The following is a 144,179-nucleotide window of genomic DNA, read 5'->3' on the forward strand; positions in this document are numbered from 1 at the left end:
TTTTTGATCAATGATAAAAAAAGAATGGTCTAAAATCACGCTCTCTACTCTGTATAGAATAATTGCGAATAACTCAAAACCACAATAAAATGGGCGAAAGTTCAAAAAAAAACGATGTTTTATTACTAAAAAATGATTTATCTTAACGGGTGATGCGGAAGTTATCGGACATAATAAAAACGACAATAACTTATTTATAAATAAAAAAACAAACTACTATTATTTTTTCTTTTAATAAAAAAATATTATTTTTTATATGAAAAAACACCACCATCTGCAATTGATCTCAATTTTGCTCTGACGCCTTTCATATGCGACTGTAAAAAGTTTAAATCAATTTCTTGTAGTTTTAGTTTAATGCGTTCAATCAAAACTTGCTCTGTTGAAGCTTGCCAATCTCCCTCGTAAACCTTCTGTGCCAAATGTCCCCAAAAATTTTCAATTGGTCGTGCTTGAGGCACATTTGGGGGATTGGATTCTTTATCAACGTAATAGACATATTGGTCCATCCAATTTAGAGAATCTTTAGAATAATGAGAACTTGCTAAATCTGGCCAAAATAAATAGTTAAAATCTCCATGATACTTGTGAATAAATGGAAGAAGTCGTTTTTCTAAACATTCATTAATATAGATTGATGAACTAATCGCTACAGCCTTGGAAGTGCGAAACAATGGCTCGAACATACCACAGTCAGATATGGCTATCCCCATTAATAATTTTTTTGGGAATTTATCTTTTCCTATAAAACGAACACTTTCTGGGCATGTCTTTTTGTTGTTTGTGTAGTATCCAGAATTTCCAGGCATGTTGTCCTCTGCAAAATAAAAGTATTTTTCGTCATCGATGACTACCCAGTGGACACACGACGTTATTTCAACGTTGATTTACGGTTGATTTTTAGTCGCGACGTCATATAACCAAAAATCAACATTTTATCAACGTTGAAAATTCGTTGAAAACAATCAACTTAACGCGACGTCGAATCAACGTTAATTCAATGTCTATATTATGAGTTCCACCCGTTCGTTTTGCATTTTGAGAACTCAAATACGCATGCGCGACTTTACGAATCATTGATTAGGCCATCTAATGCCATTTCATAAGGTTTTGAGTTTGTCAATTTAACGATACCACATTGCTTAATTTGCGAACCATTAGTGATAAATATTAAAAAGATCTTTTTTTTATTTCATCAGTGTGTATTGCATGAAGAATTTGCTTGAATCTGTTTTAGAGTTTGTTTAAGTAAGTAGTTTTTTAGAGTTTGATTAAATTGTTTTACTATGTATGTTAGTATATTTGACTATACTAATTTTATATTATATAAATATAATATATATATTATCAATGTTATTTATATATATATATATATATATATATATATATATATATATATATATATATATATATATATATATATATATATATATGTATGTATATATATATATATATATATACATGTATATATATATATATATATATACATATATATATATATATATATATATATATATATATATATATATATATATATATATATATATATATATATATATATATATACAAGTGGAAGTTTTTAGAATAAAATAGCTAAATTAAAATAACATAAAACACACTATTTAATTATATAGTGCGTGATTCTTCACCATTTAGTAAACTAGGCATCGATGTTCATTTTTACCCCGTTGTTCATAGTCACCCCTTTTCACGGTATATATTGTATATGTATATTTATTTATATATTGATATATTCATATAATATATGGTATATTTATATATATATATATATATATATATGATATTATTATATATAACATATGATATATACATAAAATATATGATATGTTAATAATATATCATATAGACTATAATAATCTACTATATTATAGTATTTTTATTATTGTTATTATTATTTTTATATTTTTTTTAAATTTGGGAAGAGCGGAAGGAAAAAAGTGATTCTTACGCCAACACATACGTCACTTTTAATTTCTTTTGACTTTCGTCCAACATTTGCGAGTTGTCAGAAAGTTCAAACCATTAATTTAATTACAAATTAATCGTTTTTTAAAAAAGCCGCAAAAACGCAAATTTAATTCACCAGAATGTTTTTTAAAACATTCTGAATGTTTTTAACACTATAAACAATGTTTTTATTTTTATTTTTTTTATTAAATTGTTTTTATTTTTGTTTTTTTTAATAAAATGTTTTTATTTTTATTTTTTTTTACTGTAAATCATGCACGGAGTGCTGCTACATCGACTAGCTTATAGCCTGACTCGCTAGGGAGTGCTGCTGTATCGACTGATAAATAGCCTGACTCGCAACGGAGTGCTGCTACATCTACTATCTTTTAGCCTGACTCGCAAGGGAGTGCTGCTACATCGACTGAGGGTTTGGTTGGGGCAGGCAGTCTATCAATTAATAAAAAAAAAAATCCGGTCTTGCATTTTAACTTTTACTTTTTGTCAACAAAATATGGAAGAAAACTTTCAGACAACATATAAGTGTATTTATACATACTATAAAAGTGCCTTCTGTTGTTTAGGGAAATGGCTACCCGGTTAAAGCGATGGAGACGGAATAATGTTTTGGTTAATGAGCTTCTTAGTAGTGACATTGATATTGATTGCTCAGCTTCATTAAATGAAGATGTCTGTAGCAGCAGCAATTGTGAGGCTACTGCAATAGTAGATTCTGAATATAATTCAGACTCTATCTTACAGGATAAAATTTAAAACTAAAAAATAAAAAGCAACTCAGATGAAAGCAAATTAAGAGGGAAAATAAGGGGGAGGAGGGGATACTCCGGACTTTTTCCGCAAACAATTTTTCGGATTTTTCAAATTTGACCTGGATGATCTATTATATATATGTATAATTTTTATTAAAAATGACCTATTTCTACAAAAAAAAAAGTCATTGAATTTTTGAAATTTTAAAATCATTCGGAATTCCGCGGTATACGCGGTGCCATTGGGCTACCTAACCTGATATTGTGTCAATAATGTATACTTAACCTGATATTGTATCAATGTATTTATAAAAATAATAACTTTTTGTTGTAGGTTGATGACCAATGGTTTACAATCAAAGTTCAACATGGCTGGCGGCAAGGGTAAAGAGAAATTTAATGGCAAAAACATTTGTTGTTGTGGTTGTTGTTGGTAAGTCATGAGTAATGTTATCTGTTATTGAAAAACACAATTTGATGCTTTGGTGCTGCTTTAATTTCAAGTTCTTGCTGTACTTGTTGCAAATTACTCAAGCAATACCTTTTTTTATAGAGAGCGTCATGCTTAGTAAAACGACTGCTACGGTTGCTGAAGTCAGAACAGATATCATGAGCTTGTTGAAATATGCACCCGACAGATCCAATGGTGGCGGTCGGTGCGTAAATGACGATTCGAATATGTTAATATAAAATGTATATATAAAATGGTAACATTCTATCTATTTCTTATATAAACTCCCTTAAAATAATTTTTTGAACATGAAATACACTACTTTTAGCGCAAAATATTGCTTTTTTGTTGTCTTATTTTCTCGCAATCCAAGTCGAGACAATTTAACATGTTAACGATGGCAATTTAACATGGCTGCAGCCTATTGGATATAAGTTATACCCAATAGGCTGTATAATTTTTATCAAATGACCAAAATTTAACGTTGAAATTAGGTTGTTTGAACGTTGTTCTAACGTCTTATCGACAATATATCAACCATATATGGTTGATATATTGTCGATAAGACGTTAAAACAACGTAATTTCAACGTTGAACTTTTAATTTTCATTTTATCGAAGTTGAAATATGGATGATTTGTAGTCGATAAGACGTTAGAACAACGCTGAAACAACGTTTTCATCGACGTTGTTTCAACGTCGTGGTTTTCAACGTCGGATTTTGTTTCCAATTCCACCAAATTTCAACGTTGTTTCAACATTGCATTTCGTCGGTTTGCGACGTTGTTTTAACGTTATTTCAACGTCATTGTGCCTACTGGGTAGAAGCGATTTTGTGTTATAGAGTTGGTTAACTAGTTTCCTGCTTCTTTTCTTTACCTTTAGTGGTTGTTCTATAGTGTATTTTGGAATCTTTTCACGTTTTCTATATTTAATATTCATTTTTTTTAACTGACGACCAATTGTCGATTGATTTATACCGAATTTAAAACCTATTTTTCTCTGGCTGACCCCTTTTCGATTGTTGACAAGTCTCGTTAATTCGGCTTTCTTTTCTCTAGTCCAGGATGTCGGACGACCAGGGTGCTTTCTATCAGAAAACGATTGAACAGTTTTAAGTTCTATTAGGTTATGATATATTGTACTTCGAGCAAATCCTTCCTTTTCAAAATGATTTACGATTTATTTATTTTTTATATTAGATTTATTTACAAAAAACATTTTTAGTCGCTTTCGAAAAGATTCTCGTTCAGCTGCATTTAACCTCATTTTAAATAATTGTGTTTCAAATAATAAAGGTTATATTTTATAGAACGTTTATGCCTACGCATAAAACCACAAAAACTAATTAATATGCTCAAATAATGAAATTAGGATTTGTCCGATAACTTCCGCATCACCCGTTAGAAGTTCTGACAATATTTCCTTAATTGCGCCACTAAATATTCTTTAAGCCAGCTTTAAAAAATGAAATGGTGGTATAAGCCGCCGGCGGTATTAGACTACTTTACCCTATATGCACATATAATTAGATGACTTATTTATGACTATTGATAATTATATATATATATATATATATATATATATATATATATATATATATATATATATATATATATATATATATATATATATATATATATATATATATATATATATATATATATATACAGTGGAGAAAATAGAATTAGCCTTACCATGTACTGATCCAATATTTTGTAAATCTCTAAGCAAATTTGTGTGGTGCATCTTTTGTATCCACACTTATATAATTATTGTTACAAGCAACAACTTTTTAGATTAAAATATAGCATAATTAAATTGCGGTACATTTGATAAAATCATAAAATGTATAATACTTAATATTTGGGGTTGCAAATAGAATTAGCCTCCATCAATAATTATTTTCAGTTTAATTGTATATTTTGATCTGGTGATGCGCATTTGTGACTTAGTTTTTTATTATTATTTGTAAGTTAAACAAAGACTGTGAAATCATGGCTTATAAAGTTTTTAAAATTTTGGTTTTTGATACCTGAATTTGAAATGGACGTGGTAAGCGTTTAAGGAATGAAGTATTAGCAGTAATAAAGCATGTAGAGATACAGACTCATCTAATTGGGAAATTAAAAAGAAAATTAAAACATCTACAAAAGTGGTTAATAATTACTTCAAGATTGGCGTTAATTATGGAGCTTATAAGGAAAGTGGTGGCAAACGTAAAATTGATAATCATACTAAACGAGTTATTGAACGTCGTGCTGCTGCTCGGCACATGACTACATCTATAATTCGTGTTGATTTACAACTACATGTAACTGTTCAACGTGTGAGACAAATCTTATATGAAGATCCAAACTCAGTTCTGAAAAGCGTAAACCAAGACCAAAACTTACTGTTTGTCATAAAGAAGTTAGATTACAATTTGCAAAAGAACACATGTCTTCGCAGGAAGAGTGGCATCAAGTTTTCTTTAGTGATGAAAAATGTGTCTTAACAAGAAAATGCTGCTATCCATAACTTAAAGCTTACAAAAGCTTGGTTTAGAGAGAAAAATATTCACGTAATAGAATGACCCGCATGCATTCCAGGTCTTAACCCAATTGAAAATCTATGAGGAACACTTTCTAGAAAGGTTTTTGAAAATGGTAAGCAATATGAACCCGCATTGGAGCTGAAAACTTGTATCAGAGAAGCTTGGAATGAAATATCTATAGAAACTATCCAAAATCTTGTGACTAATATGCTAAGTTGCATATTTGAAGTCATTAAAAATTCAGGAAGCAATACTAAATATTAAATGAGCTTAAAACAAAATATATTTTGTATTTTCTTGTATATAACGTAAATGAGGCTAATTCTATTTTCTCCACAAATTAAATACTTTTAATTTTTTTTTCCACTTGTAATTAATTAAACCAATTTATAAACTTTTTAATTGTACAAGAAGGTAATAAGAAAAAGGGTAGATTTAATAATTGTTTCATTGCCATTTTTGTTAAATTAGAACGAAAAATAAAAGGTGAAGCTAATTCTATTTTCTTCGCTGTATATATATATATATATATATATATATATATATATATATATATATATATATATATATATATATATATATATATATATAAATATATATAAATAGATAGATAGATAGATGGATAGATAAGTATTTCAATTCCAAATTTTTAACGAAAACAACCTTTTGTATTGTTTACAAATGAAACATGTGAGAAAGTATAAACGTTGTGTGTTTGACGTAAAATAAAATAATCCCAAATAGCGTAGCTGTTATCTATGTCTTTTAATGTTTGAAATGAATCAAAACCAACGCAAAAGGTTTTTTTTTTATAAACAAAGCATAATATGCCCGTCTATTTGTACGTTCTTGATCGGATTCAACAAGAAATTGTCTTTACAAAAATGTTGTTGTAAAATTCTGAATGTCATTGTAGAGAAGAATGTACTCAAATTATTTTTCTAACATCAAGTTTTCTTTTGAAGCACGCACTGCTTATTGGGGGTAAACCTAAATAAAATACAACTATTTTTTTTTTGAAAATCTTGCGATGAGAGCTTTATTCATACTTTACATTTAATTATATGAGATAAATCTGTTAAAATCCTGTATTTTTGCGATTGCTTAGTCGAGATTATTAAAACAAAAATAGCTTAAAATTTTCTGACTTCGAGTCAATTTGAAAGGTCATCCAAATGTAATACAAACCTTATTTATCTTATAACAAAAACAAACATGTAAACCACGTGAGTTGAATGACGTTTCTACAGTAGGTATTAATTCCAGCTAGAAGCAACTTAATACCATTTTGGTATTAAGTTGCTTCAGGCTGGAGCAAATAGTCTATAAGAAAATAAGAGTGAACTCAAAAATTAAAAAAGTTTAAAGTTAGCTTTTAGCTATCTTATTTGAAAAATAAATTTTGAAAAATCAACATTAACAGAACCGGTTCAAATACGCTATTTTTTGTAGAATTGGAAAGAAATACGTCATTAGTAAATAAATACGTCAATAAGTAAACGAAATACGTCTATAAGGAAACGTAAACAAAATTCTAACTTTCCAGCGGTTTATTTATTTTTTCTCAAAGTTTTTAAGCTGAAAAGATGATTTTTTTTTTTAACTTGAAAACAAAAATATCTAAAATTTGTTTTTGTTACTTTAAACTTGCAACATTCTAAACCATGTTTTTTTTATGAGTTCATTTAATTATATGACTTTTATGTAAAATACCAATTTTTACAGGATCCAAACATGTCTAAAAGGTATAAAAATTAAAAAAAAAAAAATTATGTACGTTTCATTCATGTATATGAAAATACGCGGGGAAAATGCTTTGCACAAACACTCATTTTAAAAATTGATTGGTTATAACTCCCTCTAATTTATGTTTCATTATTAATTATTAATAATGAATTATATGTAAATAAGTTAAATTAAAATAAGATAGAATCGGAAAGGCTTTTTCAAATTTTGCGCATTAAAGTTTTATGGTCTAAATAAAGGTATTCCCGCTTGCATATTTTGAAACCCTACACTGACTCAGAATAGACAGAGATATGCGCAATCTGATTCGCTGATTTTGAAAGAGAGGCTTTTGCGCGTATGTTTAAATCAAAACAAATGTCAAAAAACGTATTGAATAATAAAAGTGAATTCGAGTAATTTCATAAAAAAACCAAATAATAATGGCAAAAAAAATTAAGATTTTTCTATCCAATTTTGTGCAATATATTACAAATACTTATACAAATCCTCACAACTCAAAACATCCGTGATTTTCAGAATTTTTTCTTAAAGATAAAGATTTAAAAAAATTAGTTTGTTTTTCTAATTGTTTTTATAATTCTAAGATAAAAAAGACAAAAAAGACACCCATTGTAACAAACTATAAACCAGATGGTAAAACTTGACTATGCTGTGATTCTCATACGATAGATTTTTTAAAACAGTTATAAAATTTACCTACTAATATCAATAGACTATTATTAACTTGATATAATTTTTTTTCAAATTAGGTTCCCATTTATCCAATCATTTAGCAAAAAAAGTATTTTGAAAAAATAGCCTAATTCCTTTTTAGAACTTTACACTTATTACTCCCATATATAAATTATATACAACACTAAAAAAGTTTTTAGAATATTGCTTATTTGTTGTTATAGCTAGCCCAGATGATTTGCAACACTCTTAAATTAAAAGCAATTGTAGAGCGAATTTAGATATCCTTTGGTAATGTATAGTAATAAAAGGTAATAATAATAATAAACTATTAGAAAAAATCTATAACCTAATGTCCACAAGTGTGTTTTGATATAGTAAACTGATTACCAAAAGCAATAACTCTCAACTTACCACACCTTTATGAAAAACTAAGTGTAAAAAGGTAGAAACAAGAAAGATTGCAAACATGCAAGTTCATATTGTTGTTTATTTAAATTTCAAAACTCAATTCATGTTTGTTGATATATAGCTTTTAACCTGAACAAAATACTCGCTATTGTATTCTATAATTAATATAAAATGTGTATCCTTTAATAGCAACTGATGGTAAATAATACTAAATAAAGCAGCAAACTTTGATAAAGTTTATGTATTTATAATGCTAATAATTTATTTTTCATTTTATACTCTAGAAGAAAAAGAAAATATGTCTGCTCTAAAAAAATTAGAAAAAAAACCTTAAACAAAATGTACTCCTAAATGTACAAAATGTACTATTTACAAATTTTATAAATAGTTTCATTATGTAATTTTTGGTATAACCAATAAAAACAAGTGTTCTTTTTTAAATTTCTGTGAATATCTCTTGTTTATTAATATAAAAACAGAGATGTGTCATGATTTATTTTGATGTAATATTAATAATTTTTTTGAAAACTTGCTTTTTCAAATGTAAAAGCTAATTTTGATGAAGTTATTTTTATTACAAAAATTGCCATAATTCATCTTTATTTGGTTAAATTTTTTGACTTTAATACTCAGTAAAGTTTTAATGTTCAGTAAAAAAACAAACATCACTTTTTTTGTTAACGTTTCTAATAGATTATAATCCAATTTATTATTCAAATTATTTCCATTAGATTTATATCCAATTTTCATCCATTATAATATATATAAAGAAAAATATTGATGTACGCCTTATCAGCCTTCTCAAAATTTAGGTTGAGCAGTAACTTCTTCAGGGTTCGTAGATTTATATGGAACATGTAAGCTAGTTTGGCAAAACAGCTGTAAAAATTTTCTTTTTCCAAAATTTTAAATGTTAAACTGTTTATAATTAACAAGTTGGTATAAAGATGCAGTAACAAGCTTAGAACAACCTCTGCCTCAGCTTAAAATTTATACTTTGCAAATTTTAAGTACTTTGCCAGTAGTCTGGTGCAATTGCATATAAAATTTGTATCGAGCATGCTTTATAGAACACGGACATTATATTTGATGAGAAACATATTTAGAAATCTTGCAAAATTGCACACATGCAAATTCAAGTGAAATATTTCAAGAGTTTATACATACAAAACACATTTTATAATAGCAAAAATATTTAGAGCATGACAACTTATTTTGTTCTTTTTTTGATAATTTTCTTTTCTTTTTTTATTACTCTTTTTTCATTAAAACGTTTGATTTTAACCACTTAGTTTAGTTGTTTAAATCTTTTTTTTTCATTAATACAATACAAAAAATGCCATAATCATTTGCCATAATCCACTTTTATTTATGCCATAATCCACTTTTATTTGGTTAAGTTATTTGACTTCAATACTTTTTCTTGCTTTTAATGTCTGTGTTTACATGTAACTGTACAAAAATTACTGTTCTGTTGACAAACATAAATATCACTTCTTTTGTTAAATTTTCAAATATTTTATAACTTAATGTAGCCTGCCAAATTTTTTTTAAATTTAAAAAAAGTTTTTAATGGTTTAACACGATGTTTTATTAAAGTTACGTAATAAAAAAATATATCAGCCTCCTCCAAACTATGGTTATAGAAAGGCATGAAAACAAAATCTCCTCAGAGCTCATATATTGACATGGAACATGTGAGCTAGTTTTGCAATTAGTACAAATTTTCTTTTTTAAAAAACTCTAATTTTCAACTCTTTATAATAAACATGTAAATCAGCTTATAAATAAAGTGCTTCACTATTAGTCTCGAACAACATACTTATATAAACTATGTATTTGAGAATGCTTTAAGGCCAAGAGCATATGATAAGAGAAACACATTTGTAGATTTTTTCAAATTTACTTCAACACATCTTTTTTTTTCGTTTCTTAAAATTAACAATTGATAAAATCTTCATCATCAAGATAAACTTTATTGACATTTTTACGAGTGAAAATTCTCTTGTACAAATAGATTTTGAAACATTTTAAATACTCTGAAGAGTGCTAAAATAAAATGATTTTTCTGTGTTGATAGTAACACATGACTTGTATTGATAAACTTAGTATATCATTACTTTGAAATTTATTTCAAAAATCTGTTTGTTTTGAGTTAAATTATATTTTTCAACAAAATTGCACTTGCCTCTTTTTCAAAATCATCGAATCAGATTGCTCATTTTTCTGCCTATTCTGAGCCTGTATAGGGTTTCAAAATATGCTTCCCGCTTGGAGTAATTGATTTTTTTTAAAAAAAAAAAGTTGAAAATTGCTGGTGTCTGTTCTACAAATTTGTTTAATGACAAACAACAATCCTATTTAGAAAATAAAATTATAGAATTTTATTTTCTAAAAAGGATTTAGAAAATTTATTCTTTTTCAAATAAATTATTTTTTTGATTTTTTTAAAACTTGGGCGAATACAAAGAGCACACGATACAAAAAGGGAAGTCAATCGCACCCAATGATCCTTCCCACACGGTAAGGGTATGTAAAGTAACTATTTTTTTTTAAGTTTGTTTTTTAATTAATAAATTTTTATAACATATAATAACTCCTTAATCATGGTTTGTAAGAGCTAATATTCATGGTTTGTAACAGCTAATAATCCATTAATAAGAAGATTTACTTTCAGCTGATTGAGTGCGCTGCCGTAATGCGTGCCATCAAAACTATGAACACCTTTAGTTATATTAAATGTATCGAATACTATAATAGAGTTTTCGAAACAATATTTATAAAGTTCATTGTTGAACTTTTGAATTTGTTCGTTTCCTTGAGTCAATTGAAAGCTAAGAGGTTTGAGAAGTCCCGCAGAATGAGAGTTTAACCAAACAAGAATAGGTTTAGAGTTAGAGCCTTGCCGAATTAGTTGCACAATGGGATCAAGATAAAATTGTATAACTTTTTCTGCGTTAAAATTATCATGTATACCAATTCCAACTATAAAAAGGGGGCGTGGCTCACTAAGCTTTAATTTAATTATCTCTAAAGCCATTTGTGACTGTGACGTACTATACGCTTGCACAAATGACAGTTCTGGTTTACTAATTAATGACGGACAATACATTTTATTTTGTTGTATTTCACTCCATTTTGTCGCAAGTTTTACATGACAAGAACTGTCAATAAACTGATTTTCTCCGGAACAAAAACGTAAATCACTTTGAGTTAACGTTACTTTTAAAGCTCCAAACAATAGGTCTCCCGTTAAACTAAGTAACAATGAAGAAAACACGTGCCTCACTAAAGAATCGCCAATAAATGTAGTCGATGAAAATTGATTTTTAAGGTAAGTGCAGCTTTGGTTTTTATCGAAATTAAAATACTGACACCTGTTTGTGTGTATCCAAGTATAAAGTTCTGCGTAAATAATTCTAGAATAATCAATACATTTTTTACATGAACAAAATAATTGTCCATTGCCACACCAACCAAAATCATCATTACAACAAGGTGTTTCACTAAATCCATCACATTGCGAAGCAATATCTGGGTATAGCCCGAGTGTTTTGTTGTATACAAGGGTACGCGAAAGAGGATTTTTTCTACCGCATCTCAAATCATTGCGAGTCAAAACTTTCGGCAAACCTTTTCGTATTCGTAGTTCTATGTTTGTGTTTAAGACATCGTTAAAATCAATGTATGACATGTCATTACGTAGCACCCATTTTCCTTGCATTGGACAAAATAAAGGATTGCAGCACATTTGGTAGGTGGGCGTCATAAAGTTTGATAACATTTGATAAGAGGGCGTCATAAAGTTTGGTAACATCTTTTTCGGTATTGGATGATGTAAATCTAAATTTTTAAATCTGTTATGATGTATAAACAAATAGTTTGCAATTAAAATTAGGCCAACGAAAACAAGAAGCAAAAATGTTCCGACCGTCATAACACAAGTCATAAAAATCAAAAATGTATAAAAACTTCATTTTTTGCACGCTTCGTCATAATTGTGAAGTCAAAACATTACATTTTATATTCGTATAAAAATATAGACATTTTTAAAAAAAGACAATTTTTGCAAGATAATTTGCAAATTTGTAGATACGTAAAAGCTTTAAAAAACCAAAATTAAAACAAATCTTTTTGTTATTATTTTTGCTGCACACTGTTTCGAGGAACACTTTGCGCACGTTTCAAAGAATACTTTGCGCATTAAAAAGAATTAACGCATAAAAATATTTCAGCTTTATTTAGGAATTTTTTTCAGTTTACAAACTGATAATAAAATTGCACTTATACAATTTATAACAAAATACAATAGTATGACATTTATGTAAATTTGTATTTTTTTTTTATTTTCAACACATAGCATCTGCTAAAAATTTGTATATATTTTAGATTTTAGTTCTTGATCGGCTACCCTGTGGGCAAAGGAACGTCCATGAAATGTCCTGAAGACGTCCGTTTTGAACCAGGAGACGTCTCAATTGGACAAAGGGAAGATATACAAGGGACGTGCTAATCTAAATGCTTTTCGTTCGTCCCAAAGAGACGAAAAATACACGTAACTAGGACGTCGCATGAGACTTTCTCTATGGATGCACGTCCGACGTCTTATGGGCGTCCTTAAGACAACTCATACTCACTGATGCGTCCTTGGGACATTTATTTTAGGTTTCATTTTTTAAATTAGGGACAAATTTCGTGGTTTATGACTATGCCACACTAGTTTCCATTAATAATGCTAACTAATAGCTAATCATAAGAATTCTCTCTCGCTTCAGAGCAAGTGTAATTTTAAGTAAAAAAAATAATAACTAAAAGTAATGAAAAAAAAATACAAAAATTAATAATCTAATAATATTTATTCACGAAAATATATTCTTCGGAAATATAAAAAAAAAAAAAATAAAAAAAAAAAAGTTAAAGTATTAATTATCAGGCTCTTTTGCCTCTTTGTTAAAACTTCCAGCCCTGATTCAAATAGCTCTTTTGATTCACCAATATTAAAATCAATTATATCATTTGCCAAGTTAAAGGATCCAGAAACGTTTCGAAAAATAAAAATAATAAACTTTTGTATAAAAGTATATTATTAGTTTTAATTTTTTACGTTACCAAATTAAATAGAATTGTATATTTTTAAATATGTCTATGTAATTTCCATAACTCTTATATTATTTAAATGTATCTACTATAGAATCCCGTTAACCTGGACTCTGAAAGGTCCAGGTTAACGGGATTCTATAGTAGGTCTCTACATTGTCCGACTTAACAAATGTCCGAATAAAGCGAAGCTCTTGTCATAACGGACCTTTTCAAAATGTCCGACTTTTTGAGATTTTGTGACTTTACGACACTGAATGAAACGGGAATGTTTTGGTGCCGGGTGTTAAAAAGCCACGTATAACATTATTATTATTATTCAGTGATCAAATACAAATACATTAATCTATTTATAATTTGATGAAAAGGTGCTACACCAGGCCCCCATATGCTGACGAACATGGAGATACAGAAGCTACAGACAAAGCAGCAATTGTATCTATAAAGTTACTTTCTTATGTTGTTTTTGAAAGCGTTGATGGATTGAGCGTTCACTGCTTTTTGCGAAAGCGCATTCCATGGGGCGCTGTTTTATCCAAATCCTCATTTAGGGAGACTCGTATCTTCATACTTTTTTGCAGAAGTTTTATTTTTTTTTACATTTTTAACATGTAAAATAAGATGAAGATTACGTTAAACTTATTTTGAAGGTTACGTTAAACTTATTTTGAAGATTACGTTAAACTTATCTTGAAGATTACGTTAAACTTATTTTGAAGGTTACGTTAAACTTATTTCGAAGATAACGTTAAACTTATTTTGAAGATTACGTTAAATTTATTTTGAAGGTTACGTTAAACTTATTTCGAAGATTACGTTAAACTTATTTTGAAGGTTACGTTAAACTTATTTCGAAGATTACGTTAAACTTATTTTGAAGATTACGTTAAACTTATTTTGAAGATTACGTTAAACTTATTTTGAAGATTACGTTAAACTTATTTTGAAGATTACGTTAAACTTATTTTGAAGATTACGTTAAACTTATTTTGAAGATTACGTTAAACTTATTTTGAAGATTACGTTAGAAGAGTGAAAACGTTTGTTTAATTATATTTGACGCAAAGGTATTTAATTTTCGATTGTTCTAAGTTTTGAATTTTAAATTATGTTTTTGAATTTTTAATAAAATAGCCATCAATAAATTAAATTTAATTAAAGCTTAACCAAATCGAAAAGTATCAGTGAAAATGTTTAGTTAAGTTTAATTATATTTGACGGAAAGGTATTTAATTTTCGAGCGCTCAAAGTTTGAAATTTTCATTGAAGTATTGGAAGTTTTGTTATCATATACAATTTAGCGAAATTTTTTGCCGAAGGGACCCCAAAAACAGTACGATTTAGTGAATGGTAAAACCTGGGCACGACTTCAGCGGATAACTTTATATCAAGTTTATAAAGATGGTTTAAAGGGAATCGAAAACCTGTCCGACTTAGTAAAAGTCCGACTTATTCAGGGTCCGAGTAAACAGAATTCTACAGCACTTTTTAAATACAAATTTTTGATTTGTATTTACTTTATTAAGTTACAAAGACAAAGAGTTATTTCACTTAATTTTATGGAGGCTTATATTAATGAGTATTTGTAACATTTATAATTATTAATAATAATTAGAATTCGCGTTAGTAGCACTTGTTAGTATGAATGGCGTTTAGAAGTAATGGCTGAAGAAAATTTTAAATGTTTTTTGTTAAATTTAGATGCTAAAAACCTATGCATACCTAAAATGCAGCAATAATGCATCGTCTTTGAAAAAGCTTTTTTTCCAGATACTCCATCTTTATCAAATAAATCTTTAACACTACAAACCACGAACACATTTAATCCAAACTTTACAATCACCTGTACATCTTTTCCTTTAAGGGCTTTTATAGCCATTTTCAATTTAAGAAATGTTATAAAAATTTTATTTTGATCACCCGAGGAAAAAACCCGGCTAATCCTTTTAAGTATTTAGTAAGTCGCATTGGTAATACTTACTAAGTTCCTGACGAGTACTCGCATTTAACTTAGTAGTATACGCAGGTTTTAATCAGAACTTAGTTGGAATACTCAGGTTTTTATTCAGCTATTAGCCGCATAAACAAGTTTTAGTCAGAACTTAGTAGGAATAATAAGCTTTTTTACTCGGCACTTTATTGGATTGGTCGGTTTTGGTCAGAACTGAGTAGGAATTATTAGTATTACATTCAGAAACTGGGTTTTGGTTAATAGTAGAACTTTATGTTTTTTTTAGTGTTTAAGTGAATTATTTGTGTTTTAAAGATTACATAGTTAAATTAGTAAGATTAGTAAGATAATTAATTAAGTAAAATTATTTTTTCAAGAAATACGTGTTAAAGTAAAAATTTAAAAATAATTTTCAAATTTTTTCTTAAGCACAGATAACTAAAAAAATAAGGTACCCCTTCCTAATTTTACTACAATGATAGTACATTGTAGTGTAACTAATTTAACTCGTCGCCTAAGCAATAAAAGAATTAAAAGAAGAAAAGAAAAAGAAATATCTGAAAGAAATTAAGTAAAAAAGTAATGGAAATAGAAGTGAAAAAAAAACGTTAATGAATGAAATATATAAAAAGAATGGAAAAGAAAGAAAAAAAAACTATTTAAACATCGGAACCTCGATCGGCAAATAAAGATTTTTATTATTTTATGATATATTTCTTTAGTTTTCTTTCATATATTTCTTAGGATTATTTATTTTATTATTTATTTATTTTTCTTCAGTTTTTTAGCGTATATAGTTTTTCTTATTATTTTTTGTTAGTCATTCATTTATTTATTTATTTTAGTTATTATTTATTTTTAGTTATATATAAATTTTTATACAGTTATATATAATTTGTTTTATTTTTATTTTAGCCATTTATTATATATGTTTTATTCTACCATGTATTATTATTATCTTTTTTAATCCTTAGTTTTTTTTTTGTTTTTTTTGTTTTTTTTGCCAAAGGTAATTTATTGTTTTGTTTGTAATGTTTGTTGTTACTTTTGTTTTGTTTTGATTTTGTCAGTGTTTTTCTGTTATATTGTATTTATTTATTTGGTTATAATATTTGCAAATATTTTGATTATTATATTAAAACAACTATGATTATATTAATATATTTACTAAATCTTTATAACTTTTTTAGCAATAGTCGTTTTTATGTCATCGTTAGTTGTTACGCTTTGTCAGTTTATTACTGTTTGTAACTGTAACTTTGTATGTAATAATAATAATAATAATAAAGTTTAAAAAAAATAGCAAGCTTTTACTTTTGATGTACTTAAACTTTATGTTGTCATGGCGCCAAGAGAAATTAGAGAGTTGTTTTTTAAAATACAGTCGAGTGATAACATTTTAGAGAATTACGTATTGAATGTAGAGGAAATTTGCTCCTTTCCAAGGGATATCATTATTAATGGACTTTCGTAATTTAAAGAGGCTGCAATTTTCAAATTAAGAGTCAATTTTCAAATTTAGAGTCGATTTACAGAATTATTGGAACACTTATTTACAGAAATATTAGAACAACACTATTGACATAGAGCAGTTCTTGCTGCTAAACATTATTCTAGACGTTGATGACCCAGTGAAAAGAAATCTGAAGAAGCGGTTTAAGATAGCAGCATGTATCGATGATCTATATCTGATGTCGATTACTTTAGCAGAAAATCAACTTCATTTGGACTTCAATAAATTGCTTTCCAACTCCAAACAAGTTAGTCAACAAATGTATCAACCATCAGATATAAATATGGTATTGATTCTAAAAGAAATTATTGATTGATTAAAAGAGTTACAGTAACAATAAAAAAAAAATTACGACACATTTGCATTTATTACGTAATAAAATCGTAAAATATCCGTCACAACCTACCCTATGCGCGCATCACTGATGATTTAGTAGTGATTCAATACTTATTGTAAGTGGTGATTAAGTACTTACTAAACGTTGATTTTGTAAACTTTTTATCACTAGTGATTGGGTGGTGATTTGTTACTAGTGAATAAGTAGTAATTATCACCGCTGATTTAACACCGATACACTATTGATTTAGTAGTAATTCAATACTAATCGTAAGCGGTGATTAAGTACTTATTGCACGGTGATTTTGTAAACTTTGTATTACCGTAATTGAGTGGTAATTTATCACTAGCAAATATGTAAAGATGATTACAGTTGATTTAACGCCAATGCACTCGTGATTTAGTTTAGATATCGTTAATAGTGATAAGGTACTTATTATATATCATTTATGGTATATTTAAGTAATATTGATAAAATACTATTTATTTAACGCCAAATTCCAGTGTTAGCAGGGATTGCGATAATTAACATATTTAAAAATAATCATTCAAAATCCTTAATTTGTTTTTAATAAAAAACTACAGTTAGACTTCTGAAATTTTATTTCTGAAATAATACAAACATAATACAAAAGAAATATATAATAAAGAAATACAAACGAGTGACGTTTTACAAAAAATAGGATCAAATACATAAAAATGAAAAATAAACTATAATTAAAAATATTTTCATAACGTTTTATTGTGACTATCTCCTTTAAAACTGTAGAGTTGATTATTTAGTTATCATAATCTTTTACACTTTCATGCTGACTCCTGACTGCATCTAAAAAAAAAGAAAACTGAACATTGATAAAATTTAGAAAGAAATATTTTAACAAAATTTTTTTATTAGAGTATGATGATAAATCATAAACAAATTAAAAAATAATAGAAGGCACAAATCAGTTTTTTAAATTGAATGTAAATAACAAAAGTTAAATGATATGTTATTTTATAAAGTTACTAAACAGCAGTTAAAAAATATTTTTATTAGTAAAAGAAAAACAAATTTTTTTTTATAAAGTTTTATTTGGATTTTCAATTTTTTTCTTCTCAGTTCGAATATTCAAGACACCAGCTTGTCGCAACCACTCTCCAATAAAACTGTGGAGTTGAATATCTTTGGTGTCAGCATGCTGACTACTAACTGCCTCTAAATAAAAAAGATACAGAACTTTAAAACATGAAATTGAAATACCTTTGTATATTTGAAACGTGACTTAGTCACATTTAATAAAATATGTGTAAACTTGTTCCTTTGTATATATACCTATAATGGCTGAATAAATATTTTTGAATTCCGTGCAAAAATTACATTTCTTGGCAGTCCCCGTTATATTATATTTCGAAGCAACATCTTTAGTTAAAAGTTTATTCATTGCCTCATAGATACTTTTTTTAGGGTGGATGCCACAAGCACGAGCTAAAACTGCCACCTGTAATAATAATTTAATATATATAATAACATGATAAATTAAAGTAACCAGTAAATAATCTAGGGGGAGGGGGTATGCATCCCCCTCTGCCAGAATATTTAAAGCATCAGTATAGCCAGCAAAAATCTTGAAAATACTATATCAAATTGCTATGGAAATAAGACATAGGTGACTTGAGATGTAAAAGGCATTTACAATAATATTTTTTATTAGATTTTCATGAATTTTTATTCAAGATTTTGATCTTTAGAATAAGTTTAAACTCATTCCACACCTCTACTGTGAATTCCTGCATCTATCGCTGCTTACTTTTCACTATTTGGTTAAATATTACTGCAACAAAAAAAAACAGTGAACATTACCTACCTGTAACAAACTAACAGCAATATAATACGATATTACTAATTAACATTGTATGGATTTGAAATTTGAAAAAATATCTTTAGCTCGAACCAGATTTTTAACTGACTAATACAGTGTTATAAATTATGTGTTACAAATAATAACAAAATTGCTAAAATATACTAGTGAACATACCAGCTGCAAATATATACTTTTGTCTTCTAATTTACTTTCTAACTTCCCCAAATCCTCAACATTGTCAATAATAATTAAGACAAACGTATTAACATTATCTACCCCTGTATGCTGCAAAACTGAAAACTTTTCTATAAGATCTTTTTGGGTTTGCTTAATATCAGATAAATCTTTTTTTAAATTTTTTAAAATTTTCATCACATTTTTCTGGAAAACTAAAAATAAAGAAATTTTAAGTTACAAAAAGATACATTTTGACACTGGATCTTTCATAATGCTCTGGTTGGGACATTTTTATTTTATATATAATATAATATCAGATGTTATATTATATATAAAATAAAAATGTCCCAGAGCATTATGAAAAATTAAGTGTCAAAATGTTTGTACCAAGAAAATTCCTATTTAAATACCTTGAAATCTAATTATTAGTATATATGTACATATATTTATTAGTATAGTGTTATATATATATATATATATATATATATATATATATATATATATATATATATATATATATATATATATATATATATATATATATATATATAATTAAATACCAAGAAATCGAGTTATTAGTTTATTTAATTGTTTTGTATGAAAGCATAAAAATTTAAATTTAAAGTTCAACTATACCATCTTGTGATACACTGGGTGTACTATCTATGTCATCCAAAGTTTTACTGCTGCAACCTGCAATAAAAAACTTTGTTTATTTATATACACAAATTTTATAAGAATTTAATATCCAACATATATAAAGAATAAAAACTGTACTATTACTTGTGTTATGCTGCAGGAGATAAGATTGAGAAGATGGTACTTTAGTTTGAGATTCTGGATCAATCTCCAAATCAATTCTTTGCCTCTTTTTAGTAATCAAATTCAGATTTGAAGGCACTTAAAAAAAAACAACCTTAAATTTAATTATAGAAAACTACACTTTAAAATATCTGCAAAAATAAACTTCTTAAAAGATATCTGATATATTTTAGATGTATATTGTAAAGTCTTACAAAGATCTTTGTTAGCATAACAAATAATACTCATTGATCTTACTAAATATTATTTGCTATACCAAAGTGTAAAAAATTAGTCTCAAAGAAGAAAAATGTATACACCAGTATTGAAAACACAATAAAAAAAAAGTTTATAAATATAAATTTTTAATTATAGATAAAATAAAGAACATTTTTGTAGTGATGGTGGAAGTAATGGAAACTTGTTGATTATTGTCTCTTGCTCTTCATCACTGCTGCAAACTAATTTAGGCCTTTTTGGTTGATTGGAAACAATATCATTATCTATAATAAACAATACACCTGTTCACAAATTTTTGCAAAAAATTTTTTAGTATAATACCAAACAAAATAAAGTAAATAACTTAAAATAACCCAAATCATCAGAATCACTCATAAAATATGGTAAAACTGTTCGACATTTTCGCTTGGAAAGATTATCATCATCTGTATCTTCGTTCGTATCAATGGCTGAGGGGACAAGCTCACATTCAGAAAAGCTGCCTAAAATAAAAAATAAAAACATGAAAATGCAAGTACTATAAAATATAGATAATTGTTTCATAAAAGTTGAATATGACTTAAACTTACTTCCACTTCCATATTTCTTTAACAAAATAAACCTGAACCAGTCTTTTTTTGGTAGTTGCCTGTTTAAAATTAATGGCTTCACATTAGGAACTGGAGGCCAGCACACCCAAAAGCTATCATTTCTTTCTTCTATCCAATTTGAAGGAATTGTTCCATATTCAATGGAATGTGGAGGTTCGAGCCATTTCACTTTAACAAACTTATCCATTTTTTTTTTAATTTAAAAATAAAAGCTGAAATAAATAATTAAGTAATAAATAATTAACAATTAGAACAATAATAAAAAAGTAATTACAATAATAAAAATAAACGAATATTATCATTGATATTATTGTTGTTATTATTAGTATTATAATTATTGTTGTTATTATTATTATTATTATTATTATTATTAATAACTATTTATATATACATAGTTAGGGACAGTATTAAACAGGTATCAATAAAAAAATTAGAGTGAATAATATAATTAAACATTTTCATCATAAGAAAAGTAAAACGAAAATAATATTATGAGGCGATAAGTAAATTATAAACTATATATATATATATATATATATATATATATATATATATATATATATATATATATATATATATATATATATATATACAGAGTGCTACTACATCGACTGAGGGTTAAGCAGGGGCAGCTATCTTTTCTTTCATTATTCTTTGTTTTTACCTTAAGAGAGCAAAAATGTTATTAGGAAATTGCGATCTAACATATGTATTGAGTATAGTAGAGTATATATATATATATATATATATATATATATATATATATATATATATATATATATATATATATATATATATATATATATATATATATACATATATAAAATGAGAAAGTCATTTTAAACAACAGTTATCATAAAACTAAACAATTTCATTCATTTTGTTATGCTACATTGTATAAAAATTTAAGAGTAAAATCATTATAAAATTAATTTGTAAACCATATATCAAATCTGTTGCAAAATTAGCATTTGCTTAGGTTGTGTCTCTTTATCGTGCTCGACATTTTCATACTCAAGATTCTATTCTTTATCTCTATAAATCTCAAATTCGTCTTTGTATGGAATACTGTTGCCTTACCTGGGGCGGATTTTTCAATGATGCCCTTTCTCTTTTAGACAAGGTGCAAAAATGCATTGTAAACATAGTTTTATCTCATCGTCTTAATGTTGCTTTTCTTTCTTTTTTCTACAAATACTATAACAGGCACTGCTCTAAAGAACTAGTGTCTCTTGTGGCATCTACTAAAATTCATTCTCGTGTTACTCGTCATTTAATTAAGTCTCATCCTTTTTCTGTGACTATTCCTAAGTGCTCCAAAAACTTTTATTTGCCTAGTTTTTTTTCTCAAATATTAGTTCTTTGGAATTCGGTACCTTCATCTTGCTTTCCTGATTCATATAATTTGCAATTTTTTAAGTCATCTTTCAATCGTTATCTTGCTCTATAAACTTCATCCTTTCTCTGATCCAGTAACTTCCAATTCTAATAGTAAAACCAAATGTGTAAAAGTTATATATATATATATATATATATATATATATATATATATATATATATATATATATATATATATATATATATATATATATATCAAAATTATAGATTTGTAAAATTGTCATTAAGGTCACAGTGGAGAAGAGGAATAAGTACATAGCCTCCTTTATCACAAGGCATCATGATGGCTTTGTGTAGCAATGCATTCTGTTCCAATTCAATTTCCTTGCAATTTGACAAAGTTGTTAAGTGGTAAATATGAATGAGTGAACTTGGTAAAGGACTTTCAAAAAAATTTGTTAGTTTCGAAAATTTAAACAATTTACAAAAATATTTGTTTTCTACAACTTTCTCAACAACTACAAAACCTATTTTGCTGATATAATAAACTCTATTTCTAAAATTTGTATTAAAGATCACTGATTTTTTTGTTGGTAATAGATGTATTACTTTACTTTGTTCATCAAGCCTTTTAACAACTTGAGCAACTGTATATGTACCACTATGAATTTTTCTTTTAATTTTTCCAAGGTAATTTTCAAAAGGAAATGCAGATATTTTATTCAATGATACTTTGTGATTTATTACATCATCAGCTAAATGAATAATACTGTGCACATTATAAGATGCAAACAATGGTCCATAAAAAACAATTGATTCTGTTGTAAACCATTCTAACAAACTCTTACAGTAAGAAACCATTGAGTTATCTTTAATCATTGTCTCAGATAAAAGAATGTGCATTGCAGCTGATAAAGCCAATAAAAGTTTATACTCATCATGCGATATTTTACCTTTCATAACTACAATTCCTGCATATAATAAAAAAAAGCGAAATTCAGTTGCTTTAAAATCAGAAAATTCATCCAAACTTCTAGGCCAACCTTGAAAGTCTGTTGGTGTGCATTTTCTTATTTCGAGCAACTGCGAAGAAATTTTGCTGTGTACAGAGGAACCTATATTGTTAATATAACTCTTCATAAGTTTCTTTGTAACCCCTAGACAAACTAAATGCATGTAATCAAGTACAAATCCAGTCACCATTGGAATTTCAAGTTTGGATAATGGTGATTTACCAATCTGATGCTCTGAATAAAATTTTTCTTTAAACTTTTTATCATCTCGTATTAAAGATTTAGTACCTAACAATCGTATACCTTTATGATACTCACCATGTTCTTCACATCTTTCACAACTGTCATATCCACTATGACTTTTTATACATTTTAAAAATGCTCTGGCTGGTGCATCACATACAAATGCCTTAATTATTACCTTTAGGCCTTCATACCCATTTATAAAATAGAATTTTAACTCTGCTACAAACTTTTTGAGGTATTCTCCAAGAACTGTAGGTTTTCCTTCACCATACCATAAAGCAATTGCATATGGACCTTGTTGATTTATAGTACACAGTATAGGCCACATTTGTTTTTTTTTACTATTGTATATTCGAGTACCATCAACATTTATAATAAGATCAAACTCTGCTGGCTTTCTGAAGCATTTTACATAATTGCCAAGTGCAATTTTTAAAGAAATATAAACAAAATCACCTCCAGCAACGTTTTCAACATCCACACTTCTTAAAGTATTTTTTAAAGATGTTCCACTTTTAGGAATGTCTTTTATGAAAGAGTTCAAATGTGTCAAAAGCTCGTTTAACGGTTTAGACTTGATATTATTTTCAACAGCCCATTTATGAAGAAAATTTCGAGTCTTGACAGATTGAGAAACCTCACTTTCTGTATTACCATTTTTTTCGTTATATCCTACTTCTTCATCATCTTCTTTATGTTCTTCGTCTTCTTTATGTTCTTCGTCTTCTTTATCTTCGTTGTCGTCTTTTTTACCTTCTTCCTCTTTGTCGTCGTTTTTATTAGCTTCTTCTTCGTCGTCGTTTTCTTTACCTTCTTCTTCTCCGTCTTCTTTACCTTCTTCTTCTTCTTTACCTTCTTCTTCTTCATTAAACAACTTTTTAAAACTTCTATAATCTCTCATGTAGCTTTTCATGTAGTGCTTGCGCTTATTATCTGCCATTTTTTATTGAGATGAGTTATAACTTATTTTCGCATTTTGATATATTACTAAACAGTCACTACTTAATAAGCATTGAATCACCACCAATATAAAATTATTTCGGGTATTTGATTTTTGCGTATAAATAAGTAATGTATTAGTGGCGATAGAGCGGTGATTGAGTGGCGATCACTAGTGATCACCACTAAATCACCGTTGAGCAGTACTAAATCACTAGTGATGCGCGCATAGGGTAACAACGCAAGTATTTGTAAACCGCAAGAAATTTTAAAACCTATTGTTTCGAATTCAATAAATAATCATTCCTCAAATCCAAAAATTATTGAAATTGAAAATATACACAAACAACATTTTTCAAAAATGTTTGCCAACGTTGTGGCTCAAACTCAATCAACTACAATAACTTCTGATAAGATTTCTGAAGTAATAATTGACAAAAAAACTGGAAATGAGTATTGAACGGAATAAAGATGACAACTTTATTTTAATTGGTAAAATTAATAAACCCGTGCACTCTGTTACACGCCACCAAAAAGCAATGTTTGTATTCAAAATCTTGGTGCACACCTGAATTAAGTCGATCTAAAACTATTCTTTCAATTCATTTTAAAAAATGGAGAGATTTTGGTTTTTTAAAAGATTTAAACTCTGTAATTTTCAATCATTAACTAACGGCTCGTAAAAGCTTTCGTAAAACCGCCAAGTTTACTTAAAATAATAAAATTTGCGCAAAGTATATTAAAATTGAAAACTTAAAAAATATTAGGCCTAAAAACTTTTGGAATGCTTTTTGATATTTAAACAAAGACATAAATTCTAGATTATTTACCATAAATAATAAAAAAAACAAAGAAATTTATTACTTCAGAATTCGCAAACCACTTCGAAAGTGTACTGAATACTTCAAAAGTAACACCTCGTAATCAAAATCTTCGGAGAATTCCCCCGTGTACAAAACATTATGATGTTACAATAACTGAAGAAAATATAATTATGACTATTTCGAACCTAAAATTAAAAAATATCCTGACTCTTTCGGTATCTCAGCACAACATTTGAAATACGCAAATTGTGATACTATAACAAAATGGCTCATCAAATTTTTTAATTACTCCATTAATTATGGATGGACACCAATATCAATGTAGACGTCAATTATTGTACCCCTTGTTAAATCAAACAAAAAAATCTTTAGATAGCCCGAGCAACTATCGCGGTATTATCATTACACCAATTTTTACAAAGGCTCTAGAATACCTAATCCTCTTTATATGGATATTAGAGATACTCACCCCCTACAATTTGGGTTCAATGCTAACTGTTCAACGCTACAGGCTGAGTTTCTAATTAGTGAAATAATTAAACATTACAACAGCAACAACTCTCCTGGGTACCTATGCTCTTTAGATGCAGAAAAAGCTTTTGATAGCTGTAACTGGGATATCCTATTTGATAAATTATATCTCGATAAAAAGTTAGCACTCTTTATAGTTAGCACTATCTCTTTGTTATATAACAATAGTAGCGCAACAGTCTTATATCAAGGTTGTAAATCAAACTCTTTTTTTCTAAAGCAAGGAGTAAGACAAGGATAGATTCTTTCACCTCACCTCTATAACATTTACACTGAAAGTCTTCTTGAATCTTTTAAAAATCAAGGATATAAATCACATTTATATTATTTTTATAAAACTCGTACATAAGTTTTCGTAAGAGCTTTTTTCTATCATGGTTTATAATTTAAGCCTTTAAAATAATTTAAAAAGATAAATAAGACTTTTGTGGTGCGTTAAATCTAGTTTATTATTAAAAACCACATAATTGTCGACGTGCAAGAAATGACTTAATAATTTTAAAACGAATTCGATCCAGATAATTACTTATTACCCGTTAAATTAAAAAAAATCAACCCATTCAACTTCTTTTTTTCCTAAATTTTGCTTACATTAAAATGTCACAGTACAGTTATATATTTATAAAAGTTTTCAAATCATTTTGAACTTGTATAGTTCTTAATGTGTTTCGAAACATTTAAAAGTAATTTTAGCGCACTCCTTCCAATTGCATCAAGCTTTTTTATCAAAACAGAATTTTTTTCACATAGCTCCATACCATAAGTTAAGGTAGGGACTGCCAATAATTTATATATATAGGAAATAGAACTTTGGTGAGCAAACCGGATTCTAGATTGAATAAGAGTTTGAACAACAGCTCTAAAGTTTGAGCTTTTTTCATCAACATTTTTATATCTGAGCGAAGCAAAAATTGAATGTTTAATATCCCATGTAAATCCCAGATGTCTAAGTTTATTCTGAAGATTTTTTTAATTACTAGAAATTGTTATCGTATTGGTTTGTGTTTGTGCTTTACCTGAAATCAAGAACTCAGTTTTTTCGGCATTTAATACAATTTAAATTACTGTAAATATTGCCAAGTACTCAAATGCCTGAACAACCTCAGCAAAACAATAATAAACAAGTACCTTCAGCCAAACGATTAAAAGTTGCAAAATGTAAAAAGTGTAGAGTACAGTTACACACAGAAATGTTAAAGTGCGAGAATTCAATGTGTCGGGAACAGTTGTGCAAAAAAACATATTTACCAAAGAAATATGTAGTTGGAACTAAATTTTAATTTAGTATATCTCTCAAATCCTAAACTCAAAATTTTAGTCGGCGTTTTTTGTCAATTTGGCGCCCTGTTGTACCTAGGGACATGTCCCTAGGTACAACAGAGTGCCGAACTTCTGTATCATCAGGAATTATTTGTTTTTTATGTAATAAATAATTCATTTATGAATCGCGGTGTAATAAATAATATAACTGTGACTCGTTGTGCAGTAACTAATAGGAAATAATAGTTGTAATTCAATTTATGCCAATAATAATGAATAATTAAAGTTATAGTTATAAGTTATCTTTAGTATTTAATTATTATTTAGTTGTTAGCTCAATAGAAGCCCATCTGAGTATTCGATTACCCAGCGTCCCTACCGCCGTTTCTAGGTATAACCACCTATATCCCTAGGTACAACCCCATGTTGTACCTAGGGACAAAGTCAGACCTCATTTTGCGGCTAAAAAAAAGTACTTAAAAATTGTATAATAAAGCAGAGATTCTCATCAAAAGTGCAAAAAGGACCATATTTTCATATACAGTTTTCAAAAGTTCAATTATATTCACCGATGAAAAATTACACTCGTTAACCTAAAAACGTCCCTTGGAGAACCAGTCTCCCCCATAGTTTCTTATATATAAATTGTGTTGAAAAAAATAATTGCAATTCCCTAAGGAATTTTTAAATACAAATGTTAAGGACTTTGTCTCAGTTATTGAAAATGGAAAGATTGAAAGAAGATTTTTTCTTTTACCCCCTGAAAGAAGTGTACCAGCTTTTTAAACATGATGATACCAAGATTGAATTGGTTGAGGGAACTACGACCAATAAATGTTCGATCTATCGCAAAGTTGTTTCACATGTATGCGTTTGTACTTACCACAAAAACATTCAATTTGCTTTGGATTCCTTTGTGAAACTTGATCGTTTACTGTTGACTAACTTTAAAAATGGGAAGAACTATCAATTTTTTGTTTATAAGGACACATTAAATGATTGTTTCTACAACAAATGCAACAAATGCAAAGATCTGAAAATTTTCCAGCAAATCCTTGACCACCGCTGAACCACTAAAATTTTAAACAAATTTGTACCAATGGCAGAAACCAGATAAAAAGTATTATGCTGTAAATGAATGTGAAAAAGTTTGAAGTAGTAAAGAATTGATTACTCACATTATGAGTATAAAAAGAAAATACACAACTCATGCCAGTATCAAGCGTAACCAATCTAGATATTTTAAACTAAGCATTTCTAAATCCATGAATCCATCATCAAATGTCGCTACTATTCAGATTGATTATGCAGAAAATTTTAAGTGTTTTTGTCTCGGAGTTTATTTCATTTAATAATTAGTCTTAGCTCAAAAATAAAGTCATGGTGAGCGCAATAATGCACCTTGAAGAAGAATTTTTTTGCAGCAATGCATGGCAAAAGAGTTATCGGTGGCGTTGGGGCTACTGTTAAGCGTTTAGCAACCAACAAAGTAAAGTCAGGAAAAAATTAAAATCCAATCAGCATATGATTTTAGCATATGATATGAATTCTCTTTAAGAATAATGTCAAAGTCAAGTAGGGTAAACCGGGGCGATTTCGCCATTTTTCTGCTTTAATGTTGTCTGTTCAACCTGATACGCTTTTTCCGTATACCGTTAACTGAATAATATTTAATAAACTATATTTAGTTTGACCACGTTTAAAAATTCAAAAAAAAAATTATTTATACTCATGAACACTAATTATTATTACACAATTATTTGGGGCGATTTCGCCTTTTATGGGGCTATTTCGTGGTAATGTAAAAAGAGTTAAAGCTTTATTATATTTTGTCGAATTAAGCACATTCTATGCACATGCCGATGCAAAAGCAGACTTCACATGCCCACATATGAAAAGAGACGCATTGGAGCTGATCTTCTGATGAACCCACCCATTCAACACCGCACACATAGCAATGAGTTGTTTTTTGCTGTTTCGGTTATGTGTTTTTGATGTACTTGGTAGCTTTTGATTTAATAATGATTTTAAACAATGGGATTTCCTCTTCTTTAAGCCATATGCTTTTATTTAATTGGAAAGAAAGTTCTTTTTCTTTCTTGAGCCAATTGGTATTACTATAGGATTTCTTTTTCTTTTGGAGATACTTGCGTACCATCTGAAACATAGGTAATATACGACGAGTTTTTGATTTTGGCTTTAGGGGTAAAAATGCAACAAGATAATTATTACCGATTGGCATAATAACTATCTTTTTAAATATCGATGCTTGCATTTTATAATGGTGGATTTTAAACATTTTAATCGATATAGTGGCTATAAACAATCAGCGATGGTGAGCATTTAATGATAAAAAATGCAAGTATAAGAAATGCATTCAATTGCAACAAATGACATTTTCAAATATAAAGTTTTAAGAGAATTTTAGAAAACTAAATTATAAGTTAAATTATAAAGTACTTTAGTTTTAAATATATTATTGATTTATTATATCTTCAAAATGCTTCTAATAAATCTATCATGCGATAATTCCTGATATATGTCGAATGATTTTATGAAATTGTTTATATAATTATAAATATTAATACTAAGTATTGTTTAAAAAGCAAAAATATTGTACATTATTAATTTTTTTAACTGTGGGACAATTCTCTCATTCTATGGCGAAATCACCCCACAATATTCTACTTGGAAAAAAACCTATTTAAAATATATACCACGAACGCCAGTTTAATAGTTTTAACAAATTTATGAAGCTCTCACCTCAGCAGTTATTCTTAAATAGTAGTTTTAATCAATTTCATAAAATTAATAATAAGGCCACTTGGAGCAAGAGTGACACGATAATATCAATTAATAATATTAAACGGCAAATCTCATTTAAAATTTACAACAACCAATCAAGTTAGACGGCAACTATAATTAATCAATAGTTATAAGGTTATAATTTTAAAATAATAAATATTTTACATCATCTTAATATGGTGCTATGCCAGAATAACATCTTTTTCTTGAAATTTTAAAAGTGACGAAATCGTCCCGGTCTAACCTACTTGTCAGAGGAAGAAAAGTCAGAGCCCAATTCTACCCTGCAAATATCCCAAATTATCCAGCTGAAAGATATCTCTAAACCCTACTACTTTTATGTCAATAATGGCCTGATCGAAGCGGTAAAAAAAGTCACCGTATTGCATTTGAAACAAATAAAAGGATGAAATAACTTTTATTTTAAAGTATTTTCTTATTAGGTTAATGTTTTCGTTTTAATAAAACAAATCGTTGATAAATGTAATTAAGCGGGATTGCCAACGAGGTACGTCACCCTATATTTTTCAATTTTTAACCCCTTCTCTCTTATCAGAAACGATCACATATACTTGCACCCACTTTCCCTCCTAAACTGTAATAGCAGTTTTTTTGGGTCAAAAATAATTTTTAAGATGTAAATATAAATACTTTTAAAGCATGTAAATACATTTTAAAAATTACAGCATTAAAAAATGCAGCATTTAAAAAATTCAGCCTAATGAAAATACGGCAATACCCATAAACATAAAAATTGTAAGTAAAATTTCGAATAATTAAAAAAAAATTTTATTTCAATGACTTAATAAGCAATAATAAAGTTGTCATACTAAAGTAATTTTATAAGGTTGTTGTTAACTAATGTTATGAAAAATCAAGCAGGAAGGGTGCCACAAGTTATTTAAAATTCCCTTTGTCTTAAAGTTTCAGTTATTTAAAATTGCCATTACTTAAAATGAATGAGTTCAACAATTTTGCAATGTTTTTGTTACGTAACTTTAAAAAAACTCTTTATAATAGATATAGAAAATCCACGCTCGGTAACGTAGTTAAATATATAGTGTCAGAAAAACAAGTTTGTTTCCCTTAGCCGGTCACCTCTGATCAAGCACGCACGCCCATACACACGCGCGCACGCACGGACACATAAGTACACACAAACACACACACTTATATAGATACACAAATTCTTGGATTTATTAAAAGGTCATATCTTTAGGTCATAGGAAAGTTTATTTCAAGATTTTATTTTTTGATATTTTATAGATTTACGTCCATAAGCAGCAGAAAAATGTTTTAAGACTGGTAGGTTCAGATTGTTAATGGACCTTGGAAAGTAACGGTTATTTGCACTTTTATGGAAGAAGTTGTTGAAGTTAAGAGGTAGGTTTTGTGTTGGTGGTTCCAGGTAAACTGGCAATTTAGGAGTTGAACAAGGTAACAAAGTTTGAGAATCTTAGAAGTAAGATAAAGTACACCAAAATTGAAATTGTAATATTAAAAATAAATTATCTTTAATGCCTTGTTTTGAAGATGAGGTACCCTTGTAACAGCTAGCTATTAGGATTGTCCCCTTATTTGAAAAGCAGTTTGTTAATTTTTTTTTTAAGATTTGGTGATAATTAAAAAGTTAGTATCATCAGCAAAGTGGTAAGTGGTTGTAAACTTAATGGAGGTTTTAAGGTCATTAATGTAAACAAGAAAAAGCAGAGGTCTTAATACTGAGCCTTGGGGACACCATTAGAACATTTTATTTAAATAAATTTTAAGTTATTAATAAAAACAAACTGCGATCTGTTGTGAAGATATTAAATAAACCATTTGAGAGGAATTCCTCTGATTCCATAAAATTCTAATTTTTTGAGTAAGATAAAGTGATCTACTGTATCAAAAGCTTTTTGTTGAACAACAAAAATACCACATGCAAAGTTTTTATCATCTAGAGATCTTATCGTCTAGAGATTTTATCATCTAGTTTTATTGAGATTAGGGATTTTAATGAGACTTGAGAGTCAATAAATTTAGATATCAAGTTTATAATTTTTTTTGTAGATTGTTTTGGAGAAACAAAAAAGTTGTTAAATATATTCGATACATTAGTTGGAACTGTGATAATATTTTCTTTCAATTTAAGTTTAAGAGTTGAACTACAGAAGGAAGGTTTAATATTAATGATTTCTTTTACTCCTTTCCAATTATTTCTAATATTGTCTCGGTTTTTACTAAAAAAGATCATTTAATAAAATTTATTACTAAGTTTTAATAGATTGCTGATTCTGTTTCTGTAAAATTTAAATTTAAAAAAAGTTCATTTTTAGTAATATTTATTAATATTGTTCCATTTTTCATATTTTATATGGAGTCTGTTTTTATAGAAATAGATTTAAATATGCCACTTGTGATCCTTGGATTTGAAGTTTTACTAGAAATGCAGATTGTGTCATATGATCAGATATTGATATAAGATTTTTTTTTTTTTTGACATAATATTTTGCCTTATATAACATTATATTTTGCCGTTTATAACATTATATTTTGCTGTTTATTAAATATAACAGTTTCCATAAATTTACAATTAAGCCAATGGCCGGAGCAAGAAGAAGGCATTGATTTACCTTACAGCCGAGCACCGTGTTACAATTTATAATTTTTACAAAGTTGTTTCAAGAATTTATAGTATAAAAGAAAATTGAATGAATGTTTACAAAATATATATATATAATAAAGTAAGATATCGTTTAATACATAATATCATAAATAGATTGGGTAAAAGTAAGAGTGAATATATAAAACTTTATATAAGTTTAATAAACTTTATGTAAAAATATATAAAAGATAAAGTAAGATATCGTTTAATACATAATATCATAAATAGATGGGGTAAAAGTAAAAGTGAATATATAATAGCTTTATATATTTTGGGGGACAGTCCATATTTTATTTTATAAACGAACTGTAGAACAAGATGGATATTAAGTTTGAAAATATTCAGGGCACCAATTATACGTAAAAGAGGTTCACAAGGAATCGCTTTACCAGCTCCAAATATAATTTAAACAGCATGTTTTTGCTTGCTATAAAGTTTTTTTTAGCTTAGTGTGATTAGTACTTGTCCACATAATGTTGCCGTAAATTAAGTAACTATGTATAAAGGAAAAATATAAACTTTTTAAGGACTTAAAATTTAAAAGTGGCTTAACTCTATAGACCATACAAATGTTTTTTGAGATTTTTTTTTTATAGAATTTATATGAACTTTCCAAGATACACCTAAAAAATTTACAGATATTTGCCTTATGATGTTAGTTTTATTCATCAAAAGATTGGGAAGAATAAATGGTATTTCTTTTGTTTTGCTTGGTGTGTGGAAAAAAGAAAATTTAGTTTTTTGAACATTCAAAGACAATTTGTTGCATATAAACCATTCATTTACTTTATTTAATTCTTTATTTACTACTGTAAAAAGTGTTTCAATATTTTTGTGAGAATAAAAAAGATTCGAGTCATCTGCGAATAAAATAAAATTTAATAGGTTTGATGTCGAAGACAAATCATTTGTGTATAGTAAAAAAAGGTCCAAGTATAGAACCCTGTGGGACTCTGCAGTTTACAGTTTTTTTGGTCGTATCTAATTTTCAAATTGTACATATTGTTTTCTGTTTGAAAGATAATTTTCAAACCAGAGTAAGTTATTTATTATTTATATCCTTTATTCCGTAATACTCCAGTTTTTTTATTAGAATGCAATGATTCACCGTATCAAAAGCTTTCGACAGATCAATGAAAACAGTCTTCTGTAAAAGCATTAGATAAGTGATTAACTAACTCTACTATTGGATGATCTGTTGAATGTTGTTTTTTGAAACCAAATTGCTTACTGTATAACATGTTGTTTTTAGTTAAGGTGGTTCAACACTAAAAAAAACTAAATTTTTATCAAAAGTTGATTTTTGAGATTACGTTTGTTTTATAGTAATTTAACATAGCTGTAAACGTTTCTGGAGTCTGTTTTGATATAACTTGAGCATTTTTAAAGATATTTCACTTTATTTAGACCTTATCAGACAACTTTCCTTAGCAACGGCCCCTAGCAACACAAACTTATGTTTATAATTGCCCTGTCTCTTTGCTTTGATTTAAGTTTTTTTTGTCAAAATTGGTAAGTTACGCATTAGTTTAGTAGGCCAGCATGGTTTGACAAAACTTTAGAACGTGTATGGAAGTTGCTCTTTTTGTATGATTCATCAGATACTATCTTCTTATAATTTATTGTTGTAATGGAAAATCTTTGTATTTTTTCTTATTATTTAGTATAACTTATCAGTTTTATATTATATAATTTAAAATATTAGAATATTATATACAATGGGAAGCAACAAAAAAAAAGGTTTAAAAAGAAAAAGAGCATTTCATGGCAACCAGTGGACCAAAACACCAACCCTAAAAGAAGACAAAAGTGTTGAGCGTGTTTCAGTTGCCAGCAAAGTTTCTTTAATAAAAGCTGATAATTTTAGTAATTCAGAAACAGAGTTGTATTGTTTTTACAGATGACAACAGTAAACGAAGTGGAATTTTAAATGTACCAAGTGTAACTTTCATTATTGCACATATACATCTAATGATGTTAAAAAATCTGTACCTAAAAAAGATAGAAATTATTTCGATATCAACCTTAAAATGGTTATTGCTTTTCGTGAAATTGGGAAAGGACACCAAGCCTTAGTGTAGGTACGTGGACTGATTTTTTTAAATTATTCAAATACTAGAATGTTATATATCATTAGAAAGCTCTGAAATACAGTATTTCAAAGGTGAAAAAATTACGAAAATCGGACAATTCTATAAAAGGTTTTGACGTTTTTAGTAACAAATTTTCGATATAAAAATGTTAAAATGCTTTCTTAAACAGAGAGAAATTAGAAAAAAAAAACTAATTTACCACATGACAAGATGAGTTTGAATCTCCATTTTGTCCTTTAAAGGGACCGATTACCCACTCCAACCTTAACAAAAAACACACAAAAACAATAAGTATTTTGGAATAAAAAATGTAATTAAGTTTTGTCTTGGCTTATAGTGAATGATTTAATTTTTCAATTCCATTAATGAATAAAATTAAATCATTTTTAACAATAGACACCACATGAAGGTAAGCCAGAGCCGTCTATCAAAAAAAATTTGCAAGCCATAAAACTTGCTGTACCATATTTGCAAGCTACAAAACTTGTTGTACCATATTTGCAAGCAACAAAACTTGTGTCCTCATTTTGTAGGGATCAAAAACGCGTTACCAGTATGAATAAAAAAGACTCATGAAAAAAAATGTAGAAGATACATTTAAAAGCCATTAATAAGGGTTGGCAAGATGAAGAACAACAACTGGAAACTTTTGATCCATACTTTTCTGGAAGTTTTTGATATTTTTTTTTAGTTATAAAATGTTTATTGTTGTTTTTCTGCATTCACTTTTTTGTGCAATTTTTAATTTTTGAAATGTCATAACTTTTGAACGACTTTAGTTTTTCGCTTTAAATTTTACAACATGTTCTACATATAATGATGAAGGACCTAAACCACAATATATGCTAAAAACAAAGTAGTAAATGAATTATTTACTTTTTACTATTTATTTCATTAGCCAACCCTGCAAAATTTGATGTTTTTGCCAAAAAAATCAAAATTTCAACTTTTACTAAGAATAAAGCAGTGATTTTGGTTCAGACCCTTCATTTTATGTGCATTAAACTGTTTGCCAAATATGAAGCTCTAATTTCTAATTGTTTCCTAATTATCGTTTTTCAAAATTTTGTTCAAAATTGACTTATTTTGCAACCTTTTTGACATATTTTCGTAATTTTAGGAATAAATTGTTGTAATATGACACTTGTTGTTTTTTATTTTCTTATGTTATGCTCTTATACACTTTTTAATTTGAAATTATGAAATTTAGGGATTTTTTTTTTTAGTGGTGAACCACCTTAAATGATTATGCAGCCTATTGTACACTATACGTTCAAGCAATTTCGAGAAACAAGATAAAACAGATATAGGTCTGTAATTAGTGGGTTCTGACTTATCTCCAGACTTAAATATTGGAGTTACTCTAGCAATTTTTAAATTATCCGGAACTTTACCTGATTTAAGTGACTGATTGAAGATATGAAACTAAGATGGTTCAATTATATCATAGACCAATTTTAATATACTAACGCTAACTTTATCCGATCCTGCACTTTTGTTACTTTTTAAGCTTAGTAAAGCAGTCCGCAACTTACGTATATCTAGCTTTGACTCATTCCTTTTTTTATTAGAATTTGTTAGATAAGAATCAAGTGTTGAAGAAGTAAATGAATACTTTGTGCTAAATTAGAGCTAACATTAATGAAGAAATTGTTAAATTCTTCAGCTTTTTGTGCTTTATCATAAATTGATTCGCCGTCAATTAAAAGTTTTTTTGGCAGAGCGTTATATTAAAATTTGTTTTGTCCAATTATTTCTTTAATAGCACTCCAAGTTTGTTGAGTATTTCCATTTGCATTTTCTAGCGATTTCGAATAATATAATTTTTTTAGAGTATTTATATATTTTCAAATACATTTTTGTAGTTTTTATATTTTGCTTCGTTTGAATATGTTTTTTTTTAAATATTTTTCATAAAGTTTTTGTTTTTTTCTTGACGATTTTAGTAAGCAATGACTCGCAATCTTTTTCATTCACACTGAGGTCATTACGTGGTATAAAATTAATTGAGTTATGAATAAAAATGCATACACCTCCACCGGTACGGAAGTTTCGTGGTTGATGAATTGACGCGTAATTTGTCAAACCAAATTGAAAATTATGCTCGTCATATTTACACCAGGTCTCAGTAAGACAGATTATTTTAAAATCATGATTTGATTCATGCATTAGAATTTTAAAATCTTCAAAATTTTTGTTTAGGCTTCGAATATTAATGTTTAAGATTGAAAATGTGTTTTACTTTGTTGAAAATAGAAATTAGATTCAGAAATTGAATAGTATTTGCTTACTAACGATTTTAGGTTAAAATAATTAGTGACATCATTATCACAAAGTGTGACATTTTCATCACAAAGTTTAATTAATAAATTATCATCCATTTTAAAATATAAAATTAAGACTAGGGAAAAATTAGTTAAAAATAAAAATTAAATGAATACTTATATAGATTCAGTGGAAACAGCATCTTGTTTCTTTGCAGTCCAATCACGAACGACTAGTTTGTCGTATGATATGACCGCAAATTTGCCGAATTCCCTTCCTTTTTTCATTCGTTCTCTTAAACCCTTCCTTATTTCTGTAGTCTCAGCACTAAAATCTTCATTTATAAAGATGTTTTTTCCTTTGAGTTTACACGATTTTTCAAGTATTTCAGTTTTGTCTTTATAATTTAATAACTTTAGGACTATCGGTCTGTGTTTATTGACATCTCTCGGTCCAGATCAATGTGCTCTTTCGATTTTTATATTTTTAATGTCAAGGCATTCCTCAAATAATTTATGCACCTTACATTCAGATTCTAACCATGATTCATTTTCGCTTTTTTTATCCCGCCAATTCTCAAGTTGTTACTACGTGAACGATCTTCCATCACCCTTAGTTTGTTCCTGATTTTTAATATTTCACTTATATCTTTAATTTCAATGTTAATTTTTTTCGTTTTCTGTTTCAAACTTTGACAAAATTATTTCATCTTGCGCAGAAATAAATTTCTTAATCTCATTGAATTCGGTTTCTAAAAATACTATCTTTAGACGTGTTGCGTTCAAATCATTTGCAATATCGTTAGTTTTTGCCATGTTTGTATTTGTATCTTTTTCAAGTTTATCAAGTCTCTCCGTTAAAATTTTCATGTTTGCAGAAGTAATAATAGCAAAGTTTTTTTCTTGGTCTTTTAAAAGTTGGGTTAGGGTAGGGCTGCCATTGTCCTGATCTTTTCGCTGGAAAACAAAAAAACAAAAAAACATGAAAAAAAAATCTTTGCAGCGTTTCTTTGCATATAAAGTTACGCAACTTAACGTTAAAATTTATGCAATTTAAATTTTGATTGGATAAATTTGAATTAAAATGAATGATAATTGCGTTTTAAAAAAAATGTAATAAAACTTTTTTTGTTAAAACGTAAACTTTATAAATACTTAAAAAAGAGCTTTTGTTTTTCTTTACTAGAGAATATTTTGCTTCTATTATTTTTAACTAAATTTAGATATCAATTAAAATGAAAAAAATTGTAACAAGACGTAATAACAAAATAGTAATAAATCAAAATAAATAAACTCCTTTAGAAAGTCTCCCTGTAGTTGATAAATTTTATCATACAAAGTTGCCTTTACTCAGAGATGTTCTTTCACTTGTCTTTATCGAAGTCAACAATAAATTATCTTTTAAAAGTGCTTGTCGAAGAGTTGCAAAGTTAGTAGAAATTCATTGGACAGCGCGTAATATCTACACAATTTTATATCAGGCCATTTTAAAACGTTTGCAAAGTGAAATCAATGCATATCGCTACTTAAAAGGTGTTGACAAAAACTTGCAAAGTGATAGTTTTTTAAGAAGATGTATTTCTATGAACGAATCCCTTAAAAAACTTTTTGAAATTTTCTGATTCAATCCACAACGTCGCACAGTGACTCAGGACGATCAAAAAACGGCAAAAATTAATTAAAATTTGACATAATTGTAAATAAATAATGTTATATATCAAAATAATACTTTTTGGGTCAAAGATTTCAAATTTATTGAAAAAATTTTTTTTTACGCGCAGCTTCAACGCGTATAATGCGCGTATGCGCGCATTAAAGGTGACTTATACGCGTACAAACAAATTTTTCTAAAAGATTTAGAATCTTCAAGACAAACACATTATCTCGATGTGCGTTAACTACTTTATTATCAAACATTGTAATATCAACTCTATAGCTGATATTAAAAGTCACCTTTCTTCCTGCAATATCAAAAACTTTGCAAAACGTCTTTAAGATATTTATTTGATTTTTTAAATCTGTTTCTACTTCTCTTGATAAAATTGGACTCCCTTTTTTATATTGTAGATAAAGAGGTCTACAAAAGTGACAACGTGAAGGGTTTCCATTTTTCCAAATTTCGACATCTTCTACTTTGGGCAATAGAGGCACAAAAGCTGTACTAAAAAGATTTTCTTCACTTTTAAGTTCTATAGTTGTGTTGCTTGTCTCGTATTTCTGTTTATAAATACTTTTGCTTGATGCTCCATCAAAACCAATCGTTCCATATATAACTCCAAATATTTCGTTACCTTGACCACAATTAGGCATACCAATCATTTCAGTTATTCTACTCACAGTGTGATCTAACATGTTTTGAAGAGTACACTTTGCAGAAATTTCAGAAAAGTGTATATTCTCAGGATAGCATTTCAATTTTTCTTCGAAAATATCGTGGAAGGTAGGATAAATACGCACATTGTGTACAAGAGCTGAGTTTTTGATCATTTTATATTGTTTATCGCTGAGATCAGTATTCGTTTTTAACGCAAGAGCTTCCTCTACACTCATATTAATGGGAAAGGTTTTATTCAAAGTCACTAAAACATTAGAAGTATTGTTTTTTATAATGGAGGCTTTTTTTTTTCTCCAGCAGCATTTTCACTTTTTGCAGAAGCTAAAAATAGAGCTTCATGATGTTCTGCGGCTAGTTCTTTTTTTTTTCTTCTTTTGCTTCGCTCTCCAAGAACACTTGATTGTTTATGGGGCCAGAGCCAAATTAATAGGGCCAGAGCCAAATTAATGGGGCCAGAGCCAAATTAATGGGGCCAGAGCCAAAATGGCTATTTTTATTGCTCATAAGATTTTTTTGAAGCCAACTATTTTCTTTTTGTATAAATGTATCATAATTTCGTCCACATTGTTTTAGTTTTTTCTTCACCTTTGAAATAAGTATAACTAAAGCAACTTTTACTTCATTTAAGTTTGCTTTGCGAATTTCTTCAGTATTTTTTATTTCATTAAGTAAATCCTTCCATAATCTTAATTTATCCACTCCTAATCTACGTATATTTGGGATAAGATCTAATCTTTTCATTGCTATTGTTTTTAAGAATCATCAATATAATAAAACTAATATATCAGAAACATTTTAAATTACATTATATATTCTTTTACTTTACACTGTTTAAAATTTTATTTTGTTATGGCTTTAACAATTGTCACATTGTTACATCCTTTTTCAAACAAGTTGTACTTATCGAATAATAAATCGTTCTTTAAAATTGTCAATAAATATTTTAACAAACTTTTAAATAGTATATAATGACAAAAGCACGTTTTTAAAACTATATTTAATACTAATGATTTAAAAACTATATTAAAGCAGGTAATACAAGTAAAAAATTAAAATTTAAGTTTCCCGCCATTTTCATTTATTTTGATTGTAACAAAATACTTTCAAAAATGGCGGAAAACAAGGTTTTTAAGTGTTTACCAACATTTGTATTTCTTTTATAACTTCCAATACCGCAGGAGACCGCAGTAATCCCTTTATATTTTAAAAGTAGAAATATTAATTAACTAGAAAAAATATATATATTTTTGGAACTCGGTGGAACATTTTTTTAGCTGATATATAAACCAAAAAAATACAATTACTTACTTCCTTTTTTAAAAAAAAGTCTTTAAACTTAAACAAAAAAATCAGACTTTTTTTTTCTTTTTAGTAAATTTGAAATATATAGGGGCAAAAGATTATCTTATACACTTTTATTTAAATATACACTTTTATTTAAATTAAAACAACTCTTTTTTAGTTAAATAAAAATCTCACATTTTTCAGATTTTTTTGAAAATAATAACAAATTTTTTCACTTCTTTTTACTATTAAATACAAAATAAAATTTTTTATTAAAAAATTATTTATACTTTTGAAATAAAAAATTATTGCAATTTAATATTATTTAAAAAAGGGCACTTAATTTAGAGAAAAGTTGGGAGGGGTTTATTGCCATTTTTTTGTTGTTTTGAGTCACTGTGCGTCATGTAAAGCTAGAGAAGTTTTTCGGTATTTCAACGAATGCTGAAGACTACTAGTATCTAGAAAACATGCACGGTAACAGAAATTTTACCTGTTAAAATGTTGATAAAACTTTCCATCAAAAAGTTATTAACGACAAAAGAAAAATGGAGAAAAAAATAAGAAATTAAACAGCAGTATATCAGACAATGTACGTTGATAATGATGATAGTGAGTTAAGTGAATTTGAAGACGAAGATGAATTTCTTGAAAAAGAATTAACAAAAAATGAATATCAGTTCTTTGAAAAAGACACTGAACCAATTAAAAAAAAGAGAGTTATGCTTGTTGCTGTAAGTGAAATTCTAGATGAAACTGACCGTATATCTAAGTACGATAAAAATGATTGTAAGCTATTGAGAGCATATTTATTGATTCTCACACACTCCCAACACGCAGTGCCATACGTAAAAAACTAAAACAGATGCACGCGTATTCTCTTGGCTCGATTGCAGACAGAGTTAATCAAGCTAAAAATAGTGGCGATATAATAACTCTCGCAACTGAATCTACCACTCGAAAGCATGTTGGGACCTTTGCATCTTCTGGTTTACATATTAACCGAGAATATTATTTTCCTTTGCCTACATTAGTAATCGCTTCAGAAACTACAGCAAATATTGCAGATAGAATAAAAACAACATTCGAAATGTTACCGGAAGCCTCAAAATACACCTCAGAAGAACTATACTAGAAGGTAGATGTTCATATGACTGTCAGTACTGTTCATAATATAGGAATATCTAAAATCACAGCTGATATACTCGATAAAGTTATTCCTGCTGGTCAACTGTTTTGCACTTCACATACAGCTTTAGGTTTTGACAGAGTTATTGATAAAGTTCTAAACCAAATTGAAAATGAAATAAATATGGATAACTTTTCAAAGGCTTTCTGTTAGATATATCTATTAACAGAAGTACGGAAATGTTATCCTTAACCTTTCTATCATGGGTACTTAACTTGTTTGGTCCGAGTTTTATTCAAAAACCATGGAACTATCATAAAGAATTTAAAACTTTTATGCAGCGTAAAAACAACGATATTTTTCTTTTTGAATTTAAAGATGTCCGATTTGAATGTCTTTCGAAATGTTCTTCTTCAGTTTGCATTCACTGGGATGACTTGAAAGAGTTTTTAGACCAATATGAATATATCACAAATAAACTTGCTTGTTTAGTCCGAGATTCTATGAATTTTGATTACATTATAGTTACTTTAGTCGTGGTAGCAGCTTTTGGAATGCAAGTTATTTCACCATTTTTCTGTAAAACTAAAGGTAAAGCCACGCATTCGAAACTGCAAATATTCTTTAGCAAGATGTATGCAAGCTTATCTAATGATGTCATAAATGAACAATTCTTTGAATTTAAAGAGCCATGTGTTCTAATTTAACAAGTTAAAATAGAATTTTCTAGGAGAAATTCTATTTTAACTTGTTTAAAACTACAAGGCGGCCCATTTACTAGTGGATCAGATGTCAGTGAATATATTGAAAAAGAGCAAGATCTGATAAAATGCCAAAAACAATTGAAGAATGAAGTCATTTATTTTAGAGATACAAGTAGGTCATTGCCGCAGAAATCAACTAAAATCATGATTTTTGATAAAAATACAAAAAAGCATCGTCTTATGTTTATAGAAGAATATGCTACTAACTTGAAGATTCTACTTAGAAAGTCATCACAGCAGTCCACAATCACCTATGATGACTTCCACAAAGTTATTTCGCACTTCCAATAGAAGTCGAAACAAATAATTAATATAAGACTATCTTGATGATGTACAATGTCTAATTTTTTGTGTTGTTTATAACTAGGCATAGTGGTTACATATTTTATTAATAAAATGAAAAAAAAAATTTACCATGTGTTTTACATCGCTTATATTTGAAAATAATAATTATTTCATTAATTTAACAGTAAATTTTTTTGTCAAAACAATCACTTTTATTAAAGTTGTAGTAGAAGGCTAAATATTGATAATGAAGTAAAAACATTGTGAAATTCGAAATCAGCATAAAAAATTAATTAAGAAAAAGTGGTTAAACTACAAAAAAATCTAAAAAAAGCTAATTTTGGACCACCCCTCCCCCCTATTATCTCAGGTAAATTAGAACTACTGAAGAAAAAAACAAAACAAAATTAATAACAAGATAAAAGATTATTGTGAGATCACAAAAATAAAAAGTAAACTTAGAAATAGAAATAGAAGACCGCTCAAGAAGAAATAACTTGAGAATTGACGGATTAAAAGAAAGTGAAAACAAGAATTGGAATGAGACTGAATTAAAAGTGCAAAAACTCTTCGAAGATTTACTTGGATTGAAAAATATAAAAATTGAACGGGCCTATAGGACTGGGATTAGAGACACGGAAAAGATTAGAACAGTTGTTATAAAACTTCTAAATTATAAAGATAAAGTTGCTATTTTAAAAAACGTCCAAAAATTAAAAGGAAAAAAAGTTTTCGTTAATGAAGATTACTGCGCAGAAACAATATTAATAAGAAAAGATCTAAAAGAGCGAATGAAAAAGAAACGAGAGCTTGGCAAGTTTGCAGTAATATCTTACGATAAACTAATCGTTCGAGAGTGGATTTGAAAAGAAAAGTAATTAATTTTTTTTATATGTATTTGTTATCCTAAATTTATATTTTTAAAATGGAAACTAATCAATTATTTAGGAATAATTTTGATAATAGCGCTTTTTATAATATTGACATAAATAATCGTGAACCTTTCCTAATAAACAAATATATTCCGTTAAAAAAACAATCAGATATAGATATTAAATTTTATAACGGTGAGGAGGGATTATTAAACATAAGTCCTTATTACTATAGTTCAGATATCTCAAATATTACTGCTGACATAAATTCAACTGCATTATCTATCCTACACCTTAATATAAGGCGCCTCCAAAAAAAATGTGGAGAAATTTAAACAATTTTTATTTAGCGTCAAAATTAACTTTCAAATTATGTCTAACCGAAACATGGTGCCGCGATGAGGAAACTGAAAACAATTCTAATTATCAACTTAATAATTATAAAGTTTTTCATCAAATTAGAGACTCTGAAAAAACAATTGGAGGATTGTGCATTTTTATCCACAACTTCTTAGATTTCAAACTACGCAAAAATTATTTTGCTGTTACGCATGATTTTGAATTGTTATCGATTGACGTTGTAAACAAAACTTGCAAGAACGCAATTGTACACGTCATATACAGACCGCTTTCTGGTAATAAAAAAGCATTTAACAAACAAATTAAAAGCCTAATTATAAGCGAAGAATAATGTGGCAAATGCGTTTACTTCGTAGGCGATCTGAATTTAGATTTACTTGAATACAACAAAAATAAAGATGTCAGAACTTTTTTCAATATTATGTTTCAAAATGGATTTATTCCAACTATAATTAAACTACTCGAATTACAAAAAATACTGCTACTTTAATTGATCAAGTTATAATTAATAATTTCAAAAACATAAAATTTAAAACTGGAATATTTATTACAGACATATTTGATTTTCCGGTTTTTATAACAGTACAAAAATCGTTAAATCAACCTTCTAAAAAAGTAAAAGCTAAAAAACAAGTAATTAAGGACCCTTCTCTTGTGACATTTATTAGCCTTTTATCGACAACAAACTGGGAATCTGTTTTAAATACAAAGAATGTTAATGAAGCTTACGATAAGTTTTATCTTATATTTGAATGTCACTACAATAAAGCATTCCCGATAGCAACTAAATTTATTAAAAAAAAACTCTACAAAATCCCTGGATAACACCCGGAATCATTAAATCTATGAAAAAAAACCAACGATTGTATGAGAAGTTCATTAAAAAAAGAACTTTTAAAAATGAAACAAACTATAAAAACTTTATTCGTCTTTTTGTGACGATTGTAAAGCGCTCAAAAAAGTTTTACTATAGTAGCCAATTACTAAAATACAAAAATGATATACAAAAAACTTGGAAAATAATAAAAGAGGTTATGGGTAAAAAAGATATGAATATTAGTCGTTTACCAAAAAAGCTAATTATAAATGACTGTGAAATTATTAACGACGCAATAATTGCTAATTCGTTTAACCATGCATGTTAGCACAGGTCCAAGTTTAGCATCAAAAATAAATAAAAGTAAAACTTGCTTCAAATCATACCTAAACTCTAATAATAATACAATGGACAATAATAAGTTAACGGAAACAGAATTGCTTGATGCCATGTACTTACTTAAACCAAATTAAGGTAATCGAGTTGATGATGTAAGCAGTAATGTAGTAATTAAATCAATGTTTTATTTTAAAATTCCGCTTTTCCATATATTTACGCTCTTTTTAAACCAAGGAATCTTTCCCGATAAATTTAAAGTTGCAAGGGTAATACCTATACTAAAATCAGGACATGAGACTAGTGTCTCCAACTACAGGCCTCTCCATACTTTAATGCTTTTCAAAGTTATTAGAACACATTATGTATAAAAGATTATATTACTTTTTAGATGTAAACAATATATAGTTAGCAATTTGGATTTAAAAAGAGCCACTCTACTGATCAGGCTATTGTTCATCTTGTTCATGATATCTTTAAATCGTTTGATGAAAATAAATATACATTAGGTGTATTTATTGATCTCAGTAAGGCTTTTGACACTGTCGATCATTACATTTTATTAACAAAATTTGAAAACTATGATATTAAGCATATAAATATTGCGTGGTTTAAAAGCTATTTGTCAAATAGAAAACAATACATTTCTTATAATAAAGGTAAAACAATCAATATGAACATAACATGTGGAGTTCCTCAGGGATCTATATTAGGACCGCTCCTATTTCTCATTTTTATTAATGATTAAAGCAAAGCTTGTACTGAAATAGATACAATTTTATTTGCAGATGACACAAATCTATTTTATGCACATAATCATTTTCTGTTTAAGTCAGTGAACAAAGATTAAATCTTACTGAATGGTTTAATGCATTCAGATTATGTCTAAATGTAACCAAAACAAAATATACTTTTTTCCATCGTTTTCATGACCGAGATAAAATTCATTTAAAACTTTCAAAACTTTGTATTGCCAATCAGGACATAAAAAGAGAAACCACTTTAAAATTTCTCGGCGTTCTTTTTGATGGAAATATGACGTGGAGAGATCACATACAATATCTCGAAAATACAATCTCAAGAAACATAGGCCTGCTATGGAGAGCTAAGCCTTTTTTTAAATCCAACGTGCTTAAAGCTTTTATATTTTTCGTTCATTCATTGCCATCTTAATTATGCAAATATTGCTTGGTGCATTACAAATAAAAATAAAATAAAAAAACTATTTAATAAACAAAAGCATGCAATCAGAATCATTTCTAATGTTATACACACTCCCAAGCATTATTTGTTAATTCAAATATAATGAATTTTTATCAATTAAATGTCTATCAAATTCTTATATTTATGTTCAAAATTAATAAAAAATTCCTAAAATATTTTTTTATATTAAATATTTACCCATTACTCAAAATAAATAAGAATAGATATCTAACTAGATTTTCAAATAACAGTTATATTCAACCCAAAAGTTATTTTGCGGCGTCTGAATTTTCAATTTCTACTAGAAGGCCAAAATTATGGAATAAAATATTAACTAATGAACTTAAAACAATTTCTACGCTTAATGAGTTTAAGAACAAATTGAAGCAAAAACTACTGATAAACGACCTTGCGCTCAGCTTTTTCTGAAGTTTTAATGATTGCTACTGTAAAACTTACCAAACAATTAGAGGTCTGTCATTATCACCTTGACGGTCTTAGAAAAGGATTGTTATTGCTTAAATTCTTTTTTTTTTTTTTTTTCTAAAATATATATATAAAAAATTATGGTTTATATGAATTATACTATTTTTCAAGGTATATGCTGGTGTAAAAGGAAAGCCTCAGGATTATGCGTATTTACTTGAATACTTTTTAGTAATATAGTTTCTTTATACCAATTCTTTTTTTTTTCTTTTTTTTTTAATTTTTCTTAACCAATACAAAAACAAAAAGTTAAAGTTGGACTTAAGGACCGATGATTTTTATTTTATTAAGTCTTTAGGAAAATGTTTTATATTATATAGTGTTACGATTTTTAATTTTTGTTGTCTTATATTTACGGTATAGATTAAGGGGCTTAGTGAAAAGATTAATTAATGTTTTCTTCTTGCCCCTGCTATTTGTATTTATATAATGGTTTACGACTTTAATAAATTTATATGGCAAAAAAAAAAAAAAATGTTTTTGAAAATCTTACTAAAAAAATTCGTTTAAATATAGGCAATTATATGAACTTACACTAAACTAATACTGAAACTAGAACCAAAATTAACGTTGAAACAAAAATCCCAAAAACTTTAATAACAAATTTCAATATATAAAAAAAAAAATCAATAATAATATTATTTATGCCTAATCATATATTTATGTGTACAAAATCTTTTATCAATTATTTACTATCGTACATTTTGTTATACATGAATCCAATATAAAATGAACTACCATTATATTTTGTGAAACTACAATCATGTAAAACGAAAATACAAAATATTACAAGTACAAGCGGTTTCTTGATGACAAGACCATCTGGTCTTCTGCAAGTTTCGCGCGTTCTTTTAATATTAATGATACACTGTAGTAATAATTTTTGTATTCTATAAAATTGTGAGATTTTTATTTTTTTCTCTTACCATTATATATTTTATAAACATTGTAAATTTGTATCAGTTATATAGAATCACAACATTGTAAAGATAAAAGAACAAAAAAAAATCTAAAATTATGTTAATTGGATTATATGCAGAGTCAAGATAATATATTAAATTAGTATTTTTATTTGATGTTTTGTTGAGCTTAAGTCAGAAAGAAAGACAAATGGCATATCTCTAGATAAGCATTTAAAACCATGCCAATCAGAAAAGGCTGGCATAAAAAGTTATTCGGAGTGAGAAAAAACTGAAAATTAAAACTGGATATAATGTGGTAGAAAAACTAGAAACTGAAATTAGATGAAATATATTATGCAAAAAAAGTGTGAAATAATATACTGCGATAAATAACTGTTATGGATATGATATCAACACAATACATGTTTATGTGGTACACATTCTTCCAACTAATTACATAAACAACATAATAACTACTTATAAAACGTATATCTCTACTTCACTTCTGCTTATTTTTATACATCGTAGATAATCATTATATAATCATTATATAATCATTATATAATCATTATATAATCATTATATAATCATTATATAATCATTATATAATCATTATATAATCATTATATAATCATTATATAATCATTATATAATCATTATATAATCATTATATAATCATTATATAATCATTATATAATCATTATATAATCATTATATAATCATTATATAATCATTATATAATCATTATATAATCATTATATAATCATTATATAATCATTATATAATCATTATATAATCATTATATAATCATTATATAATCATTATATAATCATTATATAATCATTATAATTCTACGTCTTTTCTGCTTATTTTTATCGTAGATAATCAGAACCTACGTACTAGCTGTTTATAAAACGAATAATTCCACTACGCATTGAATACTGCTTATAACATTACAGTCACATGACATATATTGTCAAGATACATTTATCTTAACCTTTTGGAATAACACAAAGGTATCATCTTTACAATAAGATACCCTGGAGCAAATCTAGAGTGGATTCTCTTGTGGGATGCCAGTTTTGGATGAAAGTTGCAGACCTTCTTGTGATCATACTGTACCACAGGGCGTGAACCCATTCCATCCATGAGACGTCCATGAAACCCATTTATTTAATGAAACACTTTATTTAAATAATTAGAGACTACCTGCTAACTGTTTTATGCAACAAATAATTCTACTCCACAGATACACCCGACACGTGCACGTTTAATTTTTATACTACATTTTTATACTTAAAGGTTAAATCATAGTTCTATTTATCGTCAAATTCCACCTTGTGAAAATTCTGATGAAATAGCAATTACTGATAAAAATATAAGTGGCTATTTCTTACCTAAAATTAAATAAATGCCAAGATCATTTAAATATATATGCAGAACATTTAAAATATGCCCAGTGTGATGCACTAACGCAATGGATAAGAAATTTTTATCACTTTTCAATTAATCATGGATGGACCCCTACATCTATGTCAACTTCAACTATTATACCGCAAGTCAAATCGTATAAAAAATCACTTACCGACCCAAATAACTACCGAGGTATCAGTATTATTCCAATATTTACAAAACTTTTAGAACACCTAGTTTTACTCATCAGTCCTGAGATAAAAGAAGCACATCCCCTTCAATTTGATTTCAATAGTAAGAGTTCGACCTGGCATGCTGAAATTGTCATAAGCGAAACAATTAAGCATTAGAACAACAATAATTCGCCTATTTATTTATGTTCTTTAGATACTGAAAAAGCTTTTGACAGCTCAAAAGAACAAATATTAAGGATAGGGTTTGAGACTCACTCAAAAGAACAAATATTAAGGATAGGGTATCAAATTTCCAAACAACAGTGCAAACTCTGATTCAATCTGGTATCCGGTTTGTACACCCATCTTCAACTATTCAATTATATACATCTTTAGCAGTTCCGACGCTAACGCATAGTCTGGAAATCTGTGAAAATAGAAAGTCAACAATGCAAAGACATAATAAACTTGGAAGAAATGCAGTTAAGACATTTTTTAATATCTCCAAGTATAGCAAAAACTATATAAACTCTCCATTTAAAGTTCGGGAGATATCGACTTACATACAACAAAATAAAATAAACCTATTTATCCGTCTATTAAATAATAAAGTAACTTTTAAAAACATCAATCCTCAACTTATCTATTGTTTATTAAAATATTCATTTTCAGATGATATAAAGGAATTATGATCCATAAAATAAATATGAAGATCCATAAAATAAATATGAAAAACTTAATTCAGGATAAGAAGAAAGTAAAAATTAATATTTCAGAAAATATAATTCGGACGAAAACGGGTGTGTTCACCGTGGTATGGTCGTAGGCATAGTCGTAGTAATTCCTGAAGATACTTATCAAATTTTAGTATAGGCAATTCTATGTTGGAATGCAAAGCAACACCGAACAATTTTCAAATATACTCTTGAAGAAAACATTCCCAAGTGATCTACACAATGCAAAAGGTACCTTAAAACTTATGAGCATTAAAAAGTAATAATTTACTTTGTCATAAAAAAACACACAAGTTTCGACCCGCCTGGAAATGTCATATGATATAATTTTTTTCTTCAAAACATAGCTCTAGTAGTAACAGTTTCACGATATAAAAGTGGTTGTCACAACTCTTAAGATGCAGCCACAATTACAATGTTTCATGGTTCCCCACTCTCCCCTTCTTATAAAACGAATAACTTTGCTCGATCACTGGCACTTTCTGTGCATCACATTTACGCTATACACTAACAACTTTTCATTAGTATAATAGTTAATGACTTACTTTTCTCGGCTATTGTTTATATTTCATCATGAATAATTTTTAGTATTTTCTACTGAACATTAGTCATTTTCTCAATCTCTTTTTAACTTATTATGCATCTCCAAGGCGTTCACTGCTTGGTACAGCTTCACTTAAATGCATTGCATTTACAAATTTTTAACAAAATTTATTAGTAACTTCACTCGCAGTAATTACTTTTCCAAAAAAAAAAGGCGCCAAAATCCATAAAAATCGAACACCTAACGAAAATAGGATTATACAAATGTCCGCTGTCTGAGCATAAAGGCTTTCTAGAAGAGACATATAAGTCCGCGCCCCTCGCATAAACAATAATTTCATCGTGTTTAATAAATTCCAAGACTTAAATTATGGTCCAATACTTTTCATATCTAATCTAATTTAAACCAGCTATGCGATTAAAAGTCAGCAATCTTTACACGCACACTGGCTTTAAAAGCGATTACAATAAAAACTGATTTATTAAAAAAATAATTAAATATGAAACAAACCAATAACATAAAATATCTTTTTAGACCATGACACCTTCAATATCAACCCTCATATCTGACAAAGAGTTGCGTTTACAGTAGCTTTTGAAAGAAATTCACGACTTTTACTTGTCTTTTAAGCCAAAACAATTTTATTTTTGTTATACCCAGACTTTATCATTTGAAGAAAAATTTCAACATAAGAAACCATCTTTGTAAACATTACAAAAAATTGTTGCAAATATATACATAAATAAGTATTTTAGATTTCAAAAATTTAGATTTAAAATTGAGAAATACTTTCTTCAAATCTTATATAAAATTTCAAACTAAAAATCTTAATAATAAAATATCTCGAAAGAAATCCATAATTTTCAATAGTCCTTATATTACAGGAGTCTAACGGATACTAAACTGTAATTTTCCCTTACAAAATGCAGAATTAAAAATATTCCGAGTACTTGCACTCAACTAACTCGATGATTAGTTTGCCATTAATGCTTCCCAACATCTCTTCGAAAGATGGAATTTACTTGCAAAGAAAAATCAATCGGACTCAGAACGACGCTTTACTCGTTGCATTGATTTAAGTGCTCTGTCACGAAGCTTTTTCTCAACATCAGAAATTTCTTCCGACGAATCCTAACAAAAAATATTATCAAATTTAACTCAAAAAAATCTCTATAAAACGGATTGTTATAATGCAACGGACGAGTCTAAATAAAACATTTAATTTATGACATTACATTGAATTATACACTAAAGATTTCTTAAATAGATTTCAGAGTTAGTTTAGCCATATTGTAAAAATATATATAGTAATGCAATTTGGACTACATGCCCACTTTGCAATGGGTGCAATAAATAGTAAATAATGGGTGCAATATAATAGTTAACAATAAATAGTAAGTAATTAACACCAAAAATCCACGTCTCTAACATTTTGTTGAGATGTATAAAGCTCGACTGACATTTTGTCTGTTTCACTACACGCAGGGTTGCATATTTCTTTACATATAAAAATGCAAGTATAGTCATTTCTGTATTTGCTTATTAAATTTCATATAAATATAAAAAGTATATTTCATTCTATGTTTTAAAAACATTATAGCATATTTCATTAAATTTCGCTTTCTTTTCTCATCGTTTTACAACAATTTATAGACTTTTCCATTGGCATAGCTTAAGATAATAGGTTGACTAAAAAGTAACGAGTACGTTTAAAAAAATTCTTATTTCTCATTTTTAATCCCATAACTAATGTTCAACAATACACCCCGATGCACAGTGGGCCAGTAGGTGGACAAAATGGGAAAAATTTTAGTTGTCTAATCTTGAAAACCTATTTAATTTTAGTATCTACATATATTTAGGAGAAATCTATTGATAATTTATTTATATTAAATCCCTTAGTTACCAGGACTCTAAGCATTTGAATATTGAGATAAAGTAAAAAAATTATAAATAAGTAATTAACGGTGACATCAACGTTGTGTTATATTTCAATTACATCTACGTTTTTGAAACAAAAAATTAGTACATGTTATTCTAGAGTATTTAGAGATAAGAAAAACCAATGTGTGAAATAAATTTGTCATAGCATGTTATCTCAGTTATACTTTGAAAATCACAGATTAAAAAAAAAAATTTCTTAAGAAACTTATTTTTTGCCGAACAATAACTAATAATTACCACAATTTGCCATGTGTTGTCTTATATTTATTTGAGCTATATGATGCTTCAATCGAGTTTTAATTGATTGCTCGTTCCCTTAAATCCCCGTTCAGATTTTACGTATGTTTTAACTTGGTTGCTATGGTACTAAATTTTGCATAGCAACAACTCATTTTTACATTAACGTTGTTTTAACAGTATTTTACTTGCGCTAAATACACAATATTGGGGGTATGTATGAAAATGAGATTCAGAATTCTTATGAGGTTAACTTTTTTTGGTTACTATGGATACCTTACTTTGCATAACATAGCAACAACATATTTTCGGTAGTTGTTAGTAATTTAATTACTAACACTGACAGTAATTTAATTACTTTTAATTTTAATTACTAACACTTGTAGTAACTTAATTACTAACAAGTATTAGTAGTCCAGGCGGCATATATATTATAACATTTTACTTTTAAATACAAAATACTTGTTACAATAATTATTTAGATATGGTTTTGTTAAACTTAGACATTCATAATTTTCTCCAAAAAAACAATCTTAGTATTTCAAAACAAAATATTACTGAAGATATATTAAAATTTATTCAGCCAAAATTTGCTGATTTTAAAGACGTTGATTTTAGACATGCTGTTCAACGATTTCTTTACTTGTATAAAAAAAAGTGGAAATCTGCAAACTATACTGTGAAAAATTTTGAAAAGAAGTTTGTGAACTGGCTTAATGAATATTTAATTGTCAGAAAAAAAGACAATGAACCAACTGCAAGTAGACGTGGTCGAAAACCAGTTGCATTTGATAATAGTTCTAATAAAACTAAAAAACGGCGTGTATCTTGTTTAATTGAATCTCATTCATCCAATGAATTATTTTTTGCTGCTAATAAAAAATTTAGAGATGAATCTGTTGTTATTGCTACCAAGAATGTTTTAAATATATCTAATACAGATAAAGCAACTAAATATTCAGCAGACGAAGCACTGGCTTTAATAATTGATGCAAGTCTGACAAAAGCTACCTATCAATTGATTAGAAGCGGAGCCTTGGAGAAAGAATATAACATCTACCCCGCTTACAATGATGTCAGAGATGCAAAATTGAAATGTTATCCTGCAAACATAACAGTGGAGGACTATTCAGCTTCAGTTCCTTTAAAAGATTTAATGATTCATACTTTGCAAAGAATCTGTGCAGTTCAGGAACCTGTGCTAAGGCACTTGATATTGAACGACAAAGCAATAAAAACAATGACACTAACGTGTAAGGCTGGTTTTGATGGTGCTACTGGCCAAAGCATTTATAAACAAGTTTTATCAGAACCCGACATTAACAGAGATTTAAAGCGTGAAGAATCATTATTTATTACTTGTCTTGTCCCATTGGATTAACTGGATTTAACAACAGCAACGAAAAGGTGCCTATTTGGAGAAATCAAAAGTCATCCTCCACAGCCTATTGTAGACCCATAAGATTTGCATACAAAATGGAATCCAAGGAATCTGTGATTGAAGAAGATCAGTACATTAAAAGTGAGATAGAAAGCTTGGGTATGATTTTATTAGAGGTTTGCGGATCTTCTATTGAAGTGAATTGTATTATTGAACTTACAATGATTGATGGGAAGGTTCAAACAATATTATCTGAAAAAAATAACTCATACCAATGCTGTTCAGTGTGTGGTGTCTCTCCAAAAAATATGAATAGTCTTGATATCCTTAATATAGATTATACTAACAGAGAGTTCAAATATGGTCTTTCCAGTCTTCATGCATGGATTCGATTTTTTGAGATGTTATTGCACATTGCATATAAAAAAGAAACAAGAAAGTGGCAAGCAAGATCTAAAGAACACAAAGAAAAGGCATCTGTAGCTAAACAAAAGAATCAGACTGATTTTATGAACAAAATGGGACTTGTTGTTGATTTCCCTAAAAGTGGTGGTTCTGGAACAAGTAATGATGGCAATACCTCAAGGCGTGCTTTTGCAGCATATGAACAAACAGCTGAAATTCTGGGTATTGACCAAAACCTTATATTCAGATTTTACATTATCTTGGTAACGCTCTCTTCAGGATATGAAATAGACTGCTTAAAGTTCAAGGATTATTGTTTTGACACTTTTAGACTATGTGTCCCTTTATCCATGGTATTACATGGCTCAATCAGTTCACAAAGTATTGATACATGGACATGACATAATTAAAAGCCTTACATTATCCATCGGACTTATGTCAGAGGAAGCTCAAGAGGCTAGAAATAAAGACTTTAAATCTTATCGCGAAAATTTCAGCCGAAAAACATCCAGAAAAACAACAAATACTGATCTTATCAATAGACTCCTAGTTTTCAGTGATCCTGTTATTTCATCATTGCGTAAATCAACATCACACCAAACAAATCATAAAGCATTTCCTTCAGATGTTTTACAATTACTTAAACAATCTTCAAACGATATTATTGTTTTATAATTTTTTGATGTAATTTAAAATTGATAACGTTTTCTTGCACTATTTTTTGCTTTTATTATTCCTAAAACATTATTTACCTAAATACTCAATTTTTATTCAATATAGGTGGGTCAAAAATCCGATAAGATATTCAAATATCAATTTACCACTTTGTAACTAAGGAAAGTATCCGGTAACTAAGCAATATAAGTATCCATAACAACTAAATTTAAAAAATTATCACTTTTGTAAGAAGTGTGATCTCATATTGGTACTCATGCCAAATTTAGTGAATATAGCACTTATAAAATATCTGCAGATAACAAAAGTAGGTTGTTGCTAAGCAAAATAAAGGTATCCATAGCAACGAAATAAAAAAATATTACCTTCATAAAAAGCGCAGACATCATATTAGTACTCATACTAATTTTAGTGAATATAGCTCTAATATTAAATTAGTTATGAATTTTGTCCAGTAAAAGTGCATTCTGGCCCACTGTGCAATGGTTTAAAGCACAAAAGACACATGTCCACTTTGCGTTAACGTAGAACTCTTTATGTTTAAAACATGGCGTACTTTATAACAGGTCTATTCACTGTGCTGATGACGTCATTAACTGAAGGCGAACATTTTGTATTTTTTTTATTCTGTAACATTAAGCCAAAGTTTTTGGCTTAATGTTACAGAATAAAAAAAACTAAACTTGTAATAAATATAAATAAATGCCGTGTCACGAATTACAACTGAAACGATGATTAAAAGTTTTATAGAAAAAACTTTTCGTCTTCCTCGAACACCAGAAGAAAGAAAAAAGCGAATGGCTGTTACACCAAAAGACAAAATTCCAAAAAAAAGAAAAGAAAAACACCGTTGTTTTTAAAGGCATTGGCCTGTTGTATACGTTTCAACAAAAGATTATGGTAAAGAAAGAGCTTGTGATCTTTTTTTGGTGTGTTAAACCAAGTTTACTACACAAACGTGTCACAGAACAACTTCAAAATCACATGCAGAAATTAGAAATATTCAACCAGACGACTGGTTGAATATGAATAAAATCTTTAAACTCTCTAGAAAAAAACACATAGGAAACTATAAATTTAATGGAGTTGATTGATTTAATACCAAAACAGAAAATCAAGTTTTAAATTAATCGTTTGAGTTTGTTCACAACACAGGTGTGCCATTGTTTGTTCTGAAAATAAATAAAAATTTTCAGTATCTTTTCACTTTGGAATCAAATGTTTAAGAAAAACACTCTCCCAGAGCAGAACTATTATATTGCAATGATAGTCGCATATTGAAGAAGCAGTTCGATTTTTAAATCCATGAGATAAAAAGTAAAAACAAATATATTATTGAACAGCAATCATTTCACAATGGACCATAAACGTGTTACAGATAAAAAGTATTCTGTTGAAATAATGATAAGAGCATTTGAGTACTTGTATTGAGTACAATGTCACATGGTACATATAATTGTCTCCGGAAAGACTTTATACTTCCTAGTATTACAACACTAAAAAGACTAACATCTAAAGTAAAACCTACTCATGAGGATATTTATCAATAAGAGGTTTTTTCAAACAGATATTAGACATGAAAAATGCATATCCATTAATTAATTAATGCGACAATCGATATTCGAGAGAGGAAATACTAACACTTCGATAAGTCATCTAATGCGCAGCTCGTCAGAAACTTTTGTACAGCCACTTTGAAACGGTTGTAAACGTTCAAACAATTTAAACAATTGTCTCCGTGACTAAAAATCACAGCAGATGTTTTTCCACAGTGTGATTCTCAAGCAGACTCCCCATCGTTTTAAACTTGAGGTTATGTTTACAAAATATGATAAATAGCTGTTCAAAGGGCATCACAAGGTTTCTAACTTTATGTCGTGGAAGTTACCTATGGATCAATTCAACCATTTTAGATTAATAGTAAATTGTCTCATTAATTATTGAATTGAAAATATAAACGAACCTTATACACACACAAACAGAGGCTTGGACAGGAATGGCGAGCGATCACACTCTGTATCTGACACGCTAATAATTTTTTTTCACATATTCACCATGGCTGTTTTAATGTTTTAACAATTTAAATGCAATAAAAAAATCATTATGTTATTAATAACAATTAACCTTAGATCTTTAAGGCTTTAAATAAACTAAAAAACAAATTATAATGATTGTCTAAATAAACGCATTTTGTGTAGATTAAATATGTAAATTTTTTTAAATAGGCATGTATTTTTTATGATAAATTTAAACATTTAAAACTATTTTTCCATGTCTTTTTAAAAATCTTTCATAAGATTACTTTTTTTAAATACTATAAATGATGAATAAGTTTAATTATCTTCCTGTTGCAATGGAATGATTTATTGCTTAAATTTTTTTTGTTTCTTTTTTTACAAAGAAGTGTTTAAAAGTGTTTTTTTTTAAACTTGACTTACTAATGAAATGATTAAAAATTACCATTTTAAAAAGACTACATTATTATTAAAAAATTTTTTTTTTCACAACTATTTAAAAAAAAAAAAAAATTGTTAATACAATTTAAAAATAAATTAATTTTATTTCAATAATTTAAGTTCACTTTTTAAATAAACAACAATTTAAATAAAAATATTTCATTTATTAAACAATCGTTAGAAGTAATTTATAAAAGCATTTCATGCAACTTTAATAAAACAAAACAAAGATAAGTTTTTAAGTAATTTATTTCAACAAAATAATAATTAAAAAAGGGCGCTAATTGAAATAAACAAGTTTTTGATAGATTGGACTTACTGATAAATATGATAAATTATATTGATAAAATATAAAACTATTTAACTGATAAATTATAAATTAATTTCACTTTATTATTACAAAATAATTCTTATTTTTTGCAATGAACTATATATTTTATACATTATTTAATAAGGAATTTTTAATTGTTGTAATATTTCTTAAAATGCCTGAATTCTATTACAATAAAAAAATATAAAATTTTTTATAAGCACTAAAAACTTTTATAGTTCTTTGTTAAACTTTTTATCAAATAAGTAATTTTTAATAAGTAATTTTATCAAATGTTGTTAACAAATAAAAACCCAAAGACAACGCTCGTCTAAAGAATTTTTTCATGACGCAATAAATGACACTTATGTATATGTTATGTATATATTCTTGTTATATTAATGTTACAAACATACGCTTGTAAAAAGTATGAAATTAAGTTTTGCATTTAATGAGAAATTGTTTAAAGGTATAAACAGATAGCTTGTGCAAAAACTAAAAGCTGTCGTAAAAAACTGTTTAGAGGAGCAGCTCGCACGGCTGGCCGCGTTTGTTTTAGAAGAGCGTTTTCTCTGCTCTCGCGCTCATTTATTCCTGCTGAGGCCTCTGTGTGTGTGTATACATATGCACAAACACACACACAATAAATAAAAACTTTTATAAATTCATACTCATAAAATTAAAAAGAATTCTAAATAATTCAATTAAAAACACAAATGAATAAAACTTGATTGGTCATTAATAAATAACAACTGCATTTGATTGTATTACTGACTGGCTTTCTAGAATAATATCAGAAAGAAAAAATTCAGATATAAAATTTGAACATGTTTGTTTAACTAATACTTTTCTTTTAAACATCCTCACTTTCAACAAGGCTGCGAGCAACCACTACCAGAGTTGAAAGTTTCTGGAAGAGAAAAGAGTTGATAGAGCAAGATAATGATTAACTTAAAAAATTGCAAATTATATATAAATAAGGAAAACAAGACGAAGGGAGTGAACTCTGAAGAACCAATGTTTGAGGAAAAAAAACTAGACAAATAAGAATTTTCGGAGCACTTAGGAACAGTCACAGTAAAAGGATGAGACTTGATTAAATGACGAGTAACACACGAATGAATTTTAGTAGATGGCACAAGAGATGCTAGCTCTTTAGAGCAATGCCCATTATAGTATTTATAGAAAAGAGGAAGAGAAACAACAATATGACACTGTGATAATGGTTGGAGGTTAACTAGGTTTACAATCCATTTTTTCAACTTGTCTAAATAAGAAAGAGCATCATTGAAAAATCTGCTCCAGATATGGCAACATAATTCCATATAAGAATGGATTTGAGATTTATAGAGATAAAGAATAAAATAGGAGTAAGAAAGTGGCAAACACGATAAAGAGATGCAACCAAAGCCGATGATAATTTTGCAATCAATTTGATATTTGGTTTCCAAGAAAGATCGAAAGTAATAGTTAATCTAGAACACTATGAGTAGATGACTCATCATTACATTTAGTAAAAAATGAGTTTATCTCAGTTAAAGTTCATCAGACGCCGAGAGTCCTATGCTGTAGCAGAAGTGAGATCTTATTCAAGCTCAAATGTCTCCTCCAAGCAATCAGAGAGAGAGTTTGCTTCTTATAGAGACAAGAATAAATAGTAGTATTGTCAGCAAACAATGCTACCTTAAATGAGAGAATTTCTGGGCGGTCGTTAAAAGGGGTGAGCAAAACCGTATATTTGTTTCGTGTTTTGCTCACCCCTGTTAACGATAACCTGTTTCTTAAAATTGGATTGTGATTTTAACAAACCGGACTGGATATCCAGTTTTGCCTAAATAAAACTTCCAACTTGAAAGTTTTAACTATAGGTGAGCAAAACCGGTTATCTGGTCCAGTTTGTTAAAATCCGAATCCAATTTCAACAAAACGGACTAGATATCTGGTTTTGCTCACCCCAAGTCGTTAATATAAATTAAAAAGAGTACAGGACCAAGGACTGAACCTTGAGGAACCCCTGATGTTACAGGATATGAAAAGTAGTAGTGCGCATTGACAACAACTTTTATACTACAATTGGTAAGAAAGGATTCAACAATCTTAAAGATGTTACCTGAAACACCGTAAGAAGAAAACTTATGGAGAAGACCAGCATGCTAAACTTTATCAATGGCTTTAGAAATGTCAAGAGCGTTAGCCTTAACCTTTCTACATCTATACCTAATACATGATAAAACCTATATGTTATTACCATTAACAAATCAGCAGTAGAAAGAGAAGAACAAAATCCATATTGATGATTAGAATGTAAGCTATTAGATTCAAGATGAGAGTTTGTTAATTAAACACTCAAAAACCTTGCTTATAATAGTAGGAAGACTAATGGGACGTTAGTTACACGAGTCAGATCATTCTTCAGAATTTTTGAAAATAGGGATAACAGATACTGCTTGACAACAGGCTGGAAAACAAGACTCTGATAAGCACTTGTTAAATAGTTTTGAAAGTATAGAGAAACATTCTAGAGAACATTTTTGCAAGACTAAAACAGGTATGTTGTCCGGACCACAAGCTGTAGAAGAGTCCAAGCAGGAAATCACTTTAGATACACAAGTTGAAGTGATATGAACATCAAGCAATCATTCAACCTATTTGTTGGCTATATCAAGTAGAACGCGACTAGTAGAATCTTAGTAGAAACACGACTTAGAGATAATATTGATGAGAAGTTCTTAGCAAACAATTCAGCTTTGTCTTTAGGTGAGGTAACAAAATCTAAACTAAACAAGAGAGATGGAATAACAGACTTGCCCTTATTATAGATACTGTTAATGATTCTCCATAAGTTTCTGGATTTTTGAGATGAAACACGAGATTTCATGATCTGAGAATAGCAGGCTTTAGCATTAGACAAAACAATGGTTTCTAGCAATAGTAAACAGACGTCTGTTTTCTAAAGAATTGTTTTGCTGATAGAAATGGAAGCAATGGTTCCGAATAAACCATGGAGAAGAGTGAGGCTTGACTTGGAATCATCGAGAGATAATAAAAGATTCCATGCCAGCCTAAATATAAGAAGTTATGTAAGAAGCACAATTATCAGCAGGAAGACAAAAGAATTCTACCATCACAAAGAAAATCACAGAAAGAGTCCCAGCGAGCTTTAAGTTAATTGTAAGAGGTAAGATGATAAGGGGATTTTGATGACGAAGAAGAATAAGGTAATAGTTTTAGAGAGATCAAACCGTGATCAGAAGCACCTAAGGATAAATGTGGAGAAACTGAGTGCTGACTAGAATCAGAAAAAAAGACATAAGTCGAGTTAAGAAGGTAAATGATTTGGGTTGTCTGAAAAGTGAGTTGGGAAGTTGACTATCTGTGTTAGAGATTGAGAAAGGCAAATGTTGTGGGCCTTAATGCCTGCAGAGTCAATGACACTAGAGCCAAGCCATTCAATGTGATAAGCATTAAAGTCAACAACAACAACAATATTGGTTGAAGAATAAAGAAAAATGGCTAGGTCAATTTGATCAGAAATAAAAGATAATAATTTGATCGAAAAGAGTGCAGTCTTGAGATGAAGAAGAGTGATTTAAAACAAAGAGAAAGACGATAGAGTGAAGTGGTGCTAAACAAAAGCACATAAAAGAATAGTCTGAATTGAAACCTAGTTTCCCAACATGGGTGAATTCTTATAAATGTAAATGCTCAGGCAAAGCGTGTGACTATTAGAGTTTTTACAAACTAAAGGAAGATAACCATCAACACTAAGATCACAAGATGAGACAGTGGAACTCAAATTAGTCTCACAAAGAGCAAGCAAGGTGAACTTTGCAAGAGATAAAACTCAACAGAAGAAAAGTTACTTCGAAAACCACAAATATTAGTGAATAATAGACTCAGAGAACTTGATGACAACAGTATTTTGTGTTTTATGGTTTTTTGAACTTAAGTCATTTTTTAAACGTGTTAAAGAACTTGACTAAAAGCACAGATAGTACTCAGTACACTATTTAATAGTCCAAGGTACTGCCAAATTACTATTAATAAACCCTAAACCATAACAAAGGGCTCCAAATGTGGTCTTGACAATGCACACAAAAAGTACAAACAAGGACACTATTAATGTGCAATTGTTAGTACTCAGATATTTTACAGCTGTTGATGGAATCAGTCTCTCTGAGAGCTACTACAGAGTTGGGGAAACCTGACTACCAGCCAGCCTTAGAACCATAAACCTGAGTTTTAGAGCTGTATCCTCATTAGGAGATAATAGAATGAGTTGCTTAATTATAAAAATAGAGACACAAGCAAAACTCATGCATTGAGTCAAGAAGATCCAGCATTCAACATCCTAAATTGGAAACAATGTATTAAAAATACATCTGCGCCAGTCTAATAGATGAAGAAGGGGTGCGAGGCTGGTCAACAGATAGAATCTATTTACCCTTTAGTAATTGGATAATAAATATACCGCATCATGTCAAGTAAATCTAAGGCTTTTAATTTTCTAAGTTTTTTTTAAATTTTTAAGTTTTTAATGTAAAAAAATAAAAAGTTATTAATACTAATACCGTAAAATTGCCTAAGTTCGATTACCATGTAACTTTGGTTATTTAAGAAAAAATATAAAAAGAGTATGCAACACTCAAATTTAAATTTTTTTTTTTTCTCAAATAATATTTGTAATTAGTTTGTAAGTATGAACCTATAAAAAAATAATGCTTATATGCAACCTGTTGAAATAATTCTTTAGCAAAACAACATTTAAAAAAATGCATACTATCAAATCTAAAATAAGCAAATTATTAAAATAAATGATTATATTTAATCTTACTATTATTAAGAATCACCAAATTAATTATATTTACAAAAAAAAAAAAAAATTATTAACTTTTGAAAATTAACTACTCTTTTTATAAAAATTAGTGAAATTTTGAAATACTCTAACTTTGATCATTCACAGACAACGAAGGAGACAATTAGTAGTAATATTGTGAAATGTAGATAAGTGTTGCAAATGTAAAATTTACCGGTAACTTTACCTGTAAATTTAACAGTAAATTTTGACATTTTTATAATGGATACACATCATGGTATTTTATTTGATAAAAAATTTGTTCATAATTTCAAAATTAACTGACGGTTCTTTGAGTTCTAAAAAATATCAAGCTTGTGACATTTTTATGGAGATGAAATTACAGCTCAAAGACAATTATGTATGCATTGCAAATCCTGCGACGATTGGTTGTGCAAATCTTGATGTTCTACTATGGTCATAATACATGCAAGAATTGCCAATAAACATACAAACCTCATTTAAAGCAATTTGGTGTTTTTTTATTAATTGAAAAAATCTTTTTAATTTAATTGTAAAATATATTTTCAATTTTATTAACCAGTGGCATAGCAAATGTGATAATGGCCAAAGTAATAAAATAGTTGACTAACTACAATAAAAATTAAAAATACTACTACTTATATTTAAAAAGGCCTATTTTTATGTACTCCTTTCTGTTTTCTTTAGTGCCCCAAAAGACTTATTTTTTTGGGCCCAGGGTGATGCCTTCCTTAGTTACTGGTATTACCTGAATTACCTTAGTTACTGGTATTACCTGAATCATAACTTAACAATAAAACAACATTTAAAAATTACTTTTCATTATTTGTGACGTAAAGTTTGTGATACGTTATTAGTATTTATATAGCGGCCAAACTTATGAGATGGTATTGAAAGTTCAGTCAAAGTAGATGTTTTCATTTTAAACTAAATATTGAGTACAAGTTTTTATTTTTCATTTTTACAATTTCAATTATTAAAATAATTTTCTGTATGTTTCAAGAAAAAAAATTAATATTTTTTTATTTATGTGTGATAAATAAATGTTCAAAGCTTAAGTGACTGAGCTCAGGCAATTTTACCGTATTCAAATATAAAATATTTGGTCGTTTTCACTACTCCCATTAAAATAGTCTGCACTTTTATTGGATTCTCAAAACTGTACATTTAAACCCAATAGTTTATTTCCTGATAAACTATTGTTATAAACAATGTGCTCCAAAAGCTTGTAGGTTAGTACATTGTTAATTTACTTAACTTTTTGAAAATTTTTTTTAGATTTATTTAAAACTTTTTTTTTAAGTTTTAAAATATAATTTTATAAATTAGGGCAATATAAAGGAAACAATACCAGACAGTCATTAAATGTTGTATATACATATATAAAAGAAACCATGCTATTCTTTTATTTAATTTCTTTTGTCACTACAAAATTTATTATTCAAGTAATATATTTTACAAATGAATAGCAATTTATTTACCTATTTTCCTACTATATAAGTATTGAGAAAAAACGTCAAGTAAAGCAAAAAAATTTTTAAAAGCGGAAAGATATGAAAACAAATAAACATAAGAAAAAAAATTAACAAAGTTTCTCATAGTTTTAGCGTACATAGCAAATTAGCTTCTTAGTTATCCGGACTGATAAAAATTGTGAATAAACTACATATCAAAACTTTTCATAGTAGTTAAATTATGTTATAAAATACATTTTTTCCTTAACTTGTATTAAATTTGGTAGCTAAAAACAACAACCACATAAAAAAAAATACAAAAGTTGTATAAAAAAGCTTTTTTTTAAACTATCAATTTTTTTTTAGTTATTTTTATTAAAATTTAATATTTCGTTACAATTTTTTATTTTTTTAGTATTGGTATTTTATTCACAGTAGATTAGTTAACTTTTTGCCGAAAATTAATGAAACACTATAAAAGTGTGGTAGTGGTGTAGTGGTAGAGCGCTTGCTTCATAAGCGAGAGATTCCCAGTTTGATCCCCACTACATCCCTGGTAGTAACGCACTCAACTTGTTTCTCCATGCAACGTCCTTGTTCATCAAGGTTTGTGTTTCAGGGTTATAGAGTTGACAGAGGGTTAAAACCACAAGTAGCCTCCTCATCTGTAGTGGCCTTCTTGACCTTGGGGAGGTGAATAAAAAAAAAAAAAAAAGTTAAAAGATGTGTACTACCGTGGTCAGTGTGTCTAAAAATTTACTTAAAACATTGATGAACAAGGGGTGAGAACAAGGCACGCGGTTCCTGAAAAGGCTTGTTATTGATGCAGGGATGCAAAGCCACAAAATGGACTGGATTTGAAAGTCACAAAATATGATTTTGTTCAGGTTTTTGGTATCCAGGAACACCAAAAATGTAAAAAGGCTTAAGAACTACTTTTGGGGAAAAATTAATGGAACAATAAAATTTTGAACCTGCAGTTTTTTGCAAATTTTGAGCAGCAAGGATACCGGACTAAAAATAATAGATTTTTCCTTATTGCAAATCATAAGTATACTTCTAGTGCTCCCGGACACCAGAGACCACGAAAAAATAGAAATTAAAGCTGGGGTCCACTTGAGATTCCACATCCCTGCATCAATGTGATTTTTTAAAATTCAAGAGAAACATTTTAAAATTTAGGAGAAAAGAAAGGAGAGGAAGAAATTTAAGAGGTAGTATTGGAGGTAACAAGAAAAAAAAAATGATTAGAGAGCACTCTTTGATTGCGCCTTAAAATTTTATAAATTTTAACTTTGGATGGTTAAAGCACATTTTCACCGCCAATGTCAACTACAACCTGGCTAATAAAAATAAAAGTTTAAAAATGGTTTTAATTATTTTAAAAAAATGTTTTGATCTTAAAAAAAAAAATTAACATAAAATTACTTGGAAGTTATCAAAATTATTTTTTTAAGTGAATAAAAATCTGTGCGCGCGAGAGTTATTTACTTTTAACATTAGCAGGTAATATGAACGTTATTTTAAAAATCATGTTATTTTTAAAATTGATATTATTTAAAATTATTATTTTAAAAGGAATTCGAATTCATTAATTTTTAAGTTATTTTTGTATGAAAAAAAAAAGTTTTAATTAAAAATTTGAAACTATTAAATTATAATTATTTAAAATAATTTCTAAATAATAATAAAAGCAAAGTTTAAACTGAACCATTACAACTAACATATACTACAAATATATGCATTAAAAATATAAAATGTGCATTAATGGATTTTATAAAAGACATTCCTTACACTTTATATACGCGATATTTATGATATATATCTACATATGTATGTATCTACATATTTATGATAAATATCTACACATATAAATTGCTAATTAAATAATAACAAAATTTTTATATCATAAAAATTATTAACATGATGTAGTGAAGAACACTTTCAAAGTGTTCTTCACTACATAATATACTTTTTAAACATATCACTTTATTAATATACTGTTTTATAGTATAATTATTTTATAATATGAAACATAAAATGATTTAGTGAAATCTTAGCTGCTAACCTCATCGGTTGTAGACTTTCGCTTCTTCTTTTTGGATTTACGTCGACTACTTTGAGATTTCCTCTTACTCTTTCGAGCTTTATGACGATGACGTTCATGTTCTGAGGCGCTCTCCTGAAAATTTTTAAAATGTAAAGGTAACCATACAAACTTATATGAATTAATATACATATAGTTAAGTACTGCAATTATTTCATACTTCTTCTTCACTATCATCTTCATCAGATTCATCTTTATCGATGTTCCTTTGAAAGTTTCTTTCAATTTCATAATTAACTTCTGGCTCACTTTCAACTTTTTCGTTTTTTTTCCCCACTACTTTTGGAGAGCTAAAAACATGAATCGATATTCAAAATTTACATTGAACTTTAAATATTTAACAATTATTTAAAATTTTATTACTTTGCATATTGGTATTAATAAATCGAATTGAATTAAATTTTTTTCCTGATAATTTTGTTTATTTCAATAATATAAATATAACAATTATCAAAAAGTAAATATTTACTCACGAAAAGATAAAAAATTGTACATTTGATGAATCAATAATGAAAAGACATATTCTATGAATGATTACTGAAAATGATAATAAAAGATTAATGCTCAAAGAAGGTGTGTGGTATGTTACAAACATAAAATTCATAAAAGACTCAAGATATAAATGTGTAGATATAGATATGTGCAAAAAATGCAAAAAAAGATGTGCAAATAATGCGCAAAAAAAGATGTGCAAATAATGCGCAATAAGAGCTACGAGCAAGGCGTGTTTTCTTTTTAAAAAGAGAAAAAAATATTATAATATTTAAAATATGGTTATTTATCAATAAAGTGATTGAAAAAAAGATTTCTTTTACAATAATAATATGGCGCCAAAATCACTCAGTGAGATATTTTCGTATTTAAAATCCAACATTAATGCATTTGAAGATAGTTATTTGAAAAACATGGAAGAAATCTGTTCTCACCCAAAAGATCTAATGGCTCAAAATATGATCTTAGTTCCAGAAAACTTAGTTTGAAATCTTTGTGAACGTCTATTTGCTGAAGTTCTTGACATATTAGATACTGAGCGATTCGATGAAATCAAGATAAATATAGACTATCAAAATCCTGTTGATAAAAATCTCCGTAAAAGATACAAAAAAGCATTATGTATAGAAGATATCTATTTGTTCTCAATATCGTTATGCGAAAAACAATTACACAAAGAAATAGAGAAAGCAATCATATCAACAAAAAATGATGAAACTCTGCTTAGTAATAAATTTCTTGTTTCTGCATTAAAAGAATTGGTAATTGTTTTGAAAGCAATTCAAATGGAAAACAAAGATATAAAAGAGGAACTCAGTTTTTTGAGAGAGAAAATCTTCAAATCAATCTTATTCAAGACCTTAAAACAAAAAACTTTGGAATTGAATTGGAGTATTTTCCTACCTAATCAAGTTCCAAATATAAATTTTGATTATCATGTTCAAAATGAAAAGAATTTTTCAGTTTAAACAATATTGTGGTAAAGCATGCTCAAGTGTTAAAACAAAAAATCAAGCTTCAAATATAAATAAAAATAAAACCCCTACGCTACTATGATTAAAATGCAAAAGAATAAACTGCCGAAAGAAAATGACTTCACAACAGACTTTCAAGATTTCAAAGTGATAGGAAAAAATAATAAAGTTAAAAAAAGCCAAATAGATAAGCAGAGGATAGAACCCGTTTTCAGAGATAAAAATGTTAACAACAGAAGCTCGATTGCAGAGCAATGAATTATTCAAGAGGCTTACATAATTGTAGGCGGAGTTTGTAACTCCATATCCGAAGAAGATTTATCAAACTACATGAATGAATAAATAGGTACTAAACCTTTAGAAATCAAGCTTAACAGAGAAAACATATACATCCTTTAAAGTGAAAATCAAAAAGAGCAACAAAGAAATGGTACTTAAACCTGATGTATGGGATAATAAAATTATTATTAAACTGTTTAGAATGCATAGAGAAACACTCAAACAACATCAAAATATCGAAAAACAGTTGCCACAATTCTTACATCACTCTAGAGAATTCATGCGACAGTCTAATTATAAATCATAATGGGAAAAAAAGAGTTAAATTTAAAGGAAGAAAAACTTCCAACAACATTCAATTTGTGCACTTTGCACAATTGTAATGGACTCAAGTCAAATTTTGAATATACAAGTCAAATTTTGAATATACAAATTCTATTCTATTCTATTATAAATACTTTCTATTATAAATACTTATGACAAAACTTTGGTATGCGAGCATTGGCTATCGAAACTTGAATACTCATTAATAACAAATATATATAAAAATTCTCACTCTATTTTCACTAAGAAAATAAACACACACAAAGCCGACCATTTGGCGGAAATGCATTCTTTGTGCGAAAATACTTTTTTCAGAATATTATAATTATCTACATACTTATAATTATCTATAATTATCTAAAGATGACCATATATTTTCAATAAAATTAACCAAAAATCATACCAGAAAATATTAACAAGATAACAGGAGAAAAAAGTTATATTTCAAGTTATGTCTGAAGTAACAACAGTTTTATAAACTCATATTAAGACCACCTAAATGCTAGTTTTAATAACCTGAACCTTACAACTGATAGTTATGAAAAAGACCTAAACCAAATTTATAAAATTATTATCAATAGGCAACTGCAGCTCATTCCAAATACCGCAACCAGAAAAAACAAACTATTTATACCAAACCCTGGTGGACTCCCGATTTAAGCCGAAATAAAGAGATTCTGTCATATCATTTTCAAAAATGGAAAGATACCGGGTTTCCAAAAGATTCTAATTCTATAACTTAAAATATGTATAAAATGGCTCTAAAAAACTTCTGGAAAGTCATTAAATTAGCTCAAAACAATTTAACTCTACAAGCAATACGTTGTAATTGAAAAGCTAAAAAATATCAAACCAAAAAACTTATGAAATGCTTTTAGAAGTACTCAAAAAAATACAAACCCGCAATTATTCACAATAAACAATAAAAACGATAATAAAACTATCACCACAGAACTTGGAAATATGTTTGAAAAATTATTAAACACTCCTCGAATAACTCAAAGCAATATAACCCGAAAAATATCACAGTGCACAAAGTATGATAATGTAATAATAACCAAACAAAATATTAAAGCAGCTATTTCTGCCTTAAAATCAAACAAGTCTAGTGACTCATTTGGTATCTCAGCTGAACATTTGAAACACGCAAATTGTGACGCATTGATGCAGTGGGTAATTAATTTCTTTAATTTCTCAATCAAATGTGGATGGACTTCGAAATCAATGTCTTCATCTATTATACCACTAGTTAAATCATACAAAAAGTCTTTGATTAACTTAACTACTGAGGTATTGGTATAATACCAATTTTTACAAAAGTTCTAGAATATCTGATTTTAATAATATATCCGGAGATCAAGAACACTCACCCGCTAAAATTTCCACAATAAAGCTCTTCAATTCTGCATGCAGAATATGTAATTTGTGAAACTAATAAAGATTACAATAGTAAAAATTCACCTGATTATTTATGCTTCTTCGATGCAGAAAAAGCTTTTGATAGCTGTAACTGGAAAATTCTTTTCAATAAATTGTACTTCTGTAAAAAACTACCTTTACATATAGTTAGGACAATCTTTTCATTATACTATAGCAGTGCAACTGTCTCATACCATAGTTGCAAATCAAATAAGTTTTATCTTAAACAAGGAGTAAGAGAAGGTTCAATACTATCACCACACCTTTATAATATTTATACCCAGGACCTTCTCGAAACCATTAAAAATGAAAGTAATGAAGGTACACCTATATATGATAACTTCACAGGTGTGGTAGCGTATGCTGATGATATTATATTTTTAAGCTCAACTTTATCTGGTCTGGAAAAATTAGTAAAAACTTGTAATGTATACTGCAATTCAAATTGCATAAAACTAAACCCTGATAAAACAGAGTTCCTCCTGACAGGTAAAAGACAGTTAACTGCACAATATCTCTCGATGGTAATCGAATAAATTTACACAATACACTTGGGGTTTACATGGGATACAGAGCACTCTACATTTACCTCAATTGATCAGGTAAACATTGCTGAAAAAATATCTTATTTTCGGGCAGCTATCCAAACTCTTGTTCAATCTGAAATCAGTTTTGCTCATTCAAAATCACACAATTATATCAAACCTCGGTAGTACCAACATTAACTCACAGTCTGGAAATTTGTAAAACCAATGACATAACAATGCAAAACTTAGACAGAATTAGAAGGAGCGCATTAAAATTGCTTTTCAACCTTACATTGCAAAAATTATTACCACTCGTTATTTAAAGTTCCGGGCATATCAAAGTGCATTCACCAGAATAAACTGAACTTATTTATTGGTCTTTTGGGTAACAAATCGACGAATGATATTATTGAATCTCAGCTTAGCAATCCCACAGTAAAACAATCTTTTGTAGATGATGTCCAGCAGGTGTTCCATATTAGTGGACTACACTTTGAAAAGATAAGCAATGAAAAAATAGAACACATTTTGTGGTGGTGGGGGATAAAATCCCAAAAGTTAAACAGAAAACATTGAAGTACTCATTAGATTGGTGGAACGTAAAAAAAAAAGAGAAACATTTTCAAGCAAACTCTAGAAGAAAACATTCCAAAATGATTTACCTTGTAAAAATATTTACAATAGGTGGTTAAGAAAAAATAAAAAAAATAAATAATGATTTAATTAAACTTACAAATAAAAAAACCTTTTTTTATTTTTATAAATATATAAATTTATAAATATATCTTTCAATGATAATAAATTATAATAATATTTAGAAAAATAAAAAAACATTTTTTAAATTTTTTTTCAGAACATTAATGATATAAGCATTTTTAAAAAAAAAACAAAACAAAAACCTTGAAGAAGATGAGCTCTTTTGTCGAAGAATAACCTTGCGTTGATCAACTTCATCTTCAGAATCTTCTGAACTTTCACTGTTCGAATTATTTGTATCTGAATCAGCCTCTATTTCACGAGTAATATTTAATTGTCTTTTATTAACTTCATTAGAAGATCTTTCTCGAACTTTTAAATGTTCTATTGACGACTCTTTTCTATGCTTTATTTTATTTTTTATCTGTTCAAGTCTTGATTCCTGATCACTAGATGAGCTTTCATTTCTCTCTAGATTTTCTTTTGAAGATGAACGAGATTTAGTTTTTTCTTTAACTTTTTGATTTCTCAACAATTTTCCTTTACTTTCAAATTCAACATCAGAAGCATTGGATTTACGAACTTTACTTGAAGTAACTTTTTCTTCACTTGAAGATTCGCTAACAGACTTTTTTTTAACTTCTACTCTTTTTAAATTTTTTAGATTTGATTCCTTAGATTCATTATCCGAATCTGATTTTTCGGCCATTCGCTTTGCAGCTGCTTCAAGCATTTTCTTGCGACGCAAATCATGAGAATCTGCTTTCTCACTAGATGCAGAAAGACTACGTTGCTGGCGCTTTCGTTCACTATGTTTTTTACGTAACCGTTCAGCCATTTCCTTTTCTTTAATATGGGCTGCATAAAGATGTTCTTCAGATAAAGATTCTTCAGAGCTACTATGATTTCTTTGTTTTCTAGAGAGAACTACTGATGATCTATTACTTTGAATGGCTGCTTTTTGGACTGGGGATTGAGATCGACTGAGACTGTGACGGTTAGAAGAAATAGGGGATCTTTGACGCCGAAATTTTTTGGGGGGAGAGCGAGAAAATGTTTTTGATCTTTTAGAGCGCAAAGGTGACTTTTGTTGAGGAGAAATTGAACGCCTTGTTCTAAATCGCCTTGGAGAATCTCTTCTGGCAAACTTTTCTTTTTGAGGAGATAAGTAACGAGAACGCTTTTTGTTTATAGGAGATCTTGACCCTGTCTTTATTTCAGGTTTAACTGGTCTAGTGTCAGCATTATCAACATCAGATTCAGATTGTTGACGCCTGTATGTTCGATTTTGTGTTTTACCTGACTTTTGATACTGGACAGGAGACGTTTCACTCTTTAAAAGGATTTCGTCAACTTCTTTCATCAATCCTTCGTCAGCAGGCTGGATCTTAACAAGTTCTTCATCTGACGAGGTCTAAAAGATTATGATATTTAAAACGCAATAAAATGCATTAGAATTATTTTTTTGATATTTGTAATTATAAAGAAACTTTATAAATACCTTAGGAGACACACTTTTTACTTGATCTTTAGTATTTGTATTTACTGATGTTGATTGGCGAACATCAGGTGAGCGACTTGATTGTCTTCCTTTATTTCTATCAATATTAATAACATTTACATTAGAAAATAATCCTATTAAATTATGACAAGCATTGTTTAATCAAATCGCAAACAATAACAAAACAACTGTTTATAACAAATTTATATTCTAAATTATTAGCATGTTGATTGACAGATAACTATGACAGGGTTCCCACTATTAAAACTGAGGCTGAAAGTAAGGATTTTAAGGAGATATTTTTCTAATATTTAAGGAGATTTGGTTGCGAACGACAATTTTTTGAAAGAAAAAGTAAGGATAATTAAGGAGAAAACAATTACATTAAGAACGGAATCTTTTTTTTTAATAAATTTTAAATATAAACAGAAAAATTATTATAAATTCATATATTACTATATATATATATATATATATATATATATATATATATATATATATATATATATATATATATATATATATACATATATACAGGGTGTTGGCCAGAAAAAAAACTCATACAGTGTTTTAGCGAAATTGGGAATTTAGGTGCGGCTAAAAAAAAAAAAAAGGTCATTACATTCTGACATTTAAAAAAATAGATACAATTTTTTAGATACAATTAAGTTTCAATAAAAACTTTCTATTTTTGCTGGGTTATTCAGAGGAATATTTTTCTGTTTTATTTTTCAGGAACATTTTTATATTTTATAAATGTTTAATTATAATTATTCAACTTGTTTCATTTTGAGCAATTTTCGTCAGTTTTCATTTTTAAATTGCTTCTCTCCTTTGTTTAATATTGTTGAGAAAAACTAGAACAAATTGTTTGCAGTTTTAATGAATGAATTAATAAATTTATTTATTGAAACTTTGATCTATTTTAATTGCGTAAATTGTTTTAAAATACAGTTTTAAAAGGTTTAAACGATTAGTTACATATATTGTCTTCTTTTATTTTTATTTTCATTTTTAAATTATAAATGTAAAAAAAATGCTAAATATTATTTAATTTTTAACAAAACATTTTTGACGATTTCCAAGACCTCTTGTAATTTTTTAACTTGCTAAAACAACTTTTTAACGACAGTCGATAAAAAAAACTATACATTATACTTAGGAATGCCAGAATTTTACCGCTTTTACGAAGGAAAACACTAAAAAAAAATTATTACAGGTTTGTAAAATCCGTAAAATTGTAATTTTTGTAAAATCCAAACATTTGACAACCCTAATCATATGGAAAGATTTTGAATATATCAGATTTAAAATACTTAGTATTTTAAAATGAAAAATTTTAAAATAGTTAAAAATTTTTTTTAACTTTCTTACATAGGTAATTGTATTATTGTTCATCATATTTTATATTACAATTTTTATCATAAGATAAATTCAAATAGTAAAAAACTTATTTAAATCGATAGCTTTTAAATGAAAGTTAAATTAAAGTTTCTGAAATTTTAATAACCTTTTATTGAAAAATTGGTTGGCTCGCTAATTTCCATCATATATAATGCTACTTTTATTTAAATACTCGGTGTAGTTAAGGCGATTTAAAAAATATTTGAATTTGTTTATTTGAATTTAGCATGATTTTATAAGGGGATTATGTCCAAACAAAAGCTTTAGATGTTATACTTTTTTTCGCTTCAGGTTTTTTTAATATATGAAAAATTTTATAAGCGTATTATGTCCAAACAAAAGCTATATAATTTTCTAATCCTTTTTACTACCCCTAATTGTGAATACAAAGAATACCATTTTGAAGCCTTTAGATCACTTTCCCTCATCGGCGTTAACATGAATTTAGTTAAAATCTTTTGAAAAAGTGCCTTAATTTACTATAGATCCTAGTTCTAATCGTTTCTGACCTATTAGCTTTATATAGTTGTCAAAATACAATTTCTATCAATTTTTACAAAAAATACAAGAATTCCGACCAAAAAAGAACTTGCAATCAAGAAAAAGCGCCAATAAACGTTGAAAGTTTTTAATCTATGATGTTCATTTTATCATATTTATTTAAAATCTTAAACGAATTTGGACAAGCGAATTAGGATTTTAAGAAGATTTAGAAAAAAAAAATACAATCTGGGTTTTTTCGCTTCAAATATTTATATTTTATGATACCGCAAAATTTATCATCTTATTTTTTCTGTCTTTTCATGATTCACAGACCTGATCATTTAACGGAAATATGTAGTAGTCAACAAAATATCATACAGACGTTATAGTATTTTAAATTGCCTTAACTACACCGAGTAAGTAACAAAGACATTTAAGGGGCAGATCGATTTTTTTCAATTTACAAATATACATTAAATATCTATGTAAATTTTGAATTGGATTTAAAAAATTAATTATTGTAATTGTTGTAAACATTGGTTAATAATTAATAATATTATAATATTATTTAATTATCTTCTTTTATGTTTTATGCAAATATAACATATATAATACGTTTCATTGCAAGTTTTATTTTTGATTTTTTTGTTTGTTTTCGGTTTACTTTCCCAGCTAACTTATTTTACCTAAATTATTAATAAATCTTTTAATATAAAAACGTTATTAACTTATTTTATATTATAATGTTTAATAATATGCAAATTTATTTGTGCCTTTCCTAACTTAAGATAAAAAGCAAGAATGTAAAAAAGAGTTTTAGAATAACAAAAATAAATTAATAAAATAATTTATTAAACGTATTGAACAATTTTAACTGGAGAATAACTGACGTCAATTAAAAATTAAAAACATTTTTTTTTCAACTTTTGAATGAATGATCTTGCTTGTTAATGACGACACTTTTTTTTTCACTTTAAAGAATCGATCTTAATTCCTTATTGATTAACTTAATTCATTTCCTTGTCGCGCGTAACAATTGCGTTTTTTACTCGTCTAGCGCAACAATTTAAATCTGAGACTGACTTTTTTTTTTTACCATGATTTAAGATCATGGTAAAAAAAAAAAAAAATCAGTCTCAGTAAAAAATCAAAAACCTTTGGGAATTTTAAACCAATTAGGAAACCGCATTATACGCGGCGCCATTAGGCTGGCTAACACCCTGATATATATATATACACACACTAGAAATATAGGTTTGCAAACTATCAAAGAAATATTTATTTTCTTTATAATTAATCAGTATAATCTATTCACTTTAATAAAATCTCCTCAATGATTAAAAAAATTAAAATACGGAGAAATTAAGGAGAGCAGACAAATTTTAACTTTTTTTAAGGTTATTTAAGGACTTTTGAGGATATATTTTTTTAAAGGATATTTTAAGTTTTCAAAGAGGAGTGGGAACCCTGTATGAACAAAACAAATTCTAACAACTGCAAACAAAACAATATAATCAATAAACATTTATAACTTAAAATTGTATGGCCTAAAAGATTATTAGTAGTTTGAATGAAATTATTTACAAGAAAAATGTTTTGTCCACAAAAATATAAAACACATTTTCTTAGACAAGCTAAAACTAAAACAAAAACTACAATTTATAAAAACAAAAATTACCTTCTGATTGGTGATCTGGAATAAGAACGAGAACGAGATCGACGTCTATTACGCCCATAAGAACTGTGATGAGAAAACCTTCTTCTTGGGGAACGAGATCGACGCCTTGGTGAACGAGATCGTGATCTTGTTCGTGAATTCTTTGGTGATCTAGAGTACCTTCTCGGAGATCTTGAAATTGAACGTCTTCGATATCCTGGAGAAACACTTCGGGGATGACCAACCTGTTTAGTGATTTTGAAATTTTTACCACTAGCATAGTCATCACTGAGTTCAGAATCAGAGGACATTTCAATTTTAACTCCTCCATAAATTTTTGTTATTATATCAAAAATAGCTTTACCAAACTTCTCATCACCCTCTTCAACTAAATGTAAATGATCATGAAAATAGTACTTTGTGTTTAAAGTACCATCAGATAGAACCCAATCTGCATCAGGCTTTAAATAGTAAAAATTTCTTATATGACCACTTTTACAAAGTTTTTTTAGATATTTGTTTACTTTTGCTGTTTGCTCTCTTTTAAAAGATGGTTGCAAATCTCGTGGCAAAAGTCCTGCTAAAATAATTTTAGCATTAGGCTTTGCTTCTTGAAACATCATAGCAATAGATCCAATGCCATTAGCAATATCTTTAGGACTATCTCTATCAGTGTTATTAGTACCAACATGAATAACAATTGTCTGAGCATTTAAAGGGATTTCCCCATTTTCAACTCGCCATAATACATGCTGTGTTCTATCGCCACCTAAGCCAAAGTTTAAAGATTTTAATGGTGAAAAGTACTTGTTCCATATTTTTGGATACCGCGCAAGCCCCTGAATAATTGAATCTCCAATAAGTAGGACGCATGCACTTGATGTTTTAGCAATTTCAACATGTTTTTCATGCTCCCCATACCAACCAGCTTTATCCCTACATACTGGGGTACAGGCGGGAGAAGACATGTAACCAGTTAATGATTTGCGAATTTCTCGCTGATCTTTCATAGCTGGTGTTCCGTACTCTGAAGGAGGTACAACACCAATTGTTAAAGCCTTAAAATTAAAAATATATTTGATTTTTTTATTTTCAGTTTTAAAAACAATAAAAACAAACTTGAAAATTTTTGAACAAGTAAATAAAAAAATTTGAAAAATTTATTTTTCAAATTTTTTTTTATTAATTCTTTTTCTCTTCAATTAAAATTAAAAATTTCTTATATTTACAATCATAACCATAACTCTCCCTTCAAAACACAAATTTAAATCATGTTGGTTGCTCTAGAAAATAAGTGAAACATGGAACAATTGAACACAGCACTATAAGATTGTTTACTGAGAAACAAGTTGGCAAGTTTTAAAAATTTAAAATAAAACGTTTTATGTATCTATCAATGTAAATATATATATATATATATATATATATATATATATATATATATATATATATATATATATATATATATATATCAATGTATAAATATATATTGATTTATTATCACATAAAAACTAAAACAAAATTATGAATTTTTATAAATTTTTAAAAATCAAACTCTATTGGTCAAAACTAATTATTTTTGATAATATAATATTACAACTATGCTAAAAATGGATAAAAAAAAGCTGCCCAGTTAAACAGTCACACAAAAAAAAAGAAAAGGAAAAAAAAAAAAGAAAAAAATTAAGGAAAAGGAATTGCAATATATCAAAAAATAATTGTATAAAAACTTAAATTTCCCAAATCCAAATAATAAAAATAACTAAAATATTCAACTTTTTTTCATTTAACAGAAGATCTCACAGAAGCTAAATCTATCAATACCTGGATAATATTGGAGTATTAAAGCACACACATTGCCAAAAAAATAGCATAAGAGTCATATGACAAAACATTGTTTTCTATTTTATAGTTTAGTTAATATCAATGTTAAAAGGTGCTGTCTGATACTAAGCTTCATTATTTCCTGTTTACTAAATCTTGTATCCTATCTCAGAAGTTGGGCTCTAGAAAACTTTTGGAAAATCTTTAACAATGTAATTAAGAAAAGTTCCCTAGCTAAATCTCAAACAGTGAACATCTCTAACTCATGGGTCTGATCTTATTACCTCTTCCAAGGATAAAGCTGGACTCTTCGCAAATAACTTTACTTCTAATTCGACTCTAGGTTCTAATGGCTATTCCAGATAAACAAGATAACTCATTGTTAGACATCCAAATCACTCTAGCTTTCATTGTTAAAGTTACTTCTCTATTAAACTCTTCTACGGTTCCAGACAACACAGTCAGTCTAACAAAAGTGTTCTCCAGAGCTTTCCTTAATTCTCTCTAAATTATATAATAACTGCTTGACTGAATCTTGTTTTCCTACATGCTGGAAAATGGCACCTGTGGTTCTAAATTTTAAAAACTCTAGAGATCATTCTGACTCCTTCAACTATACTTTTGAAAAGTATTCTCTCTAGTATTAGCAAGGTCTTTGAGTCTTTGATCACCAAATTTCTAAGATTCCACCTTCCCATCTTGAGTAAAATAACTTACTGCCAGATAATCAAAACAGTTTTCAATCTTCTCTTCTATAGCTAACTTGCTAACTACTGTGACTGAAAGATTCTATTATGCATTATTGTGCAATTTAAATCAATGCTCTTGATATATCAAAAACTTTAAAAGTTTGGCATGCTGGTCTTTTGCTTTTGCTTAAGCTTACTTTATATCGTATATAAGGGAAGGTTTTTGAGATTATCAAACCATTTCTTTCTAATTGCTTTATTCATCCCTAAGTCATCCAAGAAGGCCAACACTCTTCTTCAATTTTAGTAACTTCTGGAGTACCTCAAGGTTCTATTCTTGGTCCTGTGTTATTTCTTATCTACATTAATGATCTTCCTGACTAACTTACATCTAAAAACAACTCTATTTGCTGACGACTTAATTTATACTTGTCTTGACAAAAAGACTTTTTTTTTTAATCACTTTTTTAGCTTGGTGCTTGCAGTGGCTTGAGAATTTTAACTCAAATAAAATCCAGTTATTTACTGCAAACAACTAAAGCAATACTGTCAACATTCCTATATTAACGGATGGCAACCCTCACACTGAGTCCTATTTTTTATGGCTTCTTGGATTATCATTCACTACTGACCTCTCATGGAAACCATATATACAATTATCACAATATATACAATTATAAAAATATATACAATAATCACAAAGTTAGCATCCGCTATGGTTGCTTTTTTTTTGTTCAACATAATCTTACTTCAGATTCCATTTTTCAACTTTACAAACCTCTTTTTTGTCTCTGTATGTAATACTGTTTTCATATTTGGGCTGGTTTTCTAATGATGCACTTTCTAATGAAACTTCATTGTTTTCAAGTTTTTGTAATTTTTTGCATGACTGCAGACATTTGATATTTAGCACTGTTCATATAATTGATATTTTGTTTAGTAAGATTCTTCATAGTTCCTGTTCGTCCATAGTTCATAGTTTAAAATTTGGATCATCATTTTTTAATACATATTTTTTTGAATTAGTTATATAAAAAGATTTTCTTTTTGAAGTCAAAGCTAGGTTACTATAGTAAAAACTTAGAAGTTGTTGTGAAAAGAAATTAGACATTAAGGGCAACCAGATATTAACCATATTGCCCTTTCTGTGTTAAAACTAGTGTTTGATTGTTTTCAGTAAATTTAAATTACTAGAGATTCTTGACTTCACACATGAATCCTTTCTCAAGCCATTTTATTATTAGCTATTTAACTTTTTCTGCATCTAGTGAGTGTATGAAACTAAACTATAAGGCTCTAAATATGGTTGTAATGAGTTTTTTGGATTTTGTTGCTCTTAGAGAGACTTATCACCATATGCTTAATTTCAAGAAGATATTACCAGTGTTTATTGTATACGAGCGCTTTCCTATAATGTTTCTTATATATCAAGATCACACAAGTATAATTACTGTTAAGTTTTATCAGTTACCACTGTGAATTAACAAGACCACAACATCCTTTATAAAAATTTTTGAAGAGTAAATATGAAACTATTACTTATTTTGACATGTGACTGAATGAATGAATGTTTTATATCAAAAAATCTCCTTATACTCTTTAAATTTAATATTTTCGCAATACCAAAAAAAGACAAAACTTTATCAGTGAGAACTTATTTTCACATTTTTCATGGTTTCTCTGTTTTTTCTGCAGCACTAATTCAGTCATATGCCAGGAGGTCATATAATCTCAAAAAGATACTATTTATCTATCATTTTTAATCTTATGATTTTCTGAGCTTACAAATCCTCTTTTTGTTTAGTTTATTTGATTAACTTGCAATTTATTGAGTTTGATTTTTTTTAAATGAGCTTTTTAAGATCTTGTTTTATGTTATTATGATGTTTACCAATTATTTTTTTGTAACTTAAGTTGCTTCCAGCCTTAGCTGCATTATAATGCAGGATTATTGATGGTGGCACGCACTACAACTATCAAATATTTTCGTACACTTCTTTTCTTAACATCTTCCTCATTTATTTTCTCAATAATACACGTGTGTGCGTATGTGCGTCTCTCTATATATATTATCACAGTGGAAATCTTGTAACTTGAACTCCTAAAAGTCAAAGTAATACTTTAGTCCCTTCAGAGTATATCATAAGATTCGAAAACATATTTTAAGACCCCTTAAGCATTCGAATTGCACAAGTTCAACTCTGTGTGTTTGTGCGTGTGTGTTTGTATATATATATATATATATATATATATATATATATATATATATATATATATATATATATATATCATTATTATTATTACAACTTATTATTATTATAACTTACTATTTACTTTTGATTAAATTAGTTATTTTTACACTAAGAGAAAATTTAAATTGAACTTTTTTTTGATCAGACAATTATCATTGTATTGCTTTAGGATGGCATCTATTACTACATCTTATTAAAAAAATGCAATTTCAGCAAAGTTAATGATGTGGAATCTTGGAAACTTTTTTTTTTGTTTTTAAAAAAGTTCAGACGATAAAACATGCTGTCATAAACAAAGCATTCATTTCTTGGTACTAGAAAAAATGAGAATGACAAACTGCAAACCAATCAAAATGCAAACTTTTTTGAAATCAGAATCCTCACAGAACATAACTAAAGGTAGGACAAATTATGATGGCTGTAAATTTTTTTCTAAAAATATTTTTAAAAATATATAAAAACAAAAACAAAGTGTTTTAAAGTACCTCTTTATAAACAGGTTGCTTACTCTTTTGTTTTGGTGGTTTAGATTCTGGTTCAGTACTATCCGCTTCTACTGCTTGAGTTTTTTGTAAATTTGCAGAAATACGTTCTGTTTCTTGCTAAAATTAATAAAACAATCAATAAACATTTTTGTGTTATTGAAATACATGAAGAAGTGTTGAATAAAAAAAACAACAAGCAGTTTATTTGTTAAACAAATTAGAAAGCAAAACAAAAATAAGAAAATAACAAGTATTTGTTATTTTCAAAAACTTTAAATTTAACTTAATAACATTTCACTCTATAAATGTAATATAACACTAAGTTATTAATTATTAGTCTACATTAAAAAATACGATATTCAGGGATAAAAATTTACCCCATATTTTGGTAAACCCAAAGTTTAAAGTAGAAAAAAGAATGCCAGTGTTAACAGTTATTACTATTGCAAATCGGGATCATAGAGCCAAGTGCTTGGTAGAAAAGAATAAAAAAAGAAAAAGAAAAAAGAAGCATATTTTAATTGTTTTGATGTTAAATAATTTAGTTATTTTGTTTTATGATATCCTGATCTTATAGTGAACCAGATTTATTCAGAACAAACAATAAGATTTTTTTTAAAAATCATAAAAAAGAAGCAATAACCATGTGAACTTGAAAACAAAAAGGGTGAAAAATTTGAATATTAAAAGTTTTTTAAATATTAAATAAATTTACTCAACAATTTACATTCTTGGGGCAATCCTAAAATTGAATTTTATACAGCAAAAAAACATTACACAACATAACTTATATTTCAAATTATATATTAATAATTTTTCTACATTAAAAATACAAAACACCAACTAAATACACAATTTAATTAAAAACAAAACAAAACAAAAAGCAGTATTGTTTTGTAAAGCTGTTCACAATACAAATTAATGATTTTAAAAATATCTTTGTAATAAAATTTGTAATTAAGTTCATAATAAGTTTGAATAAAAAAATCATTATGAAGCGACGTTTTCAAGTAAACATTAAATACTAAAAGTTGATTTACCTTGCGAATAAGAATCTCCTCTTTTTTTTTCTCTAAAAACTGTTCTGGGATGCCAGCTATACTCGTTTGAGCACTTACAAGATGTGCCCATAACTCTCCCATAAATATACGTGCATTTTTACCATTTAAGAACCCAGTTACAGATATCTGGAGGGATTTAGGATCTGGATACTAAATTTAACAAATAATTAAGTTTTATTTTATAAATATTAAATAATAAGAGAATTTAATTCAAGTTAAAATTTTGTTTACTAATTTGGTTGTTATTTATCCAGCCATTAAATTTTATAATAGACGTAATCTTTAATAAGGCATTTAATAAAATATAAAAAAATTCTTTTTTAACAATCTCTCAGCTGATTACTATATAAAAATGGCTGGAAATCATCATTTCAGTATAGTTCTTGTCAAACATTTCTTTGGCATATTAAAATGTTCAAAAGAACATTTTAAACTTTTTATATTTAATGACAATATAGTTTGTAATAGTTTTAAAAATTTAATTTAAGTTTATAATATTAAAAAAAAAATTTAATTAGAAAATAACAAATCATAGCAATACTTCAAGAACCAAATCTGAAGAAGTAAACAGGACTTATATCTATGCCATAATGTCAATACATGTTATTCATATGCCAATAAACACTACCCACATCTCAGCATGCATTACTCAGTATTATTTCGTTTAAATTTTGATTATACATGTACTAAATTTAAAACCTACAACTTTTTTTTTGATTAGAGAAAATTTTGCCTATCTTCTCTTGCTAGTAAATTACTAGAGACTTTCCTCAAAAATTAGTGTGCAATTTTTTTAATTTTAATTTAAAAACAAAATTTTTTGTTTATTCAGAAATTGGTGTAACTAACTACTGTTAACTCTTTAAATATCAGATGAAAACAACAAGATCTAAAAATGGAAAGAATAAAGTAGCCAATGTCGACAAATGTTACACATTGAAATTGGATTCCACTAAGTAGAGACTGTACTCCACAAATTCGAACAGGTAACACTTAAAAAGTACCTGATTACTTGAAAAATTGATCACCCTCTACCAGTGGCAAAAGTTGAAAAAGAGCAAACCACCAGTAGCTGAAGTCCAACTTTAAAAATAATTTGTTCCAAAAACTCTTTCAGCAGATGAATTTTTTCAAATTTCCAACCCCTAAACTGGTAAAATAAAGTAAACAAAAATGATGAATGTTGACCATGAACTTATGCTTCACTGCTATTAATTTTAGATTTAGTTTTAATAAGTTATAGTTATAAGAAAGCTAACTGCATCAATTCCCTCTTCCCTTTATAAACATCCATATAGCTCAATATAACTATAATTAGCAAAGAATTGAGTTTAAACAACTTTAAAAAAAAAAAAGTTCAAATACTACAATAGTGCATTAAAAAAAAACTGAATTCACCTTCCCAGAGCACTAGAGGGGGGCAATTACAGTCAAGGAGGTTACTCTTTTTTTTCAAGTTTTAATTCTCTTCCAATCCTAAACTCTGAAACTTGTTTAACAAGGCCGCTGCACAGAGAAACAGGTAACTTCCTGGAACTGACCATAAATAAATATCATGATTTAATAAAGAAAATATTCTAATTATATTTAATAACACTATTCGATCAAAATCAACATTTTAAAAATTAAAGTGAGCATAATTTATCAGTACTGTGCAGTACTTAATTCTGTAATAATTCAATATACCTTGTAAAAAACTTGTGTTTAATAATTTATCTATTTAATATTATTATATATTTAAGTCATTAAAATATGATAAAAAATATAAGCAGCTGCGGTTAGAATCAGAATCAAGAGGTTCTAGCTTGCTAGCTTTAGCCATGTACACAACACCGGTAAGGAGGGTGGTGTAAACTTTCTAGTTATATACTCCTCTGCAGGGTCGCAAAAAAAACACCCTTTTTTCAAGAAAAAAACCTAAAAAACATGTTTGTTTTTTAAAAAAAAAAAAAAATAAAAAAACCATGTTTTTTTTGGTTTAAACTCCTTTTTTTATATATATAAAAAAGCCATGTTTAGTCACCTTTTTCAATTAATAAAAGCATTAGTCATTTTACTTGAGTAAAAATTTTATTTTCTATTAACTTTTACTGCTTTAATTCATCAACTAATACATCATTATTTAATGTTTTGTATATAAAAACAAGCTTTAAATGATTAAGTCCAAAAGTTGAAAAATTATTTTAAGTTCAGCACTAGAAGCTGGTACGCTTAACAACCTTCAATATCCATGATAATGTTACAGTCCAAATATTAAAGAGTGTTCCGTCATTCTATTGGTGATACATTTTTAAAAACAGATTTACTATACAAATAGCTTTTATCGAATGGAGCAAAATTGGCTTTTAACTTAAATTCTATTGGTACCAAGTTCTTAATCTTTAAAGGTCATTGCAGCTTTATTTTCAGAAAGATTAGATCCAAAATATCTAGGATCTAGCGTGTTTGCCAGGAAATGAGCACCACTGACAGTCTGAAGATATCTAGTTTCCAATATTTTTTTATAAGTTGATAAAAATAATAACATGTTTATCAGCTCTTTAAAAATTTTAACACTTATGTTACTGTCACTTATTTTTGTTTGATCTCTTTGCAACTTATCTAGAGCAACTCCAATTGGCTTTAATATTTTCAATAAAAAATTAGTTTGGTTTTACTGATATTTTTTAGAGTTGTTTAAACCATTTGGTTTAAACCTATCAACCCTGCTCCTCTGTGGTGCTATGTGACAATACCATTATGTATTCTTGGAGCACATTAATAACCAGATAAGAATGAAACTTATTGAAGAAAAAAAAAACTCTTTATATTTAAAAATATTTGCGAAATTGGAGCACACTATAAAAAACAAAACAAAGACAAAGTGCTGCAATTGCAAACAAATTATTTTGAAATCAAAGTTGAGTTTATGGTTTCTAAAAATTGGACAAAAAATGTTATGATTTTTTATGTTTTATTGAAAAGAAGTTGAGTAATTATATTGAAACAAAATGGTCAAAACATTAAAAATGATTTGAATGAAATTTTTTTACTCTTTTCATTCTCTTGAAAATTTTTTTTTATGATAAATAAAAGTTTTTATTTACAAATATAAAAATGTATAGTTTTAAATATTCTTTTGTTACAAATTGAAGAGAGTAAGCTGTTTAAACATTTAGTTTGTAGCTATTTCAAGATGTTAGAATTTTTTTGTGGTAGATAAAGTACAGGATGATCGAAAACGTTCAACAAAAAAAAAGGTGTTTATGATTCTTGTACACTTTGCTTACCAATTGAAATTGACTTCCAGATAGCTTAAAAAACATACTGACTTTTTCTCCTTGACATTTTTAAGTGCTTTCGTCTGAGGGGCATGCTAGTGGAGCCCTTTTTGGATACTTTTTATTGTTTTACTTTTATTATTTTTATATCTAAATATGACAATTGCTTATGCTTGTCTATCTAAGGGTTGTTATAATGTTACATTATTTACCTAATCTATTTGCTGCTTTTTTCTATAATCGTGGAATATTTAGATAATTAAAGGTATCTCAAAGTGCAGAGACAAGTTGTGTTCATATTTAAGAGAATGTTTAAAGAAAATCTTTGAACTGAAATTTTTTTGATTAAAGCAAAATGAATGTATACCAAGGAAAACTAATTTTACTCGAAGCTCGCTGTTTCATTGTAAGTGTGTTTTTCATTGATTCTAACAAGTTTCATTATTAAAAATGACCTCATTTCAGAATTTTTTTTTTAAGAAAAAGTTTTTTTTGAAATCAATACTATTTGTTTTTCAAAAGCGTATATCTCATGACATTACTATAAATTTTAAAGAAAACTAAACATAAGATTTTTTTAATAGAGCGCAAGAACCAAATAAACTTAAAATTGTTATGGTACCTTCTAAAATATAATAAATATATAAAAAAAGATGTTGATCACCTTATTATCTAAATCTTTTTTATTTTCATGTAAACAATGTGAACTTTTTTTTATAGTTTTATCTAAGCAGTTTATCGCTATGACATTTTGTTCTCCTATCAAAGTGACATAGTACAAATTCTTAAATTTTTAATAAATAATTTAGGTAAATGACATCATTTATTAGAGATATTAGCTTAATTCTTTAATTTCCTGATTCAAATAATTTGCAAACTTTTAAGTTGTCTGTCAATCGTTATCTTGCTCTACAATCTTCATCTTTTCTCTTCCAGTAACTTCCAACTCTAATTAGTGCTTGGTTGCAGCCTTGTTGGAAGCGAAAATCTTTTAAAAAAAAATTTTTTAGTTGGAAAATATTGAAATTTTTAGTTAAAAAATATCAAAAAATATGCCAATTTAGTGCATATTGATAATTGATTTTGATGATTTGCATATGAATATAAAAGTAATTTTATATCCTGTATTTGTATTTTGATGACTAAACCGTTAAAATGTCTGCAACTCCATACCGAGTTAAAAAAAAAGACAAAAAAAACCTGTATGGATAAAAAAACAAAACGACAATCATATCAGCTTTGAAAATTATTTTTATGATATTGCTAAAGCGTCAAAATTAAATGTTGGCACTGAACAATGGTGTAAATGTGGATACTGCAAAACTATGCCACTTGAAAAAGAATGTCTGTTGCATTGAAATAAAGGAAATATCGCCTCAGGTATCCAAAGGTGCATTTGCCATAATGCAAATCTAGGCAACTATCTAGGGGCACCAACCAATAAGGGGCGCTTGATTTTTTATTTTCTAGTGTAGATAAGTAATATTTTACATTTTATCATGAACTTTTGGGCGCTGATTACTCATGTCTAAGGGGGCTGTCAACTTAACATCACAAATGCGGCCCTGCAGGTATTATAAATAAAGTAACATTCTTTAAAATATTCACTAATGTACACGGTATTAATAATAATAATAATAATAATAATAATAATAATAATAATAATAATAATAATAATAATAATAGTAATAATAATAATAATAATAATAATAACAACAAACATCAACTTTTTGTATATTATGACTATGTAAAGTGAAAAAAGTTTTATTTTTTTTACCAAGAGTTTGAACCATTCAAATTATACAAACTAATTTTAAACTAAAGTATTAGGCTGCATTGTGTCAATTAACAAAAAGTAAACATTAAAAACGAATATTTCCAATTACCCATATAAAACAAATTAAATGTAAAATGAATATTTCCAATAGACCATGTAAAATAAATTTAACTATAAGTTAAATATAAAACAAACAGCTGCATCACGCTGTAAGCACTTAGTTAAAATATAAACAAAACCTTGAACAATTGATCTTAACAAACCGTGTAATATTAAAAAAAATATTAACTAAAAAAGTAATGAATAATTTCACTAAACTGTACAATCTAAATAAAATATAAATTTAATTTATAACAAATATTTGCAGTAAATTGTAATTGGTTTAAACTAAACATAAACTAAAAACACAAATAATAATTTTATCAAAATGAATATATTAATTTAAATATATATTATATACTGATATATACTGAATATAAAACGAGTGACTTGAATAAACTATATAATTTGAACTAAGTAGAGACTAAATACAAAATGAATTATTTTACTAATAACTGTATAAATCAAACTTAATAACTGCATAAATCTAAATTTAAATTAAAACAAATATTTGTACTAAATATACTAAAGTTAGTTATAATGTAAATATAAAACGAAGAATTGCATTAAACCACATGTAAACTAGACATAAAACGAACAACTACTAAACCATATAAACTAAATATAAAAGGAGAAACCACATCATAATGCCTTGATTTTTGCTCTGGCTGCAAACTTTAATAATCACAAAATATGTATAACCGTGTCACAATTTTGCATTTAGAATTTTGGCTGGATTATAAAACAAAATTAACTTAAAGCAAATACTTTTAGATTGGCAGTTAGATTGGCATTGCTGAATCCAGACCCTAATTCTGAGGGTTAGATATATTGTTACCACCTTCTTTTAATTACCTGCTATATAACACTGAGCATCTGTTATAGTATAACTAGTGCTCTAATGCTTTTTCTAATTTAATCAATCACTTCTTTTCCCTTAGGCGTTTATGGCTAAATATGTTCTCCTAGTGACTAGATTTACTTGTTCTAGTGGCAATCTTTACATTAAAATAAATTTAATTAAATAAATTCTCACATGATTAAATAAGAATTTCGAGAATATTTGTACCCAATGAAAAGTTTAGCAAATAAATGCTGTTAATTAAACTATTATAAGGTTAAATAATTCAAAATAATTTTTTTTAACAGAATAAGGATAATAATCATTTATAAATACTAAATATAACAAAAAACTAATTTACAGCAATTGATTAAAATATCAGAAAAATTTTATTCATATTTTTAATGCAAATATGGCAAAAATTATAAAATAAAATAAATAAACAATGTATTTAGTAATTTATAATTTAAAGAAAAAAAGAACTATTAGATATCTTATCAAAATTCTACAATGACGTCATACAATAAAATCTTTGGAATTAAACACTCTAGCATAAATTACAAAGTCTGTAGGTTGCAATGTATATTTTAAAGACTTGAAAAACACAACATGGAGACGGTGGGCTTCAAGTAAAACTGCAAAGTTAGTTTAGTACTTGGTATACGTTTTATCCCAAACATTATTTTAAAACATTCTTTTTAATATAAACACGACTTTGTCTGTGCACTATGGGATCCCTTTAAGCTTGATAGCATGACATGATACTAACTTACTGCCAATAGCCCAAATGATAGCATGTGAATGATTAACTCATACCTTACAATACAACCAAAATTACCCTTTAGGAAACCTCTCATGGGGCAATGGTTTTCAATAATGCATTCAATCATTAATAATTGCAAAAACACCAATTTTGGTGTTAAGATGAAAAGTTTATGAAAATAATTTTGGTGTTAAATGAAAAGTTCGTATTTTTAGATAGTTGGATCTAATGGTCTTATTTGCTGTTAATCTTAGATCAATAAAAAGTGTGTGAAAAATTTAAAACCATCTAAAAATGGCTGAAAAATGGACAACCAAGTGCAGTGACAAGTTGTGTTCATATAAAAAAAAAAAAGCTTAATAAAAAAAAATGTTTGGGCTAAATTTTTTTGATATAAAAAAAAAATCAAATGGATAATAATAAAACTAAAATTGCTCTAAAAGAGCAATTTTAGTGAACCAAGTAAAAATGGAGCTCTCCATTTTTTCTTGGTAGGTTGTTTTTTGATTAAATGACTTTTTCTAGTTACTTTCTAGTTTCCTACTGTTAATCATTTTTTATTAGTTTTTAAACATTTTGACTAAACTAATTAAAACTCCTTTACTTTTTTATTAACAAATCTTTTACATGACTTAATTGCTAATTTTTAACTTTAATTACTCTTAATTGTTTGGTGCCAAAAACTCATAGGGATAAACAGCCTACATAAAATAAGAAAAAAAATCTCATTGTTTAAACAAAGATAAAAAAGATTCAGAATATATGAGGTGAATAATATCTTTTCATTTTATTTAGGGGTTCGCTATATAAATTGTAATTTTATTTAGTCTTGCACGAAACAATCAATACAAAAATCATACACTCAAAAAACAACTATATAAAAAACACATAAATTAAAAAATTATCTTGATGATCGTTAAAAACAAATTCCGCTAATAAAATCTAAAAACAAAATGTTACTTTATTTTAAATTGTATACAGAATTTTTTTTTGGGATTTAGTAAAAAAGTTTTACAAATAAACACGATTGTAGGAAAAAAAAAAAAAAAAAATTCTATGACAACTTCATATACTAAAACTTTTATGAATTAAATGCACATGAAACAAATTATTTAGGTCTGCAGATTGCCAAATATATTATAAAAGTTCAGTGAACTGTGGAAAAATAGAGAAGATGACTTTCTACTAAAATGGCAATTTTAGTTTTATTATTAGGCATTTATTATTTTGTTTTTATCAAAAAAATTTAGCCAAAACATTTTTTTCAATATGAACAGTACTTGTCTCAGCACTTTAAGGCCCACAACTTTTGCCATTCTCAATCTATAACACAAATAGTCAACTTTCCAACTCACTTTCTAGACGATCTGAATTTGCAATTTAATTATTTCAAAACTCCTTTTTTAGTCTACAAAATCCCCCTCCCCAGACCATCTACAAGGCTTTCAAAATATCCTACATTTCTGAAAAATATATATAGTACACCTTCTTCTCATTCAAGGGCTTGAAATCTGAATTTCTGAATGTGGTTCTTATATAAAATTCTTGGATTCAGGCTGGGATTGAATCTTTCATTCTCTCTCAACAATTTCAAGTCAAGCCTCACTCTTCTCCATGGTTTTTCTCTCATTATGCTGCTGCAATTTCCAATCGCAACCATTACTTCCATATCTATCATCAAAACAATTCTCCAGAAAACAGACGTCTGTTTACTATTGCTAGAAACCATTGCAGATAGGTTTTGTCTAAAAGTCACAAAATCTTGTACTTTATCTCAATATATACCAGTGTGGAAAATAAATTGAAGGCGAGCAGTCAATTTGACCGGCAAACTCAAGAAATTGACTATCAATTGTTTTTTTTGGACAGCCAAAACTTTTCTTTTTTCTTTGTTTAAATCTTGGTAATGGTTCTTCTTGATTAAACTTTATAAATACAAAAATAAGTTAATGTATGAAGGGTAAATAATAAAATTGTTATATTAATAACAAATTTAAATAAAATCAATATTTTTTTAAAAAGCACAAACAGGCAATGGATAATTTTTAATTTATTTAAAAATAATTCATTCTATTGCAATGACTTGGTGGGGGAAGCTGCCCAAAAAATAATAGAAAAGATTAAATGAAAAAAGAAAAAAGAAAAAGGGTTGACATCATGTTCTTAATTACATATAATAATTTCGAATAATGAAATAAATCTCTGAAGTTAAAAAAGAAAAACCTTTGCACATTTTATATCTCTTGCTCATTAAAATCATTTCAAAAACTGCTTATGTTATAATTAGTTAATAATAATGTTACTAACTCTTGTGTGCAGATACTATTTAAACTGAATATTTTTATTATTAAATACTATTATTATTATTATTATATTAAATACTTTAAATTGTTTTAAACATTCGTCTTCTTAGTATTAAACAATTTGTTTAATGAAACAAAGTTTAAAAATTAAATTTTAAAACATTAAACAATTTGTTTAATGAAACACTATAAAAATTATTAAATTTACATAAACAAAATTTTTAAAAAAATGTATCTATACTTTTTTAATAACCCTGTTTAAAAAAAAAATATTATTATACTATTAATAAAATAATATATAAAATTTTTATATTAAAATAGTAATAAAATAAGAACTTCAAGTTCAAAACTCAAGTTTTAACAACAATAAATTTAATATATATTCGAATATATTTTAAATAGCAGAACTAATAATATAAAGTTATTATTAAATCATTAATTTTTAAATATTGAATTATGTTGATAAAAAATAAATTTATTGGAACGTTTTTAAAACAAAGATAAAAATCCGCTAGCAATTAAAGTAGCATCATAAACAAGAAAAATATCTTAAATTTGTCAAACCTTGCTTTTAAATCTCAGATCTTTTTTATAATCGGTCAACCATGACAGTCAAGAATTCGTTTTGGGAATTCATTTTTCCACTCTGATATATACATATATATATATCGTCGTTGGCCAGGTTATATTATAATTTGTTAGTTATTTGTTTTTTACTCTTACTTTTAAAACCTCATTTCATTGAAATATATAGTTTTTTCAGTCTCCTGTAAAATTTTGCTTTTGACACAAGTGAGATATTACCAGGCCAACGACGATATATATATATATATATATATTCAAACTTTGCAATGACATCGCAAATGGAGGAAGCTGATTTTTTTAACAGTGAAAAGCTGATAAAAGAGCAAGACAGTGAAAATAGATAAAAGAGCAAGAGAAAAACACAGGCCTTCCCAGGAGAGGCGTGCGGACGCACGCCTTGAGTGAACACGGATTTTTTTTTTTTTGGATAACTCGGCCACGCTTTTTTAGCATATATTAAAAATAACGCATTTTTAAAAAGGCGCTGAAAAAATCAAATTAAATTCGTTGTATTATTTTGTAATTTTTTAAATAATTTATTCTTTTCATTAATAAGGAAATAATAACATAAAAATAATATATATTTTTTTTTTGAATTTTTTTTTCTTATAACAAAAATTTTTTTTTTTTATTTTACATATTTTTTTTTCTAATTTTAAATTTTTTCGCATAAGTATGTCTTTCTACAAAAAATAACTTCTAAGTTCTAGAAGAATTATTATCTACAAGGTTCTTGATAAGGATATGAACGTTTAGCTCATTCGGTTAAGACATTACATAGCGCCGCGGAGACTTTGGTTCGCATCCCGCGTCGGCAGAGCATATTTTTCAAAATAGATTAAAAAAGTTTTCGGTCACATTTTCTGTTTATTTTTTCGACATGTCTCAAATATCGTTGCTGAAAAATCAACACCTAAAAATATATTATAAATAATTATAATATAAATAAATAAAAAATAAATATAAATAAATTTTTTTTTTTTGTTTACTAGACAAAAAAAAAAAATTTTTTTAAAAATAAGTATAATTTATAAGTATAAATTTTTTTTAAAATAAGTATAAATATATATATATATATATTTCATTTTTATGTTCATATTTTTATATTATTAATAGGAATAAATTATGAAGAAAAATAATAAAATAATACGACAATTTAGTTAGGTTTTTTCAGCGCCTTTTTAAAAATGCGTCATTAATATATGCTAAAAAACCGTGGCCAAACTCTCAAATAATATATATATGCGTGGTCACTCAAAGCGACCGACCGCACGCCTCTCCTGGGAAGGCCTGAAACAAGTAAAAGTTGTTTGGAATTGAAGATTTAAAAAGTAAAAAAAATAAATAAGTGAAAACAAAGAAAATATTAAAGAATAAAAATTGAAGAAAAAACATTAAATAAATAGAAAAACTAAACACAAAGTTATAGAATAAAAATGTTTGTGATAAATTTGAAAATAAAAAACTTTAGTAAGCAATTAAAAAAAACAAACAAACATTTTTTATGTTTTATTATTTATTGTTGTTTGAATAGTTTATACTGTTGTTTATTTTTGTGTAATCTTTATAATGCCATGAGTCTTTGAGTTGTGTTTTTGCATTTTTTATATTGTTGTGTATTACTATGTTTTGCTTATACTGTTGCGTAATTTTGTGCATCGTTTATATTTATGTGTACATTTTTGTATTGTTTATGTTGATGTGTACTTTTTTTGTGGTCTTGTTGCTAAGTATTTTCATTATTGTTGCTTTTTATGTATGTTGCTATTATTCAAGTTATTTTTTGTCTCATCATAATATTTAAAATAATCCTTTTGTTTTAATTTTTATTTTCTATCATCCTTCTGATCGACAAACGTAGTGCAATCTCATTCATTCATTATCTCTCATGTCAGTTTATTCACTTTTTCTTTTTTTGTGTTTTCTGCTTTTTTAAATACTATTACTCTTCTTTTTATTTTATTTTATTTTGATTATATCTATATTACTTCTTTTGCCTTATTTGTTTATTTTGTTAAGCTGTCACTCCAATGACTAGTTTTTAACTATAAGAGTGCAACCAAACCTAATTCTGTAAAATTATAAATAACTTTGTAACTTTTTCAATTTTATGGTTAAAAATAATATATATATATATATATATATATATATATATATATATATATATATATATATATATATATATATATATATTTATAATTAATTATATAATCTAATTTGGGTTCATTAAAAATCTAACAAATGCCTACTACAGTGTCCACTCACAGCAGCACTGGATGACTCGTTTACTCAAAGGGCGACTTAAATTTTGAAAAATATGCTTGTTGGTAGCCTGGCAGGACAACAATGCTTTATTAATAACGCTAAACCTTTTGACTCAAGTAAGACATATACTACAAGGGATTTAAGCGATTGCAATTTGCAAATTCTGGAAAAAATTCAAAATCTTCAAAATTTCAGTTTATACAAAGTTGTGTAATTTGTTTTTAAAGAGCAAATTATTAAAAGTTTGTTATTGAAAAAGCTATAAAAAACAATAAACTTACGACTACAAAAGTAATAACACTTTCGTCACTAACTTTATAAAAGTAATAACACTATAATAGTGATATTACTTTTATAAAGCACTTATAACTTTTAAAGTTCATTCTTTGTTCAAACAACATTAGTAATTCCAAACTTAAATTAAAGTAGAAAAGCATTTAGAAAAAATAAATAGGATATTCAAGTATTATAAAAAACTTCAGGAACTTTTACAAATACACTTAAACAACTTAATAAAATTGTACTTTATAAAAAGTATAGCATTTTGGAAAAACGTTACTAATAGTCCATAAAAACGTGTGTTAATTTTAAAATCAACGAATAATTTTTTTTTTATTAATTGATTTTAAAATTAACATGCATTACATTTTTATAAAGTTGTTTAAATTTCTTAAGTTTTAAATATTATTTGAATATCCACTCTATTTTTTTAAATGCTTTTCTACTTTAATTAAAGTTTGGAATTACTAATGTTGTTTGAACAAAGAATGAACTTTTAAAGTTATAAGTGCATTATAAAAGTAATAACACTATTATAGTATTATTACTTTTATAATGCAGTTTGTGACTAGAGTGTTATTAATTTTATAATGCAGTTAGTGACTAGAGTGTTATTAATTTTGTAGTTGTAAGTTTATTGTTTTATTTTTTATAACTTTTTTGCTAACAAATTAAGGTTGATTTGCCCCATGAAAACAAAAAACAGGGTTTTGCATAAACTAAAATTTTGAAGACCAGATAATTTTTGAAGACCAGATATTGTCAGTTGTCTCACATATTGTCAGATAATATGTGAGAATACTTTTTTAAACAAAAATTTCTAAACATACTGTAAGAGTTAAAAATATTTTAAAAAATTCTAGAGTTTTAAAAATCCTGTTGAAAGCTGGATTCCTGAAAAAGAGTATTCATAGATTAATTCATTACACACATTTACATTTTATTACACTAATTCATTATACAATTTATTTATTTGATAATAAAATAAAATTATTTACTCGTTGAGATTCCAACAGTTCATATATATAACCAATAAGCACTTCATCCTCTATACCACCAAGCAAACTGGTAATTCTTGATTGTACCCATGGTTTAATAGTATCCAAATTAACTTTTTCCATGTCAACCTTAACAAAATGTCATTTATTGAAAAATTCTATTAAAATTTTCACAAATACTGAACAAATGAGTACAAACCTTTGATGTCAATAGCGGATCAAACTTCATTTTCTTCATCAACTTTTTTTCTTTATCTGCAAAGCGAGAGTCCTGCTCAGAAGTGGTACCCTGAAAAAATAAAAAAATAAAAGCATAAACAGTTGAAGGGATAATCTAGAAAAACGCTATTCCTCTTCCCTCTTAAATTTTTTTTTACTTTTCGTTTTATTATTTAATTTTTAATGAAAATTTTTATTTAAAAATCTAATAAATCTCTATAAATCTCAAATCCGGCCTTGTATGGAATACTGTTGCCATTTCCAAGGCTTATCTTCTAATGATGCCCTTTCTCTTTTAGACAAGGTGCAAAAATGCATTGTAAACATTTTTTTCTTCTTCGTCAATTCACCTCCCCAAGGCCCAGAAGGCCACTACAGACGAGGAGACTACTTAATTATGGTTATAACCCTCTCTCAACTCTATAACTTTGTCAAGGTTCGAAACACGAACCTTGACAAACAAGGCCACTGCGCGGAGAAACAAGTTTGACATAGTTGGACCTGCTCTTGCAGCCAACCTCCAACCATTATCATATTGTTGTAATGTTGCTTCTCTTTCTCTTTTTTACAAATACTTTAATGGGCACTGCTCTAAAGAGCTAGCATCTCTTGTGCTATCTACTAAAATTCATTCTTGTGTTACTTGTTGTTCAATCAAGTCTCATCCTTTTTCTGTGACTGTTTCTAAGTGCTCCAAAAACTCTTATTCCTCTAGTTTTTTCCCTCGAACATCAATTCTTTGGAATTCACTTCCTTTATCTTGCTTTCCTGATTCATATAATTTGCAATCCTTTAAGTCGTCTGTCAATCGTTATCTTGCTCTACAATCTTCATCTTTTCTCTTCCAATAATTTCCAACTCTAATTAGTGTTTGTTTTCAGCCTTGTTGGAAGTAAAGATGTTTAAAAAAAATAAATAAAAAAATAACATGAATCAAGCCTTCCCATGTAAATCAAGCCTTCCTTCTCCTTTAGACGCACTGACCACAACAGTTTGTCTTTTAACTTTTTAAGCGTTTCAATAATTCGTGGCAAAAAGCTAAACGTATGAGAAAAAAAACCAAAAGAAAAACTGAGAAAAAAAAAAACAATTTTAAAAAAAGGAAACAAAACTCTAACAAAATATCAAATTTTAATTAAATAAACTAAAAAAATTTAATAATTTAAAAAAAGAAAGTAAAAAAAAAACTTTTTTATAAAATTTTTATACGCTTGCATTCTTTTTTTTTTATAGTTATTTTTACCTACAGAATTTGATACAAATTGAAAAAAAAAAAATCTTATATTTTATAACAATTCAACAACAATTGAAAATTTTGATATGCAATTTATACACGATTTTTATCAGTCCATATAATTAAAAAACAAATTTGCTATGTACGCTAGAACTACGAGAACTACTTTTGTTAATTTTTTTTCTTACATTTTCAAGTCTTTTCGCTTTTAAAAATGTTTTTGCTACACTTGACATTTTTTCTTAATACTTATATAATGGGAAAATAAGAAAATGAATTTATTTGCTTATTATTTATTTGTAAAACTTTTTTTTCCAAGTTAATTCACCTCCCCAAGTCTGAGAAGGCCACTTCAGACAAGGAGACAACTTAATTGTGGTTATAACCCTCTCAACTCTATAACTCCCAAACACGATCCTTGACAAACAAGTTGATCACAGTTTTACCAGGGACAAGGTGGAGATTGAACTCAGAACTTCTCGCTTATGAAGCGAGCGCTCTACCACTAAACCACTACTGCATTAATAAATTTACTAATAATGGAAAAAATTAAAAGAATTGCATGGTTTCTTTTATAAATGTATTTATCACATTTGATGCCTGTCTGATATTGTTTTCTTTACACTGTGCAATTTCCAACATTAATACCAATTACTAGAGATAATGATCATAATGATTGCTCTGTTTGAAAAAAGTTAATTAAATAAATTAAAAAAAAGTTTTTTCCTAAAAATTTTGTTAAAAAAGTTCAGTAAATTAACAATGCACTACAAGCTTTTGGTCATTGTCAATAACAATAGTTCATCAGGAAATAAACTATCAGGTTTTAATGCCCAATTTGATGAATCCAACAAAAGTGCAGACTATTTCAATGGGGTAGTGAAAACAATCAAATATTTTATATTTGAATATTAGTATTGAATTTTTTTATTTTTTAACATCAAAAACTTAAAATTTAAAAAAAAAATTAAAAATTTAAAAAAAAAAAAAAAAAAAAAAAAATTATGCAAATAAATAGCAATAAGTTTTCTCATTTTCCTGTGCATTGATAAAAACAGTAAAGTTTAACAAAAATATTTAAAAAAAGAATTTCAAAATTGTCTATATTTCTAGTGCAAATAATAATAAAGTGTTGCTTTAATATACTGACTGCCAATTCCATGTGTTAACTAGTCGAATTGACCACTTTTAAATTAAATTAGAAATGTGCGCAACTCAAAATTTTTCAAAGCGTGATGTAATGATAAGTTTAATGCAACAATTATGTTTTTTAAGACTGTTGTCAAATAAAGTTTTTTTATGTTTTTTTAGATGTTTAATATTAACTCAAATTTCTTTTACATTTATTTAAATCTTTTTTTTTTTCAATTCAAAATGGGTTTCAAAATTATATTTTCTTTAAATACTAAAACTAGAAAAATAAATACAGTACAATGTGATATAAAAAATAAAACAACTGGAAATCACAACAGTCTAATGGAATTGAGTGGCAATCAAACATTTTTAATTTAAAAAATTGTGACTACTTATTTAAACCATTTTAATATTTTCATTAAACCTGATTTAACATTTTCTTTATGAATCAAATATAGACATCAATTAAATGCTTACAAGCATTATTACTATAAATACATATTATAAATATCTGCACTCTCTAGTGCAGATATTTATAAAAAATTAAAGACAGGTGTTAAAAATCATACAAAAACAACTTATATTTATTTCAAAATAAAACTAAAAAACTCAAACAACATATATATTAACACATATCTATTTATCATTGTTTTAATTATCAATTAATTCATGTCTAATTTAAAACATTTAATCTTTTAAATAAGTAAATCTTCATTGTTTTCCCTAACTAAAATGTAGCATAACTTTTAATTGATTGATTTTAAGGTGGCCAAATACAATCTTTTCATAAAAAATAAAAAATAAAAAAGATTTTTTTTTTTGGCTTTTATTTTTGGTCAAACTATTCAGGAGCAAGTAAATTTTTTGTTTGTTGATATTCCAACAGCAAGTAATATTTTTGAGAGTTTTTAGTGAGCTATTTTTCCTATATTTTTATATTATTTTTTATATTATACCTACTTTTCCTATATATTTTTTCTTCCTTAGTTACCATTTTTTATTTTGGTTACTACCCAGCCAGCACAAATACGTGTTTTTAGAATCTAAAATGTTAACACCTTTAGACGTCTAAATTCAAATAACTATAAGACATCTAATTGTATTTATCTTTGAGACGACTAAAAATAGCCGTCTCAAGCCGTCTAAAAGATGACTACTAATAGATGTCTTATATTTATCTGAATTTAGACATCTAAAAGTGTTAACATTTTAGATGCGAAGAAAAACGTCTAAAAGACGTGTTTGTGCTGGCTGGGTAAGGGTATTTATTTTTTTATTTGACCTATTATACTTTCTTCCCCTGAAAGCTTTCTTATTATGTAAATCATGTTCATGACAGATTGGCTTTTTGTTATACTCTTAAAAAGGTTAGAATTTAAGGTTAAAATGTAAACTCATGTTATACAACATGCTTAAGAAAAGTTTAAAGAAAAGACTACTAAGTAGTTCAAAAGTAGTTTTATTAAAATTTTGTTTAAAAAAATTGAGTTTTTAATATAATGAGCATAAATCACCAGCAATATCATACTTATCATAAAGATGTTTAAAAACAGGCTAAAAACAGGCAAATTTTTAACCTTCAATCATCACTCTTGTAAATTATAATATTTTACCATTTCCTAACATTAATTTATCTTTTATTATGTTTTTGATATTATTGTTGCATATTATTTCTTTCTTATTACACTTAAAGTATATTTAAAAGGTTTCATTAAAGGACATGAAAAAAAGATCTACTCAACTTCGATATCAAAAATCAAAGGAAAACTGTACAAAAAACTTTTTATGTAATTATCTAACTAGCCAGTTTCAACTCAGTTTACAACAACAGCTTCTTGTGATCGTTCTAGTAGTAAAACAATGATATTTGAATCTTCTAATGACTGTTCTCAAAAAATAAAATTCCCTGTTGCTCCGATTTAAAAATGATAAAACATTGATAAATAAAAGTGCTGACAAAATAAATGCTAATCTAAATTTAATTAGTAATAGTCCTGTTACAAGACACTCTGCTATCCATCTTGGTGTATCTCCTTCATCCATCTTGGTTTATCTCCTTCATCCATCTTGGTTTATATCATGTAACTAAAGGAAAACATTTAGCCACAAGGGGTTATAAATTAATTGACAGAAAGTTGTTACATGAAAAACTTAAAGATGTTTCACTGTATAGTCTTTGCAAAAAATCTTCTTAGTCTTCTAGAAAAGCTGTCATACAAATATGGACTTGCTGAAACACTTATTTTTAAATGCTTAAGCTGTTTAAAAGCAAGTTCATTTGAAACTAGTTCACATGTCAAATTGCACACTTTAAAAACTAAAAAACCATTTGATGTCAATGTTCGCTCTGTATATGTCAGTTTAACTATTGGTCATGCTGGTCTTAAAAAATTTTGTGTTGATATGGATTTATTATCTCCTATAAATACTTCGCCATACAACAAAATTTTAAAATATCTCCATGCTAAATCAAAAGATAAAGCTGAGGAAATAATGAATTAAGCACATCAACGTTTGCTAAAAATTACACAACTTAAAAATGCTGAAAAAATTGAACTAATAAGCAATGTTTTAAGTGGAATGATTGCTCGAGTAACTGTTACAGTTGATGGAATGTGGCAGCGTTGCAGACATGCTTCAAAAACTGGTGTTGTTTTTGTATTCTGAACAGACAAGTAAAATCTTTGATGCTATTGTCAAGAGTTTGATATGTCATACATAAGTGAAACAAAAAAAACAAACAAAAAAAACTTGGTGTTGGTACTAAATTGTTTAATGAGTGGTATGTAATACACCGAAGTGTTTGCTTGTTTAACCACAAAGGTTCAGCAGAGAGCATGGAGAGCGATGGAACTTGGGAGATTTTTGTTGAGGTCAGTGGAAGTAGGAGCAGTTAAGTATGTTAAGTTTGAAGGAGACAGTGACGCAGGCAGTTTTGGAAAAATTTAGAGATTGATGTAGTGAAGTTTTGGGAAACGGATATGAAGCTGAAAAGGAGGAATGTATTGGACATGTTCAAAAGAGGATGGGTACTGGTCTTAGGGAATTAAAAAGGAAGAACAAAGGCCTCAAGTTGTCTGATGGAAAGACAGTTGGAGGTCGCAATAGGCTAACAGAAAAGATGATTGATAAAATGCAAAATTATTATGGGGAAGCTATCTGTAACAACAGTGGGAATCTTGATTTAATGCAAAAAGCTGTGTGGGCTATTTATAAACATATGATTCAGGACAATTCAAAATCTTTAGATGAACAACATTCTCTATGTTCTAAGCATATTGATACTTGGTGTACATATTGGAGAAACAAATCACAGTTTTGTAGTATTAAACAACTTCCAAATTCATTTGTTGACCTTTTAAGACCACTGTTCACAAATCTTACAAACAGTGAGCTTCTTAATCGCTGTTTGCTAGGCCTGACACAAAATCAAAATGAATCTGTGAATGAAGTTCTTTGGTCTAAATGTTTTAAAACTAAGTTTTGCAGAAGAATCAATGTTGAAATTGCAGTTTCAGAAACAGTGCAGCAGTTAAATGCTGGTGCAAAGTAGTAAACGACTGGGGCTTTGGCCCGGGCTAGGTTTGATAACACATAGCCGCGACCGGGGCCAGGTTTATGACCAGGGCTGCATAAATATTGATAGATCCTATAAAAATGTTATTTTTAATTAAAATTTATGATATGAGTTATAATTAAAAACAATACTTTTATAGGATCTATTAATATTAATGCAGCCCTGGTCATAAACCCGGCCGGGGCTGAATTAAAATTGATAGATCCTATAAAAGTATTGTTTTAAATTATAACTCATCATAAATTTCAATTAAAAATAACATTTGTATAGGATCTATCAATATTTTTGCAGCCCTGGTCATAAACCTGGCCCCGGTCGCGGCTATGTGTTATCAAACCTAGCCCCGGTTATTTACTAGTGCAAAGTCAAAATTAGAACTTTTAAAATCTATTGGATTACCAATTTCCAGAAATATGGCTACTGCTGTCCGGCAATAAGATAGTATTTGGATTAAATTTGCAGCAAAAAAATACTTGAAAAAACTAGAACTAGGTGGCGTAAGCTGCAAGCTCAAAAAAATCTAAGATTGATGAAACAGTATATCTTGCAGGTAATTTTAGATTGTCTACGGAGCCAGAAGATTTGTCAGTAACAATTAGTAAAATAAAAGCTGTCAAAAGGCAAACAATCCCTTTGTTTTTATCAGGTGCACCTATTTTTACAGATGGAAAAGTTAACATGGTGTTTGTTAATGAAAATGCCATTGAGTTTGTTTTTAAAAGCACTTAACATTTTTAAGAGTTTTTATTTTACTTTTGTCATGATAAAGTGTTTATATACTAATGTTATATAGTGTATATATATAGTGTATATATACAGTGTATATATACAGTGTATATATATAGTGTATATATACAAGTTTAAATTTATTTATTTATCCTTAAAAAGATGCTAAGATAAAATTTATTTTGCAAGTTTATTTTAATTCGTACCTTGATAAATATATTAATATTTTTGGTGGTAATAATATATTCAAAAAGAAATCAGTAATATATATATCTTCTATATAATATATATATATATATATATACATTTATATTTCAATATACTTTTTTTTTAATGTAGAAATTATTAAAAAAAAAATTAATTCAAATATATGCTATTGCACACTAAAGGTTTATGCCAAACTCTATATTTTTGAGCAGTTTATCATATATATTATGTTCTTGATTGCTTTTTTAATAAAGCATATATCAAGTATTCTGTCAAAATTTCAATTAAGTTTCAGTGGGGGAAGGATGTTTTCGCAAATTTTTTTAAAAATACTATTTTTCTCAGTTTAAACAATTTTGCAGATAGCATCACTCTGCTGAAGACCCTGACTAAAGTATTTTCTCTTTTTGATTGAAATTTTGAACATACATCTACATAGATATTTAGCATGGGATGTAGGAAGGAGATTTTTTCTTTTTTGTAATAAATAATATTTATCTATAAAAAACATGTTTTTAAGATATTACCCACTGGAACATAAATTTTCAAAAAAAAAAAATCCTACATTCCATTTATAACCACATTATTGATTGCTGCATACAACTATTTTGAAGATAATCATAGCCAATTTTAACCAATATTCTGCACTATATATATTTTTAAATTATACTTCAAATATTTTAAATCATCTCTGAAAATTGTATTTTTTAAAAAGTTTTGACTGTAATTATTTTGCAGCAAAAATATTTCCAGATATCATAATTTGCCATCACTTAATTTGCCTTATGATAGGTATTTTTTAAACAGTATTAATCATATTTTATCCTGTGTTTTAATCATTATTTTTTCAATTTTTACCCTTGTGGTTGAGAAAAACTTCACACACACAAATATATATATATATATATATATATATATATATATATATATATATATATATATATATATATATATATATATATCAGGCAAAAAAGCAGGTATAAAAATACCCAATAATATCATTTATATGCTATTCTAGGAAGAAGTAAAAAGATATGAACCATGAATTTAAGATTAAATGTTAGTCTTGATTTAGTTAATGACACTATTGAAGATTTTCCAAATATCTCTAAAACCTAACATCTGAGGTAAGTAACGGGTGTTGCGGAAGTTATCGGACAAATCCTAATTTCATTATTTGAGCATAATAATTAATTTTTGTGGTTTTATGCGTAGGCATAAACGTTCTATAAAATATAAACTTTATTATTTGAAACACAATTATTTAAAATGAGGTTAAATGCAGCTGAACGAAAATCTTTTCGAAAGCGACTAAAAATGTTTTTTGTAAATAAACCTAATATATAAAAAAAAATAATCGTAAATCATTTTGAAAAGGAAGGATTTGCTTGAAGTACAATATATGATAACCTAAAATGACTTGAAACGGTTCAATCGTTTTCTGATAGAAAGCACCCTGGTCGTCCGACATCCTGGACTAGAGAAAAGAAAGCCGAATTAACGAGACTTGTCAACAATCGAAAATGGGTCAGTCAGAGAAAAATGGCTATTAAATTCGGTGTAAATCAATTGACAATTGGTCGTCAGTTAAAAAAAATGAATATTAAATATAGAAAACATGAATAGACTCCAAAATACACTATAAAACAACCACTAAAGGTAAAGAAAAGAAGCAGGAAACTAGTTAACCAACTCTATAACACAAAATCGCTTCTAGTCATCGATGACGAAAAATACTTTTATTTTGCAGAGGACAACATGCTTGGAAATTCTGGATACTACACAAACAACAAAAAGACATGCCCAGAAAGTGTACGTTTTATAAGAAAAGAGAAATTTCCAAAAAAATTATTAATGCGGATAGCCATATCTGACTGTGGTATAACTGAGCCATTGTTTCGCACTTCCAAGGCTGTAGCGATCAATTCATCAATCTATATTAATGAATGTTTAGAAAAACGACTTCTTCCATTTATTCACAAGTATCATGGAGACTTTAACTATTTATTTTGGCCAGATTTAGTAAGTTCTCAAAGATTCTCTATATTGGATGGACCAATATGTCTATTACGTTGATAAAGAATCCAATCCCCCAAATGTGCCTCAAGCACAACCAATTGAAAATTTTTGGGGACATTTGGCACACAAGGTTTACGAGGGAGATTGGCAAGCTTCAACAGAGCAAGTTTTGATTGATCGCATTAAACTAAAACTACAAGAAATTGATTTAAACTTTTTACAGTTGCATATGAAAGGCGTCAGAGCAAAATTGAGATCAATTGCAGATGGTGGTGTTTTTTCATATAAAAAATAATATATTTTTATTAAAAGATAAATGGTTTATTTAAAAAAAATATAATAGTAGTTTGTTTTAATAATATTTAATAAATAAGTTATTGACATTTTTATTTTGTCCGATAACTTCCGCATCATCCGTTATAACAGAGCTTAACATCAGACCTTTTAACATTTGCTTTGTGCAATAAGAAAAAGAACATTTGTTCTTAAGAAAAATATTTATGTAAAAAAAAATGAAAAAAATGATTACGGTTTAATAAACTAACTGCTCAAATTAAAATAACTAATTTTATTTTGTGTTGTTCTATAGTTATACTTAAAAGTAACCTATTTAAGCATTGTTATCCATATGTGTTCAAGTATAGCCTACTATATTTTTACTTTCTTTTTATTTTTTTAAATTCAAATTCACCTCGCCAAGGCCATGAAGGGCACTTCAGTTGAGGAGGCTACTTTAGTTATGGTTACAACCCTCTCTCAACTTATTAACTCCGAAACATAAACCTTGATGAACAAGGCTGCTGTGCTGAGAACAAATTTGAACGCAGTACTACCAGAGACATAGTGGGGATCGAACATCACAAAATAAAATTATTTTAATAATAACTTAATTATCTAAAAATAATTTAGCTATCTAAACAACATATGATTGTTGTTTAGATATCTAAGCAAACTGCTTAATTAAATTTATTCTTGTCTTAATAAGAAGTCAACACTCTCTGATTGTTGGAGGGGGCATTTGAGCTTGAAAAAGATCTCACCTTTGCTACAGCATGGGGCTCACAGTGGCTGGCTAACTTTAATTCAGATTAAACTCAATTTTTTTTCAGGCAATCGTTATTGCATTAATTTAAATCTTCCAATATTTATGAACAGTAATGTACTTGATGTATGATCATCTTTTAGGATCATCTTCTTCATCATCATTCTTTATCTTCTAGGATTAATTCTTACTTCATATTATTCTTGGAAACCATATATCAAATCCATTGCATAATTAGCATCTGTTTTTCTTTATCGTGCTAGACACTTTCTTACTCCTGATTCTATAAATCTCTATAAATCTTCTATAGATCTCTATAAATATTAATTTCGTCCTTGTATGGAATACTGTTGCCAAATCTTGAGCAGATCTTCTAATGATGTCCTTTCTCTTATAGACAAGGTGCAAAAACGCATCATAAACATAATTGGAACTGCTCTTGCAGCCAACCTCCAACCATTAACACAATATCGTAATGTTGCTTCTTTTTTTTCTTACAAATATTATAATAATCACTGCTCTAAAGAACTAACGTCTCTTGTGCCATCTACTAAAATTCATTCTTGTGTTACTTGTCACTCAATTAAGTCTCATTATTTTACTGTAACTGTTTCTAAGTGCTCCAAAAATTCTTATCAATCTAGTTTTTTCCCTTAGCTATCAGTTCTTTGGAATTCGCTTTCTTTATCTTGTTTTCCTAATTCATATAACTTGCAATCTTTTAAGTCATCTGTCAATCTTTATCTTGCTCTATAAACTTCATCTGTTCTCTTCCAGTAACTTCCAATTCTAATAGTGATTGCTTGCAGCCTTGTTGAAAGCGAAGATGTTAAAGAAAAAAGAAAGGCTAGTATTATTTTCTTTTTAAAATTAAAATAAAAAGCATTGCTCGTTCCTCTAAGACTGTATTTTTTTAAAAAGTTTTCTTTTTACAGTAAAAAAAACTTAAAGTATTTTTTTAATATTTTTAAAATAATGGTTTGACTCTGATTTGGTCCAAGTATTTGTTTACCAGTACTGATTCCATGAAAAAGATTACATGATTTTAAGTCTTATAGTTTTGAACTTTCAAAATTTTAATAACTAGTTAATTTATCGCCATCGGTATCAGCCTTTCCTCATCCATCAGCATTGGTATCAGCATTGGCCAAAAAAGTGCTATTGGTACATCATTATTATGCATACATAATATGGATATAACAAATATGTTTGCTATTTTCATGTTTTCCTTATTTATACCACTAACAACTTTTTACCCGTTTCCTAATATTTAAATTATTCTATTTTAAAGTAACTCATAACTTAATTGTGGTTGCTTGCCATCTTGTTGGAAAAAAAATTAGAGTTTAAAAATATATAAATATATGCCAGTATATTTATATATTTAGTAAATTATATATTATAATTTTATGCTTTCATTTACTATTCAATAAATAGTAAGTGAAAACATAAAATTATAATACATAAATTATTAAATATTAGGGGCCGGGTTCGTAAAAAGTCTCATCTTTAGCAAGGGTCGGGGCCCCTGTCACTTAGTATCTAAATACTGATACCAAAATCAATCAAAACAGAAAGAAAAAAGAAAGCAGAATAGCATCAAATCCAAGATTTATCTCTAACTTGCAATTTTTTATTAATGACTATTTATTAAGCCAAAATTCAATAAAAGACATTTAAACTTTATGCGGAGAAATAAAATTTTACTAATTTAGCAGTAGCTTGTACAAAAACTAATATCAACTATAAAATCAGATCTTACATTTAAAGTTCTGTTAAATAAAGCTTTAGCAAGTGGGAATTCAAGTGGAAAACCTATGCTTGATCAGGCTAAATTGTAAAGAATTCAGAAAATGCAAATAATGTATAAGCCCATTGGCATATACATGAATATCTAAATATTAAGTCTCAAATACATATACTGAATATGAAGTCTCAAAGAGCCTATACAAACTACTAAAACATGTTTTATGCTGCAACTTCTTTATTCTTATATATTGAGATATGCTCTTTTTTGAAATAAAAAGTATTATAGTAATAAATGCACACACTATAAACTTTGCTATAGATATTAGATCTTTTAGGCCATAACTCTCTGTGTGTGCATATACATACACACAGAATATATATATATATATATATATATATATATATATATATATATATATATATATATATATATATATATATATATATATATATATATATATATATATATATATATATATATATATATATATATATATATATATATATATATTATATATATATATAGGCAATTCCATGGCGAAAAATGAAAAAGTAGTCAAATTTTAAAAGTAGCCAAATTTTATGTTGACACATTTAAATTAATTTAAAATATACTTTTAGTACTAAAGTTAATTTATTTAAGTCATTTTTATGCTTCCAAAAGTTATGTTTTTTCTTATTGTCACATGATAAAAGAAGTACTATTGTAAAATATTTTTTTAATCATGAATTTATTTGCATAATCGAAATTAATTTAACATGAAAATGAGCAAATATGTTCAAATTGTTGTTGGTCAGATTTTATACTTAATAAAAAATATATATTTCAAAAAAATAACGAAAGAACTTTTGCAATTTTTGTGTAATGTAAGTGAACAAAAACATGATAAAGTTTTTTCTAAAAATTAGTTAAAAACTTAAACTTTTCAATAATATATGCAAAAGAATATTAAATGTTACGTTTTTATATTTAAAGTTTTGAATAACAATGCTTAGTTAAAGCACATTTTTATCTTAAATTTATGTAACGTAAGTTAAAACTACATACATTTACTAAAGTTCTGGCACTTTTTTGTTAAGTTTTTGTTTACAAAATGAATTACATCATTAAGTAATTCTTATTTCATCGCGTTGGTTTGACAAGGTTCTAACTAATACTTTTTATATTAGAAGAATTTAGAAAGAAAATCTTTAATTTTTTTTGTTAATTAAAATTATTTATGTTATTGTTTCTTTTATTTGTTTTTGTATTCTTATTTTGGTTGACATAAATATAGATAAATAAAATAAGAACTATATAAATATTTTTATTTAGACATTAAATTTTTAGACATTATTAGATTATTAGATTTGCTATTCTTTAAATATAAAAAAAATCAGTTAAAACCTTTTTTATTTTTGCTTTAGTAAAACAAATCGCTTGTAAATGCAATTAATCCATAAAGCACGTCACCCTATATTTGTTAACTCTTAACCCCTTCCCTCCTGTCACAAATGATCACATATACCTGAATCTTCTCTCCCTCCTAAACTGTGATAGTAGTTTTTATGCCTAAAATATTTTAAAAAATTTATATGTAAATACTTTGCAGCATTTTAAAAATTTAACCTAATGAAAATAAGACAATATGCATAAACAAGGAGTGTAAGTAAAAACTTTAAATGACTCAAACAAGTTTTAATAAAGTTGTAATACTAAAATAATTTTTCAAAGGTGCTCTTGGTCTTGCAGAAAAACTGTTTCCAATTTGATAACTTTCATAAATGTTGAGAAAAAGGAAAAGTGCCACTAGTTTTTTAAAAATTTGTTAATTATTTTATTGGATTAGCTCAACACTTTTGCAATTCTTTTGTTATGTAACTCTAACTCTTAATAATAGATAAAAAAAATCCATGATAATAATCACTCGGTAAAGTAAGTTAAACATAAAGTATCAAAAAAACAAGTTTATTTTCCTTACCCGGCCACCTCTGATAAATTTTATACTTTTTTAAAATTGGTATATAATTCTCAACATCTTATGAAAGTTTCTAATACAAATCGCTTTACTGATTCGCAGAAATCTGAATCTGTTTTCTGTGTAACGTAAGTTAAGTGGGATTTTCAGTAATAAATTCAGGCTCTTTCAACCTGACTCAAAAATTTTCAGCTTATTTTATTCTTTTAACTAACAGCTTTCATACAAAATAGCTAAAAGTTTAATTTAAAGTTTAAATAGGCAATATTTAATAAAGTTGTTGCGCATGTAACACAAGTTAAAAATGGAATGGCCCATAAATAAACAAATATATATATATATATATATATATATATATATATATATATATATATATATATATATATATATATATATATATATATATATATATAATTTATATATACACACACACATATATACATATATAGTTAAATATGAAAAACCATAAAACTATTACTACAATGGAATCACTATTACTACAAAGGAATCACTATCACTATCATTATAAATAATATCAATAAGGCTTTTTATTCTTAAAACAAAGATAAATTAGTGATAATAGTAATAATAGTAATAGAGTTAAAAAAGACAGTATAAAATACAGTAATGTAAAAAAGGCAATAATAATAAAAGATAAAATTAATATTCATTAGATATATACTCATATATCTTTGATGGGCGGACATAAGAGTATAACTGCAAAAGTGTAACTTTTCAGGAGAGCAAAAAAACATTATTATGAACCCAATTATTATGCTACAGAAGTCATATTTTGAGAAATGGGTTATTACTTTTATTCTGTTTGAACCGAATGGTGTAACTATACTGTTAATACCATTGATGCCGGCATAAATAAGACATATTTTCTCATATAAATCGTTAAATGGTCAAAAATGCAGTTATATTGTTATGCCCGCCCATCAAAGATATATATATATATATATATATATATATATATATATAAATTTATATATATATAAATTTATATATATATACACATATATAGTAATTCACCTCCCCAAGGCCAAGAAGGCCACTACAAATTAGGAGGCTACTTGTAATTATAACCCTCTCCTAAGTCTATAACTCCGAAACATGAACCTTGATGAACAAGGCCGCTGAAGTTAGAGAAACAAGATAAGTGTGGTACTACTAGGGATCTGGTGGGAATCGAACTTGGAACCTCTCGCTTATGAAGCAAGCGCTCTACCGCTACACCACTACCGAATATATATATATATATATACAGTCGCGAGCATAGAAATTTACTGCTGTATACAATTCACTGTTTGTGACTGTATGTATGTATATATGTATGTATGTATATATAAATATATAAATATATATATATATATATATATATATATATATATATATATATATATAAATATATATATATATATATATATATATATATATATATATATCAGAGCCTATTCTAGGAAAAAAATTTGGGCAGCAGTCTTGAATCTGACCTCACAATCTCATTCTGTAACAGAACTATCGCAGTACTGTTGACATTCCCATATTAATGAATGGTAACCCTCTCACTGAGTCCTCTTTCTTAAAAGATAAATAATAATAATTTTGTTATAGTCGTTTTTAAAGAAAATCCTAATAAAATGCATATTGCTATAAGTCCTAGCTTCTAATTGTAAAAACAAAGAAAAATAAAAAACCACACACAGAAATGAAAATGCCCTACATATATTTAAAAAATTTAAATCATCTAGTTTTGATTTATTTATGATTTGATTTAAATACTTTGTGCAATATTTTATTGTTTCTCAAAGTTTAAATTTAAATTTGTTTTTAAAAAATATATTCAAAACTTTTTAAACCACATATATTTATGTGGCAATACCCAGTGTTGTAAATATAATGGAGTGTCTGGAAAAGTAAAAATAAATTATAATACAATTTCTATCTATCCAACAAAACGTTGCTAAAACTTTTAATTGATAAATGAAATTATGTGTTATTTAATAATAAACTCTGCACTCCATTCTCAATAGTACAAAAAATTTTAAATGCGAGAATTTCATTTTCTGTTCATATTACATTATTGGTTGTGCACAGTTGAACAAAATTATTGGCATTTTTTATTTTAACTTATAACATGTCTTTTATACACAAAAAGTTTAAAGACCAATTAAGTCTATAAACTACCAATTAAGACTATCAAGTTACTAATTACAACTACCAATTAAGACTATACCAACTAAGATTATAAAGTCATGCATATTACATACTGATTGTTTTTATATAACATGCTAAACTTGTCTTACATTTTGCAGAGTTATAAGGTTGAGAGAGTAAAAAATTAACTTTAAAAAATAAATTAAAACTGAGTTTTCTCCATAACCTTGGGCTTAGAGTCTTATATAAGTTTAAAAATAAGAATAGCCAGTCTACCATGCTATTCATTTTACAACATTTATGAAAATCTTTAATTATTATATCAGCAACTTAATCTAATAAAACATTTGCATTCCATCTTGTAGAAAAGAAAATTAGTGATTTGATTTGTAACTGGGAGTTAGAACACGTTATATTGATTTTTATATCGATGCTTTCTTCTATACAATTCCCATTATAGAGTATTTGTGATATTTAATTAAAGTGGAAGCAATATCATAAAAAGACACAAAAAAAAGAGGATTTTAACACATCAAAAATTAAATTGAAGAAAAGAAATTCATTCAGGATTGCATCTTTTATACAACTGTAAAATTATCTTAAAGTGCAAAATAATTCGGTACAAGCGTTTCATACCCTAAAGAATCCCGCATCGGCCATCTTGCTGGTCAAATTTACCGCTCGCTTCGGAAACTATATAATTTACATATTGATTTAAATAGTAATTTTGCAGACTAAACAAATTTACAGAATTTGATTTACATATTTTAAAGAAAACCACTTACTTCTTAGTTTTTGTTTTGATGATTTAATTAAATAGTAACTAAAATTTATATTTTTTTGTTTAATGAAAAAAAAAGTTCAGTTTTATTTTTGATTAAGTGATATCTTACTATTTTTTTAGTGATTATTTTATTAAAATTTATAACCACGTGTGATAATGGAAGACACAAGTGCTACTGAATTAGCAATTAGAGCTACTTCAGGTTATTTTAATGATCTTATTGAGCTAATACCAGCCAAATATTATGTAAAATCAGACTACGAAGACTTTGAAGGATCGAATTCTAGAAAAATGAAACAAAAGAATCCGAATAAAAAACTTCTTGTGAAAAAAGCAAAACTGTTTAAATTAGACCCAACTTTACACAAGTCTAGCTCTGAATTGCAGCTAGAGATTGAGCAGAAAGAAAATGAATTACTCAAAGATGATTCCTTTAATAATATTTCAATCAAAGCGATGAATGTGGCATGTATTCCTAGCAAACCTTTAGAAGAGCTTAGAGCAAAACTGCATGCTAAAGTTGCATTACTTTCTTCAGATCGAAAAGTTACAAGTGAAAAAAGTAAAAAGAGACGATTAGAAAGTAAAGAACAAGATAAGCTAGCTAAAAAAAGGAAGAAAGACAATCAAAGTATAAAACGTGTGAATGAAATCGAGGGTATGTCAAAGAGTTTAACACAAAAAAACTCAGTTGACTCTAAAGTTATGTTTAGTAAATTCGATTTTGCAGCTCAAATTAATGATGTCCGAAAGAAAAAAAAGAAAAAGTCTGATAAACAAATACTTGCAATAGCTGAAAAAAATAGAGATAAACTAACGGAGTTAGAAAGTGAAGATGCAGAAAAAGCAAGTATGCTAAAAAAAGAAATAGCCTGGAAAAATGCATTAAAAAAAGCAGAAGGTCAAAAAATTAAAGATGACCCAAAGTTATTAAAAAAAACATTGAAGAAAAAAGATAAGCAAAAGAAGAAGAGTAAATTAGAGTGGAATGAACGACTTAAAACTGTTGAAAACCAAAAATTAGAAAAACAGAAATTAAGAAAGCAACATATTCAGGAGAGGAAAGATGGAAAAATGGCTAAAAATAAAAAAATTAAAAAAAAATCTAAAAAACCAGGATTTTAAATAATCTAATGAAAATAATGTATTTTTTCTAGTGTCAAAATAAATTTTTTTGCTCATTCATGAGAAACCTAGTTTTATATTTAAATATCTATACGTCTAACACATTTACTATCATATACACTTGTCAAGTTTTCTAATTTTGGTTTGCTTTGTTTGAGTTGATCTTATTAAAATAACTTAGCTATATGTATGTGTGTGTATATACACACAAACAGGCTGAGCCTTGGCTCAGCTATCCTTTACCCCAAACTGGGGGGAGAGCAGCAAATTTACAGGCCCTTTTGCAATTTTGTAAAACTTTTTTTCCTTTTTCTTTTTGGTAATACCTATTGGAAAAGTTTTTAGGATTTCAGACCCTAATGACAGGTTTTGGGGGGTCTCCTATCCACTAGTCACATATTTGCATATATATATATATATATATATATATATATATATATATATATATATATATATTATACATATATATAACCCTCGGAATTAGTCACACATTTGCATATATATATATATATATATATATATATATATATATATATATATATATATATATATATATATATATATATATATATATATACATATATATAACCCTCGGAATTAGTCACACATTTGCATATATATATATATAATATATATATATATATATACATATATATAACCCTCGGAATTAGTCACACATTTGCATATATATATATATATATATATATATATATATATATATATATATATATATATATATATATTAGTCACACATTTGCATATATATATATATATATATATATATTAGTCACACACACACACACACACACACACACACACACACACATATATATATATATATATTAGTCACACATTTGAATATATATATTATATATATTTATTATATATATATATATATATATATATATATATATATATATATATATATAACCCTTGGAATTAGTCACATATTTGCATTTTGTATTGACTTTATTTGTATTAAAAACTTGGTTGTTGTTCTCACATTAAATTACTGTCAAAGGATTTTTATATTTTTCATCTACTTGCCAAATTTCATTGAAAAATATTATTGAATAGATACTCAATAAAAGTGAGCAGTTTTGGTACCTTATTACTGTTTTTTTGATTTTCGTAAGTGGGCAATAAGAGGAGTACGAACAACTTAAATTTCATTAAGTTAATTTAGTAGTTATTTATGTTATATGTATAATATATATATATATATATATATATATATATATATATATATATATATATATATATATATATATATTTATATATATATATATATATATATATATAAATATATATATATATTTAATATAAATATATTTAATATAATATAAATATATATATATATATTAGGGTGGTGGTAAAAACAACTTTTTTTGAAAATGTCAGCTGACAACCCCTAAATGTGTTTCATATAATAAAATAATACTGGATTTAAAAAATTTTTGAATAAAAAATATTTTTACGGGTGCCACAAGGCCCTTACATCAAACAGGTCCCTAATAATATATAAAAAAAAGTTTTTCAAAAGTATGTCATGTTGGGTCTCAAATGATGCAAAAATATATAAAAATTTCAAAAATATGAATCATTTTATAATTAAATTTTTATTTTAGATTTTAGTAAACAAAAAGTTACGTTTTTTAACTAAAAATGAAAAATAGGGAATTTAACTAGATTTTTTGATTATAATTTTTTTTATCTATGTTTTTTTATAAAATGAATATTATTTTTGAAATTTGTATATAATTTTGCTTCGTTTGAGACCCAACATGACATACTTTTGAAAAACTTTTTTTTTTATATTATTAGGGACCTGTTTGATGTATAAGGACCTTGTGGCACCCGTAAAAATATTTTTTATTCAAAAATTTTTTAAATCCAGTATTATTTTATTATATAAAACACATTTAGGGGTTGTCAGCTGACATTTTCAAAAAAAGTTGTTTTTAGCACCACCCTAATATATATATATATATATATATATATATATATATATATATATATATATATATATATATATATATATATATATATATATATATATATATATATATATTATATTTAAGGGGTAAACAGATTCTATCTGTTGACCAGCCTCGCACCCCTTCTTCATCTAATAGGCTGGCGCAGATGTATTTTTAATACATTGTTTCCAGTTTAGGATGTTGAATGCTGACTCTTCTTGACTCAATGCATGGGTTTTCTTGTGTCACTGTTTTTATGACTAGGCAACTCATTCTATTATCTCCTAATGAGGGTACAGCTCTAAAACTCAGTTTTATGGTTCTGAGGCCGGCTGGTAGTCAGGTTTCCCGAACTCTGTGGTAGCTCTCAGAGAGGCTGATTCCATCAACAGCTGAAAAATATCATTAACAGTGCCATGCTGCGCATGGATGGTGTCTCTGTTTGTACTTTTGGTGTGCATTGCGGAGGCCACATTTGGAGCCCTTTGTTACGGCTTAGGGTTTATTAGTAGTAATGAGGCAATTGCTTGGGCTATTAAACGGTGTTCTGAGTACTATCTATGCTTTGAGTCAAGTTCTTCAATCTAATTTAAAAATGAATAAAGTACCAAAAACTATAAAACACAAAAAACCATCATCATCACCAAGTTCTCTAAACCTATCATTCACTAATATTCGTGGTCTTCGAATTAACTTTTCTTCTGTTGAGTCTTATCTCTTGCAAAGTTCACCAGACCTACTTGCTCTTTGTGAGACTAATTTGATTTCAGCTGTCTCATCTTGTGATCTTAGTGTTGATGGTTATCTTCCTCTGATTCGTAAAGACTCCAACAGTCACATGCTTGGCCTGGGCATTTACGTTCGTAAGAATTCACCTGTTTGTCGTGAAACTAGGTTTGAATCCACAGACTATTCTTTCATGTGCTTTCGTTTAGCACCACTTCACTCTATTGCCTTTCTGTTTGTTCTATATCGCTCTCCTTCATCTCAAAACTGCACTCTTTTTGACGTTATTTCTGATCATATTGACCAAGCCCTCTCTCTTTATCCATCAGCTAATATAGTTGTTGTCGGTGACTTTAATGCTCACCACTCTGAATGGCTTAGCTCTAGTGTCAGTGACTCTGCAGGCATTAAAGCCCACAACTTTTGCCTTTCTCAATCCCTAACTCAAATAGTCAACTTTCCAACTCGCTTTCCTGACAACCCTAATCATTTACCTTCTCTACTCGACTTATGTCTTGTTTCTGATCCTAGTCAGTGCTCAGTTTCTCCGCATTCACCCTTAGGTTCTTCTGATCACAGTTTGATCTCTCTAAAACTAATATCTCATTCTTCTTCATCACCTGAATCCCCCTATTACCGAACCTCCTTCAACTACAGTAAAGCTGACTGGGATTCTTTCCGTGACTTTCTTCGTGATGGCCCTTGGGTAGAAATCTTTTAACTTCCTATCGACAAATGTGCTTCTTACATAACTTCGTGAATTCAGGCTGGCATGGAATCTTTTATTCCCTCTCGACGATTCCAGGTCAAGCCTCACTCTACTCCATGGTTTTCCTCACACTGTGCTGCTGCGATTGCCAATCGAAACCTTTACTTCCATATTTATCAGCAAAACTATTCTCCAGAAAACAGGCGTCTGTTTATTACTGCTCGAAACAACTGTAAAAAGGTTTTGTCTAACGCCAAAACCCGCTATTCTCAGGTCATGAAATCTCGTATCTCATCTCAAAAATTAGGCTCTCGTGACTTCTGGAGAATCTTTAATAATATCAATAATAAGGGCAAATCTATAATTCCACCTCTCTTGTATGGTTCAGACTTTGTCACCTCACCTAAAGACAAAGCTGAATTGTTTGCTAAAAACTTTTCTTCAGTATCATCTCTTGATTCCACTAGTTGCGTTCTACCTGATATTGCCAACAAACAGGTTGATCCATTGCTTGACATTCATATCACTCCAGCATCTGTATCTAAAGTGATTTCCTGCCTAGATTCTTCTGCTGCTTGTGGCCCGGACAACATACCTGTTATTGTCTTGCAGAAGTGTTTTCCGGAGCTGTCGTCTATACTCTCAAAACTATTCAACAAGTGCTTATCAGAGTCTTGTTTTCCAGCCTGCTGGAAAGCCGCATCTGTTATCCCTATCTTCAAAAATTCTGGGGAGCGATCTGATTTGTCTAACTACCGTCCCATAAGTCTTCTTCCTATCATAAACAAGGTTCTTGAATCTTTAATTAACAAACACTTAATTTCTCATCTTGAATCTAATAACTTACTTTCTGACCATCAATATGGATTTCGATCTTCTCGCTGGTGAACTTTAATTCAGATAAAACTCAATTTTTTTCAGCCAATCGTTATCGCAATAACTTAGATCTTCCTATATTTATGAACGGTGATGTACTCGATGAGTCACCTACTCTTCATCTTCTTGGATTAACTCTTACTTCCAATCTTTCTTGGAAACCATTTATCAAACCAGTTGCAAAATTAGCCTCTGCTAAGGTTGCATCTCTTTATCGAGCTCGCCACTTTCTTACTCTGGATTCTATTCTCTATCTCTATAAATCTCAAATCCGGCCTTGTATGGAATACTGTTGCCATATCTGGGGCGGATCTTCTAATGATGCCCTTTCTCTTTTAGACAAGGTGCAAAAACGCATTGTAAACATAGTTGGACCTGCTCTTGCATCCAACCTCCAATCATTATCACATCGTCGTAATGTTGCTTCTCTTTCTCTTTTCTACAAATACTATAATGGGCACTGCTCTAAAGAGCTAGCGTCTCTTGTGTCATCTACTAAAATTCATTCTCGTGTTACTCGTCATACAATTAAGTGTCATCCTTTTTCTGTGACTGTTCCTAAGTGCTCCAAAAACGCTTATTCGTCTAGTTTTTTTCCTCGAACATCAGTTCTTCTGAATTCGCTTCCTTCATCTTGCTTTCCTGATTCATATAATTTGCAATCTTTTAAGTCGTCCGTCAATCGTTATTTTGCTTATCTTGCGTTATCTTGCTTATCTTGCTTATCTTGCGTTATCTTGCTTATCTTGCTTATCTTGCTTATCTTGCTTATCTTGCTTATCTTGCGTTAAGTCGTCCGTCAATCTTCACCTTTTCTCTTACAGTAACTTCCAACTTTAATTAGTGGCTGCTTGCAGCCTTGTTGGAAGCGAAAATGTTTAAAAAAAAAAAAAAAAAATATATATATATATAGTAATTTATTAGATTTTTTGTTTTAATTAATATTAGTCTGTATATTTCCACTATTTAATCTTATTTTAAAAGTGAAAGTTACCATTTATTTTAGTGTGGGTTGTTTATAGTTTCTAAGATTTTATTGATTTTATTGAAATTGAAAATATAACAGTTGATTACTATATTTCTAGCTATAGGTATGCATTGTATTTTAAAAGCAATATTTTCTTTTTATGTAAAAATTTGCAATGTATCTTCTGAATTTTCTTTATATTATCACATGTATTATGTTGTCAGTATAAATTTTCATTTTTGTGTGTGTGTATAAATAGTGTTTTTTATTTATCCATTAACACAGTATTATTAAAAATATTTTTAATAATATAAGTGTAATATTGTTTATAAGTTAATGTTATATTATTAATTTGTAGTTATACAAGAGTTTATTTATATTTTTTTTAGATGGCAATGGGCCCAAAAAGCAATCTTATTTTTTGTTCTAGGCGCAGTTAAAAAGTATTAAAAATGAGTATGTACTTTTTTTATTTATTAACAGTGGTAAGTCATTTATTAAAACTATTCAACTATTCAATGACTTATTTAATTTAAATATGTGTAAACCACAAATTTTTAGTATTTTGAAAAAACGCAAAAGTTGATTTTGCAATTGTACGAGGATTTAAGGGATAGTAATCGTTTAAAGGAATTTTGTAATAAACCTTTTGTATGAATTGCACTAATCTTACCCATCTTTCCACCATGGAGTCCATGGTGGAAGATGGTGGAAGATGGTGGAAAGTTCTCTTACTACTCTTTTAAGTAGTTTAGATAATTCATCACTTGAGCACACAAGTAATTTATCACAACAAAATAACAAACCTTTATTTTCTGAACATTCTATTAACAATGTACAGAATTGACATGAATCAAGAGGAGAAATGAGCCCTAGAAAAAAAATTTGAAAACCAGGTTGTCTTATTTAACTTCTCAGCTTGCTGTCACGTCCAGCATGCATCGAAAAAATTAGCAACAGCGAGAGCAAAATTGAAAAGCATGCTACACAAGTTTAAAGTGCTGAGACAAAGCATTACACGAAAGAAACAAATTATTAAAGTTTCGAGAGCTGAAATTAGGAATCTTAAACAAAAGTTGCAAACGTATTATTACAGTAGGATAATACACAATCTTAAAGCTTAAAAAAAGACAATGAAAATTAAAGAACTTCAAATGCTAAAATTTGTACATAATAAAGATATTTGGGCAAATAAAATGCTAAGTTACGCTAGTTACGAAAATGATATAATGCAGATGGAGGAGGATAACATTACAATTGTGAATGGCTCAGTAAATGATAAGACTTATGCATTACAAGCTGGTATGATAATTTATAGCATGTTATTGGCAAATGTACCAACATGTAACATACCATTTCTAATGGAGAAAGTTATGCAAAATTTGGGTGTCTTTTTAAAGATATTCCCCATTGTTGTATGATTGAACAAATCGCTTGTGAGCTAGGCAGTATAGCAAAACTGCAAGCTTCAGAATGGGCTATCATTAATTCACATCTTACTCTTGGATTTGATGCAACAACTAAAGAAGGTGTACATAATAATAGCATTCACTTAACATCAAAGAATAAATGCCAAGTAATGACTTAGCATTTATTCTTTGATGTTAGCATCGCTCTGGGTCAATTAGCTGGATGTACAGCTGATGATTAAAAAAATCATATATGTAAAGCATTTGATCATCTAGCTTTTATTTATTCAGATTTTCAATTAGGTTCTTTTAACAATAGTTGTCATTCTATCATCTCAAGTATATCAAACACAATGTCAGACAGAGTTTCAGTTAACCATCTTACCATAAGCAAAGTTAAGCTCATTCAGACCCCCAAGTGTCTGAAAAAAAATGTTTTGCAAAAAATTACGGTTTCTAAATTGAATCCCGTTGCACTTTTTGAAATGACCTTGAACCAAATGTTTTAGATCCAATAAAAATTGTACTTGATTGATGAACACCTTATCAAGATAACTCCTGCTTGTCTTATTGCAGTGGAAGACAGCAAGTGCAAGGCTTCACAATATAGATAGTGAAGAGTTAATAGGAATGTTTAGTGAGGCTAAACAAAGATCACCTAATGCAACAATTTTTGTATTTCATGCAAATTAAGATCAAAAAAGAATCAAACATTAAATTACCTTGTGTTGTGACTTGCACAAGTTTAAATTATCTAGAGAAAATGTAGTTAAGTGGTCTATTCACACAGCTCATAAAAAGAGGATGATAAATTGAAAAAAGCATAATGGTATACGAGCATAGATTTCAAAAAAGCATGGATGCAAACGCCAAAAAATGAATAAAAAAGACAAAAGAAAAAAAATGACAGCTGCGTAAACTCTCTTACAATGAAATAAAGAGTTTATATGCATGGTCTACCAACCAACTTGATGACTTAGATGATGTAGTGTCAGATAGAATTGTTGGGTGAAAACTCTACCATGAATGGTACCATAGTGAGAATTTGAAGTATGTCATGTATGATGGTAGAGTAGAAAAACTTAGAAAAACAAAATAAGACAAAGTTTACACAATTTCTTACTGATATGATACTGATACTGAAGCTATATGATATGATACTGAAGCTGTTGACTACAACATGAAAAAATTACAGCTTTTTGCTGATGTTATAGCAGGAGAGTTGATCTTTTCTTGAAGTGTAATATGTAAAAAAATATGATATTACTTGTAATAAAACTTTCAAAATAGATACTGCAAGTGATGAAACTTGCATAAAGGTATCACAGGTCATAAAACTTACAAAAATATTCATATCAAGTCAGGTATACCAGGTACTAAACCATATGTTTTTATTTCACTTTTTTTCATAAATGTTTTTAGAAAAGTATAAAAGTATTTGGCTTGGACAAGTGTTGTGACCTTGCGCAAGTGTTGTGACTTTGTATAAGTGTTGTGGCTTTGCACAAGTATTGTGACTTTGCACAAGTGTTGTGACTTTGCAAAAGTGTTGCGACTTGCAAAATATTTTGATAGGCGGCTCTGGCTTATCTTCACCCGGTGTCTATCGTTACAAATGATTATTATAGTGTTCCGTTTATGGAATTAATTATTTTAATTATTTATTAAAAACCAAGACAACTATTTAAACTTACTGTATCTAAAGTGTCTTAATACTAAAAAAAAAAAATAGGTTATTACTTTTTTCTTATAGGATACAACACTGATATTTTTTGTAATGAAAATAATAAAAAATGAAATATGTTTAACAAAATATCAAAAAATGAAATTCATATAGTAATAATATATAAATATAAAAATAATATACAAAAATACTAATTTATTTTGTTTGTTAAATATACAATTATTTTTTAGAATTCAACATTTTTATTTTAGGATGTAAGTAACCATCACCACCCTATTCAACAAGCCTCTCAACTTATCCAAATTTACGAATAGCAGCGAAAAGACTTTTTTTTTTCAAAAGTAAGGTTGGTTGTGGTCTTCAACTTTTTGCTACTAGCTTATACCTAGTACCAAAAGCCTAATTCAGGTTTTTAATTGTTAACTCGTTTTAAAATAAATATAATTGTTATTATAAAGATTTATTTATTTTCTTTATTTATATTTTTAGGTTGGGGGGGGGGGAGTAGAGATGACAAACGCTCCTCCCACAAGTCAATATGTACACCACCAATAAATAAAGTTCTTGTAAAACAACTTTTTTTACTAGTTTATATACAGGAATATTTATTTAATATAAATATAGGAATATTTATTTATAATTAGAGAATTAAACGTTTTTGAAATTAGGGTGTGTTAAACCGTCACCACCATATCCATTACCAACTTTAATATACACCAATCATTGTCGTTGGTCTGGAATAAAATTAAAGCAACTTTTTGTATAAAACTGCTATTTGCTGAAAAAAACAACACTATTTATCGAAAGAAATAAGCTTATATTTAGGGTGGTGGTGGTTCGGCACCACCAAAGTTATAAGAATTTAAGTTAAAAAAAATTAAATTTTGACCACAGTTTCTTCAACAAATCCATATATCAAAAATTTGCAACTAAAAGCCTCATAATTTTTTGTAGAATTGTTCGATTTAGTCATTTTTACTTTTATAATACTGTATCGAAGCACTTTCCAATGATATATAACAATCTAGCCTTTGATCAATTTAAAATTTTCAATCCTCATACCTAATATATACAGTAGCGTGCTAAAGTAACCGGACAAGACCATAACTTGAGATAACTTTTGAATGGAAAATCCAATTTCTTTCAAATTTTCACTGAAATGTCAAAAAATTTATTACAAATCTAAAAACAAATGAGTTTTTACTAAATCTAAGCAATCTAATCTTAAAAGTTCATTTAATTAAATTCTGCGCGTGCTAAAGTATCCGGACAGAAATAAAAAAACTTGAATTAAATTTTTTTTTAAACATTTTTAAAATTGAAAATGCTTTATCTTTAAGTAAATTGCTTAAGTACTTTGTTGGGAAGTCCTTAGCCTTGATTACTGCTTGAGAGTGACAAGGCATTGAGTCCACCAGCTTCATAATCACAATAATTTTGATTTTTCCCCATTCTTGTTTTAGAGTATTCAATAAATCACGTTTACTTTTTGGTTTTCGACCTGAAATATATCGATCAATGAGCTTACATAGACATTCAATAGAGTTAAGGTCAGGACTTTGCTAAGGCTATTCGATTAATCGAATTTCTTTAGTTATGAAAAGTTTTTCACAAGGGTTGAAGTGTGCTTTCGGTCATTGTCCTGCTAAAACAACCTTCCTTGAGGCGTTTTGTCTTAAACATGTGGTAGCATAACATTCTTAAGTATACAAAAATATGTACAAAGTAAATATATTTGTACATTTTGCCATCAATCAAATAGATAGGACCGATATAATCCCTATTCAAGTTAGGCCAGTTGATAACGTTTCGACCTCTGTGCTTTACTGTTGGTAGCTGGTTTTTAGGATCGTTTTTATGGCCTTTGTGTCAACGGACTTATCTAATATTATCAGATCTAAATAACATAAACCTAAATTCATTACTAAAAAGTACTTTCACTCACTGTTTTCTTGCCTATTTCAAATGTTCATTAGCAAATCTTAAGCGTGCTTTTCAATTCTTTATATAAATAAAAAGTTTCTTTGTAGGGCGTCTTCCAAATAGATTTGCAGACCTCAAAAGACGTTTGATTGTGTCAACACAACATTTTACATTATCAAGTTCTTTAATTTCAGCATTTACCAAGACAGCTTTTTGCGTGGAACATTTTTCAGGGCTCGAAGATGGATATTTCAGCAGGACAATGATCCAAAGTACACTTCAACCCTTGTGAAAAACTTTCTCAAAACCAAAGAAATTCGATTAATCGAATAACCTTAGCAAAGTCCTGACCTTAATTCTATTGAATGTCTATGTAAGCTCATTGATCGATATATTTCAGGTCGAAAACCAAAAAGTAAACGTGATTTATTGAATACTCTAAAACAAGAATGGGGAAAAATCAAAATTATTGTAATTATGAAGCTGGTGGACTCAATGCCTTGTCACTCTCAAGCAGTAATCAAGGCCAAGGACTTCCCAACAAAGTACTTAAGCAATTTACTTAAAGATAAAGCATTTTCAATTTTAAAAATGTTTAAAAAAAAATCTAATTCAAGTTTTTTTATTTCTGTCCGGATACTTTTGCACGCGCAGAATTTAATTAAATGAACTTTTAAGATTAGATTGCTTAGATTTAGTAAAAACTCATTTATTTTTAGATTTGTAATAAATTTTTTGACATTTCAGTGAAAATTTGAAAGAAATTGGACTTTTCATTTAAAAGTTATCTCAAGTTATGCTCTTGTCCGGCTACTTTTGTACGCTACTGTATATAGATATATTTTATATATATATATATATATATATATATATATATATATATATATATATATATATATATATATATATATATATATATATATATATATATATATATATATATATATATATATATATATATATATATATATATATATATATATATATATATATATATATATATATATATATATATATATATATAAATATAATTTTAATAAAAATTACAAAAATTTTGTTAAACATAAAAACTTTAGATAAATTAATCAAAAAATATCTCTTTTTGTCTTTTTTTTTTTTAAGGATTTTCATAATTTATTTTCTTTATATAAAGACTGATTATATATATTCCAGAAACTTTTTAAATGTGACATGATTTCATGGTTTTTCATTGAATGTGTTGACTTTTTCGTGTTCATTGTTTCATACATTTTTCATGCAATTTAACTATTTTAACTGTTGATTTCAGATTTTATTATAAATTATAGTGACACTTTCATTAATTTTTATCAAACATGAATAGAAAGTGTGTCAATCTGGATTAGTTGTGTTATATCTGTCATGGGTTTCACAGAAACGTGCTATCACACCAGTGATCAAGAAAGCCATTTGTACTTAAGTTGTAACATGGGAGATCAAGAACTGCCCTGGGCTTATCATATTTGTTGTACTACTTGTAGTGCAGGGTTTCTCTAACTGGTTACATGGAAAAAGACGAACCATACCATTTGCGGTACCCTCCACAAATCATGGCATCACAAATCAATATACACAACCAATATAATATCCAATACCGAGGCTGTTCTTTTACACAACGGAAACACTAACATCAGTTCCCATTGCTCATGCAGCTGGATTAAAGAAAACTTATGACAGTATGAAGCTAGTCCTAGTCAAAATCAAGTATGAGCATATTGAAATTATTCTACCACCTCTACATATATAACTCGGCCTGAATAACTTAACTTCAATTTTTAGTAAACTTCGTAGTCCGAATTTTAATGAATATTTGCCGGTCCTTAGGTCCCCTACCTGGAAAAAACAAACAAAACAAATTGATTTTTACGGCCAATACGCTTCGCGTAAGATTACCAATAACGGTAGTGGCCTGAGGTGTGCTATAAAAAATATAATTTGTTTGGTTTTCTTATACATAAATATGAAAAAAATCCTTGCGCTTACGTTATAAAAAAACTACAGAAATCCTAGAAATAGCCTTGTTTATTCAAATTTTTAACTAAAAAGTAACATAGCAACGGTATAGATATGCTTAGGAACCGATTTTATACAGCTCTGATAATTTTTTTTTTTAGTTATTTAGGTTCTTCATTATTGATCAAATGGTTTTGATAAAGATAAAAGAATTTCTATTCATTGTCTTTTTAAAAAAAAACCTAGTAATCCAATAAAGTACTTAGTAAGTCGTATTAGTTTAAGTAACTAAGTTCCTAAATAGTACTTGCTAGGAGCTTAGTAACATTAGCACATTTTAATCGGAACTTAGTTGGAATACTCAGGTTTTTATTCAAAAAACAGCCGTATTATCAGGTTTTGGCCAGAACTTATTGGGAATATAAGCTTTTTGCTCGACACTCGGTTGGATAAGTTGGTTTTGGTTAGAACTTAGTAGGAATAATAAGCATTATTTTCAGTTACTGGTTTTTGTTAAAAGAAGAACTTCATATTTTATTTGGTGTTTAAATAAACTATTTGTGTTTTGAAGATTTAATTGAATGATTTGCGTTTTAAAGCAGCCGTTTTTTAGCACAGTTGTTAGAGTGCTTGCTTTAGAAGCAAGAGATCCAGGGTTTGAAACGAGCTCTGGGCATATTTCGTGCCATCAGTAAGGAAGGAGGAGTGAACTTCTTAGTTGAACGCTCTTCAGCGGCGCTTTGTGACAAGACCGTTAGGTCTTCTTGGGACACTTAAAACAAACAAAAGCAAAAACAAAAAATTAGTAGGGTTATATTTTCAAGAAATATGTGTGTTTAAGCAAAAATTGAAAAATAATACTTTAACGCAGATAAATCTTGAAAGAAAAATCCAAATTTTAACTACAATAGCAGTACATTATATGGTAACTAATTTAACTAGTCGTCTGAGTAATAAAGACACTTATTTATAAAATAATTATAAAAGTAACATATAAAAAGTGTTAAGTTGCATAATTAAAGTTAAAGTGTTAAAAAGTTGCAAAATTAAAACAATTATAAAAGTAAAATAAATAACGATAATCTGTTATTTTAGTAATTTCAAAGGTGTCAAAATTCCATCCATAATACTCCATTTGTCTTCATCTTTGATACGACCATAACTGTAACTGTGATGAAATCTATAAAAATATTAATGTAATTCTATAACTTAATAACCTATATTATTTTACAATAAAATAACTTATTCAAATTACCATAATTTTAAAATGATAAAAAAAAGTATTAAAAAAAACAACATTACATTAGTATTTTTCCATAGCTATAAAAATCGTAATTTTTCAGATAAAAATCGAAAAATTGAAAATATAAGTGTGATTTACTACTACAATCTTTAATATATATATATATATATATATATATATATATATATATATATATATATATATATATATATATATATATATATATATATATATATATATATATATATATATATATATATATATATATATATATATATATATATATATGTATATATATATATATCTATATATATATATATATATACAGTATTGGATAAAACATTTGCAACCAACATCGAACAATGCTAAAAAGTGTTCCTAATTTTACATGTCTTAAAAACGAAACGAACTATACTACCACAGCAAACAGTTCAGGAGTCTGGAGTCATAGCATGCCATGACATGAGCAATCAGCTGACAGGTGACAGCACACAGGCAGAATTTTGTTGACAAGTGCCATTTTGCAGCGGACAAAACAAGTGTAACTTTTTTGGTTTGTTTCATTTTCTTAAGTCTGGTCCGTGTCACCGTCACGGAAGTTTTTTAATAATTAAACGAAGTATCCAGAAGTTTCCAGAAGCATGCAGAAGCTTCCAAAAGTTTCCAAAAGAAGCATCTGGAAGCTTCCAGTAGCATCCAGAAATATTCAGAAACATTCAGAAGCATCCAGACGCATCCAGAAGCTTCCAGAAGCATGGAAAAGAAGCATCTAGAATCTTCCAGAACAGGTTCGCACAGGTTCATTTTACTATATAAGAGACATGTAAATCGACATGTAATTCAGTCAGTATATGGAAGTTAATCAGTCAGTATTATCAAGACAGTTTATCGAAGTGAGTTTTATCAAAGTGTTTTATCGAAGAACATCAATAAAAGAAGTGAAATACAACAAGTGTTTCATTACATCAATACAGTCCACATCCAACCAAGACGTTGTGTTCCATAGAGCATTATTGTATCATCAAAAGGTAAATGTAACACGGTAAGCCTTGAGAAGCGTGATTATTTATTTTTATTATTTTTATGACTTCAAGTGCGAAAATGGCTCCAGACAGTCTGTGATTGTAACTAAGAAAGAAAATTATTGGCGATTACGTAAGTGGAATGTCACAAAAAAGTATTTGTGATAAATATCGCGTGAAAAAATGGACCGTATCAAGACTATGTTCCAAATATCGTTCTACGGGGAAGTTGGCAGCAGATAACAAAGGTGGAAGACCGCGTCCCACCACTTCTAGAGAGGATTCTATGATCGTCAGATCCGTCAAGAAGGATCCCTGGATATCATCAGTCGAGATACAAAAGCAATTAGAGCTGCCTGTATCGGACCGAACAATCAGACGACGTGCTGTTGAAGCCGGATTGTTTTCTCGACGCCCTGCAAAGAAACCGCTGATTTCACTAAAAAACCAGAAGAAAAGACTCCTGTTTGCTACATCTCATATTGACTGGAATGTGCAGACACGGCGAACTGTCCTGTTCAGTGATAAATCGAAGTTCAAAATCATTGGGAGCGATGGCATTTGTCGTGTACGTCGACCGGCCGGAAAACGCCTCGATTTACGTTACTGCCATAAGACCGTGAAGCATGGTGGAGGCAATGTAATGGTCTGGGGGTGTTTTTCTGCTAACGGTCTAGGTCCAATACATCGAAACAATGAAATAATGGATCGTTTCATGTATAAAAATATCCTGATAGATGTTATGTTACCTCATGCTGAATGGAATATGCCAATAAAATGGGTTTTTCAGCAAGACAACGATCCGAAAAACACTGCAAAAGTAGTCAAGCAGTGGTTTCAAGACAACCACCTATCGGTGATGGGTTGGCCGCCTCAATCTCCGGATCTCAACTCTATCGAGAACCTGTGGGAGATCGTCAACCGCAGAATTAATCGTGAAGGTGTTCGTAATAAGGATCAACTGTTTGAACGAATCCAAAAGGCCTGGGCAGCGATTCCACAAAGTTTCATCGATCACCTGATTGAATCTATGCCTCGAAGATGCAAGGCTGTGATTGACAACAAAGGATTCGCCACGAAATATTGATAGCGAAATGCAGCTTGGTCAACATTTTTTTGAGTTGCACTTGTTTTGTCCATAAGGAAATCAACTTTTTTTAATACTTTTGATTAATTTATTAATTTTCGTGTATAAATAATGAACTTTGTGATGAATAAAACTTGAAGAACTTTGTCTCTAAACAGTTACATAGTTATTTCTCTAAATTAAATAAATGCAGCACTTTTATATAAAGAAACTAAATTAGCATTATTTGGTTGCACTCGTTTTGTCCGATACTGTATATATATATATATATATATATATATATATATATATATATATATATATATATATATATATATATATATATATATATATATATATATTTATTTATTTATTTTTAAATATAATAAAGCTCCAAGTCTGTTCTAAGTTAAGTATTGCTTCCAAATCTGCATTAAGTACAGCTGAAAACCGGCCAGCAAGTTCCAATTGGCGGAATTAATGTAACAGATTCCAGATCATGAAAAGAGTAATGAGCATAGAGAATGCTATTTAGCATGGTGTGAATTAGAACAACGTCTTTCAATGCAAGATGGTATTGATAATTTAATTGAATCATCAATTAAATTGGAATCAAAAAATTGGTACCAAATTTTAAGAAGAATTATAGATGTTACCTTTTTTTAAAAGAACCTTGCCTTGCTTTTCCGGGGTCTTTGCAACCCATTGGTGACTCAAATAATGGAAACTTTTTAGGTCTAATAGAGTTGCTTTCTAACTGGGACTCTATTCCAAAGGAACACGTTTCAAAAGTAGCTGAATCACTAATAAAGGGCGAAAGATTGCAATTGCACGTTACCTCTTAAATGATTCCCAAAACAATTTTGTTGCAGAATGTTCTTGTTAAGCACCGCGTTTTGGAATAAAGACATTTGGTAAGGTACTGAGCAATAATTGTAGATTCTACAACAAATTCATCACATGGTGAGCAAACAACATTCATTTTACGTTACCTAGTTTGCCATGAATTGCGATATGAAATTGTGAAACAATTTTTGAAATTTGTAGAATGTAGTGACAAAAATGGTTCTGAAATTGCTCAAATGATAACAAAAAAAAAGTTAGAAAGTAATGCTATTCCACTTGCTGATTGTAAGGCTCAAAGTTATGACAATGCGCCAAAAATGTCAGGGAAATACTAGGGAGCACAAGCTTTATTAAAAGAACAGCGTCGTGCTGCTATACTTTCTCCTTATGGTTACCACACACTTAACTTATGTGGTAATGACGCTGCTGAATGTATTCTGGAAGCCATAACCTACTTCAGAACTATGCAAACTGTATACACTTTATAAATTCCACGATAAAGGTGATAAAGTAAAATAAATGAGGCAGGCAAATCTCCAGTGGAATCTCAATTCCAAAAGCAAATATTTTATGTAGTATCGGATAATGTTATTAGAGGACTAACAGTTCGTTTTAGCACTGCAAAACAGATTTTTGAAACCTTCAACTTTCTTTGGAACCACAAAAAAATGTCAGAGAAGAAATTATTACATCAAGCAGCCAATTTCGCGAAAAAATATTGCACTAGAAATATCAAATGCTTTGGCAGAGTGCAAACTAGAAAGTATATCTCTAAACCTTGGTGTCTGTTTTAGGATATTTCAGCACTAGCAAGAGTATCATCAGCAGAAATGCTTAATCTAATTAAAAAATATTTTAGGTCTCCCATGAGTCAGAATCAACTTAACAACCTGGTTAGGTTAAATATTGAGTCGGAAATTGCAAAACATATAGACTTTGATACAGTAATAGGTAATTTTGTAAAGAAAAAGGCACGTAAGACAACCTTGTTTTAACAAAACTTTTCTATTTAACAACATTTCTTTCATTTATAGATCCTCTGTAGACTCTTCTGAGTAATAAAATTTAAAAATTTTTCTTTTAATTTGAATTTTTGTATACATACATATATATAAATTGCTTGTGGATTATTCTGCCTTATCAAAGCTTGAACTCTATTGTAAGCACCTGCCATATTAGCGCCATTGTCGTATCCTTGACGACGACAATTTTTTATGTCAAGCTTATTCTCTTCCAACACATTCAATATCAACGTTGTTTTATCAGATCCCTTCTTCGTATCAAGTTCTTCTAGCTTGAAGAACCTTTTTTTGACCTCCCACAACTGATTATCACTGAAATGCAAAAAAAAGAAAAACGAAAATAGTTTACTCGCGGTGGGACGAACCGGGAGTGCTGATGACGGTGAAGTATATTGATTTTTTGATTTCTCGAATAAATTCTCAAACCACTAATTTTCTGCACTCCTCGATAAATTCATTCTGTGATTTCCATAATAAGTAATAAGCTTGCATGCATTTTTCTTCTTCTTTGTGCTTAGCAATAAGGTGCATATGATCTTTTAACTTTTTGTCATGGCGAGCAATTAATTTGAGCGCTCCAAGAAAGTTTTCATTCCCATTTTTGAACAACTTTCTTGGAGCTAGAGAAATTGTGACGTCAAGAATGCATTGTAAAATTACTTTCCATCGCTTTGTTTTATCTCTAATTAGTTGATGATCTAATTGATGATCAATGAACTTTTCAATGGGTCTGGTTAAATTAGGCAATCCAAAAAAGAAGCATGGGAAGAAAAAGAGTGAGGCCACGGTCTTAACTCAAACGAACCAATCTCTTCTAATTTTTTCTCCGTTTTTCTGTTCCTCTTAAAAGTTGTAAGTAGGAAATTTGCGTTCTCTTTAATATCTTGGAAAATTGCCAGGATTTGAAGAACGTCCCATCAAAATTATATTTGTTCGATCAGTTTCTGGTACTAATTTCCATAGTGCGGGATCGTTAGAGGTTGGTCTAGTTGGTATAGAAAGATCACTTTGTTGGTCATTGTGACAATCAAATATTTGTTGGTCATTGTGTCAACTATAAAATCAAACTGATTTTTTTTAAAGGTGATGACGCTTTTTGGGAGTCATCGATGTCATCGGCGAGAAAAAGTTTGTCGGAACTATGATCTGGCAACTCATTAGAGTCATTGATACCAATCTGTATATTATAAAACTATAAAGAAATATAGATAATATATATAAATATAGAAATATAGATAAACAAAATTATTATAGATATTCTCTCATGGATGTCACAAGATTTAAAAAATATTTTAACTACCTGCTTGCATTTATCTTCATTTTTTGTCTAACGCAATCTAAAAGCGTTCTTTTGTTTTTGCTTTCGTTTTCTTTCCGAATCATCGCTCATTTTCTCCCAGCAGCTTCAGAAAACTGGTTCAATTGTGAAGGTCTTTAATTTTTCATGATAAAACTTATGACGGTGCAGATAATGTTAACTTTTTAAATTTTAAGATTTAAAATATTTATAATAACTTTGGTGTTATTGATTGTAGAGCATGTCTGAAGTCAGTACTTATAAATAAAAGTCAGTACTTACAAATAAGATATCCAATGAAAAGAAATACATAATAACTTTATTTAACCTGAATTGTAAATAAATTTTCTTAAATTTCAACTTTCGCTTATAATAGATTAAAACTTAATCTAATCTTAATAACTATAATTTGAAGTTTATTTTTATTTGAAGTTTATTTCATGCTCAATATTTAAAGAGATTACCAAGTGGCATAACAAGTTGTGTTCATAATAAAGAAAATGTTTAAAAAATACGTTTAGACTAAATTTTTTTGATTAAAACTAAATAATAAATGCATAAACAAAGATTGTCGTTTTAGTCAAGCTTGTCATTGTGGTTCTTTTTTTTTAAAAGATTGAAAAATTTTCTTTTTAGCCACAATCAGCTAATCATATATATTTGTATAATTTGTTATTAAATTGCGAAAAATATTTGTGATACAATTAAAAATTTTTATATAAAAAAGTTAGCGTGCTTTCACATCTAATCGAAATATATTTTATTTGTCCGAGTAAGAATATATTATATCAAATTTATTTTGTAAAAATTATTTATTTTACCTGAAGTTTTCAAAGTTACAAAACTTTGTTTTACTTACTTTTTTAGTTAACAGCAAATATATAAATTTATACATATTTTTAAAATCTTTTATAAAATATCATTTATAAAAAATATACAACTTTAAAATAAAATCCTGACGATTGAGGAACTAAATATGAATTTAAATTTAGCATCAGATAATAAATTGAACTATTTTGATAACTTAATCCCTTCACATTTTTTTATGGGGCTGCAAACTATAAGGAATATTTTTTTCCCAGGCTTCAATCATAATTCCATTTCCAGGCTTCAATTATAATTCAATTATGTCAGGTCAGGTTATCCTGCTACTGGTAACATGTAACCCAGTACAATCTGCTTCATGTCCTGCTGCCTTGTAGGATACGCCTTTTTAGGCAAAGGCTAGGAGATGCCAACTCTGACTTAAAACACCCCCTGCCTTGGGGCTCTTGGTTGAGTAAGGGCTAAAGATGGTGTCTCGATAAAAATACTCATCTTTTTGAAGATGTTAAATGCATCCGGCTATTGTCTTGTAGAAGGCCTCCTCGGCAAAGACTTAAGAGGTAAATAGATTCAATCTGTTGACCAGCCTTGCATCCCTTCTTCATCTATTAGGCTGGGGCAGATGTATTTTTAATACATTGTTTCCAGTTTAGGATGTTAAATGCTGGATCTTCTTAACTTAATGCATGGGTTTTGCTTGTGCTCTGTTTTTATGAATGGGCAACTCATTTTATTATCTCCTAATGAGGGTACAGCTCTAAAACTCAGTTTTATGGTTCTGAGGCCCGCTGGTAGTTAGGTTTCATGAACTCTGAGGTGGCTCTCAGAGAGGCTGATTCCATCAACAGCTGAAAATTATCAAATTATTAACAGTGCCATGTTGCAAATGGGTGGTTTCCCTGTTTGCATTTTTAGTGTGCTTTGCCGAAGCCACATTTGAAGCCCTTTGTTACGGCTCAGGGTTTATTAATAGTAATGTGGCAATTGCTTGGTCTATTAAACAGTGTTCTGAGTATTATCTATGCTATGAGCCAAGTTCTTCAACAAATTTAAAAATGAATAAAGTACCAAAAACTATAAAACACAAAAAACCATCATTATCACCAAGTTCTCTAAACCTATCATTCACTAATATTCGTGGACTTCGAAGTAACTTTTCTTCTGCCGAGTCTTATCTCTTGTAAAGTTCACCAGACCTAAATGCTCTTTGAAACTAATTTGAGTTCAGCTGTCTTATCTTGCGATCTTATAGTTGATGGTTATTTTCCTTTAATTCGTAAAAACTCCAACAGTCACATGCTTGACCTGGGCGTTTACATTCAAAAGAATTTACCCATTTGTCGTGAAACTAAGTTTGAATCCACAGACTATTCTTTCATGTGCTTTCGTTTAGCACCACTTCACTCTATAGCATTTCTCTTTGTTTTATACCGCTCTCCTTCATCTCAAGACTGCACTCTTTATTTTATTTACTCTCTGTTATTTCTGATCATATTGACCGAGCCCTCTCTCTTTATCCATCAGCTAATATTGTTGTTGTTGCTGACATATTGTTGTTGTTGCTGACAGCTAATATTGTTGTTGTTGCTGACTCACCACAATGAAAGGCTTGGCTCTAGTGTCAGTGATTCTGAAGGCATTAAAGCCTACAATTTTTGCCTTTCTCAATTCCCAATGATATATATTACATAGATATCTAACTCGAGTCGCGGTTGTGAGGCAAATTTGTTTATCGGAAGCCATATTGAATACTGGCAAAAAACGCAAAAAATATATCATAATATTTTAAAAAAACACCTAATTTTACTTTTTTTACTAAAGAAATGGTTATATCTTGTTCTGCTTATGGTTGTGTAAACCGATTTACCAAAGGTGTTGCGATATCTTTTCATAAATTCTCTTTAAAAAATAGCGAGGTGTGTCAAAAATGGGTTGTGGCAACAAAACGTGCTTTATTTGTTCCTACGAAATATAGTTATATATATAGTGTTCACTTTCATAAAGAAGATTATAATTATGAAAATGCAAATAAACCTCGTTTAAAGACTAATGTTGTACCATCTATATTTGATTTCCCGGCAAAAATGCATTGTAAAAAGCCAATCAAAAGAAAACATGTTTCCAGGAATGTAACCGAGACATACAATCAAAAAAAGATATCTCTTTCGTTGCCATCTTCTTCTCAAAATCATATTTTAACTAGTGTTGATTTTACTATTGATAATCTAAATAATAAAGTTGACTCTCCATCTAAAGTAAAGCTTAAAAGAAAAATTAAGACTCTTAAGCAAAAACTAAGAAGAAAAGAATTGAAAATCAATACAATGGCTGAAATTATTAAAAAACTTGAAAATGATAAGCTTATATCTGCTGATACAGCTCTATATCTTGATAATAGTTTTTCTGGTCTTGTTTGTGATTTATTTGAATCTGAACAAGTGAATAAATGCAAAGATCTTAGAGGTTACAGATATTCAGAAGAAGTGAAGAAATTTGCTTTGACACTTCATTTTTATTCACCTCGTGCCTATACTTTTGTCAGATCATTGTTTGCTTTGCCTTGTATAAGTTCTTTATCAAATTGGTCTTCATCTATAGATTGCTCACCTGGGTTTTTTAAAGATGCTTTTTATTACATACAACAAAAAGGATTAGAAGATAATGCATATAAAGATTGTGCATTAATCTTTGATTCTATGCATATTAAATCAGGTCTTGTTTGTAATCCAAGTAATGGTAACTATGAAGGCTTTTCAGATTATGGAAACAATATATCTGCTTTTGATCCAAATTGTATAGCTACTGAGGCTCTTGTCTTTATGCTTGTTGGACTTCAAGGTCATTGGAAATGTCCTATCGGTTATGTTCTATGTGAAAAGATTTCAACATCAAACTTGGTTTGTCTTCTAACTAAAGCAATTAATTTGTGTATTCAACACGGTACAGATGTTCACAGCGTAACTTGTGATGGTGCTTTTTCTAATTTTAGCGCAATGAAAAGTCTTGGTTGTTCGTTTGATAAAGTTGAAAATATGAAAACTCATTTCAAAAATTGAATCTTATGATAAAGTTATTTATTTTATTCCTGATCCTTGCCATATGCTAAAACTTGCACGAAATGCATTATGTGATCTTGGTTTATTTATTGATAGTCAAAAAAGATTTGTAAAGTGGGAGCACATCACAGTTCTGCAAAATTTGCAAGAGGATATTGGATTAAAGTTTGCCAATAAGTTAGGCAATAGCCATATTAATTTTCAGAGACATAAAATGAATTTTAAAAATAGCCGCCCAAACACTTAGTAACTCCGTAGCAGATGCTATTGAATTTCTAATGCTATCGAGCCATCCCTCTTTTCATGATGCTCAAGGAACATTAGATTTTATAAGAACAATTAATAAACTTTTTGATTTACTTAATTCAAGAAGTCCATTTGGCAAAGGTTTAAAAAAAACCTTATTTCTTAATGTCAAAATCCATTGGTTTAATGTTATTGAAAAGTCAGTTAAATATCTCGCTAACCTAACTGATAAATATGGAACTAAAATTCTTAATCATAGAAGAAAAACCTTTGTTATTGGTTTCATTGTCTCTGCAACAAGCATCCGAGATTTGTCTAATAATTTACTATCAAGATCAGAAAATTCATTCAAATATGTGTTGACCTACAAAATGTCTCAAGATCACCTGGAACTGCTGTTTGCTTGTATTAGAGGAAAAATTGGTTTTAATAATAATCCAAATATTATTAAATTAAAGGCAAGCTTCAAAAAAATCCTTTTAAGAAACTTTCCGATTGGTTCAAAGCATGCAAATTGCCTCACTTTTGAAAAAAATTCAGCTGGTTCAATATTTTCATTGAAATGGAGTAAAAGCAGATCTCCAATCATAGAAACAGAATTAAAAGATGAAGATAAAAATATAATTGAAAACTTATCAAATAGCCTAGAAGAGATTTCGACATCAATATACAAAGAAGCAATACTTGGTTATATAGCTGGTTTTATTGTTAGAAATCTTAAAAAGAAAATAACTTGTTGCATATGTGCTGAAGCACTTAACAAACCAGATAATTTAGTTTGTGATCATAACTACACAGTATTTTACAAATCGTCGTGGTTATCTTTTATAAATTTAAAAAATCTTGGTGGATTAAATATACCATCTATTAGCGTCATTAAAATTATTGAAAAATGTGAGCAAATTTTCAGAGTTTTTATTATAGGCCTGAATTCAAAAATATTAACCACTTCTTCACGAAAAAACTTGAAATCCTTAATGGTTTATAAAATTAATCAAGAGCTTGCATGTGAAAAGTTGTTTCCGGAACTAAATGAGCATGATTTAGATCACGAGATTTTAACTGAAGATATGCACTCCTCTCAACTTTTGAAAAAGATTATTAATAAATATCTCTCAATTCGTCTATTTTGTTATGGAAAACAGTATACTAACGATATTCTCCATAAAAATAAAATTGGTTTACGTCAGCAGTTTAATAAAATAATTCTTTTTAAAGGCATATAAATATTTGTTAAATTTTAAAAGGAAGTAAAATTGTTTTGGAGATAATGCAAATAGTTTCATTTTCTAAGATATTCTATTTTTATGAAAAAAAATTTATTATATGTTAAAATTATATATTTTAATATATAATATATATTTTTTAAATATCCCCATAACCAGGTTTTGTGTATATATATAAATATATATGTATGCATATATATATTTATATATATACACACACACATATATATATATATATATATATATATATATATATATATATATATATATATATATATATATATATATATATATATATATATATATATATATATATATATATATATATATATATTGCACGGCTGTTTCAGGCGAGCTTTACGGCTTCTTGTTATTTTTAGAAAATATTCACGTAAGGGGTGTTACTAAAACCTTTATAACTTTTATAACATTAGAGATAATTTTGTTCTGTAAAAAGAATAAAAACACCAATAAAATATTTTATCTGATGACATTTCACAAATATATTAAAAAACTTCTTTAATTTTAGAATAAACGCGCCAAATGACGAACCTTGCTAAATTTTAGTAATTTGATGTTACTTTTTATCAAAAAAAAATCAGAAAGAATATATTTTCCATATTTATTATTAAATGTACACATTGTTGGACTATTTTAAAAACAAAAAAATTTTACTTAAACGTTTAAAGTTAACTAAAACAGATTTATTTTAAGCCAGTAAAGAAAATTGAATTTTCGCAAAATTACGAAAATGTCGTTAAAGGGGGATAAACTGTTAAATGACTAGTTTTTGAAAATTGATTCTATTAAATAAAACCAGATTTAAATTAAGGAATATTTAGCCTAAAAATTAAAAGCTTAAGCTTTTATAAAACTTTTTATTATGTGCACACAGTTCTAATAATATGTTGTGAGAATGTTAAAAAATAAAGACTCGCCAACTTTAATTTTTTTTTGCGTGTTTAAATATACAAGTAATACTTGAAATTGTTTTTATTCTTATAAAAAACGATTCTATAATCAGTTGGTCCATTGATAAGTTCTTTAAGTAGTATTTCTTTGTACACTCAGTTGATACTAGACTCATACTTCATTTTAAACCAGAAGAACGGTTGCTGGACTTAATAACTTGTGACAATAACTTGTACCATTTCTTAAATTATATTTTTACACCAATTTATATGTTTGTAATTATACCAATAATATTTATTGACAAATAGATGAACAAGATATAATAGGATTAAACTTATCTGATGTTAGTTGATTACCCTCAAGAGAAAAAAACCGCCTAACTTTGTTTATTTTATAGTTCGAAATTTGTCTTGCTAAAAAAGTTGTTTTTATAAAATTCATGATATTCTTGTTTGTGTCGTAAGGTATTAAGGTCACGTGATTGTTTAAAAATGTAAACAAAAATTTACGCATAGAACAATAAAAATTTGTTGCTAAACCAGCAAAGTTTGATTACCATATTTTTTAACATAGCTGGAGGTACATAAAATAATTTTTTGATTTTCATTTTTATAAAGAATTGAATTTTCAATAATTTGGTGCATATTACAAAAAAAATTTGATTTACATTGTAAAGTGATAAAATTAAAAATAGAAATGCATCAAAAACTAACTTTTTATACAAAAATGAGCAATATGCACAAAAATTCAGATAGAATAGACATTTATTGATAAGTGTTCCAAATTTCAACTATCAACCATGTAGCTATGCCTAAGTATCTTAGTTGGCCCAAGACAGGTTTTCCGTAAAAATCGTAAAAAACAGAAAAGTGATCCCAAATCTTTTGCAATATTTTAACAATATCTTATTTTAGTCCGTTTAATCGAAATATTTATTTAACAAGAAAGGATAGTTCTTTTATATTTTTTTAATTTGAAGATGAAATAATTTATAGAAAAAAAATACTATTATTTTAAAGTTAGTGAATTTTTAAACTTTTTACGCGGAAATACTTTTCTTTTTTTAAAACACAAAAATTCTTGTGACGTCAAGCTCGCTTTTATATTGAGTGAAACAGCGGTGAATGTTTACTTATAATAATTTATTTTTCATAAATATCAGTTATATTAGAAAAACACAATTTGCATTATCCCCAAAACCAGGTTTTGTATATATATATATATATATATATATATATATATATATATATATATATATATATATATATATATATATATATATATATAAATGTATATATATATATATATATATATATATATATATATATATATATATATATATATATTGTTGTTTTGATTATGTAATAATAATCAATTTTTTCGATTTGAGAGTGATCAATATAAAGTGAAATAATCACAAAATAGATCAATAAATAAGTAAAAAAGTAAGATAAAAAAAAACAACTTTTTTTACGGTACTTAAAGTTTCATGCCGTTTGCGGCACTCATCAGCCATATATATATAGTTGTTTTTTTCATCTTACTTTTATATATATATATATATATATATATATATATATATATATATATATATATATATATATATATATATATATATATATATATATATATATATATATATATGTTTTACAAATGTGCTTCTTACATAACTTCGTAGATTCAGGCTGGCATGGAATCTTTTGTTCCCTCTCAACAATTCCAGGTCAAGCCTCACTCTCCTCCATAGTTTTCCTTACATTGTGATGCTGCGATTGCCAATCGAAACCGTTACTATTATATCTATCAGCAAAACAATTCTACAGAAAACAGACGTCTGTTTATTACTGCTAGAAACCACTGTAAAAAGGTTTTGTCTAACGCCAAAGTCCTCAAACAGGTTGATCCATTGCTTGACATTCGTATCACTCCAGTTTCTGTATCTAAAGTGATTTCCTGCTTAGACTCTTCTACAGCTTGTGCCCCGGACAACATACCTGTTATTGCTTTGCAGAAGTGTTCTCCGGAGCTGTCGTCTATACTCTCAAACCTATTCAGCAAGTGCTTATCAGAGTCTTGTTTTCCAGCCTGCTAGAAAGCGGCATCTATCATCCTTATCTTCAAAAATTTTGGAAAGCGATCTGATTTGTCTAACTACCGTCCCATTAGTTTTCTTCCTATCATAAGCAAGGTTTTTAAATCCTTAATTAGCAAACACTTATTTTCTCATTTTGAATCTAATAACTTTCTTTCTGACCGTCAATATGGATTTTGATCTTCTCGTTCTGCATCTGATTTGCTAACAGTAACAACCGATAGGTTTTATCGTGCATTAGATAAAGGTTGAGAGGTTAAGGCCATCACTCCTGATATTTCAAAAGCTTTTGATAAAGTTGGCATGCTGGTCTTCTCCATAAGCTTTCTTCTTATACTGTATCTGGCAACATCTTTAAGATAATTGAATCCTTCCATTCCAATCGTAATATAAAAGTTGTCCTCGATGAACAGCACTCTTTCTCTTATTCTGTAATTTCAAGGGTTCCTCAAGGTTCTATCCTTGGCCCTATACTCTTTTTAATTTATATTAACGATCTTCCAGATATTCTCACATCTGAAGTGACATTGTTTGCTGATAATACTACCATTTATTCTTGTCGTGATAAGAAGCCAACACTCTCTGATCTCACAAGTATTAATACAATGAGTAGCACAATACTAAGTGATTTAGTTCTGCAGTCACAAAAAGGTTTATCTGAGGATAACTGTTACAACTTAACTTGACGAGAATGTATAAAGTGTTATCACTTTATATTAACGGAAGCACTTTACGCAGACGTAAAAAAGATTTACGACGCTTTGAGTAAATCAAACAATGCAGAGAATTATTATTTCAGCTTTTACAATAAAATAGTTATCAATGCAGATGTTTACTTTCCTGAATTAGGAAAACCCTTTTAGCAACTCAACTGTCTGACAAGGTTCTCGTATACTTCAAAAGAATGCCCAACAATGAAGCAAAAAAAATAAAAAATATTACAAATAATGAAATTGGTGTTTTGCAATACCTGGCTGGGTATGTTGTCAGAAAGTTCATAAAAAAATCGAAAAATAGCCCGAATTATAAATCCAATGAAAATCGAAATAATATGTGTTATTTAATATTTTTATTATATTATTAATATAATAAAAATATTAAATAACACTATTACCAAAAATACTTCAGATCAGGAATTGATCGAGGCACAAAGTCGTGGTGGACTTACAGCTGTTAATAATGAATGCCAGCAAATATTTATGAAAGCTGAAATTCAATTTCGAAATGATACAAACATTAATCATTTGCAAGAAATAAACATTAACAGAATGAGAGTGGAACTACTGAAAGATATAGAAGTAGTGCGCTTTTATAACTCTATCTTGACAGGATGTGGAGTTGATATTGATAATTATGTTAGTAAAAACCTTTTAGAAAATATGATAAAACTTTACTTTCGAGTGCGAGCATTTTCTTTGGCTAAAGACATTACCACCAAACATAAACTAAAATTGAAACAAAAAAAGGGTGGACTTCGTAAAAAGCTTAAAAAGCAATCCAAAGAGTAACAAGCACAATTGTATATGTCAATTTCTATGTGTTTAGTTGCATTAATAAAATTATATATTTTAAAATATGACTAATTATTTTCATGTGTTCCCAGATTCTCTTGCTTTTTTTCTTGCTCCAATACTTTTTTCCTAATGGTTCCTCAAAAGCAATTTTCCACGATGCTTTACGCTTTTGTTAATGAGCTCCTATGCTATTTCCAGTAACAGGGGCTACAGATCGTTGCATTCTGATTGCATTTGATTGGTATCCGAACTGAGTGAGGGTAGGGTTGTCATTTCTGCGACCAAGGCCGCGATGCCTCCCAAAGTATTCCTCCAGGACATCTTGGGTAAAACGTTCAGTCAATACAAAATGCATTCCACTAGTTAATAAAAACTTCAATTAATGAATTCACAGTTATATGGAGACCTTCGTATGTTTGTAATGAAATAAACATTTTTTTCACGTTCACCCTTATGGAAAGTCCCAGTTCTATTTTTAATATTTTCTTGCCAAGTTTCTAAGTATTTTAAAAAGGTGTTCTTGAGCCAATCAAAGCAAAAATTGTTAACATTGCGGTAGGGCAACAAAAACTCTTTTCTTTTCGGAATGCCTTCGGTTTGATTACGAGTAATCGTACAATTAAAAAATCTATCCATTAATTCACATATCTGTGCTGTTACATGGGTTTCTTGAGGATATTTTAGGCGTAAGACATTTGAAACACTTTGGCTAAGAATTTGAGCTGTAAAGCGAACATTCATGACAGAAAAAGAATTTAAAGGAACATGTTCTAAGGTCAATTTAGGTAGCAACTTTAAATCTCTGAAAATATCATCATTCACTAGTTTCTTAAAATAGCTCCATATAACTTTTTGTTCATTCCACAAATTACGTGTATAATTTTCACTATCTCCAGAATGATGTCGCAAATTTCTAAATGTTTTTATAAGATGTGGTGCATCAGAAAAAAAACAAATGTAACGATCTGCAAATATATATTTTGTGAACGGTAAACAACTAATGATTCTATATTATCCATGCCATAGGAGAAGCACCATCAGACACAGCAGCAATTACTTTAAGAGCACAATCTAATTCTAACACAGACACTGCTTTCCAAAAAGTAGACATAATTTGGCTCGCAGTAATACCATTAGTAGCAAAATATGCCAAAGCAAACTTTAAATCGGAAGCAACACCTCTAACATAGTAAACTAAGCAATGGGAAGCAAGGTCATCAATGTCTTTGAAAGTGCTATAATTTAGGTGTGGATCTCCAAGATCAACAAAGCCGATAAGCTCATTTGAGTGCTTGTCGTACACTAAATTTCCACTAATTTTGATTTCATCAAAAGAGAGTACTATAAATCTTTGGACCTCATTTAAGTTTTTAGTTATCATTTTTAGTTCTTCAATTACATTAGGATTAAACCCCACTGATGGGTGTATTGCATTTTTGTAATCAATAAGAGTCCTGCGACTTGGCAAAGTGAGTCATGGAATTCCTAAGTTCATCATATGCTGATGCTGATTTTATGGAAAGAGATAAGCAGAATCTAATAATCATAGGATGATACTTTAAACTCTTCTGATTAGTAGAAGCTTTTTTTTTGCTCTTCCCACAATAATTTCATAAATGGTGTCATAATATGGTTGTTGGATTCCATAATGTGATTTATATCATTAATAAAATCTTTGTTAAGTTCCACACCCTTTGCTTTGATTTCTCTTCTCATCCAATCAATTTTTTCTTTTAATTCTTTTGTTTGAACTTGTTCTTGTTGTAACGCAAGAACAATTCTGTTCTTTGATGTTTTTGTTAAAGGAGCTTTTAACTTTGCTGCAGTGTTATTAATCTTTATTTTAGATTTAGATTGTTTTTTCAATACTACTTCAATCTTTTTACAAACAT

At 28.0% G+C, this 144,179-nt stretch overlaps 3 protein-coding genes across 4 annotated transcripts; 1 reads left to right on the top strand and 2 right to left on the bottom strand.

Annotated features, from left to right (window-relative positions):
- Nucleotides 1-18,038: 18,038 nt before the first annotated feature.
- On the bottom strand, nucleotides 18,039-21,345 carry LOC136078354 (uncharacterized). The gene is made up of 8 exons (XM_065794053.1): nucleotides 21,082-21,345; nucleotides 20,866-20,994; nucleotides 20,662-20,775; nucleotides 20,255-20,371; nucleotides 20,108-20,164; nucleotides 19,469-19,683; nucleotides 18,766-18,931; nucleotides 18,039-18,648 (listed from the first exon to the last, which is right to left on the bottom strand). Exons 1-8 carry the CDS (start codon nucleotides 21,287-21,289, stop codon nucleotides 18,512-18,514), a joined length of 1,143 nt encoding a protein of 380 aa, XP_065650125.1. The 5' UTR covers nucleotides 21,290-21,345; the 3' UTR covers nucleotides 18,039-18,511.
- A 29,993-nt stretch (nucleotides 21,346-51,338) lies between these two features.
- LOC100211742 (serine/arginine repetitive matrix protein 1) lies at nucleotides 51,339-112,487 on the bottom strand. 2 transcript variants are annotated; one of them, XM_065794055.1, is made up of 11 exons: nucleotides 112,404-112,487; nucleotides 95,942-96,031; nucleotides 95,743-95,871; nucleotides 82,552-82,722; nucleotides 81,512-81,628; nucleotides 76,283-76,506; nucleotides 72,718-72,814; nucleotides 71,420-72,630; nucleotides 66,666-66,795; nucleotides 66,467-66,580; nucleotides 51,339-51,830 (listed from the first exon to the last, which is right to left on the bottom strand). In XM_065794055.1, exons 1-11 carry the CDS (start codon nucleotides 112,425-112,427, stop codon nucleotides 51,735-51,737), a joined length of 2,403 nt encoding a protein of 800 aa, XP_065650127.1. In that variant the 5' UTR covers nucleotides 112,428-112,487; the 3' UTR covers nucleotides 51,339-51,734. The 2 variants fall into 2 exon arrangements, with proteins under 2 accessions (XP_065650127.1, XP_065650126.1); XM_065794054.1 differs by having other exon boundaries at nucleotides 76,283-77,319.
- A 150-nt stretch (nucleotides 112,488-112,637) lies between these two features.
- On the top strand, nucleotides 112,638-113,743 carry LOC100213580 (uncharacterized). The gene has a single exon (XM_065794056.1). The coding sequence runs from the start codon at nucleotides 112,708-112,710 to the stop codon at nucleotides 113,674-113,676; it is 969 nt and encodes a 322-aa protein (XP_065650128.1). The 5' UTR covers nucleotides 112,638-112,707; the 3' UTR covers nucleotides 113,677-113,743.
- The last annotated feature ends 30,436 nt before the right edge of the window (nucleotides 113,744-144,179 follow it).

This window comes from Hydra vulgaris, chromosome 03, assembly GCF_038396675.1.
Source record: "Hydra vulgaris chromosome 03, alternate assembly HydraT2T_AEP".
NCBI classification, from domain to species: domain Eukaryota; kingdom Metazoa; phylum Cnidaria; class Hydrozoa; order Anthoathecata; family Hydridae; genus Hydra; species Hydra vulgaris.

Coding starts and splice junctions, on each gene's coding strand:
- LOC136078354 (XM_065794053.1), bottom strand. CDS start 21,289: ATGGATAAGTTTGTTAAAGTGAAATGGCTCGAACCTCCACATTCCATT. Junction 20,776..20,865: donor GAGTGATTCTGATGATTTGG/GTTATTTTAAGT, acceptor TGTTTATTATAG/ATAATGATATTGTTTCCAAT. Junction 19,684..20,107: donor ACCCAGTGTATCACAAGATG/GTATAGTTGAAC, acceptor CTTTATTTTTAG/TTTTCCAGAAAAATGTGATG.
- LOC100211742 (XM_065794054.1), bottom strand. CDS start 112,427: ATGGCCGATGCGGGATTCTTTAGG. Junction 96,032..112,403: donor CCGATGCGGGATTCTTTAGG/GTATGAAACGCT, acceptor TTATTTTTTCAG/GGTACCACTTCTGAGCAGGA. Junction 51,831..66,466: donor GAAAGTCTACAACCGATGAG/GTTAGCAGCTAA, acceptor ATTTTTTGTTAG/GATTCGTCGGAAGAAATTTC.
- LOC100213580 (XM_065794056.1), top strand. CDS start 112,708: ATGGAAGACACAAGTGCTACTGAATTAGCAATTAGAGCTACTTCAGGT.